The 125,356-nt window shown below is 54.9% G+C and overlaps 4 protein-coding genes across 5 annotated transcripts; all 4 read left to right on the top strand.

Annotated features, from left to right (window-relative positions):
- Positions 1-3,008: 3,008 nt before the first annotated feature.
- CLDN12 (claudin 12) lies at positions 3,009-5,512 on the top strand. Its single transcript, XM_029071258.2, has one exon. It carries the CDS (start codon positions 3,048-3,050, stop codon positions 3,786-3,788), a length of 741 nt encoding a protein of 246 aa, XP_028927091.1. The 5' UTR covers positions 3,009-3,047; the 3' UTR covers positions 3,789-5,512.
- Positions 5,513-8,427: 2,915 nt separating this feature from the next.
- On the top strand, positions 8,428-27,137 carry LOC114813830 (pituitary tumor-transforming gene 1 protein-interacting protein-like). The gene is made up of 7 exons (XM_029071152.2): positions 8,428-8,659; positions 11,258-11,310; positions 14,244-14,352; positions 16,609-16,717; positions 17,625-17,690; positions 23,001-23,047; positions 26,418-27,137. The coding sequence occupies exons 1-7, from the start codon at positions 8,536-8,538 to the stop codon at positions 26,465-26,467; spliced, it is 558 nt and encodes a 185-aa protein (XP_028926985.1). The 5' UTR covers positions 8,428-8,535; the 3' UTR covers positions 26,468-27,137.
- Positions 27,138-40,469: 13,332 nt separating this feature from the next.
- On the top strand, positions 40,470-116,419 carry CDK14 (cyclin dependent kinase 14). Of its 2 annotated transcripts, XM_029070873.1 has the most exons (15): positions 40,470-40,765; positions 47,337-47,368; positions 77,138-77,392; positions 78,887-78,981; positions 79,245-79,324; positions 83,136-83,230; positions 85,440-85,502; positions 85,968-86,091; positions 89,220-89,340; positions 93,338-93,431; positions 97,071-97,134; positions 97,665-97,713; positions 99,019-99,158; positions 101,610-101,752; positions 114,157-116,419. In XM_029070873.1, exons 1-14 carry the CDS (start codon positions 40,657-40,659, stop codon positions 101,723-101,725), a joined length of 1,437 nt encoding a protein of 478 aa, XP_028926706.1. In that variant the 5' UTR covers positions 40,470-40,656; the 3' UTR covers positions 101,726-101,752; positions 114,157-116,419. The 2 variants fall into 2 exon arrangements, with proteins under 2 accessions (XP_028926706.1, XP_028926707.1); XM_029070874.2 differs by lacking the exons at positions 40,470-40,765; positions 47,337-47,368 and adding an exon at positions 67,486-68,006.
- FZD1 (frizzled class receptor 1) lies at positions 106,385-120,482 on the top strand. Its single transcript, XM_039912820.1, has 6 exons — positions 106,385-106,458; positions 114,157-114,212; positions 114,340-114,613; positions 115,429-115,490; positions 118,389-119,794; positions 120,101-120,482. Exons 1-6 carry the CDS (start codon positions 106,385-106,387, stop codon positions 120,419-120,421), a joined length of 2,193 nt encoding a protein of 730 aa, XP_039768754.1. The 3' UTR covers positions 120,422-120,482.
- The last annotated feature ends 4,874 nt before the right edge of the window (positions 120,483-125,356 follow it).

The following is a 125,356-nucleotide window of genomic DNA, read 5'->3' as shown; positions in this document are numbered from 1 at the left end:
TGGTAGTTGAAGCCGTGGGGGCAAATGAGTTCACCAAAGGAGTGAATGTGGATGGAGAATAGAAGGAGACCAAGAACTGACCCTTGAGGAACCCCTACAGTTAGGGGATGGGAAGGGGAGGAGGAGCCCTCGAAGGAGACTGAGAATGAACGACCAGAGAGATGAGAGAGAGAGGATGGAGTCAGTGAAGCCAAGGTTGGATAACATGTTGAGTAGAAGAGGATGGTCCACAGTGTCAAAGGCAGCTGAGAGGTGGAGGAGGATTAGGATGGAGTAGGAGTCGTTGGATTTGGCATTAAGGAGGTCATTGGTGACCTTTGAGAAGGCGGTTTCAGTGGAGCGGAGGGGACGGAAGCCGGATTGGAGGGGGTCCAGGAGAGAGTTGGAGGAGAGGAATCTGAGGCAGCGAGTGTAGACAACTCACTCCGGGAGTTTGGAGAGGAATGGCAGGAGGGAGATGAGGAGATAACTGGAGGGGCCTGTGGGGAAAGGGAGGGCTTTTTTAGGATGGGAGAGATGTGGGCCTGTTTGAAGGCAGAGGGGAAAAAGCCATTGGAGAGTGAGCGGTTGAGGATGGAGTTGAGGGGAGGAGGGAAGGGCCAAGAGCTTTTATAAGGTGTGAGGGAATGGGGTCTGATGCTCATGTGGTGAGGGTGGCACTTGAAAGGAGAGAGGAGATTCCTCGGAAGATAATGCTGGGAAGAATGGGAAAGGTGAAAGGGGGGCTGGCGGAGAGGGAGGGAGGAGGGGGAGGGGTGATTTTGGGGAGGTCAGACCTGATGGTGTTAATTTTCCTAGTGAAGTAGGTGGCCAGATGGTTGGGGGTGAGGGATGGGGGAGGGGACCTGAGGAGGGAGTTTAATGTCTGGAACAACTGACGAGGTTGATGGGCATGGATGTCAATGAGAAAAGAGAAATAGTTTTGCCGGGCAGAAGAGAGGGCAGAGTTAAGGCCAAAAAGGACAAACTTAAAGTGGACAAGGTTGACCTGGTGTTTAGATTTCCACCAGCAGCATTCAGCGACTCGAGCTTAAGAGCAAAGGAGCCAGACAGTGGAGTGATCGAGGGCTGTGGGTTAGTGGTGCCAGAGCGACAAAGGGATAGGGAAGCGAGTGATTTGAGTTGAGTAGAGGGGATGGAGTTGAGAGCATCTATTTGATCATCAGCATCTATTTGGTCGTCAGGTTGGAGAGGGAGAGCCGGGGAGAGAACCGGGGGCAAGGAATGGTCCTTGACCTGCCCCCTCCAAGAAGGGGAGTCTTGGGGTCAGCCATGCCAGCTGAGGCCTGGGGCCTGTCGGGGGCAAAGGGTTGGTTGCAGGGTTAGAGGTAATTTTTCTGTTGGCCCGTAAGGAAGAAAAACTTCTTGGAACTTGTGTTCAAAGGGGTATGTTAGAGATAAGTTTATTACTACTGGAGCCTCTTCTAGCACTAGTAGGGAGTGGTGGTTGATGGGCAGATTTACTTCTGCCAGTCAGGGCCAGTTCAGCTCTAAGCAATCCAGTTTCTTTATATACAGTTGCAATTAATCTGAAGGGAACATTAAAGGATAAATAAGTTAGGATCGGCAGCAGTAAGTCCACGGGGCATTTTCCCTAGATCCCTCTTGGTGGGCAGAGAATGTGTCTTGTTATATTGTACTCTCCCAAGTGCTTAGTACAGTGCTTTACACCTAGTAAGAATGAATGAATGAATGAATTCTCTGGGTGATTAAATCTGTCTGAACAGTAGGGCCAAGGGTCCTGATTAGATCAAGGGAGTAGCTTCATCTTGCCTTCAGGTTACATGCTGCTCCTTTCAGAAGACAAAAGAACAAAAGGAAGAAGATGTGTTAGGGAAGTACTTGCCTTGAGTTAATCAAACACTCCCAGAGGTGATCAAAAAGGCCTAGAGGGAGGGGCAAATGCAAGGCCTTGACCATTGTGCTTCCGCACCCTAAGTGGTACAGGAGGCTCTGAGGTTGGACTCTCTTCCCCATTTGTCTGAGCTTTACTCTATTTTCCCCAGGGCCTAGTGCTGTGTTTTGCCCCTAGTCTGCATCCAGGAACAATAATAGTCATTCAGTCATATTTATTGAATGCTTACTGTGTGCAGAGCACTGCACTAAGCACTTGGGAGAGTACAGTGCAGATACATTCATAATAATAGCAATATTTACGCAAGCCCCCGAGGAGACTAAGCTCCACTTTTCCTCATCTCCCACTCCCTTCTGCGTCGCTCTGACTTGCTCCCTTTGCTCTTCACCCTCTTCCAGCCTCACAGCACTTACATATATATCTGTCGTTTTATTTATTTGCAGTGATGTCTGTCTGCCCCCCCTAGACTGTGAGCTCGTTGTGGGCAGAGATTGTCCCTCTTTATTATTGCATTGTACTTTCCCAAGCGCTTAGTATAATGCTCTGCACACAGTAAGTGCTTAATAAGATTGAATGAATGAACAATAATCATATCTGTTAATAGTAATAATAGTAATGAATTGTGGAATTTGTTAAGCACTTACTAGGTGCCAAACACTGTACTAAGTGCTGCGAGAGAGACAAGATCTTCAGGTCGGATACAGTCCCTGTCCCCCGTGGGGCTCAGGAGGGAGAAAGTTTTACAGATGAAACTGAAGCCCAGAGAAGTGAAGTGACTTGCCCAAGGTCACCCAGCAGGTAAGTCAGTCCTGGGGGTGCTGAGAGGGTCCTCGTGGCCGACAGCTGGGAGAGTGGGGTCGGTGGGGGTGGAGGGGGATGGAGAGTGGGCCTAGGCCCTTGAGACCAGAAGGACGCTAGAAGGGATGACTCTGCTCCCCAGCCTCCCGGCCGTGGCCCCCTAAAAATGAGGGGCGGGCATTCACATTCTTCACCGAGTGGGTGGATTAATACCAAACCCGAGTGGGCGGGCACCCGTCCCAGGGGGTGGCCGGAGTGTGTGGGGGCAGAAAGTCCGTCTCCACGGGGCCCCTCTGACCGGAAGCTGCTCGCGACCCCGGGCTCGACGTCTGTGTTTTGTCCACAGCTCTCTGGCCCGGCTTCTGGGGACGGCCCGCCCACCCTCCCGCCCGCCATGGGATGCCGGGACGTCCACGCGGCCACGGTGCTCTCCTTCCTCTGCGGCGTGGCCTCGGTGGCCGGGCTGTTTGCCGCCATGCTGCTGCCCAATTGGAGGCGGCTGAGGCTGATCACCTTCAACAGGAACGAGCGCAACCTGACCGTGTACACGGGGCTCTGGGTGAAATGCGCACGCCAGGATGGTGCCCGCGACTGCCTCATGTATGATCCGTCCTGGTACGCGTCCGTGGACCAGCTGGACCTGCGCGTGCTGCAGCTGGCCCTCCCCACCAGCGGGCTGGTGGCCGTGGGAGCGCTCCTGCTGGGGCTGGTAGGGATGGGTGACACGGCCTTCCGCCCCACTCCGCCCAGCATCCAGCGGGCCCGCTGCCTCGTCAACAGCGCGGGCTGCCATTTGGTGGCCGGGCTGCTCTTCCTCCTGGCAGGCGCCCTGAGCCTCGCCCCATCCATCTGGGTGGTCTTCCACACGGCCCGGCTGAACCGGCAGTACGAGCCCGTGTTCTCCTTCGACTACGCCGTGTACGTGGCGGTGGCCAGCGCCGGCGGCTTGTTCCTCACTGCCCTCCTGCTGCTCGTGTGGTATTGTGCCTGCAGGGCGCCACCCCCGCCCTCATGGCAGCCACTCTACCCGCACCCGCCCCAGCCCGGCGCCCACACCTACTCCCAGCCTTACTCGTCCCGGTCCCGCCTGTCGGCCATCGAGATCGACATTCCCGTGGTCTCGCGCGCGACCTAAGCGCTTCTTAGAGCGAGGGTTCCCGGGCTCCGGACTCTCTCGGGCATCCCATTCGTCCCCCTCCCGTCTGGCTCCGACCCTACCCCTGCCGGTTCCCTTTCCCTGGCCCCAGAGAGGCAGCCTCCACTTCCATGCGGATCCGATTGGCCGAGTCTGGAGGGGACGGGTCGGGCTGACTGGGAGCAGTCGCTGAGGCTGGTTGGGGAGGTGGTCCTTGACTGACCCCAGACCACCCACTCCCTGACCCCCCTCACGCCCTGCCCCATGGGACACCTCAAGCCCTTCCCTCCAGACCCCTGGCCCCTGAAACCTGACCCTCTTTGGAGCCGGTGGTTTCCTCCTCACCATCATCTCCCCTTGCCGCTGGCAGAGCCCAAGGAGCAGTCCAGGCTTGCCCACCTACTTGGGTCCAGGTCTGCCAGGGAGGAGTGGCTGGCTCCGAGTCTCCCCGGGAGGAGGAGCTGGCTCCGGATCTGCTAGACCCTATTTCTCTTAACTCCACTAGCTGTCCTGGACAGAATCAATCAGTCCAACAAAGCCACTGGCCTTCTCCCCCACCGTGGACACGGACTCTCTGCTGCCCAGGGGCTGCGGCTATTGCCAGATGCCGTTCTTCAGTTCTCCCTCAGGGGCCCGGGTTGACGTCGATGACCATGCTGGGTTGCTTTAAATGGCGGGAGTGATGGGGGATGGGAGGATGGGCAGCAGTGGGGAGGGGGGGCGGATGGTTTGGAATGCAAGTCCCTGTGGGTATGTCAAGGGCCTAACAGCTATCATGACTCTCTGCCCCCATTGTCCCTCCCAAAACAAGTCCCTTCTCTCTTCCCCGTGTTGTTCTTTTGGATGGTTGTCCTTGGGAATGGAGGATGGGTAGTGGGGTAATTGAAATCCCAATTTCATCCCATGACCATCTACTGCTAATATTTCCTTCTTCACCCCCAAGCCTGCTGCTGTCCACATCTGTGGGTCGCTTTGCAGTGGAGAAGGGACTGGAAAGCATAGAAAGCTGGGGAGGGAAGACTGATCCCAGACCAGGCACCCATGACCCCTAGACAATCCCTCCTCTGGCGCCCTGCCCCTCGGTGCCATGAGACAATTAAAGCGTCTTGCTCAAATCGCCTGCGCCTGTCCATTCCACTTGGCCTCGGGCCTGCGTGTGGCCAGAGGCCCCCAGTGATGGCCTCGCCCATTGATCCAAGTCGGTCCCGTTCCAACCCCCCGGGGCGGCTCTCGCTCGTGCGCCTGTGCGGCCATCTTCCTTCTGCCCCCTTGGCCCTGAGCCTGGACCAGCTCGTCCTCTTGGTGGGCCAAGGAAAAAACTGCCAGAAACACATGCTGAGGATGCTGGGGTCCCGGCCTGGTTTTCGTGGATGTGTGTGGAGCCTGGATGTGAGCAGCTGCCTGAGTTGACCCTGGGTGTGCGTGTCTGTGTGCTTGTGTGCATGTGTGTGTACATGTAGGTGTATCATGGTGCATTTGTGTGTGTGTGTGTGTGTGAGACAGTCCAGCACTCAGTATGGTGTTTGGCACACAGTAAGCATTTAACAAATACCATTTTTTAAAAAGTGAGACAGAACAAGTATGCCTGAGTGTGAATGTGAAGGAGGGATTTTTGCAAACTCGGATCTCTGATCCACTTTAGCCTCCACTTTGTTCACTGTTTGCTGATGGATCTTTCCCTGTGAGAGTTTTTTTTGGTTCAATAAAAGTGTTTTCTCCTGAGAGTGCTTTTCTTCAAACCAAATGTATTCCACGGGTGGGGATTTATGTTCTGGAGGCAGCAGCAGTGCCATATGGGAAGTGGGTCACTGCTTTCAAGTCCTCCAGCCCCTTGCCCCTTCCAACCTCACCTTGCTTCTCTCCTGCAACCCAGCCCGCATACATCACTCCTTTTGTGCTAACCCCACTGTGCCTTGATCTCATCTATCTCGCTGCCGACCCCTGGCCCATGTCCTGCCCCTGTGGCTTGGAATGCCCTCCCTCCTCAAATCTGCCAGACATTTACTCTCCCCCCCCCTTCAAAGCCTTACCAAAGGCACATCTCCAAAAGGCCTTCCCGGATTAAGCCCCACTTTCCCTCATCTTCCACTCCCTTATATGTGGTACTGATGTGCTCCCTTTACTCTTCCCCCCGCAATCCAGCCCCACAGCACTTATGTATATATCTGGAATTTGTTTTGATGTCTGTCTCCCCGCAGCTAGAATGTGTGCTCATGGGCAGGCGGCAAAACAAGTAAGCAGGCATCAATATAAATAAGTAGAATTATCGTTATATATAGATAGATATATAAGTGCTGTGGGGTGGAGAGTGTTGGGAAGAGCAAAGGGAGCGAGACGGTGATGAAGAAAGGGGGAGCTGAGGAAGAGGGGACTTAGTTTGGGAAGGCCTCTTGGAGGAGATGCGCCTTCAGTAGGGCTTTGGAGCGGGGAAGAGTGATTATTTGATGGATTTGAGGAGGAAAGGCATTCCAGGCCAGGACGTGGGCCAGGGTTCGGTGGCTAGACAGATGAGATGGAGGCACAGGGAGAAGGTTAGCACCAGAGGAATGGAATGTGTGGGTTGGGATGTAGAAGGAGCCAAGGGAGTTAAGAAAGGACAAGGTGATGGAGAGTTTTGAAGCCAAAATTGAGGAGTTTTTGTTCGATACAGAGGTTGATGGGCAAACACTGGAGATTTTTGATGAGGGGGGTGGCATGCCCAGAACGTTTCTGTAGAAAGATAATCCGGGCAACAGAGTGAAGTATCGACAGAAGTGGGGAGAGGCAGGAGATTGGGAGGTCAGAAAGGAGGCTGATGCAGTAATCTGATCAGGATAGGAGGAGAAATTGTACTGACGTGGTAGCAGTTGGATGGAGAGGAAAGGGCGGATCTCGGTGATGTTGTGAAGGTGAGACTGGTGGGATTTGGCGACAGATTGGATTGAATGAAAGGATTGGATTGAATGACCTACTGACTCCCAGGCCTAAACTCTGTCCACTGCGCCGTGCTGGATTAAGACTGTGAGCCCCATGTGAAACAGGCATTGTGTCCAACCTGATTATCTTGTATCTGCCTCAGCACTTACTACAGTGCCTGGCACATAGTAAGTGCTTAACAAATGCCATTTAAAAAAAACCCAAAAACCCTGAAATTTAACATGTTGAAAACAACTCCTCATCTTCCCACACAATCCCTGTCCTCCCCCTATCTTTCCCATTACTGTAAACACCATCATCCTCCCTACCCCACAAGCCAGTGACCTGGCCATCATCCTCGACTCACCCCCACCCCCCTTATTCAACCTACGTATTTGGGCTGTCACCAAATTCTGTCAGCTCAACTTTTGCCACATCACTAGAATCCTCTCTTTCCTCCCCATCCAAACTGCCGATCCAAGGATTTATCCTATTGCGCCCTGTCTACCGTATCCAACTCCTGGCCAACCTCCCTGCCTCCCGACTCTCCCCGCTCCAATCCCCACTTCACTCTCTAGGCCAGCTCGCTTTCATTCATTCCAGAGTATTTATTGAGCGCTTACTATGTGCAGAGCACTGTATTAAGGGCTGGGAATGTACAATTTGGCAACAGAGACAATCCCTGCCCACTAACGGGCTCACAGTCTAAACGGGGGAGACTGACAGCAAAGCAAAACAACAAAACAAAGACATCATCAAGATAAATGGAATCATGGACATGTACACCTCTAACAAAATAAATAGGGTAATAAGTAGTATATACAAATAAGCACAGTGCTGAAAGGGGAAGAGGAGCAAAGGGAAATGGGGGCTCAGTCTGGGAAGGCCTCTTGGAGGAGATGAGCTCTCCTAAAAAGTTAGTCCACGGGTCCACCCCGCAAAGACCTCCAGCGGTAGCCCGTCGGCCTCTGCATCAAAGTCCATACCCTCAGCTTTAATAATAATAACGTCGGTGTTTGTTAAGCGCTTACTATGTGCCAAGTGCTGTTCTAAGCACTGGGGTAGATACCAAGTCATCAGGTTGTCCCATGTGGGGCTCCCTGTCTTCATCCCCATTTTACAGGTGAGGGAACTGAGGCAGAGAGAATAATAATGATAATCGTGGTATTTGTTAAGCGCTCACTGAATGCCAAGATGAGGGAACGGAGGCACGGAGAAGAATAATGGTGGTATTTGTTAAGCGCTCACTATGTGCCAAGATGAGGGAACGGCGGCACAGAGCATAATAATAATCATCGTGGTCTTTGTTAAGCGCTTACTAGGTGCCAAGCACCGTACGAAGCGCTGGGTAGAGAGGGCATGTCAGGCTGGACACAGTCCCCGTCCCACGTGGGGCTCACCGGCTCCATCCCCGTTTTCCAGATGAGGGAACTGAGGCCCGGAGAAGGGAAGGGACTGGGCCGAGGTGACGGAGCTGACAAGCGTCGGAGGCGGGTTGAGGACACACCAGGCCCAGGCCGCGCTGTCGGCCCCGACCTCCGGCCTCCCCAACTGTCCGGGGGCCGCCCTTCCTGCCGCCGGCGGGACCCCTCTCCGCCAGGGGGCGCGCTCACCGAAGGGAGGACGGGGGAGGGGGCCCCCACGACCCCACCGCGCCTGCGCAGAGAGAGCGCCCGCTCTCCCTCCCTGCTTCCGTCCCTCCCTGCTTCCGTCCCTCCCTGCCTCCGTCCGTCCGTCCCTCCCTCCCTCCCTCCGTCCGTCCGTCCGTCCCTCCCTCCCTCCTCCCCCCCGGGCGGGCGGCTTGGGTGTGGCCGAGCCGGGCCCGAGCGGGCTGGGCAGAGCGTGGTGCGCCATGCGGCCGTGCCCCGCACTGTCCGCCCTCCTCCTGCCGCCCCTGCTCCCGCCCCTGCCCCTGCCCCTGCTCCCGCTCCTCCTCTTCCTGCCGCCCGAACCCTGCGCCGCTGCTCCGGGCCCAGGTAGGAAGGGGCCCCGGAACAACTCTCCCGCCCCGCCTTCCCCATCCACAGCTCTCTCTCTCTCTCTCTCTCACTCTCACACACACACACACACATCTACATCCCAGCCCCCGGGCCTCCCTCGACCCTCCCCCGCGGCGCCGGGGTTAAGGGTCAGGGGTCAGGGTGGGGTAGGCAGCCCCCAAGCGGCCCGGGCTCCAACCAGGAAAATGAAGCCGAGTCGAGCCCTGGCCCCTCCCCTTCTCCCCCTCCTCATCCCCTTCTCTTCCCCTCCTCTCCTCCCCTTCTTCCCTCCTCTTCCCCTCCTCAACCCCTCCCCTTCCCCTTCTTCTCCTTCCCCTCCCCTTTTTCCCCCCCCTTCCCCTCCTCTCCTCCCCTTCCTCTCTCCTCCCCCCATCCCCTCTTCTTCCCCTTTTTCTCCCCTTCCCCTCCCCCTTCTCCTCTTCTTCCCTCCTCTTCCCCCCTTTTTCCCCTCTCTTTCCCTCCTCTTCCCCCCTTTTTCCCCTCCTCCCCCCTTTTTCCCCTCCTCTTCCCCTCCTCTCCTTCCTCTCTCCTCCCCCCCTTCTTCCCCTTCCCCTCCCCTTCCCCTCCCCTTCTTCTCCTCCTCTTCTTCCCTCCTCTTCCCACCTTTTCCCCCTCCTCTTCCCCTCCTCTCCTCCTCTTCCTCTTTCCTTCTTCTCCCCTCTTCATTCCCTCCTTATCCCCTCCTCTTCCCCTTCTCCTCCCCTTCCTTCTCCCCTCCTGTCCTCTCCCCGCCCCTTCCTCCGGCGGTTGAGGCTGACTGTCTGTTTGTCTGCCTGATCCAGGGTCTGGGTCGGGGATCCGGGGAAGCGGGACGGCCGAGACCCCGTCAGCCGGTGGTATTCCCTGAGGGCTCACTGTGTGCGCAGCACTGGGCCGAGCGCTGGATCGGTCTGGATTTAAGCCGATTCCGGGACTTCTAGAACCGCTTGGGGAGGGTCCCCGGGGGCTCACCCGGCCCCTCACCCTCCCACCCCACCCTAGACCCCCCTCTCCCACCTGGTTCCTCTCCTCCTGCCTCGCCTCCCGCTCCTCAGGGGACTGGGCAGTACACGGGGGTCAAGGGAGGCAGGGCACAGAGAAGGAAAGAAGACCAGCCCCTTGCCCACATCTGCGTTCCCTCCTGCCTCTCCCCTCCCCCAGACGCCATGATGCAGGGTTCTTCGTGGGGCGTGGGGGGGGGAGGTCCCCAGGACTGCCGGTCCCAGCGGGGCAGCACCCGGCCTTGTGGTGCACGGAGCTGGTTTCTGTAACAATAATAATAATAATGTTGGTATTTGTTAAGCGCTTACTATGTGCAGAGCACTGTTCTAAGCGCTGGGGTAGACACAAGGGGCTCCCGGTCTTAATCCCCACTTTACAGATGAGGGAACTGAGGCACAGAGAAGTTAAGTGACTTGCCCACAGTCACACAGCTGACAAGTGGCAGAGCTGGGATTTGAACTCATGAGCCCTGACTCCAAAGCCCGTGCTCTTTCCACTGAGCCACGCTGCTTCCCACGCTGCTTCTGTCTGTCTGTCTCCCCCGATTAGACTGTAAACCCGTCAGTGGGCAGGGATTGTCTCTATCTGTTACCGAATTGTACATTCCAAGCGCTTAGTTCAGTGCTCTGCACATAGTAAGCGCTCAGTAAATACGATTGAATGCGTGTTCACAACACTTCTGACCACGCCTGCATCTTCCTACTTGGCACCACACCACATCACCCCCACACTCCCCATAGGCGCCGGAGCCTGGCGCCCGTCAGACCCACTCTGCCAGGAAGGTGGGCACCAGGTTCCCAGCACCAGTCATTCAATAGTATTCATTGAGCGCTTACTATGTACAGAGCACTGTACTAAGCACTGGAATGTACAATTCGGCAACAGATAGAGACAATTCCTGCCCAATAATGGGCTTACAGTCTAAACCAGGTGCAGGCGGAGCCACACAGGGGTCAGCTGACCCACTGGGGGCAAAGAGAATGCAGCGGAGGGTTGCCCTGGGGCCCTGTGGACTGGGGGACTGGGGTCCCCCCCCATGGGGACACTGGCTGCTGATGTGGTGAGCCATGACATCCCTGACATAGTGGTGTGGTCAGAGTGGTCACACGTCTGGCTCAACAACATCCCCTGGGGGATCCCGCAACCCTGTGGTCCCTCTTCCTTGAGTGTCCGGTGAGCAGGTGGGGCATGGGAGTCCTAACCACTGATTGCCCCCAGAACGGCGGGGGCCCCGGCCGGAGTCACTCTTCGTGATGCAGCAGGATTTGGCAACAGCCATCCCATGGTCACCCCCTCCACCTGCTCAACATTCTGGGCACTTCAGCCGTCTTTCCCACATCCCTCTGCACTGGGTACTGGCAGCCTCAGGCCACCGCCCCATATGGGAGCCCTGGTGTGGCCGGGGTCTGGAGCCCTGGTCTGGCCGGTGTCCGGAGCCCCGGCCTGGTCAGTATCTGCAGCCTTGGTGTGGCTAGTGTCCGGAGCCCAGGTCTGGCCAATGTCCCTGGGGGCTTTGCCTAACTAGGAAGGATCCGGTAGCGGGTGAGCTGTGCTGCTACTGGGAGTCAGGTTGGGTCCTGTGTTTTTTTGTAGCTTGTGCCAACTTCTCCAAGGAGTCATGTGAAGACTGTCTAAGAAACATCTCCGTAAGTTACCTTTCATTTGCAGCAAGTCGTTTTTCCTCATGATTGTTCCACAGCAGGCACAACGGTTCATCATTAACCTGTCAGTCAGCAGTACTTGTTGAAGGCAAAGCACCATACTGAGCACTAGGGCTTAGAGTGTCAGCTCCTTGAGGGCAGGGATCTCATCAACTTAATCTCTGTTATACTCTCCCCAATGTTTAGGACAGCGCTGTGGGCACAGTGAGCACACAGTAAATAACATTGACTGATGAGGCTAGTAAAGCCGAACTGAGACAAGTCAGAGCTCAATGTCTAATGGGGGCGAAGGTGGACAGACTGAATTTACAAAGAATGAAAGCAGGAGGAAGAACAGGGATAAATGACAGCCTCTTCCATTTTTGAGCAGGGCTCCCTATCCTTCTCCCCACTGCCCCGTCCGTCCCCCTGCCCCCCTGCCCACTTCTGAAATGAGAGGAAAAGAGGAAAGAATGAAACTAAACAGTAAGGCTGTTTGGCAGCACTAAACAGAAAGTGGGATTCAATTCATGCGCTCATTTCCTCTGAACCCATGCTTCCCTAGAATATGAACATCCAGCATACATTTTCAAAGAGAATGGAACATTTCGTGGGATTCAGAGATTTCCTTCTTTGGCCTCCATTTACTGCTGCATTGATGTTTTGGATTTCGTACTTCCTGTGATCATTTTCTCACTTTTTGAAGGCCTCAGTGGTTTCACTCTCCGACCCTGACTACTGGTGACTTTCCCAACCCCTCCCCCCCAACCCCCACGTCCTCCATCAGCTCTTCCCCCCGCCCCCCTCATCTCCTTCATCATCTACCCACCCCCCCCACCTCCTCCATCATCTCCCCCCACTTCTATACTAGAATCCTTTGGTCCACTGGGGAGTGAGGCAGGGCTCTGGTGAGGGATTGGAACGAGGAGTGGCCAGGGCAGTGGGCAGTGCAGAGGGGTTTTAGTTATTAACAAACCATGGGAGCAGGAAGAAAAATGCAGTTGGTAAGAATTGGTCAGAGCAAGAGTTTGGAAAGATGCAAAAATGAATAAGAAGGATACTCAGAATATCAGTCGAGGAGTGCTGGGGCAGGGGAGGGTGCCCTCCTGGGCTGGGGCAGAGGGTCTGGTCAATCAATCGATGGTATTTATTGAGCTTCTACTGTGGGCAGAGCATTGCATCAAATGCTTGGGAGAGTACAGCATGTCAGAGTTGGTAGCTGCAATCCCTGCCCACGAGAAGCTTAAAGCCTAGACAGCGAGGCAGATATGAAAATAAATTATGGAAGCGTAGGAAAGCGCTGCGGGGCAAGTGCTTAGATCCAAGTGCATAGGCGACACAGAAGGAAGAGGGAGTAGGGGAGGTCAGGGCTTAAGTTAGGGAAGTCTTCTTGGAGGAGATGTGATGTTAATAAGGCTTTGAAGGTGGAAAAAGTGGTGGTCTATCATATATGAAGGCGGAGGACTTCCAGGCCTGAGGGAGAACGTGGGCAAGCAATCAGTGGTGAGGTAGATGAGAACGAGGTATAGTGAGAAGTTTGGCATTTAGAGGAGCAGAGTGTGTGGGCTTGGTTTTAGTAGATCAGCAAGCTACGGTAGGAGGGGTGAGCTGACTGATGGAATGATGAAGGAATTTCTGATTGATGCAGAAGTGGATGGACAACCATTGGAGGTTTTTGAGGAGTGTGGAGACGTGGGCTGAACGACCCAGGCAGCAGAGTGAAGTACGGACTGGAGTGAGAAAAGATAGGAGGCAGGGAGGTCAGTAAGGAGAGTGATGCATTGATCAAGGTGGGAATGACCAATGCTTGGATTAGCATGCTAGCTATTTAGATAGAGAGGATAGGACAGATTCCAGAGCTGTAACCCAGGTGCCAAGGAGCAGTCAGTCATTTGTATTTATTGGGCACTTACCATTTGCAGAGCGCTCTACTATATGCTTGGGAGAGTACAGTAGAACAGTAGACTCATTCTCTGCCCTTAGCGAGTTTACAGTCTAGAGGGAAGTCTATAGCCACACTAGATGCCCTCGGGGAACTCCCTGCCCTCCAGGAGCTTATACTCTAATGGGGGAGAAAGCTGTCCTCTGTGCCCCACAAGTTGTGGGTTCCCAGGCTGGGCAACTCTGAGAGGCCCCAGTCTGAGGATCCTGTTTGTCCCCTCGGGGTCTGCCCCCTGCCCCCTCCCTCCCGGTGACTGCCGGCGAGGAGTCTGTCATAGTTGGCCTGTTTGTGGACTGTGTGAGTGTCACGGGCTGGGTTGCTTACAGTAAGGCCCTCTGGCCAACATGATACGCTGGGGCCCTTAGCCAGCGGGAGCCTAGAGCCGCTCCCCGCGCCCCCTGCCCCACAACAAACCGTGGTCAGAGCCAAGAGGGTGGGGAGGCTGCGGACAGTGGGGCACGGGGGCTGCCGGTATGATCGGCCCCTCGAGCCAGAAGCGTGAAGCTCCATGGGTTAGAGCTGCCGGCCCCTCGTGACCGTGGAAAAAACCCCACCCACCAAAAGGGAAGTGGAGTCACTGCTGGTCTCCCCCGCCCCCAGTGCTCCCGGGCTGTCCCCACGCCAGGCTACACTTGGACTGGACAGTGGAGGGGGCAAGGGGAGAGGGGAGGGTGTCTGTGGTGACGGCAAAGGATGTCTGTGTTCATTCTGGCCTCTCAGTGATGGCAGTGTGTGTGTGTGTCTGTGGTAATGGTGAGGGTTGTGTGTTCATTTTGAACTTAGAGATGGCGGTGTGTATGTGTGTGTTTTTGGTAACAAGTGTTGTGTGTTCCTTGTGGCCTTGCAGTGATGGCAGGGGTGTGGGTGTGGGTGTTGCATTGATGGCAGGGGGATGGGGTGTGTGGGGGGGTGGTAACAACAAGGGTTGTGAGTTTATTCTGGCCTCACTGTGATGGCGGTGTGTGTATGTGCGTGGGTGTTTGTTTCCTCTTCACAGTGCCTGTGGTGCAGCACCAAGGAAACCTGCCTGGATTACCCCGTGAGCAGCCTCCTCCCTTCCTCCTCCTTGTGTCCGCTAGCGGACACTCGCTGGGCCGCCTGCTGGAGTGAGTTCTCGTCTGTTCCTCAGCCAACCCGTTGGGGCTGGCGCATCGGGGCACTTTGGGATAGGCATATCGGGGGTGGCACGCCAGGGCCACCATACCTGGGCACGTTGGGGCTCGTCGGGGCACAGCAAGGCCGGCTCGCTCTGGCCGGCGGCTGCCGCCCGCTGCCACCCGCCTCCAGACCCCACAAAAGCAGCCGCACTCCTCTTTCCGGATTCAATGGCAGATTCCCACATTTTCCAGAGTCACGTTCTGAGCCCCTGCAGCCCCGGGCCTTTGCCTTTGTAAAAAAGCCCTTGTGTCCACTCTTTTTCCCTCCTTGACCGACTGCCCTCTTCTCCTACTTTCTTTCTGCTGGCTCCTTTCCCTCTGCTTTCAATATCTCCCGTCATCCCACGGTATCATCCATATATCCAAGCCCATATCCCTTCCCCCATTCATGTCCTCCACTTCCCCCAACCCTTCTTTGTCCCTCTGCAGTTCGGCTTCCGCAGCCTCTGCTCCACCGAAACTGACCTCCTCTTGGCCAAATCTAAGGGCATCCACTCCTTGACCTCTCAGCTACCTTTGACACGGTGGACCACCCCCTTGTCCTGGAAACACTCTTGCACCTTGGTCTTTCTGACCTAGTCCTCTGCAATCTTCTTTGTATTTCCTCCTGCCTCCAGGACATCTCTTCTTCACGGGTGGCCCCCAGCACCTCAAGCTGAACAGCTCCAAAATCGAATACCACCTCTTCCCTCCCAAATCCTCTCTTCCATCTAGCTTTCCCATCCCAGTTGACACCACCACTATCTTTCCCAAAACCTTGGCATTATCCTTGACTCATCTCTCTCTCGCTCTCTTTCTCTCCCCCGCCCACCCCAGCTCCGCCAAGGATTCAGTCAGTCACTAAATCCTGTGGGTTCTGTGGTCACATCTCTAGAATCCACTCCTTCCTCACCATCCAAACTGCCAGCACACCGGTTCCTAGCACTCGACATATCTGACTCCACTAGTATATTGGCCTTCTAACACACCACCTCCCTGCCTCCAGCCTCAACATTCTTCTGCCCATACCTCACTGTGCATTTTTTTGAAACATCATCTTGTGCTCGTCTCCCCCACCTGCAGAAGCCTCTCTCCCTCACAGTCATCCTTGAGGTCCTTCTGCCACATCCCACTTCTCCTACTGGGCCTCATTCTCACCTCTCCCACCGCTCGTACGCTTTCCCCTCAAATCTGGCAGATAACTGCTCTCCTCACCTTCAGAACCCTTTTGAAATCACATCTCCAAGCAGCCTTCACTTATTAATCCTTTATCACCCTCACTGCCACTTTGGCACTTCTGCCTCCCCTAGGCGTCCCCCTCTCTCCTCAACCATTGCCCTTATGTACATATCTTTATATTCTGTTGCTTCCTTCCACCTGTAATCGATTATAACGTCTGTCTTCCCTAGCCAAATTGTAAGCTTCTCGAGGGCAGTAATCATTTCTACTTCTTATATTCTCTTGCGTTCTTAGTAAGTGCTTTCTCCATTGTAAGGGCCCAGTAAATAATACTAATTGATGCATTAAGTAGAGGTATCTTGTCCTCATTTTACAGAGGAGGAAACTGAGGTCCAGAAAGGTAAAGTGACTTGCCCAAGGTCACCCAGAAGGCAGATTGCAAAGATGGGCCTAGAACCTGGGTCTCCTGACTCCTAGGCCTATACTTTCCTAAGGGCCACTCTGCCTGTGATCAAATAAATAGACATTCATGAGTGTCGAGGACAGGAGTAAGCACCGGGGTGCTGAAGGTGGGTGTTGGGACTGAGGTTGATGAGGTTGTAGGGAAATAATAAGGGTGGGGCTTCTCGGAGGAGGTGGGATTTTGAAGTCAGATAGATTTGGTCAGGAGGAAAGGGAGTTCCAGGTGGAGGGGTGGTGGCCTGGAGAGGCAAGAGGGCGGTTTGGGGAAGTGAGCTGGGGGGTGTGTGTGGAGTAAAGAATAGAGGATGTGAAGGGTGGGAAGCAGTGGGTGCTGAATGACAATCTGGCCAAGAGCGAGGGGACCGATACAACAGTGGAACCGTGATACGACGAGGGTTTGGAGACCAGCCGAGTAGGGAGATTCGGTAGGATTTCACTCTTGTTTAAGGTGAGAGCTGAATGCCTTTGAGGGGTTCTGAAATTTCCTGAGTTTGGGGTTGGGGTGAGGAGGAGTGGAAAGGAACCACGGGTCACCGGGGGAGATATGCTCCCATTCTGAAGGAGTTGCACTTGGTTGTTTTGCAGTCAACTTGGAGGCACTGGTCATTGCCATTTCTGTGATCGTGGGGATCCTTCTGTTGTCCGTGACTATCTGTTGCTGCTACTGCTGCTATTGCCGGAAGCGGGCAAGGAGGTGAGTCCCGTCTCTCGCTGCCAACTGGCCTAGCCAGCCCCATGACATATTTGGACTCATCCTCGGTTGTGACTTATTTTAACGTCAGCTTCTTGCACGAGGCGCAGAGCTCCTCGAGGGCAGGGACCGTATCTACCCACTCTATTGTCCTCTCTGCCAACTGTACAGCGCAGAGCTCTAAACACTCAGTAAATACCCTCAATTGATTGTGCAAGCATGATCTCTGTCCCCGAGTAAGACATCCCTGTTGGGTAAAGCTCACCCATGGGGGGGTGTGGCTGAAGAGGCTGGGTAGAACCCGGACATGTCCAGCTTGTCTTTCGGGTGGGGTGCCAAGGGCAATCCTGGTGCCTAGTGCCCACGGCTCCTTCCAGCTGTGAAGGGACTTCTGGGACTCCATACCAGAGTCCCTCCTGAAGCTCTTAGATCTGGAAGCCCAGAAGGCCCAGGAAGCATCTGGGTGCAGCTAGGCAGTCTCGCCCCTCCGTGGATTGTCTGCCGAGGCTCAGAGGAGTGGCGAGACATCCCGTCCCGTCTTACCCCCTCAACCCCGTGAGAGCACGTCTGAATTTGCAGTTTGTCATTTAGGGACCACTCAGACCCTCTCTCCGGATAGACCCAGATAACTGATATTTTCACCAGCTGTAGTTGCATCACAGGATTTCAAACTAGGTCTGCAGAGAACCTTGTTTTCCAGTCCCTGGTGTGCTGAACCCAGGGACTCCCAGTCCACCGCTCCGCTTCTCTGCACAGCTCCCCTAGGGACCCACCGGCCGCTCCCCCGGCCGAGCCTCAGGGCTCCAGCCAACCCCAGCTCCCCTCATCCGTTCCCACCACTCCCCCGTCAGGGCTTCCCGTGGGCGGCTCTGGAGGCTGGCGTGAGCTGGGTTCTCGCTTCTCTCCCCAGGCTGGATGACGATGAAGACAGACTGACCAGACAGCGAGAGGAGCGAAGAATGCAGTCCCTTCAGCGGTAAGATCTGATCTGAAACCCTGTGGTGCCCCTTGCCCTTGATCGGATCACAAAGTAGGTGTGCGCAAAGTGTTTCGGAGCAAGGGGCTGTCGAACCTGGAGCCGGGGGGCCCTACCTCCAGCGGAGGAATTTCTCCGGTTGGCACCCCCTGATCATCTGTCTTCCTGTACGTGTTCCATCCCTCTCCATTCCCCCCGACATGCAGATTCACCTGAGGGAAGGACCATGGGAGAGTTGGTCTCGTTAGAGTCCCCTCAGGTACTGTTCAGAGCTCCCCAGCCCCATTTTCACACCAGGTGCCACTCAGAGCGCCCCCTTCCTTACACTTTACTGTTGCCAAACAGGCAGTCATTTTGACCAACTGAGGCCTGGGATGATATGGCGGTTTTCAGGGCCCTTAACTCATCTCTGTGGGTCCAGGTCTGCACCCCTTCCATGTGGACTGGCCACTGAAACAGCTGATCTGGCAGCCTTTGATCTCTACCCTGACACATTTCTTTGACACGGGCATATTTCTTTCTCTGAGACAGAAAAACAGCTGGCCATTTTGTCCAGAATCTTCATTTTGGTTGGACATTCTGTCCCTTCCTCTTTGCAGGGCATCCCTGTGTCCTCCACTTTGCCAAACCGTGTCACCACATTTCCTTTAAAACCCTACTAAACATCCTACTCTCCTCCATCCGTTCTGCCCTCCTTCCTTATTCCGGTGCAGCCCTCCTGATTCCCACCCTTCCTGTGGCACTTGGGCCCATATTCAGGAGACGGATGGGAGTTTGTTCAGGGCTTTAGTTTGTTCAAGGCTTTCTGGCCATTTCTGTCAGGTGCTGGTACCCTGTGCCCCAAAGAGGCCGACTCGGCCGGACTCCCTGCCTTGCTCACTCGAGGTCTCTGATGAGGCCGGGGGGTTTCCTGTCTGGGCTGTAACAACTCAGAAGGGTGACTTTCTGCCTTGAGACCCCAGCCCCGAGCCCCCTATTTCCTCAACTCCCCAGCCCTTGGGCCCACCTGTGCGCCATTCAACTCTCCATCCTTTCTCCTCCTTCCTCCTATCTACCTTATTTTAGTGTCTGTCTTCCCTCAGTAGGCATTAAACTCTGTGAGGGCAGGGACTGTTTCTAACAACTTAGTGGTATTGTACTCTCCCCAGCGCTTAGACCAGTGCTGTGCATGCAGTAGGCACTCAGTAAAGTCCATTGTCTGGCTGTCTGCCTGCCTGATGGGCCGGGTCAAACCTATCTCTCAGAGTTCTTGTGGTGATAGGATGCAGATTCGGTCCTGCTCTGGGCAAGCCATTCTCTGAGTGCTGCAGGGGCCTGGGGGGGGGGGGGGCGCATTTTGTGCCTTGTGGAGGGAAAGCCGGGAGGTGACAGGTTGGCAGGGAGGGTAGCTAGGGCTTTGAGTCCCCGTGCTGAGGGCCCTAGTCAGGCTGGGAGAGGGCAGGGAAGGGGCAGAGTCCTGCTCCAACCTGGGGCTGGCAGGGATGCCCTCGTCAACTGGTGGCAGGGAAGAGGGAGGCTTTAGAGTGGAAACAGCATGACTCGGGGAGGGAGCTGTTCAGCCCAGGAATGGGAAACCCTATCGAGGATGCTGACTGGGGCCTGGGAGCGGTGTAGGGCTGGGCCTGGGGAGCCTATTCACTTACTTGGAACCTGGCTTTCAGGAGCCAGTCAATCATTAGCCAGTCTGTCAGTCAGTGGTATATACTGAGCATTCACTCTATGCTGAGAGCCGGCTATTCATTCTCATTCACGGCGAACGAGCCGGATGCCCCGGGTCAGGTTTGACCAAGTCTGCACTTCTGGACAGTGAGCGAGTGTTACTGTGGCAGGGGCAGGGAGTGGAGAACATGAGTCCTTTTGGGAGCAGATCACTGGAAGAGAAGCAGCATGTCTCAGTGGAAAGAGCACGGGCTTGGGAGTCAGAGGCCATGGGTTCAAATCCCGGCTCAGCCACTTGTCAGCTGTATGACTTTGGGAAAGTCACTTAACTTCTCTGTGCCTCAGTGACCCCATCTGTAAAATGGGGGTTAAGGCTGTGAGCCCCACGTGGGACAACCTGATCACCGTGTGTCCTCCCCAGCGCTTAGAACAGTGCTTAGCACATAGTAAATGCTTAAAATGCCATCATCATCATTATTATTATTATGGGTAGCTCTCACTCTGCTGCCTTTAATGTTTCTCCGATTCCTATTCCTCCTTCTTCTCCTCTAGACCGTAAGCTTGTTGAGGGCAGGGACTGTGTCTGTTTACTGTTATATGGTACTCTCCCAAGTGCTTAGTACAGTGCTGCGAACACAGTAAGCGCTCAATAAATACGATTGCCCCTCCTCCTCTCCCTCTCCCCCCATGTGTTCCTCCCCAATCCCACAAGAGGGCGTTCATTCCCCGTCTGTCGTTTAGTTTTCCCTGACTGTTTGGGTCGCCGTCCCTCCCGTGGTTTCGCGAGATCGCAGCTTTTGGTTTTATTCGTTGAATGGAGCCGAACACGCTGTCTTCCCTGCATGTCCTCTGAAAGGCAGCACTGCACGCTTTTCCTTCCCCTCTCTGACCGGTCACTCCACCCCGCTCAGCACCTCACCTTCCCCCCTGCAGCATCAGCCGGCCCAGAGGGACTTTGGCTTTGCTCAGCGGTCCAAGCTTTTCAGAGAAAAGGCTGACACCCATCCCGGGAGGAGGCTTCACCTGCCTGACTCGGGGGCGTCCACACTGCCCACCGCACAGTGGCCCCGGCCCCCCAGGGGCCCTTCCAGACTTCCCGCGGTCTTCCTGGTCACTGTGCGGACAGGCAAGCCCCAAACCTCGAGGGTTGGCCGCAGGCTCTCTCACACTTTCCCTCCCCAGACAGACAGACAGACAGACAGACACACACACACACACACACACACACAGCTGTTCTGTGGCGGGCAGTCAATCGTATTTATTGATTGCTTGCTCTCCGCAGAGCACTTTACTAAACACTTGGAGAGAGTACAGTGTAGCAGAGTTGGTAGACACGTTTCCTGCCCGAAGTGAGCATACAGATTAGAGGGGCAGTCGGACACTAATATAAATAAGTCAATTCCAGATATGTACAGATGGGTCGTGGGGCCGAGGGAGGGATGAATAAAGGGTTCGAATCCAAGTGCAAAGGTGACACACGGGACTGGGAGAAGAGGAAATGAGGAGGAGGAGATGTGTAAGTCTTTGAAGCTGGGGAGAGGGGTGTTGTGTTGGATATGAGGAGGGTGGGCCTTTCAGACCAGAGGCAGGACTTGGGCTAGAGGCTGGCAGTGAGGTAGATGAGATTGAGATACAGTGAGAAGTTTGACATCAGAGGAGTGAAGTGTGCGGGCTGGATTGTAGTAGGTGAGCAGCGAGGTGAGGTATTTGCGCTCTTTAAAGCCGATGGTAAGTAGTTTCTGTTTGATGCCGTGGTGGATGGGCACCATTGGGGGTTCTTGGAAGTGGGGAAGCATAGACTGAAAGTTTTTGTGGGAAATTGATGTGGGCAGCAGACTGGACTGGAGTGGTCCAGAGGTGGTATAGACTGGAGTGGGGAGGGACAAGAGGAGGCAGGTAGGTCAGCAGGGAGGCTGATGCGCTAGTGAAAACGGGATAGAATAAGTGCTTAGATTAACACGGTAGCAGTTTGGATGGAGAAGGAAGGGCAGATTTTAGCAATGTTGTGAAGATTGAACCGACGGGATGTGGTGACAGATTGAATATGTGGGTTGAGTGTGAGAAATGAGTCGAGGATAACACCAAGGTTATGGGCTTGTGAGACAGGGATGATAGTGGTGCTGTCTACAATGATGGGAAAATCACGGGGAGGATAGGGTTTGGGTGGGAAGATAAGTTCTGTTTTGGACACGTTAAGTGTGGGGTGTCGGTGAGATATCCACGTAGAGATATCTTGAAGGCAGAAAGAAATGCGATCCTGCCGAAAAGGAGAGAACTCAGGGCTGGAGATATGGATTTGGGACTCATCTGCATAGGGATCGTACTTGAAGCTGTGGGAACAAATGAGTTCTCCAAGGGAGTGGATGTAGATGGGGACGAGAAGAAAGCCTAGAACTGAGCCTTGAGGGACTCTCACCATTAGGAGGTGGGAGGCAAAGGAAGAGCCCGCCAAAGAGATTGAGAATGAGTAGCCAGAGAAATAGGAGGAGAACCAGGAGAGGATGGTGTCAGTAAAGCCAAGGCTGGAAAATGTTTCCAGGAGAAAGGGGTGGTCGACAATGTCAGAGGCACCTGAGAGGTCAAGGAGGATTACTGTGGAGTAGAGACCGCGGGCTTTCTCAAGAAGGAGATCATGGGTGACCTTTGAGAGGGCATTCATTAAGTCATCTACTAAAACCTACAGGATACTTCGTCCACAGAAGTAAACCCAATGCTCTTCACCCGTATGCACATAAAACACTCCTTAAAACAGGTAGTGTTCCTCACACGTGCCCACACAACATTCCCTAGAGTCATTAGGGTTTTTCCACACATATGCTCTCGGTTCCTCCTTCCTCCCCTCCATACACGTACACACGTACACACAGAAACACACATGAACTGGAGTGACTTTTTCCCCAGAGTAATGTGTACACTCCAACCCTCGTGGTTCAAGGACAAAACTGAAAAATACATTAGTGAGGCTATGGAATCTTTCTCCTGGTGTAAATTTGTGGAGTTGAGTAAGATTCAAGATTCAGGAGAAGCAGCGTGGCTCAGTGGAAAGAGCACGGGTTTTGGAGTCAGAGGTCATGGGTTCGAATCCCGGCTCTGCCACTTGTCAGCCGTGTGATTGTGGGCAAGTCACTTAACTTCTCTGTGCCTCAGTTACCTCATCTGTAAAATGGGGATTAAGACTGTAAGCCCATGTGGGACAACCTTATTCCCCTGTGTCTACCCCAGCATTTAGAACAGTGCTCTGCATATAGTAAGCGCTTAACAAATACCAACATTATTATTCCCCACCACATGTTTGCTGAAAAGGGGAGGATTTTTCTCCTGTGCCTCTATTGGGACGGACTCCCTGGCAGCAGGGACTGCATCCCTGGGAGGAGGCTGACAGGTCCTCTCCTCTGCCTCGGTGGGATTTGTGCTCATCAATATGACCCTGATGAGCAGTTTTCTGCTCAAAGACTTCGGTTCTGGTTGTGCAGAAGCTTCCTGCCTGCGCGGACCTGGGTCGTCAGATTGTGGGAGGGGCGGCCGGATGGACGACTGGCCGACCGGCCCCAGCCTGGGCCCGGAGCGTGTAGGCCCGGGCCCAGTTGGATGGCCAGGGGTTTGGATGGGGAAAACTTCCAAGGTGACAGGCTCTCCCCCTTGTCTCCCCAGGAAACATGAGAGGAAGAAACAGCATGACGAGATCCGCAAGAAATATGGTATGTCCAAGCCCTGACGCCGATTGTTTAAACTGGAGCTTTCCCCGCCCCCTCGTACCATGTCCTACCATGTCATCCTGGGAGCTGCCTGCCCAGCACTGGCCATTAACTGTCCTTTGCCCTCTGCACCTATGCTGGCCTGCCTTAGCCTCCAAGCCTAGGAGGATCCTGCTGCCTGAAACGTTGAGGCCATGGACTGGGAGGACTTTAGGATGTCCTAAGCACCACCACCCTCTCCTCAGGGTCAAGGGCTGACCAAAACCACACTTTTAATGGCAATTTTTTGCCAGTTTTCATCCTCCTTTCGGATCTCTCAGAGTAACCGAAAGATTAGGAATTTAAGGCCTCCTGACACCTGTCCTGACTCCCGTCGTATCTGGCTGCCTGGCTGTTGGCCAGGGCAGCGGACACCCTCACGCCCACCCCTGACCTGGGTATCCCTGCCGATCAAACCTCTCCCAGTCGCATTTGAAAATGATTACAAAATGTTAGGGCTCCTCCAAAATGTAGAAGCAGCGGGGCTTCGTGGCAAGGGCACAGGCTTGGGAGTCAGAGGTCGTGGGTTCTAATCCTAACCCCGCCACATCAGCTGTGTGACTTTGGGCAAGTCGCTTAACTTCTCGGTGCCTCAGTTCCGTCATCTGTAAAATGGAGATTAAGACTGTGAGCCCCACGTGGGACAACCTGATTACCTTGTATCTACCCCAGCGCTTAGATCAGTGCTTGGAACGTAGTAAGCGCTTAACAAATACCATTATTATTATTACCCTCTTGTTGCCCCTGGGGGGCAAGAAAGCAGGCAGTGTCGGGGGGCAAAGTGGCAGAAGCTTTGTTAACTGACTGCTGCCGCCGGTAGCAGGGGACAGGTAAGTGGTGCCAGCCACATCTGACCAGGGGTTTAAGGAAATCTCTTTCCCACCAGCTGCCAGCCCCCCTCTCCATTGAAATGCTAATGACATGTTTATTATTCACCACTAGTGTCTCTCTCCTCCACCCAGGGTCCTCTGGGAGCCTGCAGGCTGGTTCTTAAGCCATCCATGGATGCTGTCTTTGTTTGGAGAGTATTGCTGGGATTTTCCTTTCCCTGAGAGAGGAGGGAGTGGGCAAGAATGGGAACAAGCAGTAGTAGTCATGTGGGTCTTAGCCCACTTAAAGCCCCCGAGGAGTTCAGAAGAACTCGACTGTCCCTTCGGCCTAGCCTCCCCCTCGCCGTGGCTGCTAAGGTGCTATGATTCGTCTCTTTGCCTAATGACAGTGCTGTGCAGCCATGCTGGACCAGAGCCTCTTGTCCAGTAGTTAGCATCTCCTCCCCTATTCCTGCCCACCTTCTACTTCCACCCCCACAGCGGGGCCCGGGCGTTGTCCAGTCAGGGGTGTGGCAAGGCGGAAGGAGGTGTTTTTGTTTTCGGGGAAAATCCTTCGGAGCAGTTCTACCTGGGGGAGACCGGTTTGGGTTCCTGCCCTCTAAAACCCCCACCTCCTCCCCACCTCAGAAACCAGAGTGGGCTCCTGCAAGGCACCTGCCTGGGGCTTTCTTTGTGGAGCTTAAAATAGTGCCTACCACCTGTCCAGCGCTGTATTTGAGACCTACTGCTTGCCCAGTGCCGTATGGGATGTCTGCCACCTTCACGACACTGTATGGGGCACCTGCTGCCTGCGCAGCGTTGTACAGGGTGCCTACTTCCTGCCAGTCTGCACTGTACAAGTTTCCTGCTATCTACCCAGTGCCGTGTGGGGTACCTGCCATCTACCTGGCATTATATGGGGCACCTGCTGCCTGCCCGGCGCTATATGGGGTGTTTTCTACCTGCTCAGTGCTGTACAGAGCGTTGCTATCTGCCCGGTGCTGTACGGGGCTCCTGCTATCTGCCCGGTGATGTACAGAGCTCCTGCTATCTGCCCAGCACTGTATGGGGTGCCCGCTATCTGCCCAGCATTGTACGGGACACCTGCTCCCTGTCCATCAGTGGACCGGGCACCTGCTGCCTTGCCTGGCACTGGACAGGGCACTTGACAGCACACAATAGGAGCACAAGATCATGGTTTCTGCATTTTGCTGGGAAGACACGGAGCTACTTGTGCCGTGCATTTAGTTGGCAAAGGATAAGAGTGAAAACAACTAAATATTCTTCAGCCATTTCCCCTGCCAGGGTGCCCCCTGGAAGTTTTCCCATGGGCTTGGAGGAAGGGTGGAACTGGCCAGAACAAAGGTTCTGTAAGCGTCATTGTCATCATCATCATCATCGATGTCCTAATGGTGCTAATCATAGGGACTCCTGCTGCGTCAAGCACTGTACTAAACACTGGCATAGGTATATAATGATGGTATTTGTTAAGCATTTACTATGTGCGAAGCACTGTTCTAAGTGGTGGGGTAGATACAAGGTAATCAGGTTGTTCCACATGGGGCTCACGGTCTTAATCCTCATTTTACAGATGAGAAAACTGAGGCACAGAAAACTTAAGTGACTTGCCCAAGGTCACACAGCAGACAGGTGGCGGAGTTGGGGTTAGAACCCATGACCTCTGACTCCCAAGCCCGTGCTCTTTCCACTAAGCCACGCTGCATGGGACGGAGTCCTTGTCAATCAGTCAACTGTATTTATAGAGAGCTTACTGTGTGCAGAGCACTGTACTAAGCTCTTGAGAGAGTACAGCATAACACATTCCCTGCCCCTAGGTTGCAGTCTAGAGGAGGAGACAGACATTAATATAAACAAATTACAGATGTGGACATATCTGTCTCACTCGAGGCTCTCAGGTCCGGCTTGGCAGCTCCTGGAGGATGGGGCAGGTGTCCAAGGCCCTGGGCCACAGGCCTGCTAGGGAGAACTTATGTGGGCCTGGACCAGCACAGCAGGGCGACCCTCCCGAGAGAAGCTGGCAACAATAACCCTCCCCTGGCTTTCATCTGGGGGTACCCAGTGGGCAGAGCAATCGTGGCAGGAAGCCAGGCGAAGGCACAGGGACTCCCACGGGGAGTTTGAGAGCATGCCAGAGCTCTTGGGCATCCAGCCCTGGGGCCCCTGGCGGAGAGGCCCCAGTCTATTTTCACCTCAGCGTCCACCTGGCCTGCTCCCTGTCCCCCAACCCTGGGCCCAGGATCGTGGTCCCGGATCCCGTCCCGGTTTTCCAGGCGCCAGTCTCACTCAGGCCCTGGGGCCTGTTGGGGTCGGAAGATGCAGTCTGCGGCTGTCGGGGCTCCACGCCCCCAATGCGGGGAGCCAGGGGATCGGCAGTAGCAGCATCATACCCCCCGCAAACCCAGTGCCCGGGGACTGGCCCTGACAGCACCGAGCCCCCCCACAAACTCAGCGAGGGCAAGCCAGGGGACCGGTGGTGAGATCACTGTGCTCCCTTGCACCCCCAGGTCTTCTCCAGGACTCAGACCACCCTTACAGCCGCTTGGAGAACGACTAAGCAAGGAGGAGGCCCGTCTGGGTAGCTCACATTCCCGTTCCAGATCCCATTCTGCCATCCCTGCTCTCCTGCTGTCTGGCCGGCCAGCCGGCCCCCTGAACCACACAGGGCCGGAGGGGAGGAGATTGGTGCCCAGAGGGCTTGTGTCATAAGGCACTTTAAGTTGGTCATTTTAAGAATCAAGTTTCGGGGCTGGCATATCCCTGAAAATGTGGGTTCCTTTATCCTGCCTGTGGGTGGAGAGAATGAGTGAGAGAGAGAGTATATGTGTGTGTGTGTGTGTGTGTATGTCTGAGTTTGGGCTGAGGACACCTTCTGCCAAAATAAGCCCAACCATCCAGATGCTGGTAATCAGGAAGATTTTCCAGCTCTGAGAAGATCGCTTCTCCCGGCATCCTTCAGTTCTGGGAAATCTCTCTTGAGGGGCCCAGGGGTCCCAGATGGGAAGACCGACTCACTGCTCATAAAGGCGGCATGTGCCCCCCTCATCAAATCACATTTCCGAGGACGTAGGGCCCTAAGGATGACAAGCGGAATGCAGCCTCGGGGGTCACCCTGCCGAGGGGTTGGGGGTGGGAAATGCCGACCCTGCAGCTGGATGCGCATGTCACAATGCCTTTGACCTGGTTTTACTAAAAGCTGATGCACAATAAAGCTAATTTTCCCTGAAGAGTTGTCTGTGGTCTCTATGTCTTCCCCTGAGGCCCCAAGAAAGCTGGTATCTCAGTTCAGAACTTATTTTAGAATAAGTAGTCACAGTAGCAACATTTCCACTGCATTTTGGCTTTCAGTGAACTTTTGGTCAGTGGGCCTGCCCCCTCGCGCCCTTGGTATCCCTATGTCCATCCCTCCTCCTTGCCCACAGGGAGCCTCCTTTGCCCTGAGGGTCCCCAGGACACCACTGCCCATCCCCCCCCCAACTCCCACCCACATAAGACCCTGTTTGGGACAGACTCTGGCCTGAGAGTAGGTCTGAACTTGGTCCACCTCAGTCAATCATACTTATTGAAACTTTACTATGTGCAGAGCACCATATTAAGTGCTTGGGAGAGTTTAGTAAGTATGATTGAATGAATGCGTGGAGAGTACAATATAACAGACACATTCCCTGCCCACAGGGAGCTTGGTGTCACCCTGCCCCTCCGCTGCTTCAGGCACAGAGCTGAGGACAGGAAGGAGGGTTGATGCTGCCCAGCGGGGTGTCCAAGGGTCAAGACTGAAGGGTTATAGTTTACAGCGGGGCCACTGCTTGGGGGTTGCTGTCCCGAGTTCCTGTGGAACTAGTCTGGGCCCCACCCAGCATAGGCAGAAGCCGGGCTGGCTAGAGATCCCGAGTACTTGGATTTCTGACGGGTTGGAAAATCGGCTGCCGAGTGGCCGGGTATTACCATCATGCATGGCGCTCACTGGGTGCCTATGGCGTACAGGGTTCTGGACTGGGTGTCTGCTCCCTATTTATTTTGTTAATGAGCTGTACATCACGTTGATTCTATTTATTGCTATTGTTTTTGTCTGTCTGTCTCCCCTGATTAGACTGTAAGCCCGTCAATGGGCAGAGACTGTCTCTATCTGTTGCCGATTTGTACATTCCAAGCGCTTGGTACAGTGCTCTGCACATAGTAAGCGCTCAATAAATACTATTGAATGAATTAATGCTCCCCACCTCCCCCTTCCCATCCATGGTTGGTGCTGGCTTCGGTGTCCTGCAGAGCGTTGTACTGGGTATCTGGAAACAGGCGACCAGACCAGGACCACTACCCTGCCCTCAAGTGACTCTTGAGCTAATGTGGGAGATGGGAAGACACAAACTGTCTGCACAATTCTTAAGGCTTTCTCTCACCAGTCTGCCGTTCTCTGTGTGTGGGAGAAGGGAAGAGGGCTTAAGCAAGGCAGGAGGGAGAGTGGAGGGATGCAAGGAAGAGCTTTCCATCTGTTGGGGCCGCACCCCATGGAACATGCCACCCGGGAGAATTGGAGTCCTGGGATCAATAAGGTGAGAATGATCTCAGTCTGCCTTGGGTGAGTTCACCAATTCAACTGTCTGGAGGCAGTGGGCTGGACCAGAGGGCCTCTTGACCCTACTTTTTGTCTCTGATTTCAAACCCTAACCCCTTCCAGAGCCTGGCGGCAGAGCAGCGAAGCCCAAGGAATCAAGACTGGACTTAGCTCACACAGTGCCCACAACAGAAGCCTTCCTGGGTGGCCCCGGCCTGGATGGTGTTTGGCGGGACTAGTTGGGGGGGTGGGGGAGGGGGGCACCGGGAGCAGACAGTGGAAAGCATGGGGAAAGCATGAGAGACTGAAATCCAAGGGGACCAGGCTCAAACTGGCCAGGGGTTGGACTGAGATGGAGTGCAAGCCCCCTGATTCCAGGCATCAGGCATTAGCCCAGTGAGGCTAACGGGGCCTGATGCCCTCCTGGTACTGGCACTCGAAGGCCAGCGTGACAGGCCAGACTGTTCCCCAGAGAGGCAGCCCAGATCCTGGTTGGTCTGGCACCTGTTCTTCTGCAATTTCATTGTGAGCAGGTAATGTGTATATTTATTATTGTATTGTACTTTCCCAAATGCTTAGCACAGTGCCCCATACACAGCAAGCACTCAATATATACAATTGAATGAGTGAATAAATGAATGATTATTAGCGTCAGCACCCGGCCTCCCTCCGCCTCCAAGTCCTGGGGCTTAGAAGCAGCGCCCATGTGAACAAGACCCCAGTTGGGGTACACGGCGGCTCCTGACAGGCAGGGGACAGGGAGTGGGGTGGTGAGTTTTCCGGGGACACCTCAGCGGCCATCAACTTCCTGTGGACCATTGCACAGAATCTTTGTGTGCTGGGCCTTAATACGCCACGATGCAATCCGCAGAGCACTCAACACATTATTATGGAATGAACGACCGGGGCTTCCCTGTAGGCAGAGGGAAGCCCTGCAATACTCCCGAGGAGCAGAGCAGTGGTATGTACTGATTGTAACTGTGGGATTTTTTAAGTGCTTACTATGTGCCAAGCACTGCACCAAGCATTGGGATAGGTACAAGATCAAGGTGGATACAGGCCCTGTCCCACATGGGTTTCAGTGGGAGGGAGAATAGGCATTTTACAGATGAGGGAGACTGAATTACAGAGAAGTGAAGTGACTTCCCCAAGGTCCCACAGCAGGCAGGTGGCAGAGTTGGAGTTACAACACAGATCATCCGACTCCCAGGCCTGTACCCTTTCCATTAAGGCCACGCTGCATCACAAGTGAGTCCAAAACATTGAACTAAGCACTTGGGAAATCCGCCAGAAACCCAGTGCACGTTCCCTGCCCACGGTGACTAATGGGGAAGATTTCATAAACATTAGATACAATCAGTAGTATTTATGGAGTGCAGCGTGGCTCAGTGGAAAGAGCACGGGCTTTGGAGTCAGGGCTCATGAGTTCGAATCCCAGCTCTGCCACTTGTCGGCTGTGTGACTCTGGGCAAGTCACTTAACTTCTCTGTGCCTCAGTTCCCTCATCTGTAAAATGGGGATGAAGACTGTGAGCCCCACGTGGGACAACCTGATTCCCCTATGTCTACCCCAGCGCTTAGAACAGTGCTCGGCACATAGTAAGCGCTTAACAAATCCCAACATTATTATTATTATTATTACAGAGCACTGGACTAAGCGCTTAGGAGAATACAATAGAGTTAGGAAGCATGATTCCTGTCCATGACAAGTTTACAATGTCGTAGGGGGAGAGACAGAAACAGAGGAAGCAAGCATGTTTGTGGAGATGTGCTTAAATAGTAGGATACGTATAGAGGTGGTGTGGTCTAGTGAAGAGATCATGGAACTGGGAGTCAGGAAACCTAGGTCTCACCAAGAGTTTTAGCTCTATCCCTTATCTGCAAGCACTTAGTACAGTGCTCTTCACACAGTAAGTGCTCAATATATACGACTGAATGAATCTGCTGGGCGACCTTGGGCATGTCCCCCAACTTCTCTGTCCCTTAGTTTCCGCATATGTGAAATGGTGATAAAATAACTTTTCTCCCTCTTTCTTAGTCTGTGAGCCCTGTGTTGGACTATGACTGTATGCAAACAGATGAAATTGTATCTGGTACAGTGCATGTCATGAAATAATAACGATACCATTTATTAAGCGCTTACGATGGAAATAAATCAGATTAAATTGAATATTCGCTCCAATATATATCTCTGTCCATATGCTGAGGATGGGCGGCCGGCCCTGAGCGTAGGAGGCCGGTGAAGGGTTGAAGTGTGGCTTAGTGAAGTGCGGCGCAAGGCGGCAGTGTGGCTTAGTGGATAGAGCCCGGGCCTGGAAGTCAGAAGGCCTTGGCTTCTAATCCCGGCCCCGCCACTTGTTTGCTGTGGGATCCTGGGCAAGTCACTTCACTTCTCTGGGCCTCAGTTCCCTCATATGTAAAATGGGGATGGAGACTGTGAGCCCAAAGTGGGAGGTGGACTATGTCCAACCCGACTTGCTTGATTCCACCCCAGCGTTTAGTACATAGCAAGTGCTTAACAAATACCACAGTTATTATTATTATTAATTGAAGGTTATCTGGGAGGGGCTGCTGCTGGGATGAGGGATATTTTGGGAGTGGGAAGCCTGAGGCCCGGCAGCTTTCCACTGAGAAGCAGCGTGGCTCAGTGGAAAGAGCATGGGCTTTGGAGTCAGGGCTCATGAGTTCGAATCCCAGCTCTGCCACTTGTCGGCTGTGTGACTGTGGGCAAGTCACTTAACTTCTCTGGGCCTCAGTTCCCTCATCTGTAAAATGGGGATTAAGACTGTGAGCCCCACGTGGGACAACCTGATTCCCCTATGTCTACCCCAGCGCTTAGAACAGTGCTCGGCACATAGTAAGCGCTTAACAAATACCAACATTATTATTATTATTATTTGGAGAGCCATCCAGGCCCCTCCGGTAGGCACGGCCAGGCCAGGCCTGGTTCGGTTAGGCTCGGTTGGGCCCCGGCCAGGCCCGGTTCGGCTTGGTTGGGCCCGGACCCACGTGAACGAGGAGACCACCCCTTTCTCCCCTCCGCACTTCTCCATTCCCACGGGAACGAGTATTTAATTTTCCCAAGCGCATAGTACAGTGCTCTGCACACAGTAAGCGCTCAACAAATACAATTGAATGTATGAACAAGGACCCTCCGCCCCCCCCAAGGTGAGTGAGTATCCCTATTCACCGGTCCCACGTGAAGGTAAGGTAGCTCCACCCCTGACTCACGGGAAGGAGGAGAACCTACTGAGCCTACTTGGGTGTGGAAAGCCCGCCCCTGCCCCCTGCCCCCTGTCCCCAGTCCCACGGGAACGAAGAAACAGCGCCCCGGCCCCTCAGGGAGTGAGGAAGCCCCTTCCCCTACTCCCACGGGAGGGATGTCAACCCACCTTCCAGGCCCACCTGAATGAAGAGATCTGCCAAATGCTGCCCTCTGGACCCCAGCCCCCAACTGTGCCCACTCTGGAGCTCCACCTTGACCTGTCCTCTCCCACCGCCTGCCTGCAATCCGCCTTCCCAATCCATCAATCGATCAATCAATAAATTGTATTTATTGAGCACTTACTGTGTGCAGAGCACTGTACCAAGAGCTTGGGAGAGTACCACACAACAATATGACAGACTCATTCCCTACCCACAGTGAGTTTACAGTCTAGAGGGGTAGACAGACATTAATATAAATGAATAAATTACAGATATATACAGAAGTGATGTGGGGCTGGCGGGGGTGATGAGTAAAGGGAGAAAGTCAGGGCAACACAGAAGGGAGTGGGAAAAAAGGAAATGAGGGCTTAGTCAGGGAGAGCCTCTTGGAGGAGAAGCGTCTTTCAGTAAGGCTTTGAAGGGAGGGAAGAGTAATTGTCTGTCTGATAGAAGGAGGGAGGGCGTTCCAGGCCAGAGGCAGTACATGGGGGAGAGGTCGGCTGCAAGATATACGAGTTTGAGGTACAGTGAGAAGGTTAGCCACAGAGGAATGAAGTGTGCGGGCTGGGTTGTAGTAGAGGAGTGGTGGGATCAAAGTAATTGAGTGCCTCAAAAGCAATGGTAAGGATTTTCTGTTTGATGTGAAGGTGGATGGGCAACCACTGGAGCTTCTTGACGAGTGTGGAAACATGAACTGAATGTTTTTGTAGAAAAATGATCTGGACAGCAATGAAGTAAGGACTGGTGTGGGGAAAGGAGGTCAGCAAGGAGTCTTATACAATAATCCAGGAGGGGAAAGGACAAGTGATTGTATTAATGTGGTAGCTGTTTGGATAGAGAGGAAAGGGCAGACTTTAGCAATGTTATGAAGGTCGAACCGACAGGATTTATCGATGGCTTGAATATTTGGGTTAAACGAAAGAGAGGGGTCAAGGGATAACACCAAGGTTATGGGCTTGTCAGAGAGGAAAGATGGTGGTGCTGTCTACAGCGATGAGAAAGTCAGGGGGAGGACAGGGTTTGGGTGGGAAGATAAAGAGTTCGGTTTTGGACATGCTAAGTTTGATGTGATGGCATGACAACCAAGTAGAGATATCTTGAAGGCAGGAGAAATGCAAGACTGCAGAGAGGGAGAGAGATCAGGGTTGGAGATGTAGAATTGGGAATCATCTGCCTAGAGTTGGTAGTTAAAGCCATGGGAGCGAATGAGTTTTCCAAGGTTGTGAGTGTAGATGGAGAATAGAAGGGGAACCAAAACTGAACCTTGAGGGACACCCAGAATTAGGTGGTGGGAGGCAGAGGAAGAGCCCTTTCCTCTCCATCCAAACAGGTACGAAGGAGGAGGAAGTTCCAGGCCAGAGGGAGGACATGGGTGACGGGTTGGTGGAGAGATAGATGAGAATGAGGCACCGTGAATAGGTTGGCATTAGAGAAGTGAAGTGTATGGGCTGGGTTGTAGGAGACCGAGGAGGAGGAGGAGGAGGAGGAGGAGTCTGCATCCCACCTGCCGCCCTCAACCTGTAAGACCAGTTTGATCCCCATGCAAGTTACTGAAGCTGTGCCCTGCCCCTGATAAGAAAGCCATTTCTGGTAATCCGAGCCCTTCTTTTGCTGACCGGATTGCAGTGGGCACTCAGGAATGGCACAGGGCTGACCCAGACTCGGAGTGTGGGAATGTCAGGAATGGAGATGAGGAGCCTCAAGGGTGTGGGATGGCCCATTCTGGGTCACTGGGGAGAGTCAGATAAGGACAGGGGAGAGACGGCGGCGTTGAATGGTCTGCCCTGGATCACTGAGGAAAAATAAGGGATAGGAAGGGGAGAGTCAGGGGTGTTGGATGGTCTGTACTGGGTCACTGATGGAGGTGAGTCAGGTATGGAGATGACAGAATATATAAATATATATTAAATACATATAATTATTATATAATAATAATTATGGTATTTGTTAAGTGCTTACTATGTGCTAAGTACTGTTCTAAGCGCTGGGGTGGATACAAGGTAATCAGGTTGTGCCACGTAGGGCTCACAGTCATAATCCCTCTTTTTCCCCTTTTCCCTCTGCTCCTCCACCTCTCCCTTCCCATCCCCACAGCACTGTACTCGTCCGCTCAACTGTATATATTTTCATTACCCTATTTATTTTGTTAATGAATTGTACATCGCCTTGATTCTATTTAGTTGCCATTGTTTTTAAGAGATGTTCTTCCCCTTGACTCTATTTATTGCCATCGTTCTTGTCTGTCCGTCTCCCCCGATTAGACTGTAAGCCCGTCAAACGGCAGGGACTGTCTCTATCTGTTGCCGACTTGTTCATCCCAAGCGCTTAGTACAGTGCTCTGCACATAGTAAGCGCTCAATAAATACTATTGAATGAATGAATAATCCCCATTTTACAGATGAGGTAACTGAGGCCCAGAGAAGTTAAGTGGTTTGCCCAAGGACACAGCAGACAAGTGGCAGAGCCGGTATTAGAACTCACATCCTCTGACTCCCAAGCCCATGCTCCATCCACTAAGCCGTGCTGTTTCTCGACACTTCTCTTGAGCCAGTTCTGCTTGGGACATGAAGAGCAATCAGCCACAGATGTCGGGATCTCACCAAGCCTTGTGGAGAGGCAGTAGGTGGGAGAGGAGGCAAGGATTAATGTCGCCAGAATACAGGTAAGGAAACCGAGGTCCATTCCTGTCCCAACTGAAAGAATTGTTCCTATATTTGTTCCTCTCCAATTCTCTTCTTTACCCCCTACGATCCTGCTTTTGACCTCTTCACTCTACCAAAACTGCACTTTCTAAAGTCCTCAGTGACCTCCAGAGGGCTGTGCTCTGTCCTAATCCTCCTTGACCCCTCAGCCACCTCTGAAACTTGTGGATCACTCTCTTCTCTTTGAAACACTATCAGGCCTCCCTCGGTTTTGCTGACATTGAACTACCCTGGCTCTCCTCCTCTCTCTCTGACCGCTCCTTCTCAGTTTCATTCAGCGGCCCCTCCTCTGCTTCTCCTCTTACTGTGGAAGCTGAATGGCCCTGTTCTTGCTCCCCTCTCACTGTAGACAACACTATCACCCTCCCTCTTTCACCAGCCCATAATTCTGGCTTTATCCTTGACTCATCTCTCTCATTCAACCCACAGATTCCATCTGTTACCGAATCCTGCCGGTTCTACCTTCACAATATTGCTAAAGTCTGCCATTTCCTTTCCATCAAACTGCTGCCGTGTTAATCCAAGCATTTGCCCGATCCCATCCTGATCACTGCATCAGCCTTCTGGTTGACCTCTCTGTCTCCTGTCTCTCTCCACTCCAGTCCATACTTCATCTGCTGCTTGGTTCATTTTTCTCAAAAAAGTTCAGTCCACATCTCCCCACTACTCCAGAACCTCCATCAGTTGCCCATTCGCCTCTGCATCCAACAGAAACTCCTTTCTATAAACTTTAAAGCCACTCAATCGCCTTGTCCCCTCCTATCTTACTTCACTGATTTCCTACTATACCCCAGCTTGCTCGCTTTGCTCCTCTCACACCAACCTACTCACCGTTCCTCATCTTTTTTGCTGCCATCCTCTTGCTCATGCCCTACCTCTGGCCTGGACTTCTCTCCCCCTTCATATTCAACAGACCACCACTCTCTCCATCTTCAAAACCTTATTAAAATCACTTGTCCTTCAAGAGGCCTTTTCCAACTCTGACCTCATTTCCCCTGCTCCCTCCCTTCTGCATCTCCCTGCTCTTGGATTTGTACCCCTTATGTACCTCACCCTCAACGTTGCAGCATTTGTATACATATCCACAATTTATTTTACTGTCTCTTTCTCTGCTCTAGATGGTAAGCTCCATGTGGGTAGGGAACATGTCTACCAACGCTGTTATATTGTACTCTCCCAAGCGCTTAGTACAGTGATCTGCACACAGTAGTTAAAGACATGGGAGTGAATGAGTTCTCCAAGGGAGTGGGAAGAAGCTGGAGAATAGAAGGGGACTCAGAACCGAGCAGTGAGGAACTCAGAGTTAGAGGATGGGAGGCAGAGCAGGAGAACTTCTTTGGAGAACTCATTCACTCCCAGAGCTTCAACTACCATCTCTATGCGGATGATACCCAAATCTTCATCTCCAGCCCTGATCTCTCTCTTTGCCTCTCTCCAGTCTCACATTTCCTCCTGCCTTCGAGACATCTCTACTTGGATGTCCTCCTGTCACCTCAAGCTTACCATGTTCAAAACAGAACCCCTTATCTTCCCAGCCAAATCCTGTCCTTCCCCTGATTTTCCCATCACTGAAGACGGCACCACCATCCTTCCTGTCTCACAAACCCATAATCTTGATGCTATCCTTGACTTCTCTCTCTCATTCAACCCACATATTCAATCCATCACTAAATCCTGTCGGTCCCACCTTCACAACATCACTAAAGTACACCCTTTCCTCTCCATCCAAATTCCTACCACATTAATATAGTCACTCGTCCTATCCCGTCTAGATGACTGCATCAGTCTCCTTGCTGTCCTCCCAGCCTCCCATCTCTCCCCACTTCAGTCCATATTTCACTCTGCTGCCCAGATCATTTTTCTACAGATATGTTCAGGACATGTTTCCCCATGTTTCCTCAAGAAACTCCAGTGGTTGCCCATCCGCCTCTGAATCAAACAGAAACTCCTCACCATTGGCTTTAAAGCACTCAGTCACCTTGCCCACTCCTATTTCACCTTGCTACTCTCCTACTACAACCCAGCCCGTACACTTTGTTCCTCTAATGTTAGCCTCTCTCTATGTCTCTATCTTGCCTATCTCACCACCAACCCCTCAACCGCGTTCTGCCTCTGACCTGGGATGCCCTCCCTCTTCAAATCTTACAGACACTCACTCTCCCCTCTTTCAAAGCCTTACTGAAGGCACAGCTCCTCCAAAAGGCCTTCCCTGCCTAAGCCCCCCTTCCCTCTTCTCCCACTCCCTTCTGTATCACCCTGACTTGCTCCCTCTGTTCTCCCCTGAAGCCTGACCACAGTTATGTACATATCTGTAATTCATTAATTTATATTAATATCTCTCTCCCCCACTCTAGATTGTAAGTTCCTTTTGGGCAGGGATTATGTCTGTTTATTGATGCTTTACTCTCCCAAGCACCTAGTACAGTGCTCTGCACACAGTAAGCGCCAATAAATACAATTGAATGAATGGAGCAAGGGCCTGGGAGTCAGAAAGACTTGTGTTCTAGTCCTGCTTCCACCACTTGTCTTCTCTGTGACCCTGGGCAAGTCACTTAACTTCTCTGTGCCTTAGGTATTTCATCTGTAAAATGGGGACTAACACTTTGAGCCCTATGTGGAACATGGAGCATGTCCCACTCGATAACCTTGTATCTACCCCAATATTTAGAACAGTGCCTGGCACATAGTATATGCTTAACATAAATCATTTTAAAAAAAAGGAGTTGGGGTGATACCTGGAGGGAACCACGGAGTCAAACTGCTACCATCCTGGTACCAGCTCCGGTTTTGCCTTGGCTAGACTGTTCATGCATTCATTCATTCATTCATTCATTCATTCATTCAGTTGTATTTACTGAGTGCTTACTCTGTGCAGAGCACTGTACTAAGCACTTGGAATGTACAATTCGACAACAGATAGAGACAATCCCTGCCCAACAACGGGCTCGCAGTCTACAAAGGGTAGACAGCTTCCTCGCCGGTTTTCCAGCCTTCAGTCTCTCACCCTTCAAATCTCTATCTGGCTACTGTTGAATGGATCATCTGTCTCCCTGAAGCATGGCTTCGGCTTCAAGGCTGTCCACCAGCTGGGCTGATCTTACCTTACTCCTCTGCTCTCTTCACCCTCTGACTTCATTCCTTCCAAGCCAACTCTTTAACAATGCCTCTCTCTCAACTCTCCCACCTCCATTCTCTCGCTCACACTGGTCTCCTGGCTTGGAACTCCCTCCTTCGCTAAAACTGACAGACCTCAGCTCTCCGTACACTCAAAACCATAATAAAATCTTACCTTCTCCAACAAGCTTTCCCTGATTAATTTCCCAGACCCCTGAGCCATATCAGGCCTTCAGCCATTTCTAACACTAGATTGTAAAATCCTCGAGGGCAGGGATTGTGCTTACCTACTGTGCTCTCCCAAGCCCACGTGCTAAATTATTATTAAATTCACTGCAACCACCCAGTCGGGCCTCAGTTAATACACCATTACTACTGCTGCTGCTGAGTAGACCAAGCATGTCCCTGCCCTCCAGCTCACAATCTCAGGAAGCCACAAAGTGGCTTTTATTCTAAGATTAAAATCTGAACACCGAGATGCAAACTTCCTCCAAATTCAACAGGGCCCCTCTCCTTGTCCTGCCAGCACCACAGAGCCCGATGACTCAGGATTACTAGAATTCCTTTCTATTCACCAAAAGTTTTGGCCCAAATGCACTCACTGAGCTCCTCCTCTCTCCACCCCTAAGGGAGATTCACATTCCGCAACCACAGTCCCCTCTCCAGGCTAGCTTCCCTTAGCTATTAAGAAAGATAAACAAACCCCATTCCCGCCTCACAGACCCTCAACCTCTGTCAAGCCAGCTCTTCCTCCAGCCTTTGGTAGAACACAATAAAAGAAGACACAATTTCTACTCAAAAGGAATCTAGTGTGGAGCCAGACATGAAATAATTGACAAATAAGAGAAATATAAAACGATACATACAAAACTGCAGTGGAAAGTGGTGAGAACCCAAGTGGTGAGACGAATGTGTCAGGGTGCATGTCTGGGTGTATGCATGAGTTTGGGTGTCTCTTTTGTGAGTGGTCTGGAGTACGTGTGTCTGTGCCAATGTGTGTGTGTATGGGTGTGTAAGTGTGTCAACTCCCCCCTTCCCTTGCGGGTGCTGCTGGAGCTACCGTAGATTAATCGATCATATTTATTGAGTGCTTACTATGTGCAGAGCACTGTTATAAGTGCTTGGGAGAGTACAGTTCAGCAGAGATGGCCTACAGATTCCCTCCTCACAACGAATTTATAGTCTATAGGATGAGCTTACATATGTGTTTGTAACTATGGCATTTGTTAAGTGCTTATGACGAGCCAGGCACTGTACCTAACGTTGGGTATTCATTCATTCATTCATTCAATAGTATTTATTGAGCGCTTACTATGTGCAGAGCACTGTACTAAGCGCTTGGAATGAACAAGTCGGCAACAGATGGAGACAGTCCCTGCCATTTGACGGGCTTACAGTCTAATCGGGGGAGACGGACAGACAAGAACAATGGCAATAAATAGAGTCAAGGGGAAGAACATCTCTTAAAAACAATGGCAACTAAATACAAGCTAAGGGTAGATACAAGCTAAGGGTAGATAAGCTAAGGGTAGATACAAGCTAATCAGGTTAGACACAGTCCACGTCCCACATTGGACTCACAGTCTTAATCCCATTTTAAAGAAGAGGATATTGAGGTAGAGAGAAGTAGAGTGACTCACCCAAGGTCACACAGCGCACAAGTGGCAGAAGTGGAACTAGAACCCATGTCCTTCCGACTCTCACTAGGTCATGCTACTTCTCATGTTTGTGTGGGGTATTGGAGTGTCTGGTGAGAATAGGTGATGAGAGGGAGAGGGAGAGAGAGAGAGAAGGAGGAAAGGAAAGGGAGAGGGACACTGTGAGCCCATTATTGGGCAGGGATGGTCTCTGTTGCCGAATTGTACATTCCAAGCGCTTAGTACAGTGGTCTGCACATAGTAAGCGCTCAATAAATGCGATTGAATGAATGCATGAAAGTGAGGGAGAGAGGGAGAAGGAGAGAAACAGAGAGAGAGAGACAGAGCAGAGAGTGACAGGGAGGGAGAGAGGAGGGAGGGAGGGAAGGAGAGGGAGGGACAGAGAGGGAGAAAGAGAGAGAGAGAGACGACAGAGAGGGGGAGGAAGGGGGGGAGGGAAAGAGAGAGGGAGACAGGGAGGGAGAGAAAGAGGGAGACAAGGAGGGAGAGGGAGGGAGAGAGAAAGGGAGAGGGAGAGAGAGACAGGGAGGGGGAGGGACAGAGAGGGAGGGGAAGAGGGAGAAGGAGGGAAGGAGAGGGAAAGAGAGAGAGAGACAGGGAGGGGGAGAGAAAGAGAGAGGGAGAGAGAGAGGGGAGGGAAGGAGAAGGAGGGAGAGGGAGAGACACGGAGGGAAGGAGAGAGAGAGAGGGAGAGAGAGGGGGAGGGAGGGAGAGGGAGAAGGAGGGAGAGACAGAGAAGGAGCGAGAGGGAGGGAGGGAGGGAGAGAGAAAGAGAGAGGGAGGAGAGGGGGAGGGGGGAAAAGGGAGGGAGAGGGAGAAGGAGGGAGGTGGGAGAGGGACAGAGAGTCGGGGGGATTAGGAAGGGAAGGGGGGAAAGCGGGGGGGGGGGGGGGTCCGTAGAGCGAGTGGGCGTGGCCAGAGGTCCGGGTCTGGCCAGTGGCGGCGGGGCTTGGGGGCGGGGCCTTCGGGGGGCGGGGCCTGCGTCCGCTTCGGGGCCGGGAGCAGCCGGAGTGTGGGCGTCCGGAGGCCAGGCCGGCCGGGCCGGGGCGGGCCGGGGCGGGCCGGGGAGGGGAGGCGAGGCCAGGCCAGGCCAGGCCGGACTGGACTCGCGAGGGCTGCGGGGGTCGGGGGCTCCGGCCGCCGGCCGCTTCCTTTCCCGTGGCTCCGGACGCTGAGGACGGGCTGAGGACGGGCCGGGGAGCGTCCGGGGAGCGGAGTCCGGGGAGCGTCCGGGGAGCGAGTCCGGGGAGCGTGCGGTGCTGCCCCCGCGGGCCCCCCCCGCCCCGGCCGCCCGGATGTGCGAGCTGGTCGGGGCTCAGGCCGGGGGCCGGGGGGGCGGCGGAGCCGGCGGCGGCGGCATGAAGAAGTTACGGAGAACTTTGTCCGAGAGTTTCAGCCGCCTCGGTGAGCCCCCCTCCCCACGCCCAAGTGACACCCCGACCTTCGCCCAGGACGGCGCCCCCCGCCATCGCCCATCGCCCCCCGGGACGGCTCACCCCCCGGCTCCCCGCCATCCTCCCCCGGGACGGCTCACCCCCCGGCCCCCCGACATCCTCCCCTAGGACGGCTCACCCTCCAGCCCCCCCCCACCAGGAGAGCTCCCCCCCGCCCCCCCGCCTAGGAGAGTTCACCCCCCCATCACCATCCCCCCATCACCGCTCCCCCTCCATTCCCCTCCCCCACCTGGGAGAGCTCTCCTCCCCCCACTTAAGAGAACTCACTCCCCCATTCTCCCGACTTAGGAGAGCCCCTTCCTTCCCCCCCCCCACCGGGGAGCCCTCCCTCCATCCTCCCCACTTAGGAGAACTCATCCCCCATCCCCCCGCACTTAGGAGAGCCCCTTCTTCCCTTCCCCCCGGGGAGCTCTCCCCCATCGCCCCCCACTTAGGAAAACTCACCCACCCCCTCATCCCCCCGCGCTTAGGAGAGCCCCCTTTCGCCCTCCCAGGAGAGACCACCCACCAACCCTCCGCCCCCCCGACTAGGTGAGGCCGACCCTGGGTCCCCCTGCCCCTCGGGAAACTCAGCCTCCACCCCCTTCGCGCCTTCCCCCCTCGCCCAGACAGTGCCACCCACCCTCGGGCCCGACAGGCAGGCCGCTCTGCCGACCCTTTCCCCTTTCCCCTTCCCCCTCCCCCTCCCCCAGCCCCCGGCCGCGCCCCCCACTCCCGGGGACGTTGAAATGCTTGTCGGGGCGGCCGCTGGGGGCTGCACCGGGGGAGGGGGGCAGGGGCGGGGACAGAGGGCTGTGTTCTGCATTTGCTCAGGGGTGGGGACTGGGGGGGGGGGGAGGAGGAGGAGGGTCACCCCAAACCCAGTTACCCCAAATCCAGTTACCCCAAACCCATCCTCAGCCCCCCCACCCCCCTCCCGCCGCCCTGCAGGCTCGGGGCGAGGAGGGTTACTACCCCCAGGCCTATCCCTGTAGCCACCCCACTCTCCCCACACACTCCCACCAGCCTCCAATTCCTTTAATGCTGCCAATAAAAAAAACCCAACCAGAAACTCTTGGAAACTTGAGCGGAAACTAGAGCCCCTGGCTCGGTAGCTTGGGCTCCGGCAGAGGCCGCCGGCCCTGGTGGTTTGCAGAAAGTTTTTTGTATTTTTTAACGGCATTTGTTAAGCGCTTACGATGGGCCAGGCACTGCATCGAGCGTAGGGGTAGATACAGAGTAGCTGGGGGTAGAAAGTTGAAGGACGACAGTAGCGGCGTCTCTTGGGGCCTCGTCGTCCGAACAGCCTTTGGGCCCGGGGAGCCGGTCCCATGGTCGGAGAGCCAGAGCGGCCGGCCCCGTGGCCACAGCCCCGCTGGGAGGGACCCAAGCCACCCCTCCCTCTTTGGCCTGGCTCTTTGTGCCCGATCTCCAGCTGTGGCAGTGGTCAGCTTCGACCGTCCCTTCCGAGGGCCCCCGTGGGGAGCGGTCGGGCAGACCGGCGGTCTGCAGCAGCTCCTGAGTTGGGCGCTTCTCCCCGGCCGTGCAGCAGGAACTGGGGCAGTCTTTGTCCTGTCCTGCACCCCATGGGCATGCCGTGACACCCCCCGGGAACTGAATCACCAGCTTCCCCCCGCCGCCCCCGGCCATAGGTCGAGGTCCAGTCTAGAGCAAACATGTATGGCCCAGGTCTAGTCCTTCCCAAGGGCCCATATGCTTCCATCCCAGTTGGCCGGGACTGGCCGGGGACCCGGGGTTGGGGTCGGGAGGGGGGGTCTGGCCACGAACCCGGGGTGGCTGGCCGGGGACCTATGGGGGCTGGCTTGGGCCTGGGTTGCTTGTAGAGAGCCGTGGAAACTGGAAGCATAGTCCCCTCCGAGCCAAGAGTGAAAAGACATTCAGCCCTAGCTGAGCAGTTGCTAGCAGGGGTGGCCCTGGTGTGCACTCTCCCCACCCCCCACTTCCCCACCCCCTCTTCCATCTGATGCTCAGTAAGGCATGGAGGCAGAGCCTGAGGAGGAGTTAGAGGAAAAGGACCTGAAAAAGCAAGGGCCGCCCCAGTCGTCCGTCCATCCTGGTGAAGGGAGTGAACTGTGACTCTGGGTGGCTCCCCAGGCCTTGAGTACCCTGGCTGAGGCCAATGGGCCCCTGCAGAGGCCGGGCAGGGCCCAACACGCTGCCTGGTGAAAGGAGAAAGGGATGAGACGGTCTCGGGTGCTTCACCATCAGCTCCAATGGCTCAAGTGGCCGAGAGCGACTCTTCCGTGTTGTAAAGCTGGGCTCCTGACCCGGCCGCTGCCCACCGGGGCTGATGCTGGCCACCGGCATTGATGGCCGGGGCCAGGAGAGCAGACCTCACGGCCGGCCGGAACACTGAACCAGCCGCTAGCTGCCAAAGGGAAGTCTTCTAAAGTAATTGAAGTTTAATCAATACTTCTTCATCGTGATGGTGGAGTGATCCTTCCCACCCCGGTCGGGGACAGCGGCAGTGACTCCCGAGCTCCTGTCGCACGTGACCGACCCTTCGTGGCTCGGGAGAGGACGCAGGGCCTCGCTGCCCATGCTGTGACCGTGGAGGTGGCAGTGGGATTCCCAGGGTCACTGCCACCGCCGTTCCACGGGACACGATGGTGGGCAGGACTCTCGGCATACACGCCGGTGTTGGGGGCCGGGCCTTGCCCCTTGATTACGCAGAGAACGGGCATATGGTTTAGCCCCAAATCATGCCCCCAGGCAGGGGAGGAGGGAGGGTGTCCACAAATATTCCCCACCCCTCACCGTTGGGTTTGCCACCTGGGAAACAGTGTAAGTAGAGGGAGGCCCTCCTCTGGACTACTACTCTGGGCCTAAGGTCACGTGTGTCCTGGCACTGGCTCTGGCCACGGAGAGACATGTGGTCTGGACAGACGCCTCTCAGAGGAGGGAGCTGGTCAGGAGTCCTTCCAGTTGGCTGGGCCACCCTATCCTCCACCCCTCCAAACCACCTGCAGAGGGAAGAGGTGACTCTTGGGTCCTAATCCATCAGTGGTATATGCTGAGCCTCTACTATGTGCAGAGCACCATAGTAAGCCCTTGGGAGAATACAGTAGAATTAAGAGACACAATCCCTGCCTTCAAGAAGCTTCCAGTCTGGGGAGAGAGGAAGCTTAAAGCTATTCCAGAGCACACCAGGGGTAGCCGTGAGAAGCTCCCCGAGCAGAAATCCCGGGTTAGCGGGTCCCCGGAAACGTCAGGACTTGGGTGATTCCATCGAATGGCCCCCGGCTCGGCCAATAGACTTAACCTCTCCGGGGCCGGGCCCATGGGAGTCCACGGGAAACGGAGGCCGAGGGCTCGGAGACTGAGGTCACTCGTTCCTGAATTGAGAGGCTGTGTTCCGGGAGGAGGGACAGTGGTGGAATTTCTTTTTTTAATGGTATTTGTTAAACTCTTACTATGAGCCAGGCATTCTGGGATAATTATAAGCTAATCAGTCGCAGTCCCACATGGGCATCACAGTCCTAAGCCCCATTTTACAGGTGAGGGCACTGAGGCCCGGAGAAGTGAAGTGACTTGCCTAAGGTCACACAGCAGACAAGTGGCGGAGCTGGGATTGGAACCCCGGTCCTTCTGACTCCCTGGCCCGGGCTCTATCCACTAGGTCTCATTGCTTGACGGGTTGACCCCTGAATGCCTGGCGCCAAACTCTGTGCCCAGGAATGTACACCAGAGAAGCAGAAGGAGCTTCCGGGAGAGACAGAGGTGTTGATTATCGAGAGTATGCTTGGAATAAAAATCTAATGAACAGCTACATGATATGCACAAGAAGCAGCATAGCCTAGTGGAAGGAGCGTGGACCTGGGAGTCAGAGGACCTGGGTTCTAACCTCAGCTATGTGCCACACATCTGCTATGTGAACTTGGGCAAATCACTTGATTTCTCTATGCCTCATTTTCCTTAACTGTAAAATGGCGATTAAATCCTACTCCTTCCTATTTAGACTCTGACCCGCCATGGAACAGGGGCTATGTTAAACCTGATTGTTGTATCTACCCCAGTTCTTAGAACAGTGTTCGGCTTATAGAAAACACCTAACAAGTACCATGATACCAATTATTATTATTTCAACCAGTCAGTGGTATGTGAGTGTGCAGAGCCATGTGCAGAACACTGTATTAAGTGCTTGGGAGAATACGACACAACACGATTGGTAGACACGATCACCGCCCAGAAGGAGCTCACAGTCTAGAGGGCTGAGAGTGGTTATAAATAAAGAGGTCTGGGCTTGTGCGGGCTGATGAGGTGGGTTGACTTGGGGTGCTGGGTGTGGATCCCGGGAAGGCTTTGCTGGAGGAGGTGGTGTTTTAACAGGGGTTGGAACATGGGAAGGGTGGAAGTCCAGTGCATTTGCGAGGAAAGGGAGGGGCGTTCCGGTGCATCTGAAGGAATAGAGTGAGGGGGGAGTCCAAAGTTAGGGAGATGGTAATTACAATAATTGTGGTACTTGTTAAGCACTTACTACGCCCCAGGCACTGTACTAAGCGCTGGGGTAGATACAAGTAAAGTGGGTTGGACATAGTCCCTGTCCTACGTGGGGCTCAGTCTTAATCCCCAGTTTACAGATGAGGGAACTGAGGCACAGAGAAATGAAATGACTTGCCTAAGGTCACCCAGTAAACAAGCAGTGGAGCCAGGATTAGAACCCAGGTCTTTCTGACTCCCAGGTCCGTGCTCTGTCCACTAGGCCATGCTGCTTCATGAGAAGATGAGAGAAGAAAGTGAGCCCCTCCCGACCCCAAACCCCGAGGGGTGGAGCAGATGAGCACGGGGCTGGGGAGGGATGGGAGGAGGGAGCCGACAGGAGGTGGGGAGAGCCTTGCCTTGCCTTGTTGGCCCTCCAACTCTGTCACAGAGTTGTTGCTGAGTGAAGATCGATGACTTATTGTTGATCAGACCCTATGAATATGCAAAGCGAGAGCCTGGTTCTACCAGTGCAGTGTGGAGAAAGCTCTTTCTGTGGGCTCTCAGCGTGGCCTGTGCCGGCCGCTCTACCCAGGCTCCGTCCGGATTCTCCAGGGGACGGATTGCGCTTTGGCTGGGCGTCTCGGGCTGGCTCAGGGTCATCCTCTGGATGTCTGCCCCGGGCCCACAAGCTCCACCACATCCAGTCAGCTGTGGTGGGGCTTTCTGCTCCATCTGGCAACTGGAAAATCATTTTTCCCGGGCATCCTGAGGATTCTTAGAGACTTTAGTTGGGTAGCTGGCAGTCTGTCCACCTGTCCGCCTGCCTGTCTATGTGTCCGTCTGTTTGGGCCTTTCTTCCAGAGTGCTGGAAGCCAAGGTCCAGATGGTCCCTAGGACGCAGGGGGTGGGGCTTTGCTGGGGACATTTTCACAGATGGGGAAACTGAGACCCCAAGCAGTGTGGCTCCTGACTGGGCAGCAAATCTTGTGTCCAGCTCAGGGCTCCTCACTGATAGAGCCCTCCCTCCGTTCCCCCCGACTTTTCTCTCCACATCCTTCCCTCTCCCCTCTCCCATCCCAACAGAGTAGCCCTGCTCCAGACTAGATGACAGAGGTGGGGCCTTCCAGGGTCCTGATCGCCATTAGCCGTGAGCTGGCAGCTGTCCAGGTGCTGCTGACTGAGGGGTCTCCTCCCCAGAACTGCGTGGCCTAATGGATAGAGCACGGGCCTGGGAGTCAGAAAGCCCTGGGTTCTAGTCCTGGCTCCCCTACTTGTCTGCTGGGTGACCTTGGGCAAGTCACTTCACTCCTCTGTGCCTCAGGTACCTCATCTGTAAAATGGGGTTTGCGATTGTGAGCCCCGTGGGACATGGGCTGTGTCCAACCTGATGATCTTGTATCTACCCCAGCACTTAGAACAGTGCAGGGCGTGTAGTAAGCGCTTAACAAATACTATTTTAAAAAAATATATTTTATATCTATGTGTAAAAAGACATCAGGGTCCAGCACCTATGAACCACAGTGTGCAGGTGCCAGACCCTAGGACCCTGCGGGCAGGTGCCCTGCTGGCCAGCCTGACTATGGACATGTGGTTCCAATTTTGGGGCCTTGCCCAACTGGCCTCCCCTCAAGCGCTCAGTCAGTTGACCACTCAGTCGATCAATGTCAGTTAATCAGTGAAACTTATTGAGTGCTGACTGTGCAAAACAGTGGACTGAGTGCTTGGGAGAGTGTAAAAACAGGGAAGTGACATGTTCCCCGATCACAAGGAGTTTCTGCTCCAACCGGGCAGATGGAGAAATGAGCATTGATGAATAGAGGAATCAGAGTGAATGACTGAACGTGCAGGACTGAGGATGGTGTGACTGAGGACTGAACTGCTAGTCAGGCTACTGGGCTTATGCATCTCGGGGTGCTGGGACTTAATCGGAGAAGGCACGCTGGGGGAGGTGGGCAGGCTGTGGACCGCCGAGAGAGAGCTGTAATGTCTTTCCTCCTGGGGTCACAGGGTGCGACTGCTTCCTGCCCACCCAGGTGCCCAGCACTAACCAGTCTTTTCTCTCTCCCCCTCCCTCTTTCTCTCTATGTCTCTCTTTAAAGCTCTGAAGAAAGATGACACCAGCTTCGACGAGGTAGGTTCCCGGTCTTTGTCACCATCCCTTTCTTCCACATGACCTGTTCCTGCCGAGCTGGTCCTGTTGCTGCCATTTCGCCCCTTGGGCCGAGCGTCGGGGTGATTGGGGCCCACGGTCTAACAGAGGAGCCGACCCTCTCCTTAATCGGGGTTGATCTCCCAGTGGCGTCTGTGCTTCTACTCTTGTTCCCATTAAGTCTTTAGAACTGCCATGAGGCAGGGCGGTGTGGTGCAGAGACCTCAGGCTGGGGACGGTCAGGAGATCCAGGTTCTAGTCCTGGCCCCACCACTGGCCTGCTGGGTGACTTTGGGCCAGTTGCTAACTTCTCTATTCCTCGGTTTCCTCCTCTATAAAATGAGGCTCCATCCCTGCTTCCCTTCCCTCTTAAACTGTGAGCTCCAGGTGGAACGGAAACTATGCCTGGTCTGATTCGCTCACCTTAGTGCTTAGCGCAGGGCAACCACTCCATGACATGTGACCTAGTGGAGAGAGCACAGGCCTGGGAGTTAGAAGGACATGGGTTCTAATCCTGACTCTGCTTCTTGTCTGCTGAGTGACCTTTGAGGCCTCAGCTGTGAAATTGTATTAAGACTGGGAGCCCCATGTCAGACAGGGACTGTGCAACCCAATTAGCTTGTACCCACCGCAGTGCTTAATACAGTGCCTGGCACATAATAAGCGCAGCGTGGCTCAGTGGAAAGAGTACGGGCTGGGGAGTCAGAGGTCATGGGTTCAAATCCCGGCTCCGCCACTCATCAGCTGTGTGACTTTGGGCAAGTCACTTCACTTCTCTGTGCCTCAGTTACCCCCTCTGTAAAATGGGCATTAAAACTGTGAGCCCCACGTAGGACAACCTGATCACCTTGTATCCTTCCCGGTGCTCAGAACTGTGCTTTGCACGTAGTAAGCGCTTAACAAATGCCATCATCATTATTATTATAATGATTATTTAATGCCCCAATTATTGTTCTTATTCATCGGTTCTTTTGTGAACTAGAGGTTCCGGGCTCCAATTGGCACCCCCTTCTGGCTGTCTGGGCATTGGCAGCCTGCCACAGCTCCTGGCCCATCCTGTGCCTGGAGGCAACTGTTCCCCGCCGAGCTGACGGGTCAATAACATCTCCGAGCTTCCTGTCAGACAATTCTCAGGCCAAAGCACTGGCCGGTCGGGCCTCCCGACTCCAGACTGACTCTTGACTGTGGGTTGGGACCAGGCCAGGACACGCTGAATGGCTCATCTTGCCCAGCGTAGGGTGGTGGCCTTCACTGGGGCGTCTCCGCTCAGAGCGGACAAGGCTGGAGAAATGGTGGACCTGGTCCCCCGGTGGAGAGCCGGATGACGACGTTGCACCAGTCCTGTGACCGATCGCTGTTTGATTCTGAGGCTTACGTTCCGGAAGTATACATCGTCCCTGCATCCTGTGGAGCAACCACAGTGTTGGCTTGTCTCTCTGAGTGCAGTTCCTCGCCTGGGACGCCAGGCAGATGACGAAGGTGCAACCCCAATCGCCCCTTGGGTACGACCTCGCCAGAGAACTGAGTCTGCACCGAGCGCACCGAGCTGCCCCGGGCCACGGCTGACCCGGAACTCTAATCGGCCTTGCTTGCTACCGATCAATCTCTGTGAAGGCCTGAGCGACCTTTTCTTTCCTTTTCAAGTGCCGTTGCCTCAAAGTAAAGTGAAACCGTGTTGGGGTTTCGTTGAGTATGTTTGCTACACAGTGCAATTTCCTTCTGTTTGAAGGGGAGAAAATACGACAAGGTTGTGGGGCTCCTGACGGGGCCAGGCTAGTGCCGGTTCCAGAGCTGCAGGGGAGCGGGGTTGGGCAGTGGCGGGGAGGGGAGGTGCCTGTTTTTTCTTAGTTCACAGGGCCATTTCCGGGCACTGGGGAGTGCACGGTTGAAGTAAAGGGTGCAGTCCCTGCTCTCTTGGGCTTATGTTCTAGCTGGCCTCAAGCCTTCCTGCTTCGAAGCCTGTGCTCCCTTGAGCAGGCCAACCCATGTTCTCCCTGGCAAGTGTCCTGGGGCTTCCCTCTGCCTCACTCTCACTCGTTTTGGTCCATCTCCTGGCCCGGGAGCCTCCTCGAATCCCCGTGTCTGTTCACTGTTGGGATGGGACCTGTCCAGTCTCTGGGGTCCAGGATGGCTCTGCCGACCTGGCAGGTTTTCCCGAACCGCAGGAAGGTTTGTGCCGGTCCCGCTTGCCCCGAGGCCGCGGGCTGGCCGGGTGGCAGCTCTCCATAGTGGCACTTGGCCAGTGGGGTGTGCCTCGTGGTCTGCGGTCCCTGGGATAACCCCGGCCACAGCCAATCAGACTTCTAGGGCTGGGGGCAGTCGGCTTTGGGGATTGTCCTACTTGTCCCCTGCCCTCCATCCTCACCTGGTTGAGCACCGCCAGGGATTCTGTCATCTTTGGGGAATGGAGATTTGGGGAGCTGAGCTGACTCCACTGGGCAGGGCCTGGCTAGACTGGATGGCTGTCGGCGGTGGGGGCAGGGTGGCGGTGTGCGTGCACATCCGTCTCCTGCTGAGTTTCCCTCTCTCCCCATCCCCTCCCTGTCTCCATTGTGGTGACTGTCTGTTGGCCCCCAGGACTGTTCCCTGAAGCTTATGGGAGGTCAGCGGATGATGACAATGACGGTGGTCAGAAGGTTGAGATCAGCAAGAACTCGTCTGCCCTGTGTGGCTGACCATTTCCGTAATAATAATCATGGCATTTGTTAAGTGCTTGCTCCCTGTACCTCAATCTCTTCTATCTCGTCATCAATCCCCTCACCCATGTCCTCCCTCTGGCCTGGAGTACCCTACCCCTTCAAATCCGAAAGACCACCACTCTCCCCACCCGCAAAGCTTTATGAACATCACATCTCCTCCAGAAGGCCTTCCCCCATTAAGTCGTCTTTTCCCATACTCCCTCTCCCTCCTGCGTCACCTAGGCACTTAGCTCCTTGTGTCACTTAATAATAATAATAACAATGATGGTATTTGTTAAGTGCTTACTATGTGCCAAGCACTATTCTAAGCCCTGGGAGAGATACAAGGTAATCAGGTTGTCCCACGTGGGGCTCACAGTCTTAATCTCCATTTTACAGATGAAGTAACTGAGGCACAGAGAAGTTAAGTGACTTGCCTAAAGTCACACAGCTGATAAGTGGCGGGGTAGGGATTAGAACCCACGACCTCTGACTCCCAAGCCCATGCTCTTTCCACTGCCACACTGCTTCTATTGCATTCCCCCACCCCCAACCGCTTGTGTACATATCTGTAATTTATTATAATGTCTCCCCCTCTAGACTGTAAGCTCTTTCTGGTCAGGGAACCTCTGTAGCAACTCTGTTGCATTGTACTCTCCCAAATGCTTAGTGTGGTGGTCTGCGCACGATAAATCCTCGGTAATTGCCATTGATCGACAGTGATTCCCATTGAGGAAGTGAGTCTTCTGGTGGGTGGGCCCAGGAATGTGATCCTGGACTGTCCTGACATCCCGCCTTCTTTCCCGCCCCCTCTGGAGTTCATCTGTGGTGGAACCCTCTTGTTTCTGCCCCCTTCCCCACCCCGTCAGCACCAGTCTCGCTCTGCGCCCTGGTGAATTCCTCCGGGGGACCGAGCCCTGCCGTAGCAGAGAGGGTGGCTGGAGCTTGGTCGTGGCCGGCGCCCGCTGCCAGGCCCTGTCCCCGTGGCCATGTGCCTGCCTCTCGTGGTGACTGCTTAACCAGTCGATTTTAGGTTCTCTTTGTCTCCTTTGTTTTCTCTGACCTTCCCCCCAACCCGGGTGTGTCCGGGACAGGCTCCTTCAGCCAGGAGCTGACAGGCACTGAGAGATTCTGTGTGTTGGCCCCTTCCTCTGGCTCCTGGGTAGGTGCGGTCACCCGTGGGCATCCACGGGCGGTGGGGGGGAGGGGTGTATGGGGGGGGGCGGGTGTCACGTGGAGATGAGGAGAAGAAAGCCCGTTTCTCAATACCCGCCTTTCTAGGGTGGGAATTCTTGACTGTGCTTCTCAGCTTCCTTTTAAAATATTACCACGAGTGGTTCGCTTGCTTCTGGATGGTTTTTCTGAGGAATGATTGGGCTTGCCAGGATCTCTCCTATTTAGTCTGATGGCCCCAAATGGGACAGGGATTGTGTCCAACCCTATTAGTGGATATCTGGCCCGGCCCTTCAAACAGTGCTTGACACGTGGTAGGCACTTAACAAATACAAACATAATGATAAAAATTAACCATCATAAATCCCTGACTAATTCAGTGCTGGAAATCGGCTGACAGCGAAACTCGAATGTGAGGTTCCAATCTGGGAATGGACCTTCATTTCCATTTAAAAGTTGGGAAAAAGTGTTGTTTTTCAGCATTGTAAAAATGTCCAGAAATCTCCAGAGATAACCAAGGCTTGTTTCAGATGATTATTTGCCGTTTTTTAAATGACTTCGAAGCAACTTCTTCATAGGTGAGGATTGATGAGACAGCAGGTGAAAACAAGACAGCAGGTGAGGATGAGAAAGAAGGTGAGAAGGTGTCATCGGAGCGTGTGACTCCCTTCTTACAGTCTCTCGCAGGGTGGGAGACACTAAAATAAATGACAGGTAGGGCAAAGAGCGGCTGTTAAAGAGATGGATACCAGTGTTGCGGGGTGGGGGGAGCCCCCAAGTGCTTAGGGCGAAATGGCAGTTGAGGGAGGTTCATGGCGGACGGGGGGAATGAGATGAATCAGGGAAGGCCTCCTGGAGGAGGTGCGGTTTTAGTAGGGCATTGAAGATGGGTAGAGTCGTGGTCTGTCTGACATGAAGTGGGAGGGAGTTCCAGCAGGGAAGGAGGGCGCAGACAAGGGGTCAGCAATGGGAGAGCTGAGAGTGAGGCATAGTGAGAAGGTCATTGTTGGGAGTCAGTGTGCGTGAGCTGAGGGGCAGTGGCAGTGGAGTGATGATAGGTAGGTAGGGAGAAAGAGCTGATGGTGAGGAGCTTCTGCTTGATACGAAGAGGGGGTGGGCTGCCGTTGGAGCGGGGATATGGGCGCAGAAAGACATTTTAGGAAACTCACGCGGGGAGCAGAGTGATGTGTGGACCGGAGAAGGGTCCGGGTCAAGGAACGGTTGCAAGAGTCTTGCCAGGATGTGGCCAGGTCCGGGACCTGTGAGATGGCTGTATGGAGGGGGCCAAGCCAGGAAGGACCGAGACTGCTGTAACTCAGACCCTGATCTCCTGATCCCCAGTTCTGTGCTCTCTGCATCAGGCCACCACCACTCGGTTATTCGGGCGCACCGTCCCCTAAATCCTGGCCCATCCCCCATGCCTATCCCAAACTGCAGGGTGTAGACACCCCATCCTCTTCTGAGGCTGAGGTCTCTCTTCCCCACCCCCGCTCCCGCCCCCAACAGATGCCCTGACAAGATGGCGTCTGTCTTGCTTAGACCCCAAGGCTCTGGTAAAAAGACTTGGAGTCTCGTTTGCCACCTGGCACGCGGATGAGGGCTGCTCCCTGAGGCTCTGCATGCTTCTAGAGCACCAACTGTAGAGACAGAGGTGCTCTTAGGGAAACAGGTTGGAGTTAGGGCACTTGTCCAGATGTCTGTTGGCCAGTCAGTTTACGATGTGTGTCCAGGAAGCAGCTGGGGTCAAGGCAGAAGTGTTTCCTGAAGTCCTCCAGAAGTTTGGGCTGCGCCCGAAGAGGCGGCCCCCAGACCCTTGACCCCCAGACCTCTGTTTCTGAGCTGGGGAGTCCCAGGTAGGCCTGGCTGTCCCATCACTGAGGGTGGAGGTGAGGGGACCTTGGCTGGGGCAATTCTGAGCAGCGCTGCACTGTCTTGGGGCTCAGGGAAAGAGGAGCTGGTTGTTGGGACAGTGGGGTGACCCCACATGGCACCCAGGCAAAGGGTCCCCACCATTAAAACCTTTAGGACTCTGGTTTATGCCTTAAGCCTGTTTGCCTGGAGCCAGCATGGCGGCTCCCCTCGGTCTCATCTCTTTTGCCGTGGATCCCTTGTTCACATCCTCCCTCCTGCATGGAACTTCCTCCTGCTACTCTCTCCATCTTCAAAGTTTTACTAAAATCGTCTTTCCTCCTCAAGGCCTTGTTTGATTAAACCCTCATTACTTCTTTTTTTTTTTATGGAATCTGTTAAGTGCTTACTATATGCCAGGCATTGTACTAAGCGCTGGGGTACATACAAATTAATCAGATTGGACACAGTCTGTGTTCCGCTTAGAACTCATAGTCTTAATCCCCATTTTACAGATGAGGTAACTGAGGCCCTCATCTGTAAAATGGGGATTAAGACTATGAGAGAAGTGAAGTGATTTGCCCAAGGTCATGCAGCAGGGACTTGGCTGAGTGGGGATTAGAACCCAAATCCTTCTGACTCCCAGGCCCTTGTTCACTAGGCCACGCAGCAGACACTTGGAGGAGCTAGGATTCATTCATTCAGCTGTATTTATGGAGCACTTACTGTATGCAGAGCACTGTACTAAGCACTTGAGAGAGTACAGTATAACAATAAACAGATACATTCTCTGCCCACAACAAGCTCATGGTCTAGATGGGGAGTCAGATACCAGTATATGGGACTCACAGTCTTAATCCCCATTTTACAGATGAGGGAAGTGAGAAACAAAGAAGTGAAGTGATTTGCCCAAGGTCACACAGCAGACGAATGGTGGAGCTGGGGATTAGAACCCAGATCTTTCTGACTCCCAGACCCATGCTCCATCCATTAGGCCATGCTGCGTCTTCATTTCCCCACCCTGTCAATCCTCTCTTCTGCCTCGCCCAGGAAGGGCATTCCTTGCAACCTGCCAGTTTGGGGTGGCAAGCGGCTCTTTCCTGTTGGTCCAGAGTCAAGAATCCATGGTGGTGTGACAACTGGCTGCCCATGTCGCCTTTTGCCTCCACATCCTATTTGGTTGCTCAAACAGCAAGGCCTGCCACGTCCCACGAACAGAGGCTCGCCTGAGCTCCTCACCATTTGCCCGCATTTTTCTTTGGGTCAGGGAGCAAAAAAGCCATCTGCCCACTTGGGCTAGAACAATGACCAACGAAGAGTTTCGCATTCTGTTTCTTGCCTTGGCCACCGATTGTAGAAGGCCCCTCTGACCCTCATAGAACCCCTATCGGCAAAGGCTGATGGAAGGGGGGCAAGGATCCAGCCGAGCCTTCTGCTGCTGGGGTGATAGCACCGTCCTCTTCGGGTTGTACAACTTCACCCAACCTCCCTCTCAACTGGCTTGTGACGTGGGCTGCTGGGCACAGGGAGGCCGGGCGAGGGAGTGTGGATGGCTCAGTGCTAACCATAATAATAATAATAATGTTGGTATTTGTTAAGTGCTTACTATGTGCAGAGCACTGGAGTAGACACAGGGGAATCAGACTGTCCCACGAGGGGCTCACAGTCTTAATCCCCATTTTACAGATGAGGTAACTGAGGCACAGAGAAGTTAAGTGACTTGCCCAAGGTCACACAGCTGACAAGTGGCAGAGCGGGGATTCGAACCCATGACATCTGACTCCAAAGCCCGTGCTCTTTCCAGTGAGCCACGCTCTCCACTCTTGCAAGCACCACTCCAGCGCGTGTCCTGCCAGCCGAAGGTGGCATATCTTGTCTCCTTGAGCCCCTCTCCAAAGTGGTGAGGGGCCAGAAGAGGTGCCCTCACAGCTCTGTTTTCATAGAGAACATGTGCTAGGAGTTCTCAGGGTAGCACTCACACCCAGGGATACGATTTCATTGTCGGCCACATCCATTGTCTTCGAACCGAGGGACAACTCTATATGCTATGTGTCTAAACTCTGGAGAGATGCAGTATTTCAGATCAGACACCGAGAGCCCTATGTGTGACAGGGACTACCTACTAAGGAAGGGGCTGGGCAGGTATCTCATCTCTCCCTCTGCTGATCCAACTTGGACCTCCCAGCCCATTCACTCTTCCCTCTCCATTCCTGATTCTCCCCCAGTGAGCCAGCTTGGACCATCTAACACCCATAACTCTCCCATCCTCATCAATCAGTGGTATTTATTGAGCACTTACTGTGTGCAGAGCACTAAGTGCTAGGAAGACGATATCCAACCTTAGCTTCACTGACTCTGCCCTCTCCTGGTTCTCTTCTTATCGCTCTGCCTGCTCCTCCTCTGCCTTCCAACCCCTAAATGTGGGTGTCCCTCAGGTCTGGATCCCTTTTTATTTTCCATCTACACCCACTCCCTTGGAGAATTCATTCACGCCCTGGTTTCAACTACCACCTCTATGCGGATGATACCCAAATCTACATCTCCAGCCCTGATCTCTCTCTTTCACTTTCTTCAGTCTTACATTTCCTCCTGCCTTCAAGACATCTCTACTTGGATGTCCTCCTGTCACCTAAAATTGAACATGTCCAAAACAGAACTCTTTGTCTTCTCTCCCAAACCCTGTCCTCCCCCTGACCTTCCCATCACTGTAGATGGCACCACCATCCTACCTGTCTCACAAGCCCATAACCTTGTCGTTATCCTTGACTCCTCTCTCTCATTCAACCCACATATTCAATCCATCACTAAATCCTGTCAGTGCCACGTTCACAATAGTAAAATCCGCCCATTCCTCTCCATCCAGACTACTACCACGTTAGTACAATCACTCATCCTATCCTGCTTAGATTACTGCTTCAACCTCCTTGCCTCCTGTCTCTCCCCATTTCAGTCCATACTCACTGCTGTCCAGATCATTTTTCTACAAAAATGTTCAGGACATGTCACCCCACTCCTCAAAAAACTCCAGTGATTGCCCATCCACCTCTACATCAAACTAAACCTCCTCACCATTGGCTTTAAAGCACTCCACCATCTTGCTCCCTCTTTCCTCACCTCCCTACTCTCCTACTACAACCCAGCTTGAGCACTTCCCTCCTCTAATGCCAACCTTCTCACTGTGTCACGATCTCTCCTATCTCACTGCTGACCCCTCGCTCATGTCCTGCCTCTGGCCTGGAACAGTCTCCCTCTTCAAATTTGACAGGCAATTATTATCCCCTCTTTCAAAGTCTTATTGAAGGCACATCTCCAAGAGGCCTTCCCAGACTAAGCCCCCCTTTCCTCTTCTCCCACTCCCTACTGGGTTGCCCTGACTTGTTCCCTTTGTTCTTCCCCACTTCCAGCCCCACCGCACTTATATATATACCTGTAATTTATCTGTGTTGATATCTGTCTCTCCCTGTCTAAACTGTAAGCGCATTGTGGACAGGGAATGTGTCTGTTTATTGTTGTATTGTACTCTCCCAAGTGCTTAGTACAGTGCTCTGCACACAGTAAGCGCTGAATAAATGTGATTAAGTGAATTGAATAAATGAATGAGAATGCAGTACAACAGAGTTGGTAGACATGTTCCATGCCCACAACGAGCTTAAAGTCTCCATCTCTGACTCTCCCCTCAGTGACCCAGCACAGACCGTCCATCACCCCTGATTCTCTTCCAGTAACCCAGCGTGGACTGTCCAACACTCCTGACTCCCCTCCATTCCTGACTCTGACCCAGCATGGAATGTCCAACACCCCTACCTCCCCCTCTTCTATCCCTGACTCTTCCCCAGTGACCCAACACGGTTGGTCCAACGCCCCCAACTCTCCTCCCAGACGCTATCATGAATACCCATCTGTAGATCTGCCCAGATCCCTCTGGGACCTGCTGATGCTTCTTCTCACTTTACCCCTAAACCCCAGCCCTGCCCTCCAAGGCTCCTTTTGCACGAGCCGGGGTGGGGAGGAGAGAGGCTGTCCGCATGATCCCCCTCTTGTCACTGTGGTCCAGGAATTGCGTAGGTGAACTCCGTTGCCAAGACCCCCAGAGGGGGCAGCAGTAACAGCATTTATTCAACAACGCTAGGTGTAGTGCACTAAACTACTGGGGATTGAGTCCCCCATCTCTTCCGGTAACCCAAGACTGGTAGGATGCATGGCTTTAGAGCTACTGGGCTGACAAGTAGAAGGCTTGTGGTGGCCCGAGTCAGAGGTATTGCCAGCGCAAGGGAAAGAGCCTACCCAGTGGGTCATGGCACACACACCCCTGTGACTGGCGAGAGCGAGGGGCTTTCCATGAGTTCAGGACGAATTCGAGTATAAAATTCCAAGACTGACTACGTTTTTACCCTTGGAGGAGAATTCAGTCAGTCTTTCCAGTGGCAGAATATAAGAAAATTGTAAGCCCGTCAAACGACAGGGACTGTCTCTATCTGTGGCCGACTTGTTCATTCCAAGCGCTTAGTACAGTGCTCTGCACATAGTAAGCGCTCAATAAATACTATTGAATGAATGAAAAGAAAATGTACATAAGTACTGTGGGGTGAGGGTGGGGAGAATACCAGGTGCCTAAGGGGTAGAGATCCGAATGCATGGGGAAGCAGAAGGAAGAGGGAGTAGGGGAAGAGAGTTTAGTCAGGGAAAGCTTCTTGGAGGTGATGTGATTTTTATTTTATTTTTTGGGTGACTTTGAAGGTGGGGAGAGTGATGGTCTGTTGGCTATGAAGAGCGAGGGAGTTCCAGGTCCAAGGGAGGTTAATCAGGGGCATTTATTAATAATAATAATAGTAGGGGTGTTTAAGTGCTTGCTGTGTGCCAAGCACTGTACTAAGCACTGGGGTGATACAAGATAATTAGGTCTCACATGGAGCTCATGATCTAAGTAGGAAGGAGAATGGATTGAATCTCCAATTTGCAGATATGGGAACTAAGGCACAGAGAAGTGAAGTGACTTGCCCAACTTCATGCTGCAGACAAGGGGTGGAGTTGGAATTAGAACCCTAGTTCTCTGACTCCCAGGCCTGTGCTCTTTTCACTAGGCCACGTTGCTTTATTGAGCACTTACCATGTGCAGAGCACTGTACTAAGCATTTGGGAGAGTACAGTACAACAGAATAGGCAGACACGTTTCCTGCCCATAATAAGCCTACAGTCTAAAGGGAGAGAGAGACATAAATATTAATAATTTACAGATATGTACATAAATGGTGTGAGGCTGAGGTGGGTTGAATACCAAATACCCAAGAGTACAGGATGTGGGCAAGGGGTTGGCGGCAAAGTAGACAAAAGTGAGGTACAGTGAGTAGGGTTTGGTTTTTTTTAATGGTGTTTAACTGCTTACTATGTGTCAGGCACTGTTGTAAGTGCTGGGGTGGATACAAGATAATTGGGTTGGACACAGTCCCTGACCCACTTGGGGATCACAGTCTTAATCCCCATTTTACAGATGAGGGAACTGAGGCACAGAGAAGTTGAGACTTTCCCAAGGTCTCACAGCAGACAAGTGATGGAGCTGGGATTAGAACCAAGGTCCTTCCAGCTCCCAGGCCTGTGTTCTATCCAGTAGGCCATGCTTTTTAAGCGGGCTGATGTTAGAGGAGCAAAGTGTCAGGTTGGGTTGTAAGGGATCAGTGAGGTAAGGTTTGATGGGGAGAACTGATTGAATGCTTTAGAGCTGCTGGTAAGGAATTTCTGTTTGATGTGAAAATAGATGGGCAACTGTCCGAGAGTTTTGAGGAGAGGGAAGATGTGGGCTGAACCTTTTTTTTTTAAGGAAAATGATCCAGGCAGCAGGCATAAAGTATGGTGTGGAGTAGGGAGAGATGGGTGGCAAGTAGGTCAGTGAGGAGGCTGATGCAGTAGTCGATGCAGGATAGGGTAAGTGCATGGATCAGCATAGTAGCAGTTTGGATGGAGAGGAAAATGTGAATTTTAGTGATGTGAGGGTAGAACCAGCAGGATTTTGGTGATAGATCTAATGTGTCGGCTGATTGAGAGAGATGAGTCGAGGATCTTGCCAAGCTTATGGGTTTGTGAGATAGAGGACATGGGGCTCACCGTCCAAAGCAGAGAAGGAGAAAAGATATATAATCTCCAGGATTCAGATGAGGAAACTAAGGCCCAGAGAAGTAGAGTGACAATATAATAATGATAAAAAATGTGTATTTTTTAGGCACTTACTATGTGTCAGGCACTGTTCTACACTGTTCTAAATGCCGGGGTAGATCCAAGATAATCGGGTTGGACACAGTCCCTGTTCCACATGGGGCTCACAGTCTTAATCCCCATGTTACAGATGAGGGAACTGAGGCACAGAGAAGTTGAGAGACTTTTCCAAGGTCACATGGCAGACAAGTGGCGGGACCGGGATTAGAACCCAGGTCCTTCGGCCTCCCAGGCCCAAGCTCTATCCAACAGGCCATGCTGCTTCTCCTCAAGACTTGCCCAAGATCACACAGTTGGCAGGTGGCAGAGTCGGGATGAGAACCCAGGTCTCCTGACTCCCTGGTCTGGGCTCTTTCCACTAGGCCGTGTTGCTTCAGGAGGCTGCCTGCTGACCCCGTTGGTTTCCTGCTTGTAAGTGGAAGCCGTGAGCGTCGGGGCAGGAAGGGGGTTCCTTCTGATCTGCAAGAGATCAGAAGTGAAATGACTTGCCTCAATTCACACTGCAGACAAGTGGTGGAGCTGGAATTAGTACCCGAGTCCTGTCTTCCAGGCCTATGCTTTTTCTGCGAGGCCACTCCACTTTATTGGGCAAATATCATGTGCAGAGCACTGTACTAAACACTTGGGAGAATACAGTATAACAGAATTGGTAGATATGTTGCCTGCCCACTATGAAAAGTAGCGTGGCCTAGTGGAAGGAGCACAGGCTTGGGAGGCAGAGGATGTGGGTTCTTACCCCAACTCTGCCACTTGTCTGCTGTGTGACCTTGGGCAAGTCACTTAACTTCTCTGTGTTTGTTACCTCATCTGTAAAATGGAGATTGACTGTCAGCCCCACCTGGGACAACCTGATTACTTTGTATCTCCTCCAGCGCTTAGAACAGTGCTTAGCACATAGTAAGCACTTAACAAATACCATCATCATTATTATTAATGAGTCTACAGTGTACAGCTGCCAGGGACCTGCACAGGTGGTCATAGACCGGCATCCTGTTCACAACCTTTCTTTGACTTCAGAGAACATTTCCTGTCCTCTCCAGGGGCCTCTGGTCAATCAATCAATCAGTGTTATTTACTGAGCCCTTAATGTGTGCAGAGCACTATCCTGAATGCTGGAGAGAGTACAGTAGAGATGGCGGACAGGCTCCCAGCCCTCCAAGAGCTTACAGTGAACTGAGTTATGCACCCTGTCCTGAGCAGCTGGGAGAGTACACTCTTAAGTTGGCAGGCACAATCCCAGGAGCTTAGAGTCTAGTGGGGGATTCACTGGGCTGCAGTCACTCCCCCAGGCCAGATGTGACCCCTGATGCTGCCACGGGACCCACCGAGCCGGCTGGCACCCAGGTGGGCACAGAGAATTCCTGGAACTCTGAGAGGCTCTGGTCGCCGGGAGAGCATCGCACATCCGCGGTGGGCATTTCTGGGAGCGCCCACCCAGTCCCGGGATGGCACGGTAACAGTGCCCGGCCCCACCTGCATTCTGGCTAGTCGGTTGCCTACTCGTATCCCCCTTCTCCACAGACGTCTCCCAGAGCTACTGGTCCAGCCCCCGACCTCTCACTTGAGCGTCTAGCCATCCCGCGTCTCCTCCCGCCTCCGGGAGGTTTCCGCTTGGACGTCCTGCTGCCACTGCAGATGCCACATGGCTCAAAGCCGGCTGCCCCTCTTCTCCCTCCCCGGCTCCATCGTGAACGTCACCACCCTCCCTGCCCTTTGTTGTCGTCATGGCCCCCTCGCCGTCTTCCAGCTCTCACTTTCATTTCATTGCTGATACTGCTGACTCTTCATACCCAACTTCCCTCGGGCCCCCCGTTTCTCTTCCTCCACCCTGCTGCTTCCCTGAGTCTAGGCTTTGGTGGGAGCCCATCACTGGCCTCCCTGCCTCCTGCTCCTCCCTCCCTCATTCATTCATTCAATTGTATTTATTGAGCACTTACTGTGTGCAAAGCACCGTACTAAGCATTTGGGAGAGTACAGTATACCAATAATCAGACACATTCCCTGCCCACAAAGAGCTAACTCCCTCCCCAGCTGCATGCTGTGAGCTGCTGCTGCTCAAGTCCTCCTAAAGTTGGCTTCAAAGCCCTTCAGCAGTTTTCTTCGTGGTACATATCTGCTCACTCCTCCCTTCTAACTATCCATCACTCTCTACTGTCCTGCCTCTGGCACCTCATCATCGTCATTGGTGTTTATTGAGCACTTACAGTGTGCAGAGCACTATACTAAGCACTTGAGAGAGTACAGTACAGCAGAGTTGGTAGGCACGTTTTCTGCCCATACCAAACTTGCAGTCTAGAGGGGTTCTCTCACTATTCCTCTCAATTGGAACTCAGCCCCTCCCTCTCCCCCTCCCCGCCGACTGTTCTACATCGGATTCTTCAGCTGTTTCATCTGACGACCCGTTCCTCCCTGTTCTGTCCTGCCCTTTCCTCCTGCTCCTTCCTCTGTCTGTCTGTGTCTGCCCGTCTTCCCCATTCCCTATTTGGTTGTCAGCTCCAAAGGCAGACCGGGCCTTCTGCTTCTGGTGCCCTCGCCCAGACCTCTGCACTATATTCTGCTCACAGTGGGTGCCCTGTCCTTACCATGGGCAAAAGGTCCATGCCCTTCCCCTTGAGCTGGCCTCCTCTTCCCCTGGAAGTCCCAGGTCAGTCGGCACGCCCCCCCCAGAGAGATTGAACAGACCTTGGCCCACCCGCAAGTACAGTGCTTCATGAAATCTTGGGGTTTCCGGGTGACTCTAGCCATTCCCAGGGCTGAGGTGCAGTTGAACCCCCTGGAGCTTCTGAACCTGGCCTCAGGGTCAGGCAGGACGGGACAGGGGAGGGGCACTTGTAAGCTGGTCGTTGAGTTGCTGCATTCAGCCAAGCCCCCGGGCTGTCGCGGTCTCTGTCCTGTGGCCGTGGATGAGGAAAGGGAGCGGGGCCGTCAGCTTGGAGCCACGGGCCGACCCACGGGGGCTGTCTGCAACAGTGGCCGGCAGGATCCCGTCTGAGGCCCGCCTGGCCATCTGTGTGCCGCGTCGACGTCCGTTTACTCTTACTTCTTGACAGCCACCCCGGGGGCTGGGTCCAGATCCAAACTTCAACTCCGTCTTTCCGATCATCTTCCCGCTCCCTGAGTGTTTCTTTCTCCGTTTATGCCTACCGGCCTACCCGGTTAGAGTGTCTGCTCCTCTGGAGCATCTGGGCCAGGGGCTCTGGCCAGCAGGCAGTGTGTGCGCCCAAGCCTCAGCTCGGTAAATCCCATTCAGTGAATGAGTGACCGTCAGTGCGATTGTGAAACAATCACACTTCCCCCTTCAAAGCCCTACCGAAGGCTCACCTCCTCCAAGAAGCCTTCCCAGACTAAGCCCCCCTTTTCCTGAGCTCCCGCCCCCCTTTTCCTGAGCTCCCCCTCCCATCCCCATCGCCCCAACTCACCCCCTTTGCTCTACCCCCGCACAGCACTTGTTTGTATATGTACATATCTATAATCCTATTTATTTACATTAATGCCTGTTTACTTGTTTTGGTGTGTATACATCTATAATTCTATTTATTTTTATTGATGCTATTGATGCCTTACTTGTTTTGATGTCTGTCTCTCCTCTTATAGACTGTAAGTCCATCATGGGCGGGGATTGTCTCTCTTTGTTGCTGAATTGTACTTTCCAAGCATTAAGTACAGCGCTCTGCACACAGTGAGCGCTCAATAAATACGTTTGAATGAATGAATGAATGACTGATTGGAGTAAAAATCCCGGTCAATGAATGAATGACTGATTGATTGACAGAACTGGAGTTCTGGAGGAGGGTGTTGGAAATCCTTTCCTGGGGCCTGAGCAGAGAGATTTTTGTGGAAGAATTATGGAGAAAAGCCAGCAGGCATTTCTTGAGGCAATGCAAGACTGGGTGGTTATTTGATAATGGCTCCAGCTGCCTCTTGACGGCTGTGGCCTCCGTTCTCCCTCCCCACCCTCCTTCGCCCCTGCTCCCCCTCCCTCCCTCTGGGGTCAAGGGGTCACATCGGATGTGCCACGAAGGAGTGTTTTCTTACCGCGGTGAATGGGGGCTCAGTGAGGTGGGGCTGGAAGGGGAGGTGGGGGTCGGCGGGGGAGGGAGCTGTCAGAGTTTGCTGCGATCACCTCTGTGTGTTTCCAGACAAATATTTGATTCTTCAGTTGAGTGAATTACAGTTTTTCAAATGAGTTAAAAACCCTACATCCTGGTAGACAAATGTCAGGAAACTCCCAATGCAGTCGGCCCCGGCCCCTTCCACCCCAGTGAAATCAGCCCCCTAGTTCCCCCTGGGACGGACCACGTGTGCCAGGGTGCAGGAGGATCCAGATGGTGTCTCTCTCTTCCCCTCCTCCCCCCTCGCCCCCCGGGGCAGACCACGTGTTTTGTGGTGTGGGAGGAGTGCCAGGCTCCAGATGGTGACTCTCCCCTCCCCTCCAAGGAGAAGAAGCTCAAGTTTTAGGGCCAAGATCTCCCACTGCCTCCTAAGAAGCCACCTCCAGGAGGCTGTCCCAGATTACCCTGACCCTGGCCTTGGCACCCCACCAGGTACTTTGGCACTTGGTAGGCCATTTGTTTATGTGTCAGGTATCTGCCCAGTTCATTGATTCTATGTTTATTGTCCTTAGTATTTAGGCTGTCACTTATCCTTTATGTGTTTGGAAGTTGCCCTCTGCTTGTCTCTGCCTCCCCTCCCTGTAGATTGTAAGATCCTTGAGGGCAGAGGCCTGGGTTGGAGCTGCCCCCAGCAGTAGCAGCAACAGCAGTAGCAGGGCTCTGGGTCAGCTTCGACTGACTTGCTCTGAAGGCCACGAAGGTCACTCACCATGGAGTGAGGAAACATCACAGCCCTTTAACCCTCATAAGGGTGCTCCGTAACTCCTGTCCCCACTGCTGGAGACAGAGAGGTGGCTCCCAGACCCCAGCTCCTCCCCAGCTGGGATCACCCGCTTTCCGCCTTGCCCCACCACCACCCGACCCTCTCCCTCCCCTTCCCAGAGCCTACCCCAGATTCCATCCTTAGCAGGGCTCAGTCAGGGTCTCCAAGCCCAGCTCTGTTGCGGGTCCCAGCAGCACTAACAGATGAGGTCCCGCCCTGGTGGGCGGCATCCTGGGCTCGCCTGGCCGTCAGGATGGGCTCTGGGCCTCGGTGCTAGCCACCAGAGTGGAACACTCCCCCCGGCCACCCACAATAATAATAATAATGTTGGTATTAAGCCCTTACTATGTGCAGAGCACTATTCTAATTGCTGGGGGAGATACAGGGTCATCAGGTTGTCCCACATGAGGCTCACAGTCTTAATCCCCATTTTACAGACGAGGTAACTGAGGCACAGATAAATTAAGCGACTTGCCCACAGTCATACAGCTGACAAGTGGCAGAGCTGGGATTCAAACTCATGACTGCTGACTCCCAAGCCCATGCTCTTTCCACTAAGCCACGCTGCTTCTCTAGAGAAGCTGACCCATCTAGACCGGCCACACAACCCCCAGGCTGGTTCTGCCCCTGACCATCTGGGCGGAGGGGCCTCTGCCTGGTTTGGGCTTCCTGGCCAGAGGCTAAAAACAGAGAGGTTCCAGAGGCAGGCGGTCTGGTGGGTGGTCTCTCTGGGGCCAGCTGGACTTTAGCGGGGAGGAGTGGTCTCTGTCACTGGTTTATCCCTGCTGTCGTTGCCCCCCACCCCTGACCCTCCTAGAGTCATTGGGAGAAGTCCTCCCTCTCCTAGGCTGCCTGCACGGGGAGCAGAAGCATTCCTTCCCAAACTTCGGAATGTTGGGAATGGGAGGAGGGGGAGCAGAATCCCCTCTAAAAACCTGGAGAAGGTTGGGAAGCTTGAGGCCCGGGGGAAGGGAGGGGGTGCGGAATCCTCAGTTACAGCTGTTAGAAGTAGCTTGTGGACTAGTGGAAAAAAGCACGGGCCTGAAGGTCAGATGACCTGGGTCCTAATCCTAGCCCTGCTGCTTGTCTGCTGTGTGGCCTTTGGCAAGTCACCTTGCTTCATAGGGTCTCAGGTTCCTCATTTGTAAATTGGAGATAAAATATCTGGTCTTCTTCCTACTTAGACCGAGCCCATGTGGGACAGGTACTGTATCCCGCTTGAAAACTTTGTCCCTACCCCAGTGCTTGGTACAGTGCTTGGCATATAGTAAGCCCTCAACAAATTTTTATGGTATATGTTAAAGAGCTTACTATGTGCCAGGCATTGCACTAAGCACTGGGGTAGATACAAGCTAATGAGATTGAACAGAGTCCTTCTCCCACTTGGGGTTCACAGTCTTCCTTAATCCCCATTTTGCAGATGAGGTAACCCGGCACAGAGAAGTTAAGTGGCTTATCCAAGGTCACACAGCAGACAAGTAGCAGAGTCAGAATTAGAACCGAGGTCTGGGCTTTTTCCACTAGACCAAACCACTTCTTAAATACCACTGTTATTATAATTTTTATTACTGGAATATCGGGAAAAGTGGCGGAATCCCTGTAACAACCCTGAGAATGCTGGAAATAGGAGGCAGAACCCCCTGAACCAATCATTAGACATTGGGAATGGAATCGGAATCACCTGTAATAACTGTTAGAACATTGGAAATGGGATCCCTATAATGGCTGATAAAACACTGGGAATGAGGGAGTGGAATTCCCTATAGACTCCCCTGTAAACTGTAAGCTCATCAAGGCAGGGAATGTGTCTATTGTTGTACTCTCCCAAGCCCTTAGTACAGTGTTCTGCACACAGTAAATGCTCAGTAAAGATGATTCATTGAATGAATGACTGTTAGAACATTGGGAATGGGGATTGGTTCCCTGTAATGACTCTTGAAATGCTAGGAATGAGGGAGAAGGGTGGAATCTCCTGTAACGACCATTGGAACATTGGGAACGGGAACAGGGTCTCTCTGAAACAACCGCTGGAATGTTGGGAACTGAGGGATGGGAGCCCCTGGACCAACCGTTAGAGCGTTGGGTCGGTTCTGACTTTTCCAACCAGGTTCTTCCTTGCGGGAGCAGGTTGGAGCCTGAGGACCATCCCATCCAACAGGGAAGGATGTGGTGGCATGGGCGGTTTTTCCTGATTTGCCTGCCTGACCGCTGCTTTCCCAGAAAGCCTGTTCTTCCCCTGGGTTGCTGCGGGTTGTGTGGATGTAGGGCCCTCGCACCTTTCCCCATTGACCAGCGCAGTGCTCAGAGCCCAGAGGAAGCCCTAAACCCATGTCGGGAACAAGGGGGGGTTCCGGAGCCAGAGGGTCACATTCATGGGAAGCTGCCAGAGAAAGCTGCACAGAAATGGGGTGAGAGCTTGACTGGCTGTGAGCGAGTGCACTGAAATCTGGGGGCGCACGTGTGTGCATGTGCATACGCGCATGTCTGGGTGCCTGCCGGAGAGGGTGGTGGTAGGGTGTGGGTGTGTCTGCTTCATAAATGTGACAGGGGTGTGTGTATGTTTGCTTTAGCTAGATTTATGCATCCACTGAGAACATGCGAAGGAAGACGATTCAGGCTGAGTGTCTGAGTCCAGTTCTGACCCCAGCGCTGACCCCCAGTAGGTCGAGGCCTTGATCTCCCTGACCCGGAGGGTCCGACTCAGGGCCCGGGTGCGGACAGATGCCTGGCCCAGGGTCCTCTCGGCCGCCTCCCGCCTGCCGGTCTGCGGCGCTGACTGGGGCCGGGCTGTGCTGCCGCTCTCGGGCCTCCCTGGCCCCCTGACCCTGACCCCCTGCCTCCCACGGCAGGGCAGGCAGTCAGATGGGGCTCCGGGAGGCGATCGAGCCATCGTGGTCGTAGACTGGGGTGACCGAGGCGGCCGGGGGGTGGGGGCATCCGGCCGGACGGTGGAGGTGAAACCCCAGCCCCGGCTGGGCCCCCCGGCCCGCTCCGCAGCGGAAACTGCAGTGGGGCGAGGTGGGCCTGACCGGCTCGTTCCCTGGCCGGGGGTGGTGGGTGTGCACACGTGCCTGTGTACACGCACGTGCACGCACACACATACACACACTCACCCTCTTGGGCGTCCTTGGTTAAGTCGAGTGATGGAGTGTGAACTTTGACCCCCACCGGTCCTCCCCCGAGTCCCGAGGGGCTTTTGTCCCTGCTGCCGCCGCCGAGCGCGTGCCGCCGCCGTGGGGATGGGCGTGTACGCCGGCCCCTCCGCCCCGATGAAGTCACCGGTGGCTGCTGCTGCTTCTGCTGCCGTTGCCGCCGCCGCCGGTGGTCGGTGGTCCAGCCCAGCTAACCAGAGCCCGGGGACCGGCGGACCGGGGGGCGTGGCGCTGCCTCCACCGTGTCCGTGTGGGTCCTGGGGCCGCGGTGTCCCCGCCGCTTCCGCCGCCGTTACTGCTCCTGCCGATGCTGCCGCCTCTGCCCCCTCCGCCCCCTCCGCCGCCTCTGCTTTTGGCCAGCCAGCTTCCCCAGGGCTCCCCTGGCTAGCCCGGCCGCCGGCAGGTCATCCCTGCAATCCCCGAGCCGGCTGAGGGGGGCCGCCCGGCAGGAGCCGGCTTCGTGGGGGAGAACGGGGATCCGGACCCTCCTGCTCCTTTGTGCTCAGCAGTGGCGTGGGCCCCTCCGGCCCCGAGAGATCAAGCGGCCAGCCGGGCTTCCCGCCACCGCCGCCTCCCCCTTCTCCGAGCCGGCGGCTGAGCTGGGAGCGGGCTGACACTGCAGACGCGTCGCTAGCGTCCATGCTGGAGAGTTGGGGGTGACTCCAGCCCGGGGGACTGCAGAGAGCGGTGAGATGGAGCTGGCGCCGGAGGACCCGTCGGGGCCTGGGAGGAATGTGGGGGGAGGGGGGAGATGGGGAAGAGGCCTCATCCGAGCCCCTTCACGCTTACACCCTAGGAGAGAGATCGATTCTGGGCTTCTCGGGGTTTCATCGTTCCCCTTTCCGGGCTCGGACCTGCAGTCACCGCGTGCTGTCCCAGGAGTCCGGGAGCTCCGGGACACATCTCTGGCAGTTCCCCCGGCTGCCACTTTGGCTCTGGGAGCACCGACCCCCAGGGGGGAGCTGACGGGGAATGGCCCTGCAGTGTTAGCCCAGGCATGCACATGCTCCCCCACAATCACCTGCGCTCGCCTATGTTTGTCCGTGTTTGCCCATGCTCACCGTGCTGGCCCTGCACTCTCCCATGGTCACCTGGGCTCACTCGCCTGTGTCCATCCGTGCTCACTCACCCAAGTTTACCTGTGTTTTCCTGTGCTCACCCGTGCTTGCTTGCCTGTGTTCACCGTTCTTCCATGCTCATCCGTGCTCACTCACCCTTGCTCACCAGTGCTCTCCTATGCTCACCCACCCCTGCATGCCTGTGTTCACGCTTTCCCATGTTTGCCCTTGTATCCTGGTGGGCTACTGGATCCGTGCTACTTAGTGGGGAGTGGGGGGTGGAGAGAGAGACCGTTGTGTGTGTAGTTGGGGGGGCGGGAGGAGGGGAGAGGGTGCATGAGTAGCTCTTTTGAACTCAGTAGTCCCCAGGAGGTTTCTAGGTGATGCCACAGCTGAACCCAGCTGGAGTGTGGGCGTGGGACGTGGGCCTGGGCAGGCAGAGCTGTTCCCCGGGGAGGGGGTGGGCAGCGGATCCGTTCGAGCCCCAAGCACCGCCATGGCGCGGGCTTGACTAGATTGTTTGGGTCGGCCGCAATCTTGCCGGGTTCCATCCGTGAGCTGCTTCAGAACCGATCACCGGCTCCCCAGCTGGAAGGGAGGTGAGGCTGCGCTGGGCAGTAGGGCATCCCAGGTGTAGCTATCTCAGAACTATGATCAGTGCTACGTGCCTAGGAAGTTCTTATTAAATATGATAATCTTGATTATAATAATGTCCTGCTGAACCTGCAAACAATATTTGACATTTCTTGAAAATTGAGTGTCCCACCAACATATGATGCCACCCTGGAAGAGCCCAGCAGGAGACACTTTCCAGGTGGGAAGGTTGGCGCTTTCTTCCTTCCAGCCTCTCTCTTGCCTACCGATCCCTTGGTCCCATCAGAGCCCCCATCCCCCATGCAGGCCCCCAGGGGCCTCTCCCCTTGCTCTGGGCTTCAAGGTTGTCCAGGGCATCCCCCTACTCCCCCCAACTCTCTGGCCAGGGTAGGGGGTGTTTCAAGGTTGCTCAGGTCTGGTGCCCCAAACCCTGGAGGGTCCAGGCCGGGGCCTGGCTGGAGCAAAGTGTCTCAAAATTTGTTTCAGCGTTCTGACTTTGGAGAGTACCTCGAGCTGCTTCCCGGGAGGGGGCAGGGACCCTGTGTACCTTCTCTAATGTATTCCCCAAAATGCTTAGGCCAGTGACAGTAAGCTCCTTGAAGGCAGGGATGGATCGTGTTTACCTACTATATTGTTCTCTCCCACTGCTCAGGCCAGGGCTCGCCATGCAACTGCAAGCTCTCTAAGGGCAGGGATCATGTCTACTTGATGTATTATATTCTCCCAAGAGCTTAATAAGCATTCAATAAAAAACATTGATTGATTGATCGATCGATCGGCAGGGCCGCCCTTGGCCGTTTTTCACTACTGGTCACTGGTGGTGGGGCCTGGCCCAAACAAGGCCATCCCTTGCAGTTTGAAGACCCTCCACCAGGCCTTCTGGACATGCCCAGGGTCTCCTGAGGGAGCATAATGTTGATATTTGTTAAGCGCTTACTATGTGCAGAGCACTGTTCTAAGCACTGGGGTAGACACAGGGGAATCAGGTTGTCCCACGTGGGGCTCACAGTCTTCATCCCCATTTTACAGATGAGGTAACTGAGGCACAGAGAAGTTATGTGACTTGACCACAGTCACACAGCTGAAAAGAGGCAGAGCCAGGATTCGAACCTATGACCTAGGTGGAGGATGCCCTCTGCACCCCTGCCCCCCCACTGGCAGCCACTCCACAGGACCACAGGCTAGAATCCGAGACCAGGATTTCCCAGGTTTTTCCAGATCCCAGGGCTTTAAGTCCTGGCAATTCAGTCCCTCAGGAGAACCTGGATTCAGCCACTCCTTGAGCCCTGCTCACTCTGGGACCTTTGTCACCGAAGGGAGGCAAAGAGGCTTCCGCAGACCTCAGCAGGCTGTGGAGTGGGGGAGGAGGAGGAGGGAGGAAGGGGAGGGAGGAGGGGGAGGGCAACCGCCGGCTGGGGGGAAAGGAGGAGGGGCAGGCTCCCGCTGGCTGGGGGGAAGGGAGGAGTGGGAGGGCCCTGCTTGCTGAGGGGAAGGGAAAAGGGGGAGGGCCCCTGCTGGCTGCGAGAAAGGGAAGATGGGCAGGGTCCTAAAAGCTGGGAAAGAAGCAGCTTGGCGGAGTGAAAAGAGCGCAGGCCTGAAAGTCACAGGACCTGGGTTCTAATCTTGGATCCACCACTTGTCTGCTGTGTGACCTTAGGTGGAACTTAACTTCTCTGTGGCTGTTACCTCATCTCTAAAATGGGAATTTAGATTGTGAGTCCCATGTAGGATGTGGACTATATCCAACCTGATTACCTTGTATCTATCCCAGCGCTTAGTAGAGTGCCTGGCACATAGTAAGCACTTAACAAATACCATTAAAAAACAACAAAAATCCCCTAAATACCATAAAAAAGTGGGAAAGAAGTGAAGGAAGGGGAGAGGGGACCCACTCACTGGAGAGAAGTGAAAAGGAGAGTTAATCAGGCTAGGAGTAGCAGCCACCGCCCTCTGTTCTGGAGAGAGGTGCTAAAGAGGCCTGGGTCCTGGAGGCCACCATCTAATGGTCCAGTAGGGGAACAGGTGGGTGACAGGAAATATCCACGATGATGACATGAGCAGGAAGGTATGGTGGGAACCCGGGCAGTATGGTGTAGTAAGGGAAGGCTTCCTGGAAGAAGTGGGTTGGGAGCAGAGTTTGAAGGCGGGGTGGACTAAAGTAGGGAAGGAGGCCAAGGAAAAGCTCCGACCACTGGCCTCATGTCTCCACCAGCTCCTTCTGTCATCTACATTGGTTCTCATTGCCCCTCCCCCTGCTCACTCTGTCACCCATCCCCGCCAGATTCTCTTCCCATTGTGTCTTGTTCTCCTCCAATTGCTCACCTCCAACCCCTCGTTTGTGATTTCCCCCCCAAAAAAGAAACCCACCAGACCTCTGTTGTCTCTATCTTGAAAGTCCTCCTGAAATCTCCCCTCCCCCAGGAAGCCTTCCTGAATTAATTCACCTTACCCCCACCTCATCAATCTAACACCCTCTCGAGGAGCTTCAGCCAGCCAATCAGTGGTATTTATTGAGCGCTTACTGCGGGCAGAGCAGTGTTCTAAGCACTTGCAAGATTACAGTATAGCAGAATTCATAGACATCTTCCCTGGCCACAAAGAGCTTACAGTCCAGAGGGGAATACAGATATTAAGAGAAATAAATCAATTATGGATTGGTACATAAGTACTGTGGGGCTGAAGGAGGGATGAGTAAAGGGTGCAAATGCAAGGGTGACACAGAAGGGAGTGGGAGAAGAGGAAATGAGGGTTTAGTTGAGGAAGGTCTCTTGGAGCAGAGATGCTTTTAATAAGCTTTGAAGGTGAGGAGAGTGATCATCTGTTGGATATGGAGAAGGAGGGCTTTCAAGGCCAGAGGCAGGAAGTGGGCGTGAGGTTGGTGGTGAGATAGATGAGATAGAGGTACAGTAAGTAGGTTGGCATTAGTGGATCGAATTACCGAGGTAAGGTAGAAGGGGGAAAGTTGATGAGTGCTTTAAAGCTGATTGTGAGTTTCTGTTTGATGCGGAGAGGTAAATGGGGAATCACCGGAGATTCTTGAGGAGTGGAGAGATCTGGACCGAACTCTTTTTAGAAAAATGATGTAGGCAACAGAGTGAAGTATGGACTGGAGTGGGGAGAGACAAGAGGTGAGGCAGTAGCGAGGAGGCTGATACAGTAATCGAGGCAGGATAAGATAAGTGCTTGGATCAGTGTAGTAACAGTTTGGATGGAGAGAAAAGGGCAGATTTTAGTGATGTGAAGATAGAACCGATAGGATTTGGTGACAGATTGACTGTGTAGGTTGTATGAGAGAGATGAGTCAAGGATAATGCCAATGTTACAGACTTGTGAGATAGGGAGGAAGGTGGTATTGTCTACAGTGATGAGAAAGATGTGGGGGCACAGGGTTTGGGTGGGAAAATAAGTTCTCCTTTGGACACGTTTACTTGGAGATGTCGGTGGGGCAGGTAGAGATATTCTGAAGTCAAGAGGAAATGTGAGACTGCAGAAAAGGAGAGAGATCAGGGCTGGAGAGGTTAAATTTGGTTGTCATCTGTATAAAGATGATAGCTGAAGCCATGGGAGCGAATAAGTTCTCCAGGGAAGTGGGTGTAGGTGGAGAATAGAAGGGGACTGAGAAAGAGACTGAGAACGAGTGGCCAGAGAGATAGGGGTTACCTTTATGACATCTCTACTTGGATGTCCCAGTGACGCCTCAAACTAAACATGTCCAGAACAGTACTCCTCATCTTCCCACCCAAAGCCTGTCCTCCCCCTGACTTTCCCATCACTGTAGACGGCACCACCACCCTTCCTGTCTCACAAGCCCATAACTTTGAATTTACTGTCGACTCCTCTCTCTCATTCAACCCACATATTCAATCTGTCACTAACTCCTGTTGGTTCAACCTTCACTACATCGTTAAAATCCACACTTTCCTCTCCATTCAAACTGCTACTACATTAATCCAAGCACTTATCCGGTCCTGCCTCGATTAATGTATCGGCCTCCTTGCTGATCTCCCTGCCTCCCTTCTCTCCACACTCGAGTCCATGTTTCACTCTGCTGCCCAGATCATTTTTCTACACAAACATTCAGTCCACGTTTCCCCACTCCTCAAGAAACTCCGATGATTACCCATCCACCGCTGCAGCTGACAGAAACTCCTTACCATTGGCTTTAAAGCACTCAGTCACCTTGCCCAATCCAGCCTGTGAGCTCGTTATGAACAGGGAACATGCCAGGTAATTCTGTTGTATTATATTCTTCCAAGCACTTAGTATACTGCTCTGCACATAGTAAGCGCTCTATAAATACGATTGATTGATTAACTACCTTACCTCTCTTCTATCCTACTACAATTCAGCCCACACACTTCGCACGTCTAATGCTGACATACTGTACCTTGATCTTGTCAATCTCACCGAAAACCTCTCTCCCAAGTCCTTCGTCTGGCCTGGAAGCCCACCCCCCCAACACCCCATCTTCATATACCGACCATCTATGCCTTTTTGAAGGCACATCCCCAAGAGGACTTCCCTGACTAAGCCCTTATTTCCTGTTTTCCCACTCCCTTCTGCATCACCCTTCCACTTGGGGTTACTTGGATCTACTCCCTCAGCCCCTCAACACTAATGTACATTATCTGTAATTGATTTATTTATATTAATGTCTGTCTCCTCCTCTAGATGGTAAGGTTGTTGTGGACAGAGAACATAGCTACCGACTCTGTTAGATTGTAGTCCAAATGCTTAACTCAGTGCTCTGCACACAGTAAGTGCTCAGCAAATACAATTGATTGATTGATTGATTGATTGGACAGTGTCAGTGAAGCCAAGGTTGGATAAAGTTTCAAGGAGAAAAGGAGTGGTTCAAAGTGTCACAGGCAGCTGAGACTTCTAGGAGGTTTAGGATGGAGAAGAGGCTGACAGATTTGGCAAGAAGAGGGTCACTGGTGACCTTAGGGCAGTTTCCACGGAGGGAAACTGAATGGGATGGAAATAATAATAATGATGGTATTTGTTAAGCGCTTACTATGTGCCAAGCACTGTTCTATCAGACTGGTAGGGATCAAGAAGAGAATTAGGTGAGAGGAAGCGGAGACAGTGGGTATGGACAACTCTCTCAAGGAGTTTGGAGAGAATGATTGTTTTTATTAAGTGTTTACTATGTGCAGAACACTGTAGCAAGCACTGGGGGAGAGAAGCCACAGGTGGGCAGAGTCCTTAAGGAGTCCTCCCGAGTGCTTTACACAGTGCCTGGTGCTCAGGAAACACACTGATTGATTTCTAGTCTAGCCTAGCTTGGTTTCTGGCCTAGACAAGAGGGGTGGCACCAGGAGAGGATGGGTGGACGATGCGGGAGCTGTTGAAGAGGAAGAGTTGGCAGGACGCCTTAGCAGATTGGGTGTGGGAGGGGAACGAGGGAGCCGAAGATGAGTCTAAGGGGGTGTGTCAACGATGGCGGGAGGGATGGAAGGGAGTTGAGTGGTTCGGTTTTGGAAATGCAAAGCTGGAGGTGGTGGTAGGATGCTGCTCTGTGACTTTCCGTTTCCTCCTGCCTCCAGGACAGTTAAATGAGTATGGAGACTCTTTGCAGTCCTGCAGGCGGGGGTGGGGAGTGACATTACAGAACCTCTGTGGGTGGAGGAGTGGGGAGGCGACATTGCAGAGCGTTTGAGAAGCTGGGACAGGAGCCGTGAGCAGGTGAGCGGGTGACCTCTATGAGCCATGTGGCCGAAGAGCCAGGACTGACCCTTGGAAGGCCCTCACAGTTAGAGTGGGCAGATGACCGAGGGGTGTAGCCAGAGAGGCTGCTGTTTCTGTCGTGACCCGTGTTGTGTCGTGACCACTGCCCTGGTCATCCTCCACAGCCTCCCAGCTCCCCCCGACATCCAGGTCCCCGTTTGCAGAGCGAGGCTGAGCAGCTGAGGGCCAGCTGAGGGCCAGCTTGTGTTTTGTCATCTCCTCTTACTTGTCTCAAGGCCCTATTTCTCAATTAATCAATCAATCCATCAGTGGTATTTATTGAGCACTTATTGTGTGCAGAGCAGTGTACTAAGCGCTTGGGAGTGGACAATGCAACAAAATAACAGAGTTGTTGACACCTTCCTTGCCCATAGTGAGCTTATGGTGTAAAGTCTAGCCAGTCTTCATCCTGGATCCATTTCTCCCCGGTGCTGAGCTGACGTTCAGGGCATGGTGGTCCAAGTGACCACCCAGCAGGCTGTTTTCACTCCCAGTTCCTCTGGGCCAGTGCTTACCTCCTCCTGGCCCTCTGGTTGCACTGCTGATTCCGCTAGAGCCATGGGATGTCGCCAGCCCCGGGGCTCCGCACTCTGCTGCCACGCTCCGCCAGCGTTTCAGGGTTGCCCTTTCCTGGATCTACCAGAATCAATTGCAAACCCAAGCTTCCTAGTGCTGGTGGTGCCAACAGGGCAGGGGAAGGGAAGCAGGGGCCTGGAGGAGGAGGAGCAGGAAGGAATCCTTGGGGCAAGGATCGGCTGTTGTCGCTGTCTGGCCCGGAGACCTGGAGCGGGGCAGGGCAGGGGTCCCGGCCTGAGCCTTCCACACGTGCATTTTGGACTTTCTGTCCTGCCCTTCCGGAAGGCTCATATCAGCAAACCTCACCTGATGCCAGGTGGGGAGCGAGCATCAGGATGGGACTTCCCTGCAGCTTTCCATAGTCACGTGGCCCAGAGCTGGCCCCAGGGATGGCTCCTTGGGTTTGGATCAGGCCGCCACTCAAAAGCCATGTCCCCCTGGGCCAGGCCAGCCAGGCTTTGACCTGGACAGCAATCGTCAGTATTAATTGAGTGCTTCCTGTGGACAGAGAAAGTATTCAACACTTGGGGGAGTCTAGAACAACAAAGTGGGTGGACATGATCCCTGCCCACCAGGAGCTCCACCACCCCTCCCGTTTACAGTGATCCCTGAAACATGTCTGCTCTGCAAGGCCCCCAGGCCAATCAACCAGTCAAGCAATTGTTTTTAATGAGCTCTTACTGTGTGCATAGCATTGTACTAAACACTTGCGAGAGTACGACATAGCAGAGTTGGTAGACGCGTTCCATGCCCACAACAAGCTTACAATCTAGAGAGGCCAGACTGAGCTGGGGAGGTGTCTAGGATCAACACTGGTCATCCTGCATCCCCCAGACCAAAGACTCCTTCCCTTGTCAGTCTGTCCAGCTCTGGAAACCATTCCATCCCCTAACTGTCCCTGGGGGACCTTCGGGAACCTAGGCCCTGCCCCTCCCCAGAGATGCCACTCTCCTGATGGGCCTGAGTTGGGACTTTGTCAGGGCTTGGATTGGGGAGGGACGAGGGAAGCAGCCCTCACCCACCCCCACACTGTGGTGACACAGTTCTTGCGTTAAAGAAGGAAGTCTCGGAGAGGCACTTAGTACAGTGCTTTGCACCCAGCAGAGAGTCAGCAGGTATTGTAGATTGAGGTGGTGTTTGCTGTAGGGGTTGAGGTCTCCAAACTGCCCTGGTGGGTGACCATCTATGCCCACACTCACCCGGGGAAGGTTGTGTCCCATGGGTCTGGCACTCTGGGTTGAGTGGAAGAGGAGTGTTCCCACAGCTAGGCAAAGGCAGAGAGAAGGGCCCAAGCTGGGCCCTGTCCGCCTCCCACTGCCCAGCTGGCTCCCAGACCCTCGGGCTTGGCTGTGGGCCCAGGCACCCGCTTGCTGGTTCGCCCGGGACACAGTACATCTGGGCACAGAGATGGGATAGGACCCTTGGCTTCTTCGGGCTCAGGAGGCAAAGTTCACTCTGGGCCACCACCCCCTCCAACAGCAGTCTTTGCTGGGACCTACATTGCCCTCCTGGCAGACCACCAGCTGCATTCCCCAACCCCTCCGACCAGTTGTGGCACCTGGGGGACTTCTGCTGGTGGCTCGGGGAGGGCGCCTTCCCGGAGGAAGCTGATGTTTAGAGGGGGCCGTGGCCTGGAGGGGCCCCTTTGGGTTTTTGTCTGCCGGGTCGGGAGAGGGCAGTGGGTTAGGAGTGCTTGGTGGGCAGTTGTCTTTTCCTCTGGGCGGTGGTTCCTGAGTGGTCCTCTGGCTGGCCAGCGAGGCCTCCCCTCACCACAGATGGCTGTCCCATGTCCACCACCACCACTCCAGCTTGGCCCGCCCAGTGCCGATTGCTGACATCTGCTCTCGCTCTCCCTTTCAGATATGTGTCACCAAGATGTCCGGCCGCAGCTGCCCGGGCGGGGACGTGGCGGGGAAGCCCCTGGACACGATCCCCGAGGACAAGAAAGTGCGGGCGCAGCGGGCACAGAGGGCACAGAGCACGTTTGATCCCTTTGAGAAGCCACCGAGCCAGGTGAAGAGAGTCCACTCAGAGAACAACGCCTGCATCGGCACCAAGGCTGCGGCACAGGCACCCGACTCTCCCAGGGGGAGGCGCCATTCCAGCCCCAGCTCGGTAAGCGCCCCGTGGGTCTCTGCACCGGCTGGATGGCCCCTCGCCCCACACCACAACAGGCTTTGATTTAAGTGGGGGGACGTCACCCTGCTGGTGGTCCCTGGGATGAGAGTCAGGCCCCGGGGTCCTCGGGAGGAGCCTCCACCATATCCAGGACAAGGAACCACTCCCTGGGCAAATTCCTGGACAAGGCCCAAGGAACCTCACTTCCTGATCCAGAAGCTTCCGGGAGGACCGTCTAACTCAGGGGACGGAGGCGGGCTGGTAGCTGGGATGGATCGATGACCCCCAGGCTGGGCTGCTCTGGGCACTCGGTTTGGGGATCGCGCCACCAAGAGGGGGAAGCTGCAGTGGAGAAGCAATTCGGCCGGAGGCCTCCAAGCCCCTGGCAGATCCGCGACGTGGGCCGGGGCTGAGGGATGAGGTGGGAGGGGTGGGGAGGGAGGCTCGGGACAGGGCAGAGCCACCCCTCTCCCCCTATGGAAGAAGCAGGGGGTCTGCAAGCTGCAGGACGTGGGGGAGTCATGGCGGAGGTGCCGGGGGCAGACCGGGACCTGGAGGCCCATAAGAGGCCAGACCCCGGGGCTTGGCCAGAAACTGAGGATTGCTGGGACTGAGCGGTCTGCCCAGATTTTGGTTCGTCCTGCTCTATCTATTGAACAGAATTGTCCCCCTTTACTCTCCATGTTAGAGAGTTCAGGCCGGGGAGTGCCGAGACCCAGGTTCTAGTCCCAATTGTGCTCCTGGTCTACTTTATGGCTCTGGGCAAGTCACAGAACCTCTCTGGGCTTTGGTCTCCTCTTCTCTAAACTGGAGTTCAAATACCCATTCCCCTCATTACATAGACTCTGAACTCCATGACGTATATGGACGATATCAAATCTGGCTGGATCCAATCTGTCTACCCTGCTGCTCAGCACAGCACAAGTTTTTGGTTGGTTGTGTATTTTTTAATTGGTATTTGTAAGGTGGTTACTAGGTGCCAAGCACTTTTCTAAGAGCTAGGATAGATACAAGCTAATCAGGTTAGACACAGTCCTCATCTCACTTGAGGCTCACAATCTTAATCCCCATTTTACAGATGAGGTAACCGAGGCACAGAGAATAATAGTAATAATTATGGTATTTGTTAAGTGTTTACTATGTGTCAAGCACTGTTCTAAGCCCTGGGGTAGGTAATTAGGTTGTCCCATGTGGGTCTCACAGTCTTAATTCTCATTTTACAGATGAGATAAGTGAGGCACAGGGAAATGAAGTGATTTGCCCAAGGTCACCCAGCAGACAAGTGTTGGAGCTGGGACTTGAGCCCAGGTCCCTTCTGACTCCCGGGCCCGTACTCTATCCAGTTGGTCATGCTGCTTCTCAAGTTGGCACGTGGTAGGCGGTGGCTCAATCCCGTAGCGGGTGCCACTCCTCACTAGGTCTGGGAACAATGTTGAACGTCCCCTCGGTGGCCGTCCCCCTCTGACGGCTCCTTTCCATCTCCCCGGGCAGCCCACAAGCCCCAAGTTTGGGAAAGCGGATTCCTACGAGAAACTGGAAAAGCTGGGGGAAGGATCCTACGCCACTGTGTACAAGGGGAAAAGCCGGTGAGTGCCCGCCTTCCCTGACTTTTAAAGCCCCCCCATGCCCGCCCTGCACTGCTTGCTGCCTGGGGGACTGCACTGCACACGCGCACACAGGCGGGCACACACTTTGCTCACATAAGCATGGACCCACTACAGCACCCTGTCCACTGTAGGCACCCAGTTCAGTGCTCTACCCACAGTGAACCTCTGCCCCTCTGGGGGATCAGTGCAACATGGTGGGAGAGCGGGAATTCTGTAAGGATCTTTCCCCTTCCCTCTTGCAGGGTGAATGGGAAATTGGTGGCCCTGAAGGTGATCCGGCTCCAGGAGGAGGAGGGAACGCCATTTACCGCAATCAGGGAAGGTGAGTCCTGGCCCGGCAGTCACAGCTTCAGAATTGGGCCTTTTGGGAGGCTCCGGCCACTGGGATGTTTGGAGTGAGGGGCAGATGGTCAGTGGGGGAGAGTTAAGGGTGTCGGATGGGTCACCGGGGGAGTCAGGAGTGTTAAATGGTTAGTGCTGGGTCACTGAGGGGGAAAGTCAGGGTAGGAGAAAAGAGAGCCGGGTGTTGGATGGGCCAGGTTGGGTCACTGGGGGAGAGTCAGGAGTGTTGGCTAGTCCATCCGTAGCCATCAGGGTAGCTGGCCTCAGAGTCAGAAGGACCTGGCTTCTAGTCCCAGCTCTGCCACTTGTCAGCTGTGCGACCCTAGACAAGTCACTTAACTTCTCTGTGCCTCTTCTCTCATCTGTAAAATAGAGTTTAAGATTGTGAGCCCCGTGCGGGGCAGGGTCTGTGTCTGACCCAATTTGCCTGTGTCCACTCCAGCGCTTAGTACAGTGCCTGGCACATAGTAAACACTTAATAAATACCACCATTATTATGAGGGTGGGGTCCAGGAGGGCAACCAGCATGTGGTCCCTCCCAGGGTCTCAGGGCCACGGTTGGAGATAGTGACCAGGGTGGGGGGCTGGGGAGGGTGTGGGAAGCATGCTCTCGTCAGCAGCGACAGCAGCGATGCTTGGGGGCCGAGGTTCCCTTTCATTCCCATGAATATGATTGCATGCATGAATGAATGAATGAATTAATTAATTTCCGTCCTGCATTTGAGCAGTTATCGATTGCCCGTGGAAATAATAATAATAATGTTGGTATTTGTTAAGCGCTTACTATGTGCAGAGCATTGTTCTGAGCACTGGGGTAGATACAGGGTAATCGGGTTGTCCCACGTGAGGCTCACAGTTAGTCTCCATTTTACAGATGACATAAATGAGGCACAGAGAAGTTAAGTGACTGGCCCACAGTCACACAGCTGACATGGGGAAAGCCCCATGAGGGTGGCCCTGGTCATAGAGGACCATCCTGACCAGGGATGGTTGAGGGGAGTCATTCATTCATTCAATAGTATTTATTGAGCGCTTACTATGTGCAGAGCACTGTACTAAGCGCTTGGAATGTACAAATCGGCAATCCTTCGGAGGATGTCTCTGTTGGTGTCGGAGACTCCTCACCATCGGCTTTCGGATTTTCAGTCGGCTCTCCCCTCACCCCCTACTCTCACCCGTCTTGTTCTCCCCCTTCGCCCCAGCCTGCTCGCTTCACTCCTCCAACAGCAACCTACTCATCACTCCTTACTTTCATCTCCCTCCACGTCAGCTACTTGCCCACACCTTCTTCTTGTCTGGAACTCCCTCCCCCTTCACATCTGACCTACCATCCCCCCACAACACAATGTCAAAACCCTTCTGAAATCAAAGCTCCTCCGGGAAGCCTTCCCCAATTCAGTTCTCATCTCCCCACTCTCTTTGTTCCACGGCTGCCCTGTGTGTTCTCTCCCAGCATTTAGTACAGTGTTCTGCACCCAGTAGATGCTAAACAAATATTACTACTATTACTGCCCTTTCACTGTTTCCCTGTCACCCAAGCTTGTGGATTGCACTTTATGTCCAGATCTTTATACTCCATTATTCCTCCTTCTTGTAGTTTAGTGTCTGTCACTCTCATTAGATTGTAAGTTCCTTGATGGCAGGGATTGTGCCTACCAGCTCTGTTGTACTCTCCCAAGTACTGATACAGTGCTGTGCACTCAGCATGTGCTCAATAAACACTATGGATTGATTTGATCAGATCAGATTGTGTTTCTGTATTTATCGGGCCGAGCGGTGACAGTCTGAGTTCTTGGCATGTCGGAGCTAGGAGAACAGTGCAGGGCAAAGGAGAAGCAGTGGTCTTGGGCCTTGTCTCACTCATTCTAATCCTGGACGTCATCCTCACCCTGGTCCCTCCCCTCTCCTCCTCCTGGTCCCATCCACTTCTTCCTGACAATCAGTGATTGCACTGTGTGTGGAAGGGCAAAGAAACTGGTTTGTGATTTCTCAGGACATTGGGAGTATGTGGGGGGGAAGGATTTCCCTTGTGACCTCGGGGAAAATTTTTGTCTTCAGAGGTCGTGTGTGTTGAGAAGGGTTGGGAGGAACGCAGTGGGGGACACTCTTGACCCATCAGATTTTCGCATCTCTCCCTAACCGCGTTTCATCCGCCATCCTCAGTGAAAACTCAAGCCCACATGTGATAATTGAGTCCCTTCCTCTGTCCTCATGCCACTGGTGGGTGCACTGCTGCCCAGGGGACCGAGATGGGGCAATCGGCCCAACTGATTGGGGCGAGCAAGCACAGGTCCACAGTCCGCCCTGCTTCCTGCGACGCCATTTGGGCTGCATGGATTGCGCTGATGCTGACCGATATGGGGTGGACTCTTTCTGCCAGGCCATTGCTGTCCTTCCTGCTCTCTCCCTCCCTCTCTCTCCTCTTACTGTTCTCACTCTCTCCTCTCGCTCTCACTCCCTCCTCTCCCTTCACCCTCATTCTCACTTCTTTTTCCCAGCCCCAGGCCATTGAAACAAGTGGTAATTTTCTGTGCCTCTGTGTTTAGTGAGAGTGTTAAACTCCTCCCAACACCGGCTGCCTGGGCAAGAGGCCCAGAAACCCGGCAGCTCTGCTTGGGAATCTCTGTCCAGTCCTTTACAGTGACATGGAAGCGGCCCCTGGTGGGTCAGACTGTGGAGTGGAGGGAGGTGAGATTGTAAAACCCCTAGTAGGGGATCTGAAGGGGCTTCCTGCTGCTTAGTAAAAGCCACGCTAGCTACTGGGCCGCCGAGTCCCTCTGCCTGTCTTCTCCCTTGGCTCCAGGCCAGGGATCTCCTGCTGACTGGCCAGTGGTGGCTGGTCAGTTCCCACGGCCCAGCATGGTAGGCTGCCCCCTCTCACTCGGTCATTTACCCGTCCACTGCCATCCCTGACTAAATTGGTCACAAGCTCCCAGGAGGGAGTCCCGGCCTTCCCCGGTGGAAACTCAGAACCATTGAGTCCACCTTCCCCGACCGCAGGGTCTGTGAAAGGATCAGGCTTTCTGTGGGTCAGTGGGGGTGCCGGCTGCACGGGTCGAAAGCTCCCTGGACGTCGTCTCTCCTCTGGGCCGTAAGCTTCTGGAGGGTGGAGCTTTCCCAGTAACCGCCCCCAGAAGCAGCCCCAGCCCCACTGGAGCATGGCCACCCTCTGTGCTTGGGTCAGGATATGGCTGGGGGTCAGGGAGCGTCCAGCCAACAGCGGGAATCTCAAGATGCGGTGCGCTGTGGGGATGGGAAAAACCGGCGGTGGTACAGAACAGTGATGATGATGACAATGGCATTTGTTAAGTGCTTACTATGTGCCAGGTACTGTACTAACCACTGGGGTGTATACAAGCAAATCGATTGGACACAGTCCCTGTCCCATGTGGGGCTCACAACCTCAATCCTCATTTGACAGATGAAGGAACTGAGGCCCAGAGAAGTGAAGCGACTTGCCTGTGGTCAAAGAGCAGACAAGTGGTGGAACAGGGATTAGAACCCGTGACCTTCTGACTCTCAAGTCCTTGCTCTATCCACTCCGCCAATGCATCGAGGGCCGGAGCGTGAGCCATCCTGGCTGTAGTTCTGCCAGGGTGCAGCTCCCCAACCTGCGGGCATGGAAGTCTTGTATGTGGGCCGGGCCTTGCGTCGGGTCAGCAGCCCGGGCAGTGCTTTTGTGGCCAGCGGGTGGGAGGAGCGGCACAAGAGCTGAAGACGGTCCAGCCTCGGGACATTCCGGGTGTCGAGCCCCACACAGTATGCACGCTCTCGCCCTTTCTGTCTTCTAGCCTCGCTCCTGAAAGGCCTAAAGCACGCCAACATTGTGCTGCTGCACGACATTATCCACACCAAGGAGACCTTGACCCTGGTGTTCGAATATGTGGTGAGTAGCAGCCACCTCCTCGCTCCTCCCAGCTCCTCCTCCTCCTCCGCTCCTCCCCACTCCACTCAGCTTCCCTCCGCTCAGTGGTCAGCACCGGTCTCGGCCTCCTTCTAATCCTCAGGTGGGAAACACAGCTTGCGGGGTCAGATGGGTGAAATGAGCGGTACCTGAATCGGATAACCCTGAGGGACCAGGACCACCTGGTCGCGCCGGGGCGGGTAGGGGGTGGGGGCGAACAGTGGGATTGGAGGGTTGGTTGGCCCACCGTGTTGGTCCCTGCCTTTGGGGCACACTGTTGATCCCAACTCCCACTCGCTTTTGCGTCGCCCTTGTGCTTGGATTGGCACCCTTTATTTACCCCTCCCTCAGCCCTGCAGCACTTATGTCCATATCCCTCATTATTTCTATTAATGTCTGTCTCCCCCTCTAGACTGTAAGCTCGGTCTAGACAGTCAGACACCTGTCTACCGACTCTGCTACTAAACTCCCAGGCGCTTAGTGCATGCTCTGCCCATAGTGAGCACTCAATAAATAAATAAGGATCCATTGGTCCTGGCTATTGGTGTATGCTGCTGCACTAGCCATAGTTCTGTTAGAGAATCTATTCAGTGCATACTGTGCAGTGTTGTACTAAGCGCTGGGAAAGAGTACACAGATGGGAATTGGACCCGGACCCTGTCCTTCGAAGGTCTCACAGTGTATATCCATGCTGTTGGTTCACACCTTTGGTCCTCACTGTGGGTCCGTACCCTGAGGGGCAAAGGGTAAGCGGCGGGGTCAGAGGGTTAGCCGTATTGGCCTACGGGCCACACTGATGCTCAGTGCTATTGGCCCGTGCCCTTAGTGCACCTTTTGGTCCATATTGTTGGTCTCCCCCTTGGCCCCCGCTTTTGACCCTGGCAATTGTTTCGAGCCAGGGAGCTGTCTGTAGGGTGGGCAGGGACGCAGATGGCACCTCGTGGCAGCCGGGTGCATCTCGTGGTGTTGGGGTGCTCTGAGCCAGAGGACAGTTGGCACTGGATGTCTGGCAGCTTGGGTCCTGCCTCTCTCCTTTTTAGATTGGGGCATCCTTCAGGGCAACAGCCTGGTCTTGGACTGTTAATGTTTATCCCTAAATGGCCAAAACGGCTCTCTGCCCATTGTCAGCCCCCATTACGGCATTCTGCACCTGCTAGGTACCCAGTACAGCGCTCCGGCACCCCAGAGGTGCCCAGGGCTGTACTTGACTGGTCCATTTGCCATAAGGGTAGTGTTCCAGTCTGCAGCCGTGTCCGCCTGCCTTTATTCCTTTATTCCTTTATTCCATCAGCCATTCCGGCTAGGCTGTGCTCTCAAGGCCTGGATGCACATCAGTTCCCAGTCGTGGAACTCTCCATGCTTCCTTGGCTGAAAGGAAAACCTGGGCCGGATTGCCGCCTGTCATTCCCACTGACGGCGATTCCCGGCCTCACCCCTCTTTGTGAGTCCCAGTGCTCGGTTTAGTGCTCTCTGCCCAGTAGAATGTAAACTTATTGAGGGCAGGGATTGTGTCTACCTATTCCAGTGCCCTCTACATAATAATTGCTCAATAAATGCTATTGATTGGTTGGAGCCTGACAGGCAGAGCTGAGGGATGCTCTGCTGCATGCCTGGTGCAACCCTGGCAAGGGGCGGTGACCCCGTGTGTTAGAGAGGAGCAGGAAGGGCATGGTCTGCAGCAGCGCAGGCCTGTGACCCTGTAATAATAATTAATAATCATTGTGGTATTCGATTAGCACTTACTAAGTGCCAGGCACTGTCCTGAGTGCTAGGGTGGCTCAGTGGAAAGAGCATGGGCTTTGGAGTCAGGGCTCATGAGTTCGAATCCCAGCTCTGCCACTTGTCGGCTGTGTGACTGTAGGCAAGTCACTTAACTTCTCTGTCCCTCAGTTCCTTCATCTGTAAAATGGGGATTAAGACTGTGAGGCCCACGTGGGACAACCCGATTCCCCTATGTCTACCCCAGCGCTTAGAACAGTGCTCGGCACACAGTAAGCGCTTAACAAATACCAACGTTAGGGTGGATACAAGCAAATCAGGTTGGACACAGTCCCCATCCCACATGGGGCTCACAGTCTTATAAGGGAGGAGCAGGCGGGGCGCAGCCCACAGCAGTGCAGGGTGGTGACCCTGGGCTTTAGGGAGGAGGAGGAGGCAGCAGGGCGGTAACTGTGTTCTTCCTCTGCCCCAGCACACAGACCTATGCCAGTATATGGACAAGCACCCTGGAGGTCTCCACCCGCACAACGTGAAGGTGAGTCTGGGGGCTGAGGGGAAGACTGAGGGTCTGAGTAAGGGGCACCGGGTCACCTTCTTCTCGGCCAGCCCCCTAGCTGATAGCTTCAGAGAGGGAGGCAATGTTGCCCAGTGGGTAGAGCCCTTTATCCGCTGTACAACCTTGGGCAGGTCACTGACCCTCTCTGAGCCTCCGTTTTGTTCCTTGTCCAACAGGACCTCATCCCTTCCCTCCCTCCCTCTTTTTCTCCCTCCCTCCCTCCCTCTCTCCCTCCATCCATCCCTCCGCCCCTCCCTTCCTCCCTCCCTCCCTCCCTCCATCCCTTCCTTGGTCCTAGACCACGAGCCGTCTCCGGGCACGATGATCGCTAGGAATTGAACCGTGAATGGAAGCAGAGTGTGAATTTCCGGAGCCCTGTTCGGAAAAGGCCCCTGCCTCTTTCCAAGTGTTAACCTGGTTTGTTTCCCCCACCCCGTCTTGCAGTTGTTCTTGTTCCAGTTGCTCCGCGGGCTCTCCTACATCCACCAGCGGTATATCCTGCACAGAGACCTCAAGCCCCAGAACCTGCTCATCAGCCACCTGGGGGAGCTCAAGCTGGCTGACTTTGGTAGGAGAGCAGAGACCCTGCCCCAGCCCCCCTGCACCATCAGCCCCTTAATCAGCTCCTCTGGGTGGAGATATGAGTCCCTGATTGATGTTCCCCATATAATTAGAATGACTATGTTGAGCAGCTGTCTGTAAATACATGCATGTGTGTGTGTGTGTGTGTGTGAGAGAGAGAGATAGAGATAGAAAGAAACAGGCAGACAGAGACACACAGACTGGGAGCTGTAGGCAGTGGAAGGAAGCCCATCACATGGCAACCTAGTCAGCATTTCCCGGACCCTCCCCTGGAAGCCTGGACGTGCACGGGCAGGTGGGCAGAGCCCTGTCCTTGCCCTTCTCGGGCCCCAGCCTCACCTGAGGCTGCCATGCTCCTGGCATTTAGTGCCACTCTTCTGCCCACCTTCTAGTTGGTGCCTGCTGGGGTTCTGTTTCTGTGGGGACAGAGAACTAGAAGGCTCATGGAGGTAGGGTGGGCCGACGGTGGGGGCGGGACAGGTAGAGAAGCAACGTGGCGTAGTGGAAAGAGCACGGGCCTGGAAGTCAGAACCACCTGGGTTCTAATCCTGACTCCACTACTTATCGGCTGTGTGACCTTGGGCAAGTCACTTCACTTCTCTGGGCCTCTGTTACCTCATCTGTAAAATGGGGATTAAGACTGTGAGCCCCATGGGGGACAGGGACTGTGTCCACCCCGATTATCTTGTCTCTACCCTAGAGTTTAGTACAGGGCTTGGAACATAGTAAGCTCTTAACAAATACTACAATAATAATTATTATTATTAGGTATACAGAGGGCAGGCAGCCCTTGCAACTCCCCCTCTCTAGAGTCTGGCTTCCGCCCCCTTCACTCCACCGAAATTACTCTCTCCAAGGTCACCAATGACCTCTTTCTCGCCAAACCTAATGGCCTGTGCTCCATCCTAATCCTAAACCTCTCAGTGGCCTTTGACACTGTGGACCCCACCCCCTTCTCCTGGAACCATGATCAAATCTTGGGTTTTCTGACACCATCCTCTCCTGTTTCTTCTCCTCTGTTTCTGGATGTTCCTTCTCAATCTCTTTAGTGGGCTCCTCTTCCGTCTCCTAACATCTGACAGTAGGGGTTCCTAAAGACTCAGTTCTAGGTTCCCTTCTATTCGCTATCTTCACCCAGTCCCTTGGAAAACTCATTTGCTCCCATAGCTTCAACCACCATCTCTTTGTGGAGGATTCCCAAATCTTCCTCTTCAGCCTTGACCTCTCTCCTTCTCTGTAGTCATATATCTCCACATCGATGTCCCACGGCACCTCAAGCTCATGTGTCCAAAACTTAATGTGTCTCATCACAGTGGACAGCACCATCACCATTTTCCCTGTCTCTGAAGCCCACCTCCTTAGCATTGTCCTTGACTCCTGTCTTTCTTTCATCTTCCATATTCAGTCTGTTACCAAATCCTGTCACACATATCCTTCCTCCACAACATATCTATTTATTGAGTACTTATTGAGTATCCTATTGAGTGTAGAGAAGCAGCGTGGCTCAGTGGAAAGAGCACGGGTTTGGGAGTCAGAGGTCACGGGTTCTAATCCAGGCTCCGCCACTAGTCAGCTGTGTGACCTTGGGCAAGTCACTTAATTTATCTGTGCCTCAGTTACCTCATCTGTCAAATGGGGATTAAAACTGTGAGCCCCACGTGGGACAACCTGATCACCTTGTATCCCCCAGCACTTAGAACAGTGCTTTGCACATAGTAAGCGCTTAACAAATACCACAATTTATTTATTTATTTATTTATTTATTTTAGAGTACTGTACAAAGTGCTTGGGAGAGTACAGTACAACAGTTAGTGGACACGTTCCCTGACCACAAGGAACTTACAACCTAGAGGGAGAGACAAACATTAATAGAAATAAATTACAGATGTGTACATATGTGCACACACGCACAGTCAGATGGTCCCAGCCACACTCACGCATGTGCACACTTGTTCCCAGCTGCACACATACACACATTTATACACAGCCACCCAGTGTCCATGCTTTTTCTTCCTGTTGACATGTTTTCTGCTACCTCCCCCTCCTTGCTGCACTGTTGGGTGGTTCGGCCTCTGTGGGCAAGTGGAAACGGGTTAATTGAGAAACAGCCCAAGTGGGACCTGGTGGGACCCAGCCGGGAACCCAGCCGACAGCGCAGCTTCAAGGGAATGGAGACGGTAGCCACCCCAGTAGACTCGTTCTGGTCCGGCCAGCGCATCCCGGACACTGAGCCTACAAATTCCTGCACCCCATCAGGCCGGGATTCTGACGGTGACCCAGGGGGCCCGGGCCTCTCCTCCTGAAGGGTAACCATGGCAACTGCCAAGAGCCTGGAGAGCCAGAGCCGTGGCCTTGACCGGCTCTGCTAATTAGTCCGGGGTAGGGGGCTGAGTGTCGGCTATGCCAGTGCCCTCGTTGTTGGTGAGGCAGCACCGCCTTTGCCTTGGGCTTGGGGAATCCGTCATTGGCTCAGAAAATTAGGCAGGGTCAGAGAGAGGAGCCCCAGGTTTTCCCTTCTGGCAAAGGCCATTGTTGTGAGATCCCCCTCCTCGACCTGCCCCATCTGGGGACCCAGTCTCGGCAGGGAGCAGCAGGGGCAGACAGAAGCTGGTGGGGACATAGAGAGGCCTATGGCGGTCAAGGACAGTAGAGTCAGGCTGGCGGGCCAGAGCCCGGTCTGGCCAGTCCAAGGGCAGGTGGGTGGCATCCGGAAGCAGGTTGTCCCCATCCGAGGGACAAGAGGCGTTTGCCTGTGAGAAGGGAGCCTTTTCCCCAGGGAAACTTCCCAAACTATGCCCCCTGCCACCCTGTGACAGATCCCCTTCCTCAGCAACCCCGAGGCAGTGCCCCTTCCTTGGCAACCCTGTGGCAGCTGCCCGTCCTCCGCAACCTTACAGTTCTGTGACAGCACCCCTTCCCCACACTCCTGCAACCCTGGAGCAGTGCATCTTCCCCTGCGACACAACCCCTCCCCTCCACACCGCCCTCAACCCCTGCAACGGAGTCCCTCCCCTTGCAACCCCTAAGTCGCGGGACAAGGGTGTCACGGGGTGGGGCAGGAAGTTCAGTCCCTGTGTGCTCACTGAGCCTCTCACCCCTCGTTGCTCCCTGCAGGTCTGGCTCGAGCCAAGTCCGTCCCCAGCCACACGTACTCCAATGAAGTGGTTACCCTGTGGTACCGGCCCCCCGACGTCCTTCTGGGCTCCACCGAGTACTCCACTTGTTTGGACATGTGGTAAGTGGGGGCCTTCCAGCCGGAGAGGAAGGGGGCTGGAGTGCTGGGCTCAGGGCCCGGGGTTCCCGTCCATCCAAACAGTTCCCGCGGCGAGCACGGCGTCCTTCGAGGGGTGGCAGTGGGGGAGTATGGTGAACCCAGGCTTTCCGGTTGTAAGAGGCGGGACCTGAGTGCCCACCCATTTTGAGGGGCGTGGATCGTGGCCCTGGCTGCCCCTTGCCCCTGGGCAAGGTCGGGTCCCAGCTGGCACCTGGCCAGCCCCCTTCACGGTCCTCGCCCCCTGGTCCAGCCGTCCTTCCACCTCCCCGCCCCACCCCCCCCCATTTCCCCGCCACCAACCACTAACTCCCGGATGCCCTGACCCTGCGATCCTCCCTCCACCGCGTTCTCTCACCCCTGTGTCTCCCCTGGCTCTCCCGGCCGGCACGGACTGCCCAGGGTTTGACCGAGAAACGCCTTTTTCGTGAAGATCACAGGGCACTTTTCCCCACAGGCAGAGAGACACTGAGTGATTGAGATTTTTTTCCCTAATTAACATATTGACTGCTTGCCAGAGGCCTGGGGTGAGGGATCGTTATAAATACGCCTGTCAGATGGAACGAGCGCGCATATTCACTTGGCATTTTCTCCATCACATATCTCATTTAGAAGTGAAATGAATGTGCTGAGCGTTGGAGCCGCCGGGCGGGCAGGAGCTCATTTCAGGGCTGATCTGAGTCTGAAGAGGAATTCCTTTTCCTCAGACCCAGGCATGCGGAGGCAAATTAGCAATCAGGCAGTCAATCAATGGTACTTATCGAGCACCTACCATGTGCAGAGCACTGTACTAAGTCATTGGGAGAGTACACTACAGTAGAGTTTGTAGATACCGTCCCTGCCCTTGGAGCTTGTAGTCTAGCGGGGGAAATGGACACTACTTAAATTACAAGTAATAAAATTAATAATAATAATTGTGGTATTTGTTAAGTGCTTACTCTGAGCCAGGTATTGTGCTAAGAGCTGGGATGGATACAAGCATATCATGTTGGACAGAGTCCCTGTCCCATGTAGGGTTTACAGTCTTAATCCCCATTTTACAGATGAGGTGAATGAGGCACAGAGAAGTTAAACATCTTTCCTAGAGTCACACAGCGGGTACGTGGTGGAAGTGGAATTAGAACCCAGGGCTTTCTGAATCCCAGGCCTATGCTATCTCCACTAGATCATGGAAGCACATGAACCTAAGTGATATGGGGGTTGGCGGGGGGGTGAGTAACAAAGTGCTTAAGGGAAGCAGCGTGGCTTAGTGGATAGAGCATGGGCCTGGAAGTGAGAAGGTCATGGGTTCTAATCTTGACTTCCATTTGTCTGCTGGAGCAGCGTGACTCAGTTGAAGGAGCACGGGCTTGGGAGTCAGATGTCATGGGTTCTAATCCCGGCTCTGCCACTCGTCAGCTGTGTGACTTAGGGCAAGTCACAACTTCTCTGTGCCTCAGTTACCTCATCTGTAAAATGGGGATTAAGACTGTGAGCCTCACGTGGGACAACCTGGTAGCCTTTCATCTCCCCCAGCTCTTAGAATAGAGCTTGGCGCATAGTAAATGCTTAACAAATGCCATCATCATCATTATTATTATTGAGTGCACTCATCATCATCAGTGGTATTTTGTTGAACACTTACTATGAGCAAAGCACTTGTAATAAACGCTTGGGAGAGGACAATACAAAAAGGTTGATAGAATCGAGTGGACACAAATGTAACCTGAGAAGCAACGTGGCCTAGTGGAAAAAGCTGACCTAGGCTCAGCCACTTGCCTGCTGCATGACCTTGGGCAAGTCACTCTACTTCTCTGGACCTCAGTTTCCTCATCTGTAAAATGGGGATTCACTACCTGATCTCCCAATTACTCAGACTTCCAGCCTGATGAATGACAGGGACCAGGTCCGACCTGATGATCTTGTATCTACCCCAGCGCTTCGTACAGTGCTTGGCTCATCGTAAGCCCTTAAGAAATCCCAGCATTAGTGTTGTTATTAAGGACATAGGTGACGCAGAAGGGAGGAAGACGGGTGGGAAGACGAGGGGTCAGAGCAAGGACGAAGAGCGAGCTTGTTCCTCCCTCAACCTGCTCGACTCCGCTGATCCCGGAGATCCAGGCATCCGGGCCTGGTCCCATCCGTTCATCACCGCTCTCTGCCCTGATCCCCCACAGTGCCTTTAAGAAGGAAAGCAGCAGAAAGCAGAAGGCTGGATTCCAGCCCCTGGAGATGCCACCTGATGGGTGAGGTAGAGTCACCTGACTCAGGGAGTGGCCCCCAGAGCATCTTCCTGTACCCAACAGCCCTGACCTCTGCCCCTCTCGGGGAGGGAGTAAGGACCTCTGGTAGAAAAGGAGTCCGTTCATATGTCACTTGGAGCCTGGGACCGTCGGTGGCTCCAGAGCAGGAATATCCGCTGGTGGGATGGGTGGCCTGAGCCCAGGGTGTCAGCCGCACATTCTGCCAGGCACCCGGCTTGGCCCCTGCCACAGTACCTCATGGCTCCCTTTGGTGGCAGAGGGGAGCAGTCGTGCAGTCGGGTCCCTCTCTCCCTCTCCTTCTGGGCCCCCTGAAGTTCACACGTCTTCCCGAGAGCCGGGGTTAGCCCAGATTAGGGTGGGACCGGGCCTAAGGCCCCAGGCCGCCACAACTGCCGAGTATCCCAGGCGGTTCTCTGAGGAACGTTGGTGCTACCAAATGGCTCGTGGTCATCTTTGAGGGAGGGAGAGCCTGTTTAGAGTGAAGTATGTGCTTAGGAGAGCGAGGACTTCCGGGGGTGTGCTGTCACCTCGTCAGGGGCAGGAGTAAAGAGGTTTCTCATTCCAAAACCGCTCCCGCCCGACATCAACTTCACGCTCCAGGTCCCGGACCCTGGAAGGGTGTCAGCGTGGAGCCGCAAATTGGTTCCCGGGCTCGCCCAGAGTTGTTTTCTTTGGGCCAAGTGGGAGAGACATCTCCTGGCAAGCTGCATTGGCACGGCTCAGGGGATGTAGCGCTCTTGATCTGATTGGCCAACAGTCAATCAATCAGCGGTGGTTTATTGAGCGCTTACTGGGTATAGGAGCACTGGACTTAGCCTTTGGGAGACTATGGTAAAGCAGAGTTGGTAGACAAGATCCCTGCCCAAAGAACTTAAAGTCTAGAGAGAGAGACAGACTCTTAGGCCCCTAGAAGTCAGTCGCTGCTGCATTCATCACCGAGATCCCCCAGCGGTCCAGGAGTCCTTGGCAAATCAGCATTGATTATTGGCATTTATTGAAGGCCCACAGTGTGTGGGGTGCTAGACGGGGCTCTCATGGTGTTTGGGACAGTTGCTGTCACGGGCACTTATGGTATGCAGGGTGGTGAATTTAGCCCCTACCGTGAGTCCAGTGAGCCGAGCACTGGACTGGGTGCTTCTGGTCCATGTGGCCCATACTGGGGGGTATACTGGTACCTACAGTATGGGGGGAACTGTATTGGACATCTGTGGTGCACTGGGTGCTGTACTGGACACCTGCAGTGTGCCAGATGCTGTACAGGACTGCTGGGATATGCAGGGCACTTTACTGGCTGTTATACTGGACATCTGCATGCAGGGTGCTGTACTGGACATACGCAGTGGGCAGGGGCACTACCCTAACTGTACTGGACATCTGTGTTGTGCAGAGGAGGGGTTTCCTAGAAGGGCAGGGTGTCTCATTCCCCCCCACCTGAGTGGAAAATAACCAGGAGGGGCGAGGGAGAGTTTCCTCCCAGACAAGGGTCCAGCAAGCCTTCTCCATTTTTCTCTCCGCTGGGTCGTGAGGTTCCTGGGGCATCTGGATGGCACGTGGCAGTGGGCAGGATGGGGCGGAGGACAGTGAGGGTCGCTGGCCAGAAAGAAGTGAAACCTCTGGCCCGTTCAGAGGGAAGCATGTGCTTAGGAGAGTGAGGACTTCCGGGGGGTGCTGTCACCTCGTCAAGGGCAGGAGTAAAGAGCTTTACCCTGTGGCTGCAGGGGCGTGGGCTGTATCTTCGTGGAGATGATCCAGGGAGTGGCCGCCTTTCCCGGGATGAAGGACGTCCAGGACCAGCTGGAGCGGATATTTCTGGTAAATCGCTGCTCCAGGGCCGGGGCCTTTGGGGACACTTGGGTGGGGTGGTGTCCGGAGGGGAAGGAGCTGGATCCCCGAATAGGGGAGAGAACTCAAGGTCTCCCTTGTGCTTTATCCCCAGACAGCCTGATGAAACTTGTCACCTCCAGGGTGATGAGGGTGTGTGGGTGTGTCGGTCAATCAATCAGTGGTATTCATTGGGCACTTACTGAATGCAGAGCAGTGTACTAAGCACTTGGGAGAGTACAAAACAACAGAGTTGGTAAACACATTCCCTGCCCAAAACAAACGTACAGTCTAGAGACCATGTCAGTGCGAGAACCTGTTTGTGACTCTGTGGGTGTGCCCTCGACGGGCACGCACAATTCTCCTCCCTCCCCCCCCAGAGGGCAGAACAACTGACCCCACCTCCTCCTGGTAACTGGATGGTTGACTGAATCTCGTGTCATTGGACTAGCATTCCTGGCCTGGGTCACTGACCACTGACTACTGGTCTGAATGTCCTGAGGGCAGAGCACTGCCCTGAGGACCCACGGTGTGGACAGCACTGTGTTGGGTCTCTATTGCATACAGAGTAATAATAATAATAATGTTGGTATTTGTTAAGCGCTTACTATATGCAGAGCACTGTTCTAAGCACTGGGTAGATTCAGGATCATCAGGTTGTCCCACACGAGGCGCACAGTCTTCATCCCCATTTTAAAGATGAGGAAACTGAGGCACAGAGAAGTAAAGTGACTTGCCCACAGTCACACAGCTGACAGGTGGCAGAGTCGGGATTCGAACCCATGACCTCTGGCTCCCAAGCCCGGCCTCTTTCCACTGAGCCATGCTGCTTCTCTAACCCACTGTGTGAGGAGCACTGCATCTGGGCATCTGTTGGGAGTGCTTTCCTGCTGGAGTCTTCATCCAGTCATTCATTTAATCGTATTTATTGAGCACTTACAGTGTGCAAAGCACTGTACTGAGCGCTTGGAATGTCCAATTCGGCAACAGATAGGGACAATCCCTGCCCAACAACGGGCTCACAGTCTAAACGGGGGAGACAGACAACAAAACAAAACAAGTAGTCAGGCATCACTACCATCAGGAGAAATAGAATCATAGATATATACACAACATTAATAAAATAGACTATTAAATGATATATACAAATATACCCAAGTGCTGTGGGGAGAGGGAAGAGGAAAGAGCAGAGGGAGAGAGTAGGGGGAATGGGGAGGGGAGGAAGGGCAGAGGGAAAGGGAGGGCTCAGTCTGGGAAGGCCTCCTGGAGGAGGTGAGCTCCCAGTAGGGCTTTGAAGAGGAGTCTGTTGTTTGCAGAGCACCCCCTGGCAGTTTGGAGGCCCCCGAGGGAAGGCGGCAGGTGGGGGGGGGGGGGTGGGTCGCCTGCAAACCAAACAACCGTGACTGTCAGGGAGAGTGGCAGTGTCAGGGAGGGTGGGGTCCCTCTCATGCTATTTGAGAGCAACGGTTCTGGCTGCAGCCGTGCAGACGCAGGATGATTCTGGGCTTGTCTGCCAAGCGCTCAGTACAGTGCTGACGGTGAGGACAGAGCCGGCCTCAGTCAGCCTCAGCCCGGCTGGACCACTCTGCCGGGAGCTGCAGTTTGGCTCAAGGGACTGAGGTCTCTCGTCGGGTCTCTGGCTCCCTCTGCTGGCTGCAGTGCACCTGTCGCCAGGCTGTCCCTCATTTATTATTATTAATTATTAATAATAATCGTATTTATTGAGCACTTGCTGTCTGCAAAGCACTGTACTGAGTGCTTTGTGGAAGTACAATATAACATCAGATACATTCCCTGCCCCCGAGCTTTCAGTCTAGAGGGAGAGACAGAGGTTAACATAAATAAATAGATAAATAAATAATTTTAAGATATATACAGATATATACATGGGTGCCATGAGGAAGGGAGAGAGGATGAATGAAGGAGCAAGTAAGAGCGGTACAGGAGAAGAGGAGAGAAGGGCTCAGTCAGGGAAGGCTTCCTGGAGGAGAAATACCTTCAGTAGGAAGTGGGGGAGAGCAATTATCTGTCTGATATGAGGAGGGAGGGCGCTCCAGACCAGAGGTGGGAGATGGGCGAGAGGTTGGCGGCGAGATAGATAGACGAGGTTGAGGTACAGTGAGAAGGTTAGCACCAGAGGAACAAAGGGTGCGGGCTGGGTTGTAGTAGGAGAGCAGTGAGGTGAACTAGGAAGGGGCAAAGTGGTTAAACGCTTTAAAGCCAATGGTGAGGAGCTTTTGCTTGTCACATAGGTGAAACCACTGGGGTTTCTTGAGGAGTGGGGAAACATGGTCTGAATGTTTTTGTAGGAAAATGATTCGTGCAGCAGAATGGAGTATGGACCGGAGTGGGAAGAGACAGAAGGCAGGGAGGTCAGCAAGGAGGCTGATATAATAATCAGGGCAGGACGAGTGCTTACATTAATTCATTCCTTAATTCAATCAATCGTAATTGATGGTGGGACGCCCAGCCCAAACCAGCTGTCCATCCCTAGGGCTCCCACCCAACATGCTGGAGGGTTGCCTGGCCCTGGGGCCCCCCCCCACAGTGAATCAGGGGGATGCCTGGCCCAATTTGGCTGGCTCCAGTGGCTCACTCCCGTGCTGTTGCAGAGCACTGTACTAAGTGTTTGGGAGAGTACAGTATAACAGAGTTGGTAGACACATTCTCTTCCCACCTTGAGCTTACAGCCTAGAGGGGGAGACAGACATTCATGGAAATAAATAACTTACAGATATGGACATAAGTGCTGTGGGACTGGGACACTGCCCACTCCGCCACCAGCCACTGGGCGGAGGTCCTGCAAATCCAGAGTAGGCAGCCTTTACCTGGCTCAGAAAGGCAGGGAGAGTGCCAGGCCCCAAACCAGGCCCCAGCACCAGGTCTAAGCCCTCCTAATTGTTCAGTGGCTCTCAGGAGAGCAGATGGGGCCCGTGTCCCACCAGACCGCCTCAGGTGTGGCTTCTAGTTGCCTGGGCTTGTCACCACTACCTCTCCACAGTGTCTGCCCCCACTTTTGGAGAAGCAGCGTGGCTCAGTGGAAAGAGCCCGGGCTTTGGAATCAGAGGTCATGGGTTTGAATCCCGGCTCTGTCACTTGTCAGCTGTGTGACTGTGGGCAAGTCACTTAACTTCCCTGTGCCTCAGTTACCTCATATGTAAAATGAGGGTTAAGACTGTGAGCCCCACGTGGGACAACCTGATTCCCCTGTGTCTACCCCAGCGCTTAGAACAGTGCTCTGCACATAGTAAGCGCTTAACAAATTCCAACATTATTATTTCCCATGGACAGGAACCTCCCCTCCCCCTGCCCCCGGTCAGGAATTGTGGCTCAGACTTCCTCTTCCAGCTCAACCTGTGATGGAGCCACAGCCCTGGCAACCCTGAACCCGGCGGTCTGCTGCCCGCCAATCCTGAGCTTGACCTTCCATGACCCAGCCAACCCTGGGGTCGGCCATCCTGGGCCTCGCAACCCCGGGATCGGTCATAAGGAGACTCGGCAGCTAGGCATCCTGTGGCCCTGGAGACCCTGGGATCAGCCGTCTGTGGCCCCAACAATTCCGGGGAGGGAAAACAAATTCCATGTTTTAGGAATGGAAACATCGTAGACATAAACATCCTGTCTCTGTAGGTACTCGGCACGCCCAATGAAGACACGTGGCCTGGAGTGCACTCACTGCCACATTTCAAACCAGGTGGGTGTGTAGCGGGACCCTCTTCACCCCCCCACTGGTCCTGGGCAGATGGCAGGCAGACCCTCCTTCCTCCATTCCCGCCTTCCTCCTTTCCTCCTTTTTTTTCTCCTCTTCCCCAGCAGCAGGGAGTAGGCAGTGCCCAGGGCAGGGAGGGAGCAGGGAGCAGTCTGGGAGACTGTCAGACACAGCATGGTGGTCAGCCTGCATGTGCACTTGATAGGATGCATACGCACATGTGTGTACATGCCTTTCCGGGCACTGCCACCATCTGACTGGGCACTGCTGATCCCAAGTCAGACACAGCTCCGGGTGGCCCCTGGGCAAGGAGTTCTGGGGTCTGAAGGGTCTCGGTCCTGCACTGCTGACCCTGTGGGGTTCTCTCTCTCCCAGACAGGGCCTCTTGGACAGGAGGGCCATGCACTGCGGGACAGCAGCCCACTTAGCATTAAGCAAAGCAGTCTTTGCCCCGATTCTTCCGTTTCCCGCATTCCTGGCCCGGAGGTGATGGCAAACTTTTCTATGTGTTTCAGAACGCTTCACCTTGTACAGCTCCAAAGCCCTCCGCCTGGCCTGGGACAAGTAAGTGTCCCTGACTCCGTGTCCATTCGTCCCTCCATTCCCTTCCCCACTCCCTACTCCTATTAATAGTCATTGTGGTATTTGTGAAGCGCTTACTATGTGCCAGGCACTGTACTGAGCGCTGGGGTAGATACAAGCTAATCAGGTTGGACACAGCCCCTGTCCATCATGGGGCTCACGGTCTTAATCCCCATTTTACAGATGAGGCCCAGAGAAGTGAAGTGACTTTCCCAAGGTCACATAGCAGACAAGCGTCAGGGCCAGGAGTAGAACCCAAGTCCTCTGACTCCCAGGTCCGCTCCCTTTCCAATAAGCCATGCGTCTTTTCTAGCAGAGGCTCCTGAAAAGAGGGCCCTGTGGCTTCCTGGTGGCGCTTCTGCTCCCAGCTGGGCACGGCGATGATGGCAGGGTCAGCGGCTCTTACCGGGGTCCTGCGGTACCCTGGGCAGCTGTGCATGCGGCTCCTAGCTGGACTCTTTCTCAGAGCCCGCCTTCCTCTCTGGCATCAAACTTCTGCTGAGCAAGTCTTCTTCTGGACATGGTCAGAGAAGGACAAAAGAGAAATGTAGCTGATCTGCATTCCAGGTCCCTCAGCCTCCTCCCCCGGCCCCACCGGCTCTGACTTGTTTCCCTCACTCAATCCATTTCTCTCACCTGCCCACCCACCCGCCCATCCCCATTCGCTAAACCGACCCCGTTTTCTGCCTGGAATTTATCCTGTGTGGGCACTGTGACTGTGTGATGGAGGTGTGACTTTCCTGCTGCTCTAAACACAAGAAGAGGTAATACTTAAGGGTGTGTGTGTGTGTGTGTGTGTGTGTGTGTGTGTGTGTGCCCATGCGCATGTGTGTGCCCATGTCTTCTCTCCAGGCTGAGGCACTGCCTTTCTCCCCCCAGGCCTTTACTGGGGGCGGGGGGGGGGAGGTCTCAGCCCTAGGGCTCCCTCCCTCCACCCCCCCCCAACCTCCCATGCAGGACTCCCCAGGAGTCAGACCTGCCTGACCCAGACCCAGAATAACTCTTGTCTGATCACACTGGGCTGACTCTTGGGGCCCTGACACTAAGGCCAGAGTTTGGGCTCTGCTCTCCCTACTGCAGAACTCACAGACAGGCAGTCAGTCAATCCGTATCATTTATTGAGCGCCTACTGGGTGCAGAGAACTGTACTGAGTGCTCAAGAGGAGCAGTGGGGCAATGAGGAAGAGGATGGGAAGGTGAGCAGGGGGAGGAGGGCTGGGGGACGAGGTCCAGGGCAGCGTGTGGGCTGGGATCGAGGGGGCTGATGGCCCCGTCCCTGGATTGCAGGCTGAGCCGTGTGGCCTGCGCGGAGGACCTGGCGTCGAAGCTGCTACAGTGCTCCCCGAAGACCCGGCTGTCAGCGCCCGCGGCCCTGAGCCACCAGTACTTCAGTGACCTGCCCCCCCGGCTATGGGACCTGGCTAACAGTGAGTGCTGGGAATCCCCTCCATCCCTGGGCAGGCCCAGTCACCCCCAGGGTTTCCCTCCACTCACTCCCCGGCAGGCCAGGCTGGCAGAGCATGGGGCTCTGCCTGCGAACTCCCTCGGTCTGCAGTGGACCGACCACGGGGAGACGGACGGGAGCCAGCTGCCCCGAGCCCACACCGGAGAGGCGAGGAGATGGGTGGAAGGGAGGGTCGGGGCTGTGAGCCGTGTGGCGTTGACTGTCCCGGAGTCACCTTGGCTCCCACCCCCGCCGGTCCATCCCGCGCCTGCTCCTTCTGCGCGGGGCATCTGGCCACCCCTAGATGACCTAGGCAGCTCCCCAGGGCTGCTCCCTGTGGCACCCGGTAGGAAGGGTGTTCTTCTGTGGGTGCATGAGGGTATGTATGCCAGGGTGTGTGCACAAGGGCATATGTGAGATGTAGCTGGGATTGTGGGTCTCTCCTGTATCCCCCTTCTTAGCTCCCCCTGAGGGAGCTCCCCTGTCCTTGGTCTCCCTCCACCTTGCCTGCTTGTCCTATTGTTACCCCCCAGACATCTTTCCAAGTTCCTCTTCCTCCACCTTCTGATCCTGAGACAAACCTCTCACTCCCTCACACACTTTGTGAAAACCCCCTTCTCTCTCCCCACTCTGGCCCCCTGTGATGCTATCCCCCAGTCCAGCCGCTGTGACACTCCAGCTCCCTGTGATTCTCCCACTCCCTCCAGCCCCCCAAGACAGGTTTGCCACCCACTCCCTCTCTCCTGGCCCCCACCTGTGAACCCCATGTGATGGGAAGGGTCCCACGGCCACGGGCTCAGCCACTGGTCTGGCCTCAGTGGGGATTGGGCCGCTTGTGGGCATGGGGCACTCCAGGGGACCGATGAGCCCCTGGCCAGGGAGGGCAATTGGTGGAGACATCTGCTCTCCTGGCCAGAACTGGCAGAGACACCTGCTCTCCTGGCTGGAATCGGCAGAGGCACCTGCTCTCCTGGCTGGGGAGAGGGCGGCTGGTGGAGACACCCGCTCTCCTGAACGGTGCGGGGTGGAGACACCTGCTTTCCTGTCCAGGAAGGGTGGACAGCAGAGACCTGCTCTTCTGGCCGGGCCTGGCATTACCGTACCATGGCCGGGCACTGACGGCCCAGGGCGTGCAGACCCCTGGGGGGGGACGGACTGGACACGTGATGGTGCCTTGGGGCGGCTTTATAATGTGAGGATTTAATTTGTAATTTCACAGATTAAGAATGCAGGTCTACTTTAAGCCTTTTATCAGTGCACAGCAGGCTCTTTGCTGGAACAGAAGCGAGAGGCGATTCTGTCTCTGACAGCATTCCCCAGGCTTGAGGCCCCACGGAGTGTTTTGAAAGAAGGAGGATAAAGATGAGAAATCTCTGTTTTCCATCCGGGTCGGGCTCCAGCTCCCACCCCCCTCCCCTCTTCCACGCCCAGAAGCTGGAACTGCATCTCCGAAGCAGAACCGCATGCCTGATTCCCCACAGCCCCTCATGTGCGGAAAGAATATCTTGTGAGATTCTTCCATGGAAGCCCAGCTGGTAGGACTGAAACAATCCCAGAATAGAGCACAGCATGTTGGGTCTTCTACCTCCTCAGAATACTGTGCACTGGTGCCTTCTTCTGCCTCAGCAGAATACTACGTATTGGGTCCTTCTGCCTCCTCAGATTACTGCATGCTGGGGCCTTCTGCCCACTCAGAATACTGTGCTCTGGGGCCTTCTGCTCACTCAGAATACTGTGCGTGGGAGCCTTCTGCATCCTCAGAGTACTGCCCACTGGGGCCTTCTGCCTCCTCAGAATACTGTACGCTGGAGCCTTCTCCTCACTCAGAATACTGAGCACTGGGAGCCTCTGCCCACTCAGAATACTGTGCTCTGGGGGCTTTTGCCCACTCAGAATACTGTGCTCTGGGGCCATCTGCACACTTTGAATGCTGTGCTTTTGGGAACTTCCCCCGCCTCAGAATACTCGGTGCTGAAGCCTTCTGCTTCTTAAAATACTGTGCCCTGGGGCCTTCTGCCCTCTCAGAGTAAAGCACACTGAGGTGTTCTGCCCCTCAGGATACAGCACCTTAGGGCCCTCCACCCCCTCAGAATACAGCACCATGGAGCCTTTTACCCCATTGAATACGGCACCCTGGGGGACTCCCCCGACATCAGATTAGAGTGCATTGGGACCTCTGCTCTCTCAGAATATGTATGTGCTCCAGCCGCTGAATGCATATATTCTAATGTGGACTGGCCTGTATGTGAGTGAGTACCGGTCCCTGGGTGCACATGTCCTCATCTGGGTTGGCCTGTAGGTGAGTGCGTACCTACTCCTGAGTACACAGAAACATAGGTGCTTGTCTTGGTAAAGTCTAGGAGAGCTGGGTCAACATGGATCTTGGAAATTGGTGGCGAAGTCCCACCCGCAGCTGTGCGTGTTCTCCCTACAGTGTCTTCGATCTTCAGCATTCCGAGTATCCGGCTGCACGCGGAGGCAGGAGAGAGCATGCGCGCCTTGGGGAAGAACAGTGGCTATGGCAGGAGCCTGGCAAACAGCAAGCACTGAGGCCGGGGGTCCTCGAGGAGACTCTGGGTAAGGAGGGCATAGCTGTTGGGGGCCACAATGAGGTGGGCGGTTTGGGAACCCGGGGGTCCAGGGGCCATGGTGGGGGAAGACAGACCAGGAGGCCAAGGTGGGAGACGGAGGTCTAGGGAGCCGTGATGGGAGAGGGTGGTCCAGGGGACCACAGTGGGGAGGGCAGTCCGGGGAGCAGAGGGGTCTAGGGGTGTTGGGGATGAGGAGGAGTCCAGGACCCTCGGCAGGGAAGGGCGGGCCAGGGGGCTCACAGTGGGGAGGACGAGCCAGTCAATCATATTTATTGAGCACTTACTGTGTATAGATTCCTGTACTAAGCGCTTGAGAGAGTCCAATAAAACAATATTACAGACACATTCCCTGCCCACAACAAGCTTACAGCTTAGAGAGGGAGATAGACATTAATTGAAATAAATAAATTTCAGATATGAACGTTAAGTGCTGTGGGGCTGGGAAGGGGGATAAATAAAGGGAGCAAGTCAGGGAGACACAGAAGGGAGTGGGAGAAGAGTAAAGGAGGGCAGGCCTCTGGAAGGCCAGAGGGTGGGGAGTCCAGGGAGGGGTCAGGCGGTCCAAGTGTCCTTCAGGGGTCATGGCAGGGAGAGCCATGGAGGCAGCCATTTTCTTCCTCCTTAATGGCTATTTGGGGCTGACGCTGTCCGTCTGGTGCTTGGAGGTGGCTGCTCCCTGAGCTGACTGACTGGCCTGGTGCCAGCCAACTGGCCAGATCAACATTTCTGGCATCTGCAAATCCACCAGTTTTACTGTCGCTGCCAAAACCCTTTCTTTTCCCTGGGGTCTCCCTCCCTTCTTGCCCTTCCCTCCCACCACGAGAGGAGCTCAGAAACAGGGGAGGGCAAAGGGGATTCTGGTGGCAGTGAGTGTATAACTGCTTCCTCCCACCTCTCCCAACCCCTGTGATTTTGACCTTGCCACCTTGGGGTCAACTTAATTATGTGGAGCTGGATTTGCATAAATAACACCACTGGTGAGGCCTGGACATCTTGAGGCTGTAGCTGGAAGTAATTTTGGCTTTGGAGCAGAGAAACAAGCAGAGGCTCAACATGGGTTGAATCAGAAGCTTTGAGTTTGCAACAGCACGGGGAGTGAGCCACTGGAGCCAGCCAAATTGGGCCAGGCATCCCCCTGATTCACTGTGGGGGCGGCCCCAGGGCCAGGCAACCCTCCAGCATGTTGGGTGGGAGCCCTAGGGATGGACAGCTGGTTTGGGCTGGGCGTCCCACCAGCACCCTGGTCTCAGGGACAAGCAGTTCAGACTGGGCGTTGCCCCAATGAGCTGGGCAGGAGTTGCGGGGATGCGCAATTCAGGCCAGGCATACCCCCTGCCCACTGGAGGGGAGCCCTGGGGATGAACTGATGGCTCAGGCCGGGTGTCCTCCCAGTGTGGTGGGCTGGGGTCCCAGGGACGGGCGGTTTGGGCCCAGGGCATCGCCCCCCAACACACCAAGTGCCCAAGAACTATACTAACTGCCAGTGGGGGCTTCTTAGTGAAAACAACTCCCACGCAGTTCCCAGGGAAAGGGACATCACCCGCTCGGAGTCACAGCTCTGTTCACAGGTTGGCAAACTTAGACACATGGGTGCAAAGATGAGCATTCAGTCACTTCACTCTGACCTGGACTCCCTCCTCTGCCGGGGCCAGAGGGCTGTTCTGAGCTGCTGAGCAAATGTGCAATGAAAGTAGTAGACCTTAGTCCCTGCCCTCGAGGAGCTTACACTATAATGGGGGAGGTAGCAGGGGGAGCAGGAGACCGGCAACAGCCAGAGCTGGACAAATGAAGAGGTGGAACTCATTGCTCCCTCTTTGCGTGCACACGAATACACACACACACACGCACACACACACACAGTGGAATGGTCTCCTGGAGGAGAGGGGGGCTTTCAGGAGGGTTGCCTGCATGGGCATGTCCATAGGGCAGATGAGTATACATTGAGAAGGATGGTAAATGTCTTGAGGGATTGTCTACCTCCTTGACTCTACTGTGCTCTCCCAAATGCTTAGTACAGTGCCCTACATGCCATAGATGGTGTGAAGGCAGGGATTGTGTTTACTTACTCTATTAACAGACCTCTAGACTGTAAGCTCGCTGAGGGCAGGGAATGTGTTATATTGTTGTGTGGTATTCTCCCAAGCGCTTAATACAGTGCTCTGCACACAGTAAGTGCCCAATAAATATTATTGATTTATTGATTGAACTTAAGCCTACCCCAGCACTTGGAACAGTACTTGCCCCTTGGTAAGCGCTTAACCAATACCATGAGTATTCTCTAGAACCTGCCCTTTCCTCTCTATCCAAACTACTGCCACACTGATCCAAGCATCTGACTACCGCATCAGCCTTCTGGCTGACCACCCTTCCTCCTGTCTCTCCCTACTCCAGTACATATTTCACTCTGCTGCTCAGATCATTTATCTAGGAAAAGGTCGAGTCCATGTTTCCCTGCTCCTCCAAAGCATCCAGGATCTGCCCATCCACCTCTGCATCAAGCAGAAACTCCTTACCATCGGCTTTAAAGCACTCTGTCAGCTTGCCTCCTCCTGTCTCACCTCCCTGATCTACTACACCCAGCCCCACTTGCCGCTGACCCTTTGCCCACATCCTCCCTCTAACCTGGAACTCCCTCCTCTCCCATCATATACGACAGAGCACCACTCTCCTCACCTTCAAAACCCTTCTAAAATCACATTTCGTCCAAGAGCCCTTCCCTGATTAAGTCTTAATTTCCTCATTCATCCTCTCTTCAGCGTCACCTCTGCTTGGATCTATATCCCTTAAATTCTTGATATTCACCTCACCCCCTGCCCCACAGTAAAACATATTCATATCCTCAGCCATTTCTTCTACTTGTAATTTATTTTAATGTCTTTTGTCCCCTCTAGATTGTAAATTCCATGTGGGCGGAGAGGATATCTACCACTCATTCGTATCGTACTCTCTCAAGTGTGCTTAGTACTGTGCTCTGCACACATTAAGCACTCAAAAAATGCCATTAATTGACTGATTAAATACCACTGGTTAACCTATTAATATTCTCCCAAACACTTAGTACACTGCTCTGAACAGAGTAAGCACCCAATGAATACCACTGATGATGATGAGTGATGTTGGCAGCTCTTTGCTGATGTCCGCAAGGGTCAGCGCGCCGAAATTAGAGGAAGCCGGCCCTGGAGCCTTCCTGCAGTCACCCTTTAGCCACCCCAGACTTTCCCTCCCATCAACCAATAGTGTTTATTGAGCACTTACTCTGGTAGGGAAATGTACTAAGTGCTTGGGAACGGGCATTAGGTAGGTGTGATCCCTCTCGTTAAGAAGCTTACAGTCCAGCAGGGGAGTCAGACATTGAAGCAAATGACAGGGTGGGGAAACAAGATGAATAGAAGGGTAGATCGGGGTGACGAATACATAAGTGCTAAAGGGTTCAGACCTAAAACTTGTAGCTGACGCAGCAAGGGCAGAGAAATAGGCTGGGGAGATAGGTAGGAGGTTATTCAGGGAAGGCTACCTGAAGGAGATAATGGTTTTACTAGGGCTTTGAAGACGGGTGGGGGAGTGGTGGTCTTCCAGATGTGAAGGAGAAGAGAGAGTTCCTGATAGGAGGGTGGACGTGAGCAAGGCAAGAGAGATGAGAGTGTGAAGCGCAGCGAGTGGCTGGCCCCGGAAGTGAGGTTAGGACAGTGGCAGGCCCTGGAGGTGAGGTGCAGCAAGTGGCCAGCCCCATGGCCACTAAGAGAAGCAGTGTGGCTTAGTGGAAAGTGTACGGTCTTGGGAGTCAGAGTTCATGGGTTCTAATCCCAGCTCCACCACTTGTCAGCTATGTGACTTTGGGCAAGTCACTTAACTTCTCTGTGCCTCAGTTACCTCATCTGTAAAATGGGGATTAAGACTGTGAGCCCCATGTGGGACAACATGATTACCTTATATCTACACCAGCACTTAGAACAGTGCTTGGCACATAGTAAGCACTTAGAAGCAACCTGGCTTAGTGGAAAGAGCCCAGGCTTGGGAGTCAGAGGTCACAGGTTCTAATCCTGGCTCTGCCGCTTGTCAGCTGTGTGACTTTGGGCAAGTCGCTTAACTTCTCTATGCCTAAATTAAACTCATCTTAAAATGGGTATTAAGACTGTGAGCCCTTTGTGGGACAACCTGATTACCTTGTATCTACCCCAGTGCTTAGAACAGTGCTCGGCACATAGTAAGTGCTTAACAAATACCGTTATTATTATTATTATGGCCACTCCAGGTTCTCTCTTTAGGCTGCTCTGAGTACACCCCAGTGACTAGCTTCCAGAGATCAATGGCCTGAGCTGTACGGGCCAGAAGGTGAAGGGTTTTTTTTAATGGTATTTGTTAAAGGATTACTATGTGCCAGGTACTGTTCTAAGCACTGGGATAGGTAGAAGATAATCATGTTGGATACAGTCCCTGCCCCACATGGGGCTCACAGTTTTAATCCCCATTTAACAAATGAGGTAACTGAGGCCCAGAGAAGTGAAGTGACTCTCCCAAGGTCACACAACAGACAGATGGTGGAGCTGGGATTAGAACCCAGGTCCTCCTGACTCCCAGGCCCGTGCTCTATCCCCTAGGCCTTGCTGCTTCTCTAGGTATGAAGAGAGAACTGATTTTGCCCGCTAAGGACAGAGCAATGCCAGAAAAACTCACTCCAGGCATCACCGCATGGTCAGTGACAGCTCAGATGAGGCCTCTCATGTCCACTGGGTCCCTGTGGACCCTGAGAGGGGGAATCTTCTCCTAACTGCTGCCCGTCATCATTTTTCAATTCAGTTGGTCCAGTGTCACCAATTTATACATCCTGATTGCTCTAAAGGGGCTATAGGCCTAATTATTCTAAACGGGGGGAAAGATGTGTGATTACAGGTTTAATTACACCATGTGTTGCAGCACTTATTTGATATTAGTACTTATAATGTTGTAGCGATAACAGTTATACTGGCTGATTCTGTAGAAAACTCACTGATTCCTTACTTAGGTGCTTTGAAGTTCTTCCTCCTCCTCCTCCCCCCCAGCTTTCACTGGCTTCCTGATGCAGGCAGGATACAAACAGGTGCCTTCTGTGTACAGATGTTGTAGTGGGAGCCTCTGGTGTACAAAGCACTCTCTTGGGTGCCTGTGGTGTGCAAAGGGCTCTCCTGGGTGCCTGCTGTGTGCAGAGCTCTGTACTTGGGAATGGTGCTAGCAATCTGCATTTCATATCAAATATTTCCATGATCTTTCTTTCCTGATTAGTTCCCCCTATGGAGTGAGTAACAGCTAAATTGGATTTGAATGGAATCAACTGTTTGTGTAACCAGAATAACGAATAATAAGCCAGCCTCCCCGGTAATTAGCACTGAGAATTGCAATGCTGCACCAGTGCTACACCAGTGCTGCACCACTGCTGCACCAGTGCTGGGGGCACAGGGGCATTGCTCGGGGCTGGTCTGTGCCCAGATTTGCATGCGGGGGCAGGGGAGTGGGGGGCAGGGCCTGAACCAGTTTCTGGCTCATTCAGGTCTGGTTCGGTGAGAGCCCCGGCCACCAGCCCACACTCAGTGGCCACAGGAATCTCTACGTTCCCTGGCCCTGCCCCTCGAGCCTCTTCAAGGGGCATCACAAGGGAGCCACCCCGGGTGACCCCAGGAACCAAGAAGTCAGCAATTACAGCAGTGCCAGGCTCTTCCCTATCCTCTCCCCTGCAGACCCTGCCCTCCTTCCCCTCCTTCCCTTCCTTCCCTAGCTCAGCTTGGGTTCAGCAGCCATTGCTGCTCCCTCAGCCTCCATCTCCTGGTTTTCCTCCCACCCCTGGATCTCCCTCTCCCCAGTCCCAATCTTTCCTGCACTTGCTCCGGGTTTTTCCTCCTGCCCCTCTGTCTCCCTCACCCCAGTCCTCTAACCTCCCCGCTCCCCCTCCGGGTTTTCTGACTGCTGCTGCGGTAGATGCTGCGGGACGATTGACAGTAGGAGAATTAATTGACAGTTGGGGAATCGATCCACTTTGCACCAAGCAGGTTGACTAGGTGGCGGCCCGTGATCGACTCATCCAATGTCCAAACTGTGGGGTTGGAGGGCATCTCCTGGGGCTCAGACCTGTTAGCAGCCAGTGCGGGTGGACCGGACCGAGGACGAACTGGACCAGGGTTTCTTGTGGAACCGGCTGCCACCCCGGGATCCACATCGCCCTTGCACACACACCATGCGGAAGAGGTGGGTAGGTCAGGGCCAAAGTAGCCTTGCAGAATTTTGGGGTTACATCATGGTTTCAACCTGTGGAAGCATCTTTCCGCCGAGGCAGGCCTGGCTGGACACCATCTCAGAGAATCGATTCTGCCGGCCCACTTCCCTCTGCTGTCGTAGAACTGCTCCCAGGAATATTATCGTCTGCCAGCCTGAACTGGCCTGGACTGACCACTGGGTCCGTCGAGGGTGAGGGGGCATTGTCTGGCCCAGCTGGGCTAACCGCTTGGTCCCTGGCATCATCCTCTGGAGCTGGGTTGACCACTCAGTCCGGGGAGGGGGCAGTGTACTTACTGCTTGAGTACACAGAATAAGAATACTTATGAAGCCCTTACTGTGTGTCAAACTCCAATCTAAGCCCTTGGAGGAAATACACGTTAATCAGGTCAGGCACCATCCCTGTCCCACATAGGGCTCAGACTCTTAAGTAGGAGGGAGAACGGCTATTGAATCCCCATTGTATAGATAAGGAAACTGAGACCCAGAGAAGTGATGTGGCTTGCCCCAGATCATGTAGCTGGCCAGAGCAGAGCTGGGATTAGAACCCCCGGCTCCTGACTCCCAGGCCTGTGCTTTGTTCTCAAGGAGCTTCCCCCCAAAGACTGGGAAGCAGAAGGACATTATTTACAAATAGTGGGTGCGGGAATGTGACAGGATGAAGAGACAAATGTGAGAGTTAAGAACAAAGCCATACTGGTGGATTGATGGGATCTGGGGAAGAGGAGGCTAATCAGGGAAGACTTCTTGGAGGGGGTAGGATTTCAGGAGGTTTTGAAGATGGGGAATACTGTGGTCTGGTGGGTTTTGGGGAATTCCTGGAATCAGACCCCAACATTCTGCTGCTCGTGGCCCCCCCCACCCCCCAACCCCCACTTGTATGTCTGATGCTGCAGTCATTCTCTTGGCCTGGGTTTGATCCCTCACAAAAGGCTGTAATCCCAGACCAGAAGAGACTCTCTCTCTCTTTTTTTAATGGATTTTGTAAGGTGCTTATGATGTGCCAGGCACTGTATTAAGGGCTGGGGTAGATACATGCTAATCAGGTTGGATACGGTCTCTGTCATTCATTCATTCAGGTGCATTTATTGAGCGCTTACTGTGTGCAGAGCACTGTACTCAGTGCTTGAGCCCTGTCCCACACAGGACTCACAGTCTTAATTCCCTTTTACAGATGAGGTCACTGAGGCATATAAAAGTTAAGTGACTTGCCCATCTCTGCTACCATCTGCCCCCAGAGCTGGAGGGGGCTGTGGGCATGGCCGCTGAAGGTGCCACACAGGTTCATCCGCTTGACAACCACATGGAATCTTGGGTTTAGCCAAGCTCAGCTGCACGTGTCTGTTTTCCTCCCGTTTCCCTAACACGGACACTGGAACATGCCGTGCGGGGCAGCTGCCCCCCGGCACTTTGCTCGGCTCCGAGAGACCTTCTCCCCACGTGCCATCACCCTCCCATCTGCTCCCCTGGCTCCCCCGCGGCGGGAAGCCGCAATGTGGCCGGAACCCCACGAGGCAGCACATTGGCCACATTGACTTCTGACCCTGTACCTGGCTCCTGACAGACACCCACCACAAGGAGAGAAAACCTCTTAGACCGAAGGCTCGACCAAGCAGGTGGGAACCCGGGAGACGGGTCCGGGGGCACAGCTACCAGGGAACGGTGGTCATGAGTCCCGGTGCCGACACCCTGAATGGAGCAGTCAGAGAGAGGGCTGGTGGTTTGGGCTGCGCCCCTTGCGATCCCTCGTCCCTGCCCATTGTGTTCCCACTGGGGCAGAAAGCTGCGAGTGAAGAGAGTTTTCCCATGTGGGCCCCACAGCTGGCCAGAGTGACTGAGGCGCTCCGCCGACTCCATGCCGTAGTGCTGTGATCCAGCCTTGATATCTGCTGCCATCTTGGCCACCCACGTTGGTCTGCTCTTTTTCTAGGATTCCCACTGGGCCTCTCCTCTGACCTCTGTCCTGCCACTAGGGACCAGAGACCCTGGCCCAGCCCCAGCCCCAGGAGGACGGTGACTTTCCTCACCCCACGTGGAGGTGGGAACCCGCTGTAACCCATTTCTGAATCACATTTCTGCTCCTGAGCTGTATCCAGGGCCCTTAGGTCCCCCACCACCAGCCGATCCTCATCCAAGTGCTCTGCAGCCATCCTCCCCCTCCAGAAGCCTCCCTGAGTCTCGCTACTCAACTGAGGATGCCTGGGCAAGTGTAGCTGGGAGCACGGATGCTCCAGGTTCAAAGTTTGTGGCTGCTAAGCCGCTCAGTTGTGCCATTGTCTGCCCATGAGGCGAGCATCTGGCCAATTGACCTACTCACCTATCCATCAGTGGATTTGCTGAGCATGCCCTGGAGGGAAGAACGCTGAACCAGCCGCTTGAACCAGTCTGTCTCTCCCCCTCTAGACTGTAAGCTTACCGTGGACAGGGAATGTGTCCACTAATTCTGTTGTATTGTGCTCTCCGTGCGCTTAGTACAGTGCTGTACACATAGAAAGCTCTCAATAAATAAATACCATTGACTGGCAGAGTACAACAGAGGTATAAGAGAAGCAGCGTGGCTTAGTGGAAAGAGCACGAGTTTGGGAGTCAGAGGTCATGGGTTCTGATCCCGGCTCTGCCACTTGTCTGCTGTGTGACCTTGGGCAAGTCACTTCACTTCTCTGTGCCTCAGTTACCTCATCTGTAAAAATGGGGATTAAAAAGTGTGAGCCCCACGTGGGACAATCCGATTACCCTGTATTTACCCCAGCGCTTAGAACAGTGCTAAGCACACAGTAAGTGCTTAACAAATGCCATAATTATTAGTATTAAAACACATTCTCTGCCGTCAAGGAGCTCCCTGTTATATCAATCCCGTCCGCAAGGGGTTCAGGAGTAGGTGGGAATGCTCTAGACTTCCCCAGCCTGCCCCTGACTGAACAGAGCCATCATACCCCGTGGGATGTTGGGAACCTCCTGGGTCAGACTGGATGGTCACAAGGGTTACGATGATAGTTGGACTGTTTATAGTTAACCACTTTTCTGTTTGTCTCTCCGCTAGATGGTCACTTGTGAGCAGGGACCACCTACAAGTTGTATGTTTCTTGCACATTTCTTAGCATCTAGTGCAGCAGCACTTGGCAACGATGAAGGACTGGCCATGGCAAAGAAAAGATGGGCGGGAGCCGGGCAGGGACTTGGGGCGGGGTGATTCTCCAAGGTGCCAGATCCTGTGTGGAGAGCGATAGAGGCCAGAGGTTGTTACATCCAGCACAGCCTGGCAGGGTCCTGGCAGGACTGGAGTAGGGGGTGTTGGGGCACATTGGATCACACCCAAGAGTTGCAAACTGGGGTGGGGATACGGTAGCTACTGGCCACCTGTCCCAAGTTCCAGAGAGTCTGTCCACATCTCCTGTGTCCTGTGGCAGCCAAATCATCGGCTCCCGAATGTTAGGCCTCTCGCCTTCCGGCAGGATCAGAGCAGGCGATCCCCAGACAGCGTTACATCACCTGCGGTCATGTAATCGTCTCGCCACTGTGTCAGTGAAAGCAGGCAGAGGGGAGGGATCAGGATTTACTTCGGGCCTAGCTGCTGGGCTTGAACCGCAGTCCTCCCGTGTTGCCTTAGCCCCTACCCAGAAATACCCAAAACGCAGGTGCAAAGAGGGAAAGCGTGTCTCCCCAAGCCTGGCTCTGAGTGGGGAGAGACACTGGATTTTGCCCAGAGGCCTGATGTTGCAGGGTCATCTTGGTGGGCAGCATGGCCTCCTCTGGTCAGCCACCCCCGCCCACAACCAACCCTCCCCCTCCCTGGCTAGCCCCACACCCAGTTCTCACCTCTTCCTCACAAGGGGCCGGAGCCCCGTTATCTGAGAGTTGAAGAGTTCAAAGGCTACATGGGCCAAAATGGAGCTCCATTCTGGGTAACCATGAGGAAATGAGGGACTATTTACTGCCCCAGAACCAGGTTGATTTTCTTGGAGATAGCCATGGCTGGGAACTCCAGATCCAGGATTATGCATGTTTCCTCCCCATCCCTCATGGAACTGTTTAAGGGAAGCAGAGCGGCAGAGAGCCCTGGGGATGACACCTTCATGGCTTATATAGCAGAGGGGAGCTCTGCCTTGCACCCCAACAGCATGATCTAGTGGATAGAGCACTGGCCTGGGAGTTAGAAGGACCTAGGTTCTAATCCTGGCTCCACCATTTGCTGTGTGATCTTGGGCAAGTCACTTCACTTCTCTGGGCCTCAATTATGTCATATGTAAAATAGGGATTAAGACTGTGAGCCCCATGTAGGGCATGGACTGTGTCCAAACTAATTACTTTGTATCTATCCTAGCACTTAGAACTAATTACTTGTATCTATCCTGGCACATAGTGTTTAAAAAGTACCATTTACAAAAAAATATTGGGCAGAATCAAGAGGGCAGGGCGTTTAGCTTGCTGATCTATCTCACCTGCCGCACCACGTAGCTGTCATCTCTTCTGCCCTCTTTGTTGTCCATTTCCTAATCCCAGTGCTCCATAAAGCAGTTGTTCAGGTATCCTGTTGTTATCCCTTCTCCCCGCTTTGTTGTGGTTGAGCATCATTGCATCATTGGTCATTGTATTACCTAGGTAGCAGAATTCTGCCACAGCATTCAGCTCTGTGTTGTCCATCCGAATTTTTGGTTGTGTGTATGGCTTCCTCGGTGCAGGCTGATACATCCCCTCAGCTTTCTTAGAGTAATCATTAGCCTGGAGCACTTGGCCAAGCCGGTGATGTGGTTTACAACCATTTGCCTGTGTTTTTTGGGTGCAGTCATCTATATATGGAATTCTGGAATGACTGTTTCCCAGGACTTCGGATGATTCGCGAAGTTTATTGCAATGGAAGAGTTTCCCAGAGGTGCCAAAGCTCACTCTTACACCTGCAACCAGGCCTCCTGTTGCATCCTCCAACATGGCTGCCTAGGACAGGTTACCCAGGACCAGGCCCACCGTCCCGCCTGCTTTAATCCCATTGGCGGTGGGGAATGACTCAGAGAGGGCACCCGCGGCTCTGCCCTGGGCAGTCCTACTGTTGCGAAGCTGTCTCAGAGTCTGGATGAACATTTCAGGGCGGCCAGATTGGATTAGGAGTTTCCAGAGACCAGGTCCACTGTGCAAATCAAATGCTTTCAGAAGATCCAGGAAAACCCCGGGGAGGCTTGGTGGTGTTCCCTACGTAGGACACGCAGCCAAAATCATGGCCGCCCTGCCATGCCCTGTTCTGAAGCCCCGTTGTGATTCTGGGAACATTTGGATGACAATATTCTTCAGGAGCCAATCCAGGAAACTTGCCCACATACCTGCTGTGTGAACTTGGGCAAGTCATTTCACTTCTCCGTGCCTCAGTTCCCTCCTCTGTAAAATGGGAATTCTAACCCAATTATTTTGTATCTACCCCAGCATTTAGTTCAGTGCTTGACATATAGTAAGCACTTGAAAAATACCACAATTATCATTATTATAATTATTGTTGTTGTTATTATCTAGCCAGCGACGGAGAACAATGAGATGCTTCTGTGGCCAGGGCAATCTCTGACTTTTGTCTTTCTGATTGAAAATTGTGGAGGTGACACTGCTAAAGGTGGGAAGCATCATGGGCTTGGGAGTCAGAGGACCTGGGTTCTAATCTGTTATAATTTCCTGCTGTGTGACTCTGGGCAAGTCACTTCACTTCCCTGGGCCTTAGTACCTCATTTGCAAATGGGGCTGAAACACCTGTACTCCCTTCTTCTTAGACTATGAGCCCCATGTGGGACGGGAACTATAACCGATCTACTCATCTCCTATCTACCCCAGCACATAGTACAGTGTTTGGCCCACAGCAAGCACTTAACAGATACCAAGATGATTATGGTTATTATCATGGAGATATGTCCAGGAAGCGCCCAGTTCGTTCGGTTGATCGATTCAACTCTCAGCTCGGAGCAGCCCTCTCTCCGGCAGGACCCAGGGACCGGCCGAGACGGGTGCTCGTTTGGTAGCTGAGGGCTCGGTGGCACGACCCCGTGGGGACATGGCAGGGTCAGCCGGGGCAGGTCAGCCAGGATTTGCCCCCTCAGACCTGGCCGGTGTCGTTCTGGGGGAGGCCCTCCCAGCCCAGGCCCCTGCCTCACGCCACTCTCCTTCCTCCCGTAGGAGCTGCTGCGGCGCGGGCGACTACCAGAGCCGGAGCCTGGCCAAGGAGCAGGCTGGTGCCGTCTCCCATCTCCGCACAGTGGACGAGGTGCCCCTCTGCCCTACCTCTACAGAACCTGCCCAGGTCCCACCAGACTCCTGCCCCGCTCGGGGCCCGTGTGCTCCTGGCTTCATTTCCCAGAGGCACTACCCTCTGCGGGGGGTCCTGCCGCGTCCACTGCCGTGGCGCCAGGGTGGACGTGGAGCCGCGGCCGTGGGACAGATGTGGAGCCACCACCGTGGCGTTCTCCCTCAACGAGGACCCCCAAGCATCCAGCATGAAAGAATGGGAGTTCATGGCTCGGGCGGCCACATCCTCAAACCCGCTGGTTACTAGCGCCCAGCTGGTGCTGCGGGGCCTTGCTCTCCTCGGGGACTGGCCTCACGTGCCCTCTCAGAGAAGCCACATGCCAGCCGGGTGACCGGGGGGCTCTCAGCCGGTCGGTCTCAGCTGAGGCCGGGGAAGGTACATTGACTGTGGCCGGGATGGGTTCGGCCTCTTCGGGTAGGGGGATCTCTTCCCTGGCCCTCCGTCCCAACTACCCCGCAGTTCCCTCCCAGTAGTGGCGGGGCAGGGGAGGGGAGCCCGTGTGGTGCTGGGAGCCCTGGATTTGCTGAACGGACCCCTCGCCCCACCCCGCTTCAGAAGGGAGAGCAGACCCCAGTCCAAGGAGCTCCGGGGGCCATGGAGTCCCCCCCGCGGGCCCCAGTCGGCTCTGGACACATCAGGGACACCCCAGCCCGTCCCGTAGGGAGGGGTGTGGCCGGGCTCGGGGGAAGTTGGAATGGTGAGCCAAGGGAGACACCTTGACCTGGGATGAATAGCATGGGGAGGGGGTGGGGGGAGCATGGGGGACACTGCCATTCAGGTGGGGGTGGTGGGAGGGGTATATCGCTCCCATTAGGAGCAAGGTTTGGGAGTTTCGCTCCCACCGGGGTAAGGGGGAGCCTGACTAGGGAAGGATCTGGTCCCCCTGGGACCCTGCTCCATCGACGCCTCCGGTGGGTGCTTTGGAATGGGGATGGCCAGACTGGGTCCTTCCTCGGCGGTGGTGGCGGTGGCAGTGCTCAGAGCGAATGACAGGCAGGCCACTGAGGACATGTGGCTCCTAGCCCAGTGGGCGTTGCTGCCCGACATGTGGCAGGGAGTGGGCAGGCCGCACAGCTCTCTGCTGCTCGGGGGGAGGAAGGCTTAGCCCAGGCCCCAACCCTGCCACCTCCCCCACCACACAGAGATCCAGTTGCCGTGGCTGGACTGGCTGTAGCTCAGACCAGTGTGGTCAGCCTGGAGGGGGGTGTGTGTGTGTGTGTTGCAGGGGGGCGGGGGGAAACGGAAGAGAAACGGGGGGTCAAATTCCAAGCTCAGCATCCACCCCTGGTCGGGACCGGCCACAGCTCTGTGGTTTGCCAGGGCGGGAACATGGACTAGACCTTCGCCTTGGTGTGGCGGGCTGGGCCCAGAGCGCCCTTGGCCGCCCTGCTTCATGGCGCAGGAGATTGGCCTGGCTGATCCACGTTTCCTTCTCTTACCCCTGGGCTCGGACCTCAGATCTGGTCGCAGAGAGAAGCTCCCGGCCTTTCCCTTGCCCGCTTCGCAGGCCCCACTTGGGACTGGAGTTTTCACGGATGGCCTCTGGAGCCACTCCGTTTCTCTGCGCCCAGGACTCCCCTCAGAGCTGCGCCCATGGCCCCACCGGTCTCCACCCACTTGCCGGGGCAGCAAGAGGGTGGCCTTGGCCCTGACCTGCTTCTCTGCCACTTCCAGGTGTGGCTGGTTTGGAGTCTGGCACACCCCCCATTAAGGGGGGCGGGGGGAACACTAGAAGATGCTCTCATCTCCCCCACCTCTGGTGAGGGGGCACGCTACCCAAACCTAGGGCTTCCCCAGACTCAGCCTCCCACGTGCCCCGTCGGACTTGAATATCCAACCCCACCCTCCAGGGCTCAGTTTCCCCGGGACTTGGCCCCCGCTCACCCTCTTGGTGCCATGGTACGAGGGCTTCATTTGGGGGGCCGGACTCGGCAGCCTTCCACTCCTCCGGTCTGGGGGCTCTGGACTCCGGTGGCACCCAGGACCCGGGGCAGGGAGCGGGGCAGAAACCAGCAGTCGCATTCCTTGTTAGAACTTGTGCTCGTCTGTGTTCTGAGAGCAACCTTGGACCGTCATGTCTGTTGTAACCTTTGTCTTCTGTACCCCGTGAGGAATAAAGTGTAGCCGATCGTCCCTCTGTCTTCTGGGCGTCCGGGGCGCGGGGTGGGGCGGGGAGACCACCCGCTTTGAGTGTAACCAAGTGTGCTGGGCTGCTGCATGCTTGTGGCGACGGGCGTCAGAAGTTGAGGAGCGGTGGGGAGTCACCCGCTCCCAAGGGGCACGTCTTCCTCACTTCGCCCTCCCCACTTGCCCCAGGTAATAAAAATTAATAATAATAATTATGGTACTTGTTAAGCGCCAAGCTATGTGCCAAGCGCTGTTCTGAGCGCTAGGGGAGATACAAGGTAATCAGGTAGTCCCACGTGGAGCTCCACAGTCTTCATCCCCATTTTCCAGATGAGGCAACCGAGGCCCAGAGAAGTGAAGCGGCTTGCCCAAGGTCACACAGCAGATAGGTGGCGGAGCCGGGATCGGAACCACATCCTCTGACTCCTAAGCCTCTTGCTCTTTCCACTGTGCCACGCTGCTTCTCGAGGTATTTGTATTTGCTTCTCAAACTAAGGTATTTCATTCATTCGGTAGTGTCTATGGAGTGCTTACTATGTGCACAGTACTGTACTAAGCGCTTGGAATGCACAATTCGGCAACAGAGACAATCCCCGCCCAATATTTGTTAAGCACTTTACTATGTGCCAAGCACCGTTCCGAGCACTTGGGTAGATACAAGGTAATCGGGTTGGACACCGTCCCTGTCCCACGTGGGGCTCACAGTCTCACTGCATTTTACAGATGAGGTCCCTGAGGCCCAGAAAAGTGGAGTGACTTGAGGCAGCAGACAAGTGGCGTGGCCGGGATTAGAACCCACGACCTCTGACTCCCAAACCCGTGCTCTTGCCGCTCGGCCAAGATCACTTGCCCGGTCTGTCCGGGGCCGAAGGGGTCCGCAGCTGCCCCATCCTCTCCTTGGAGGTGGGGGTCAGAAGGGTCTCCGGGGTCGAGCTCCAGGACGGGGGTTGGGGGAGGGGGAGCAGATGGGTGGACAGCTCGGCCTGCACCCCGCTCCAGGTGGGGGTGGAGCAGATGGCTGGACAGCTCGGGTTGCACCCTGTTCCAGGGAAGGGGATCAGATGGCTGGACAGCTCAGGCTGCACCCCTCTCCGGTGGGGGGGGGGGGGGAAGCAAATGGGTGGACAGCTCGGGCTGCACCCCGCTCCAGGGGTTGGGGGGGAGCAGATGGGTGGACAGCTCGGGCTACACCCCGCTCCAGGGGTGGGGGGGGAGCAGGTGGGTGGACAGCTCGGGCTGCACCCCGTTCCAGGGAGGGGGAGCAGATGGGTGGGCAGCTCGGGCTGCATCCCGCTCCACCCCTCCCTGACCCCCGGGGGACGGGTCCGTGGGAGTCCCCCGGGTCCCCACGCGTGGCCGTCGAGCCGTCCCGAGGACCGGGCGGGGGCCGTTTTTCCCCCCGCCCCCGAGAAGGAGTGGGGGGTGTCTGGGCCCCGGGGGGCGGCCCCTTGCCCCACCGGCCCTGGACGACGGTCCTTCCAACGGGGCCCCGCGCCGTTTCAAGGGACCCCCCTCCCCCAGTGGTCGGCGGCCGGCGGGGGGAGGGGGGGGGGAGGCTGGAAACGGTGCCGGGGGCGGAGCCCGAGCCGGGGGGGGCGGGGCCGGGGCGGAGCGCGGGGCTGGGCTGGGCTCCGGCCGCCCAATGGTCCGGACACCGACGGCGGCGGGCAGGGGCAGGGGACAGGGGGCAGGGGGCAGGGGGCAGGGGGCAGGGGGCAGGGGGCAGGGGGCAGGGTCCCCCGGCCCCGGGGAGACGGCGGCATCGGGAGCCGGACCGGGGCCGGGCCCTCAGGCCGGACTGCTGACCGGAGTCCGGCCGGGGGCGGGCCCGTGACCCGGATGGCCGAGGAAGGACCGGTCGGGCGACCGGGGTGGGGGGCGGGCGCGGGCCCCCGCCCGTCCGTCCCGCCCCTCCTGCTGCTGCCGCTGCTGCTGCCGCTGCTGCTGCTGCTGCTGCTGCCCCTGCCTCCGGGAGCCCGGCCGCAGCCCCCCGGGCCGGACCCCCCGGGCCGCGGGGGCCTGTCCGTCCCCGAGCACGGCTACTGCCAGCCCATCTCCATCCCGCTGTGCGCCGACCTGGCCTACAACCAGACCATCCTGCCCAACCTGCTGGGCCACACGAGCCAGGAGGACGCGGGGCTGGAGGTGCACCAGTTCTACCCGCTGGTCAAGGTGCACTGCTCGCCCGAGCTGCGCTTCTTCCTCTGCTCCATGTACGCGCCGGTGTGCACGGTGCTGGAGCGGGCGCTGCCGCCCTGCCGGGCGCTGTGCGAGCGGGCCCGGCGGGGCTGCGAGGCGCTGATGAACAAGTTCGGCTTCCAGTGGCCCGACGCGCTGCGCTGCGAGCAGTTCCCGGTGCACGGCGCCGGCGAGCTGTGCGTGGGCCAGAACGCGTCGGCCCAGGGCGCCGGGGCAGATCCGGACGGCCGCCAGGCGGCGCCACCGCCCGCGCCCTCGCGCCGCCCCGAGTTCTGGACCAGCCATCCGCACGTGGGCCGGGCCGGCGTGGCGCCCCCCGGCGGCGGCCCGGGCCCGGGGGGCGGCCCGGGCCCGGGCCCGGGGGGCGTCGGGGCGGCCCCGGCCCCCGGCTCCTTCTTCTTCTCCTGCCCCAGGGCGCTGCGCGTCCCCGCTCACCTCAACTACCGCTTCCTGGGCCAGCCGGACTGCGGGGCCCCGTGCGAGCCGGCCCGCGCCCACGGGCTCCTCTACTTCGGGCCCGAGCAGCTGCGCTTCTCCCGCGCCTGGATCGGGGCCTGGTCGGCGCTGTGCTGCGCCTCGGCCCTCTTCACCGTGCTCACCTACCTGCTGGACGTGCGGCGCTTCAGCTACCCGGAGCGGCCCATCGTCTTCCTGTCGGGCTGCTACGCGGCCGTGGCCGGGGCCTACCTGGCGGGCTTCGCGCTGGGCGACCGCGCCGCCTGCAACGAGCGCTTCGCCGCCGACGGGGCGCGCACCGTGGCGCAGGGCACCAAGCGCGAGGGCTGCACGCTGCTCTTCATGACCCTGTACTTCTTCGGCATGGCCAGCTCGGCCTGGTGGGTCGTCCTGTCCCTCACCTGGTTCCTGGCGGCCGGGCTCAAGTGGGGCCACGAGGCCATCGAGGCCAACGCCGCCTACTTCCACCTGGCCGCCTGGGCCGTGCCGGCGGCGCAGACGGCGGCGGCGCTGGCGCTCGGCCAGGTGGACGGGGACGTGCTGAGCGGCGTGTGCTTCGTGGGGCTGCGCAGCGTGGGCGCCCTGCGCGGCTTCGTGCTGGCGCCGCTGCTCGCCTACCTGGCGCTGGGCACCGCCTTCCTGCTGGCCGGCTTCGTGGCCCTCTTCCGCATCCGCACGGCCATGAAGCACGGCGGCGGGCGCACGGACAAGCTGGAGCGGCTCATGGTAACCATCCTAACCGTAGTCGTGATCGCGAGGGTGCCCGTTAAGGCTTACTCCGGTCCGGGCGCCGGGGCAGGTATGGGCTCGGCGGGTTGTCCCACGTGGGGCTCGCGGTCTTAATCTCCGTCTTACAGATGAGGTAGCCGAGGCACGGGGGGGGGGGGGGGGGGGGGGGGTTAAGTGACTTGCCCAGGGTCGCGCACCCGACAAGTGGCGGAGCGGGGATTAGAACCCACGACCTCCGATTCCCAAGCCCGGGCTCTTTCCCCTGAGCCCCGCTGCTTCTCACGCTTCTCCCTCTTCTATCAGGTGCGCCTGGGCGTGTTCAGCGTGCTCTACGCCGTGCCCGCCGCCGCCGTCCTGGCCTGCCACTTCTACGAGCAGGCCTTCCGCGCCCAGTGGGACCGCCGCTGGGCCGCGCAGAGCTGCAAGAGCTTCGCCGTGCCCTGCCCGCCGCCGCCGCTGCCCGCCGGCCCCGACTTCGCCGTCTTCATGCTCAAGTACCTCATGACCCTGGTGGTGGGCATCACGTCGGGCTTCTGGGTGTGGTCGGGCAAGACGCTGCAGGCCTGGCGGCGCTTCTACGCGCGCCTGGCGGCCCGCGGGAAACAGGGGGAGACCGCCGTCTGAGGCCGGCCAGGGGAGTGCCGCCGAGGGTCTGCGCGGCGCCTCCGCCGCCCAAGGGCCGGTGCGGGGCCACCGCCTTCCGTGGGCGGGCGGAGAAAGACCCTGTGGGTGGGCGGAGAAAGCGTGCCCCTGTTCGGTGACCCCGGCATCCAGCTGGGGGATGCTCGCCGGGCGCTGGGGCGGCCTGGAAGTTGGGCCCGGTCTGAAGAGGCGCTGGTCCGCGGCTCGGACATGCGAGATCTTCCTGGGCCTCGGGGCCGGGCCTGGGTGTGTCCCATAGAGCCGCTGACCATCCTTAGTTCCGACCAGTGCTGCCGTCCCCGTGAGGATCGGGGTCAGTTCCCCCCGCACCCCCATACTCACTGCTGTTCGGTGGCCACCCTGCCCTAGTGCGCGCATGCCGTAGTTAGCCGACCAGTACCCGTGGCCACGGCACACCCTGGGAAACCGCGAACTGACCCCTGCTTGGCCTTTTGGGGCCGCAGGCTGTTGGCGGTTCCCCTGACCTTCGCCTATCACGCGATCAGTAGCCCAAGGCAGAAGCCACAGGGGCCAGCGACCCCCTCTGTACCAAGATCCCGGAGACACCCCCCCCCGGGGGGCTGGGCAGGGCCAGTGGACAGAGGAGCCGCCCGGACCGGCGTGGGGGTCGCCCCGCCCCGCCGTGCCGTCCCGCCCCTCCCTCGGGGCGTCGGCCGCTCAGCGCTCGTGGTGGGGAGTCTGGGGGCAACTGGGCCGGCGTCCCCGGCCGGCCGCGGGCCTTGGCGATGAAGCTAGGACTGTGACTTTTTCTATGGCTTTCAATGGGTCACTTGCGTTTCTAAGAGCTCCAGGTCTAAATACAAAATGTTCTGTATATTTCGTATAATAAAGGTCTCCACAGAGTCCAGAGCTGGGCGCTTTAAAGGGTGCGTCCGTGCCGCTGGCCACGCTACCGTCCGTCCGCTGTCCGTGCCGCTGCCCGCACCGCCGTCCGTGTGGCTGTCCCTGCTGCTGTCCGCGCCCAGCCGCACCGTGGGCCTTGTGTTTCCCCTGCCCCGCCCATGCCCCCTTCCCTCCTCCCCCTCACCCTTCGCCTTGGCCCAGGTGGATGCCTCGATTCTGCGGCCGCGCCGCCCGTCCCTGGTTGGGCAGTCGGTGCCGAGCCCCTGACCCTCCGGGTCAGGCCCACCTGCTGCCGACCCCCAGCCAACAACCGCCAGGCCTCCCTGACTGAGGTCTGCCTTCTCTGCCTCTTGCTCCTCGAGAAGCAGAATTGCGCGGTGGATAGAGTATGGGCCTGAGAGTCAGAAGGTCATGGGTTCTAATCCCTGCTCCGCCATGTGTGCTGTGTGACCTTAGGGAAGTCACTTAACTTCTCTGTGCCTCAGTTCCCTCATCTGTAAAATGGAGATTGAGACTGTGCTCCCCACATGGGACGGGGACTGTGTCCACCCTGATTGGCTTGTATCCACCCCAGCGTTTAGTATGGTGTTTGGCATGTAATAAGCACTCAACAAATACCGCAATTATTATTATTATTATTATTCTTTGATGGTGATGGTGATAATGATGATGTTGATCTCCCGGCTTGCCGAAGCCCTGCGCTCCCACTGCAGAGCTGCTGCTCGAGGACCCCGCTGGTACCCATTTTCTGTCTTCTTGCTGCCCGGTGGAACACTCTAACCCTAACCCTAACCTCATCCTGCCCTATCCTGACCTGTCCTGCCCCGCCTTGGGTTGGGTTGAGCCACCTCTGCCTTCGGGTTCCCCACAGGCAGGCGTCACAGGCCCAGGTCGCCACACCGCCGCCGCCCCGCTCCCCCAGGAACCCGCAGACCCCCAACCCCCATTTTCTCTCTCTGTCTACCAGCCCTCAGAGAGGTGCTTCCCACAGGAAGCCTTTCTCCCCTCCTTCTGCTAACTGCCCCAGACCAGGATCGTCTTCACAGTTTTAATTTGTGCAAGACCAGGGGAAAACTTCCCTCCGGATTCTGGACGTGGAGTGAGCGCATCTTGCATCATTTCTGTGAGTCGATTTTTACCCCTTAAAGGCACATTTAATTGTCCTCTCTAAATGAAACTCTTTGTCTACTTTGGAAACCTCAAAAATATACATTTTTTTCCTGTGTTGTTTCCATGGTAGCTAATAGGATATTCAGTAAAATGCTTTTTTTTTTTGGCTAATCTGCATGTAAATCTGATTCAAAATGCTAATTTTTGTTTCGGTTTGCCCAAACCAGAGTAGCGCAGTTTAATATCTTGCCCCAGCTGCCGACCCTGGACGCTGTAGTGTCCCCGGGGGGAGGAAGGGAGGGATCCTCGTCCTGAGCAGCTCCTAGAGGACCATGAGGGGCCTGACTCCAAACGATCAATCGTATTGAATATGTGGATTAAATAATAGTAATAATAATTGTGGCATAAAGTGCTTACTCTTTGCCAATACTATGTGCCAGGCACTGTACTGAGCATTGGGGTAGATGCAAGGTAACTGGGTGGGACACAGTCTTTCTCCCACATAGCATTCACAGTCTAAATACCCATTTTGCAGCGGAGGTCACTGAGGCCCAGAGAAGTTAAGTGACTTGCCCAAGATCACACAGCAAACAAGTGGCAGAGGCAGGATTAGAACCCAGGTCCTCCCGACTCCCAGGCTTGTGATCTGTCCACCGGGCCGCAGTGCTTCCCTAAATGAGAGCAGAGTCAAGTCTAACGGCAAGGTTACAGGTCTGTGGGCTGGGAAGGATGGTGTTGCCATGTGCCTGGCTCCCCTGGTGCCGGCTGGGTTGCCGCCTCGGTGTCCTTTAGACCTGCCGTTTGCCGGAGCTCCTGGCTGATACGGAGAAGCGGTTTGCAGTCGTTGCGTATTTTCTTGGGCACCGTCATTTGCGTACACCGGTTCCCGAGTTACTGTTTCGAGGACTTTGGCCATTGCTGGAATATCCCAGCAGTGTTCCAGGCCATACTAAGCTGTCCTGGACTGTACCAGGGAGTGCTGGGCTATACTAGGCTGTCCTCGGTAATACCGTGCTGTACCAGGTTGTACTGGGATGTCCTGGACTCCAGCTGTGCCCACCAGAGATGCCGCCTCTTCATTTTGAGCTTGGAGGTGAAGGGGAGACAGGGATCTTAGGGGGAGGATGAGGATCGGAAGGGACAGCCTTCAGAGAGCCAACGGGTCAGAAGGCCGCCATCTTGGGTCTTTTCCTCCCGGTGAGAAACTTGCAAGTCTTGTCAGAGACTTTGGACGAAAAAGTGTGGGAGCCCAGCCCCACAAATGCCATTGTCCCTGTGGGGTGGACACTTGGGATGTGCTGGGCGCTGTTTCAGCACATGGGGAGCCAGACTGGACTTTTGGCCGTGTACCTGCCGTCGAGGGCCTCTGACTAATCAATCAGTGATATTCACTGAGCACTTACTGGGGTGCAGAACACCATACTGAATGCTTAGAATGGGTCAATCTGTGGTATTTTATGGCGGGCTTACTGTGTGCAGAACACTGTACTATGTACTTGGGAGAGTACAGTACATCAGAGCCGGAAACCAGGTTCCCTGTCCGCAAGGAGCTTATAGTCCAGAGGGGGACAGATATTAAAATAAATTATGGATCTGGACGTAAGTGGTGCGGCGCTGAGGATTGGGTGATTAGGAAATGCGTGTCATAGGGGGGCAGCACCCCTTTGTGCAAACAAAAAGAAAACAGAGATCCAGCATAGATCCTGCTGACATCGACCAGAGCCAGCGAAAAAAAAGAAAGAAATAGAACACAACCAAACGGGAGGACGTGAGAGCTGGAGCCGGGACAATGCGGGAAGGAGGTGGACTGAGGCAGGACCAGGAAGGTGGGGATCGATCAGGGAAGGCCTCCCAGAGGGGGCGACTTTCTGGCTGGCTTTGGCAGCCCAACAGCATCCCCGGTCGGTCCGCTGCCCTGTCGGATTCTCAGAAGGGCCAGTCTTTCTCGGGACCCCCAGGGGACCATCCACCCCCGCCCCGAGGGTCCGTATCCCCGGGGCCAGTGGGAGAAGGCCCAGGTCCAGGTTCCGGGGGCCACAGAGTCAAAGGGCCCAGCTCGGCGGCCCGTGGCTAATCCTCTCCGAGGCGGCAGCTCCGAGGTAATTCCGAGACTTGTGAGAAACAGCCAGCCGAAGAATCTCTCTGGAGCAGAAAATTCCATATTTCATGCATGTCAGGAACCACAGGGCCGTTTCCATGGAAACCAGGCCGGGACCGCCCGCCTGAGTTCCGGGGTGGGGGTGGGGGGGTCTGGGCACGGAGACCCTCTCCCCTCCTTGCTCTGATTGCCTCCCCTCACCCCCTTTCCCCCCCACCCCCAGAGGCGGGATTGCTTCTGTTGAACTGTTGCACCTGTGTGTTCATTCATCTCTGCTTTCCCCAGTCCATTAAGAAGCAGCCCGGCTTAGTGGAAAGAGCCCGGGCCTGGGAGTCAGAGGTTGTGGGTTCTAATCCCAGCTCTGCCACTTGCCAGCCGTGTGACTTTGGGCAAGTCACTTCACTTCTCTGGGCCTCAGTTACCTCATCTGTAACATGGGGACTAAGACTGTGAGCCCCACTCGGAACAACCTGATAACCTTGTATCTCCCCCAGTGTTTAGAACAGTGCTTGGCACATAGTGCTTTACAAAATACCATCATCATTATTATTATTATTATCCGGGCTTTCACTTTCCTTCCTGGTCTTGGGATGAGGCCTGGATCTGCTGATCTCCCCGATCGATTGTCCGCTTCTTGACGGCCCAGACTGGGTTTTTTACTTTGACAGTTTGCCGCACGTGCTCCGCACAGCCCCTGGCACATGGCAGGCCCCACCCATAGAGCTAACATTCAGTGGGCAGAGGAGGCAGAGAGGTCTGGGTGCGGGGGGGCCCGGCCCGTCCTCGAGAAACTCTTGGTCTAATGAGGGATGGGGCGGGCGGGGATGGAGAGGGAGGTCGGCTGG

This window comes from Ornithorhynchus anatinus, chromosome 8 (assembly GCF_004115215.2).
Source record: "Ornithorhynchus anatinus isolate Pmale09 chromosome 8, mOrnAna1.pri.v4, whole genome shotgun sequence".
In the NCBI taxonomy this organism is placed as follows: Eukaryota; Metazoa; Chordata; class Mammalia; order Monotremata; family Ornithorhynchidae; genus Ornithorhynchus; species Ornithorhynchus anatinus.
This window is presented reverse-complemented; position numbering and strand designations above follow the sequence as displayed.

What these genes read in the sequence shown, in the direction of transcription:
- FZD1 (XM_039912820.1), top strand. Translation starts at nt 106,385, where the DNA reads ATGAAGAGAGAACTGATTTTGCCCGCTAAGGACAGAGCAATGCCAGAA. An exon ending in TGTGGTCAGCCTGGAGGGGG is followed by an intron (nt 115,491 to 118,388) that starts GTGTGTGTGTGT and finishes TGCCTCCGGGAG; the next exon opens with CCCGGCCGCAGCCCCCCGGG. An exon ending in ACAAGCTGGAGCGGCTCATG is followed by an intron (nt 119,795 to 120,100) that starts GTAACCATCCTA and finishes CTCTTCTATCAG; the next exon opens with GTGCGCCTGGGCGTGTTCAG.
- CDK14 (XM_029070873.1), top strand. Translation starts at nt 40,657, where the DNA reads ATGTGCGAGCTGGTCGGGGCTCAGGCCGGGGGCCGGGGGGGCGGCGGA. An exon ending in AGCTGGAGCGGATATTTCTG is followed by an intron (nt 93,432 to 97,070) that starts GTAAATCGCTGC and finishes CTGTCTCTGTAG; the next exon opens with GTACTCGGCACGCCCAATGA. An exon ending in ACTGCCACATTTCAAACCAG is followed by an intron (nt 97,135 to 97,664) that starts GTGGGTGTGTAG and finishes TATGTGTTTCAG; the next exon opens with AACGCTTCACCTTGTACAGC.
- LOC114813830 (XM_029071152.2), top strand. Translation starts at nt 8,536, where the DNA reads ATGCGGCCGTGCCCCGCACTGTCCGCCCTCCTCCTGCCGCCCCTGCTC. An exon ending in TCGCTGGGCCGCCTGCTGGA is followed by an intron (nt 14,353 to 16,608) that starts GTGAGTTCTCGT and finishes GTTGTTTTGCAG; the next exon opens with TCAACTTGGAGGCACTGGTC. An exon ending in CGAGATCCGCAAGAAATATG is followed by an intron (nt 23,048 to 26,417) that starts GTATGTCCAAGC and finishes TTGCACCCCCAG; the next exon opens with GTCTTCTCCAGGACTCAGAC.
- CLDN12 (XM_029071258.2), top strand. Translation starts at nt 3,048, where the DNA reads ATGGGATGCCGGGACGTCCACGCGGCCACGGTGCTCTCCTTCCTCTGC.